General features: G+C 38.6%; 1 protein-coding gene across 4 annotated transcripts; it reads right to left on the bottom strand.

Annotated features, from left to right (window-relative positions):
* Positions 1 to 23113: 23113 nt before the first annotated feature.
* Positions 23114 to 141906, bottom strand: GPR174 (G protein-coupled receptor 174). Of its 4 annotated transcripts, XM_064278602.1 has the most exons (4): positions 141810 to 141906; positions 141413 to 141546; positions 126505 to 126597; positions 23114 to 36508 (listed from the first exon to the last, which is right to left on the bottom strand). In XM_064278602.1, the coding sequence occupies exon 4, from the start codon at positions 35731 to 35733 to the stop codon at positions 34732 to 34734; it is 1002 nt and encodes a 333-aa protein (XP_064134672.1). In that variant the 5' UTR covers positions 35734 to 36508; positions 126505 to 126597; positions 141413 to 141546; positions 141810 to 141906; the 3' UTR covers positions 23114 to 34731. The 4 variants fall into 4 exon arrangements, with proteins under 4 accessions (XP_064134672.1, XP_064134673.1, XP_064134674.1 ...); XM_064278603.1 differs by lacking the exon at positions 141810 to 141906 and having other exon boundaries at positions 126501 to 126597; positions 141413 to 141803; XM_064278604.1 differs by lacking the exons at positions 126505 to 126597; positions 141810 to 141906 and having other exon boundaries at positions 141413 to 141803.
* Between the last annotated feature and the right edge of the window lie 2273 nt (positions 141907 to 144179).

Here is a 144179-nt window from a genome sequence, read left to right as displayed (position 1 = left end):
TATATCTTTAAATTGCCTTAAGATCCTCATCATATGATGCTTCTATAACTACATCAATCATTTCCCCTTTTGTTTTGATTATGTAGTCAATTACAATTTTGTATTCTGGATACCCTGTGGTTATTTTTTAACTTTGTTTCATTGTTGTGATGTCTTCACCTGACTTGGTATAAGGGTGATGTTGTTTTGTGTCATTCCCTCAGGTTGTTATGTGACATCTTTGTTTTCTATCTGAAGCAATTCCTTTAATATTTCTTGCAGGGCTGGCCTGGCAGTTACAAATGCCTTTAATTTCTGCTCATCTTAAAATGACCTTACTTCTTCCTCATTTTTGAATGACAATTTCTTTGAATAAATAATTCTTGGTTGACAGTTCTTTTCTTTTGGGGCTTTGTATATGTCATCTCACTGCCTTTTTGCCTGCATGATTTCTGATGAAAAATAGGTGCATAATCTTATTGGAGTCCCTTTGTAGGTGATATTTCTCTTTTCTCACACTATTCTCAAGATTCTTTGTCATTGGCTTTGAAAGTTTGATTATGATATGTCACAATGAATTTCTATTAGGGTCTATCTTGTTTGGGGTGTGTTGAGTTTCTCGATTGAAAAGCTCACGTTTTGCATATTTGGGAAGTTCTCTGCCCTTAATTCTTCAAACATCCTTTCTGTACTTTTTTTTCCTCTTCTTTTGGAATTTCCATTATGCATATGTTGTTCCTTTTGATGGTATCTCACAAACCCTTTGGCTTTCTTTTTCTTCATTCTTTTTTGTTTGTTCCTCAAACTGAGTAGTCTTGAAGGTTTTGTCTTCTATTTTGCTGATTCTTTCTTCCATTGTTTTGATTCTACTTTTGTGTCCTTGCATGGAATTGTTTATTTCTGTTATTTTACTACTGAGTTTTGGAATGTCTACTCATTGAATTTGTAGGGATTCTATCTCTTTGCTTAATTTTTTGTTTTGTTCTTGTATTGTTTTCATGAGTTCTTCGAATTTGTGTGTGTGTGTGTGTGGTTTCCTTTACTTCTTTGAGTAACCTTAGTACTTTTCTAAGTCTTTATCTGGTAGTTCCATTATTTGTTCATCTTCTGAGATTGTTTCTGCCCTTTTATCTTGTTCGTTAAATTGCTCCATATTTTCCTGTCTCTTCATACGCTTTGTAATTGCCCATTGTCTTCAAGATATTAATGATTTTTATTGTTTGTTTGCTTGTTTGATTTTGTTTTGATTTATTAGGATTTTAGTTTATTTCCTATTTCCTTGGGTTGTTTCCCTTCATTTGTGTTATTTTAATTATTGTTGTTTTGTATTATTGATGTATGTATGACTTTGGGACTGTCTGTTGGTTAGCTGTGGTTTCCCTGGAGACCCTCTGTATTGATGAGAAGTGATGTGGACTCTTTGTTTTGACATGAATAGGTGCCATGCCCCCTGGTTTTCTGGTTTACTGGCTGGGTTGTCCACTTGCACTGGGTTGGGCAGTGAAGCCTTGGTGGTCGAAATAAGCCTTTCCTTCAGTCTCATGTAGGATGTGGAGGGGGAGAGGGCAGGTGTTTTCTGTCAGTTCAGCATGGGAAGATCCCTCCACACAGGCTCAGGAGGGTGGAGGAGTGCCTGGGAGGATGAAGGTTTCTGAGTGGCTTTCCTTGCTCTGCGAGAGCCCTCAGAAGACAGCCAAATAAAGGAGTAAGGAAGGGAGAATTTCTAAGAGGAGGGAGGGAGCAGGGCAGGGCTTCTTCAGTCTGGCAGTTGAGAGAATAGCTGCCTGATTCAGAAGATCTGGAGAGTCCCTTGGGAGAGAGAAGGGGCCAGGCCGGGCTTCCTTTCTCAGTAAGACCACCTGTAAGGTGGCCTCAGAGGGGATTGATTAAGGGCAGAGGAGTCCCTAGCAGGAAAGAGGTGGTGAGGCAGGGCTTCTGTGGATCAGCTGCTGGGAGGGTAATCACCTGACTCAGAAGACTGGGATGTCTCTGGGAGGCGAGAGGAAGCAGCTTGGGCTTCCACACTCAGGCAGATACTCTATAATTGTTCTACGCAAGTGCAAAGGGATGGAGAAATTCCTGGGAGGGGGGATGGGATAGGGTGTCTATTCTCAGGTGGGTGACCTAGGAGGGCACCACACAGGCTCAGGTAGGTGAGTTAGTACTGGAGGGCAGGCGGGATTATCTAGGTGACTCAGCGTCTGTGCAGACAACTTGCACTGGGGGAATGTGGCCCTCCATTCAGATGTCGTGGTTGGAATACAGGGGACCTCCCTGCTAACCACATAACTCAGTGGGGGAAGTGAACCCTCCACTGAACACATTTTGGCATCCCTGCTAGTAGCCTGGTTTTGTGGAGGTGGGTAATTCTCCATGCCAGCATGTGGACAGCTGAGCTTCCTCCCTTCTCTGCACTCACCTGGCCCTTGGGGCTAACATCTCCCTCTTTTATCTTCCTTTTGTCCCTCTGCAAATGCACACTCCCTGATTAATCTGTCCTTTGGTCTAAATTTCCTGTAATCCAACCCTCATCTCTTTACTCCTACCACATTTCTTCATGGTTCCCTGGTTTCAATGTGTTGCTATTCTCGTGTGACACTCTTTCTCTGGTATGTCCACACACAGTGTGTTGATTGCCCACCATGTTGTTCCTTTCCAGAGTTATTACTGAAGTGCCTCTATTTCAGGTTGTATTTTTCTTGATGCTTTCTTGCTGAACTCCTCGCTCAAGAATACTGTTTGTAGCTGACCCAAGATGGCCACGTTGCTCCATGGTAGCAAGTAGGCTGTGGATGATCAATGAATCCCTACTTACCCACTGTCCTTGTTGTCTGTCTCCTACCAGTCTGTATCTGGTTTGTTTCTTCAGTCCTTCATTTGCTTTTCAGAGATCCAAGGTCACCATTCGTGACTATTCTTGGTTGTTTATGTAAGACTTTGTTGTAGAGGGGCTTTATGATGCATCTGACTATGCTGCCATCTTGGCCCCTCTCCAAAACTAAAGCACTTTTTAATAGGGAGCAGAAAACACCCAATAAAATGAATTACAAACAGAATTCAGACTGTAGAAACAGGCTTGGGCAATCTTCTTGGAGAAAATTGGGAAGATTTCCACAGGGAAGAGCATTGGAGGTCAAGTCTTCTGAGGCATCATATAAGCCTTGCTCTAAGTATAGCCAAGCTACCCATGTACACTGCCAGATACTGAGATAAAATATGGGCAGCTTTGCCCAATCTGTTCCTGGCCCAAATTTTATCTTTGGGCAGGGTTATATGGCAGAACTCTCTTGTCTTGGGGTAGTGAAAAGAAAGCCCTGGGCCTTCTAAGAGCTTTCCTCATGGTTACCAAAAGACAATATCTAAAATAAACTCTTGATTTTCTGTACCCAGTGAAATGACAAGAGCCTCCAAAGACGATAGCCCTGTCTAATGATTTTCTAAGAAAATCGAATTCTGAACTGAATTAAATTATGTTGTTGTCGTTAAGTGCCATCTAGTCGATTCCTACTCATAGCAACTCTATGTAAAACAGAAGGAAACACTGCCCAAACCCATGTTATCCTCATGATCATTGTTATGCTTGAACCCATTGTTGCAGCCACTGTGTCAGTCCATCCTCTAGAGGGTCTTCCTCTTTTTCACTGATCCTCTACCAATCATGATGTCCGTCTCCAGGGACTGATCCCTCCTGATAACACACCCAAAGTATGTGAGATGAAGTCTCACCATTCTTGCTTTTAAGGAGCATTCTGGCAGTACTTCTTATGAGACAGATTTGTTTGTTCTTTTGGCAGTCCATGGTATATTCAATACTCTTCACCAACATCATAATTCAAAGGCATCAGTTCTTCTTCAGTCTTCTTTATTCATTGCCCAGCTTTCTCATGCGTATGAGGCAGTTGAAAACACCATAGCTTGGGTCAGGTACACTTTAGTCCTTAGAGTGACATTTTTTCTTTTTAACACTTTAAAGAAGTCTTTCTGAGAAAATTTTCCCAATACAAGCTGTCGTTTGACTTCTTGACTGCTACTTCCGTGGGTGTTGATTGTGGATCCAAGTAAAATGAAATCCTTGACAACTTCAATATTTTCTCAGTTTATCTTGATGTTGCTTTTTGGTACAGTGTAAGGGTTTTTCTTTTCTTTATGTTGAGGTGTGATGCCCACTGAAGGCTGTAGTCTTTGATCCTCACCAGTAAGTGCTTCAAGTCCTCTTCACTTTCAACAAGCAAGGTTGTGTTGTTTGCATGTCACAGGTTGTTAATGAGTCTTTCTCCAATCCTGATGCTGCATTCTTCTTCACAGAGTTCAGTTTGTCAGATTGTTTGCTCAGCATACAGATTGAATAAGTATGGTGAAAGGATACAATGCTAACACATCTATCCTGACTTTAAAGCACAGAATATCCCCTTGTTCTGTTTGAATGACTGCCTCTTGATCTATGTACAGGTTCCTCATTAATATATTATCACTCATATATTTGAAGATTCTCAAAAGGGCAATCCAAAATAGAGTCAGTCTCATTATTAGTTGCCATGGATGACAGATGACTTTGAATTACACAGTTTTCACCTGAAATTCTGATAAACCCACATGGATGTAAGCCACAAGGAAGGACTAGTTAAAAAAAAAAAAAAGACTGACCATAGTAAAAATATTTTATTTTATTTATGATAGTTAATATTGTGTGTCAACTTGGCTGGGCCATGATTCTCAGTATTTTGGGAATCGTATGCTGTGATCACTTCACTGTTAAAATTTGATATGTGATCACCCCCATGATGGAATCTACTGAGTGGTACTGGCAAGGGAGGGGGCCTGTGGCAGCTCACCACCCCCTCAACCTTCATCTCTCCACCCTCCACTGCCTACTTCCTTCCTGCTCACCTTGCCAAGGCTTTTGGGTGGTTCTGGATCCTACGGCTGCCTCTTGTTCATCTGACCTCTGGTTCTTGGAACTTGAGCTAGCAGTTTACCTGCCGATCTTGGGATTCGTTGATCTTTACAACCTGTGGGCAAGAGTCCTGATCTCCTACTTGCGGATCTTGTGTTCGCCAGCCCCTGCCGCTTCCTGAATCAGGAAAAGCCTTGCCGTCTTGTCTGTCAACCCTGGGATTCATCAACCTTCACAGCCTGTGAGCAAGAGCCCTGCTCTCTGACCTGCCAGTCTTGGGTTTGCCAGCCCCTGCAGCTACGTGAATCAGGAGAAACCTCTATCCTAATCCACGAATTTGGGATGTTCTGGCCTCTACAATTGCATGAGTTGTTTCCTTGATATAAATCTCTCTATATATATATCTATATGCTTTCCCGGTTTTGCTTCTCTAGAGAACCCAGCCTAAGACAATGTAATATATCACTTTACAGTTTATGAAATGCTTTGACCAATGTTTTCTCATTTAGTAAGTATAATAATCCTGAGAGACAGGCATGGCCTGGTTTAGTATTGTCCCTACTCTTTGGCTGAGGAGGCTGTTAACAGACATCTTGCTTTAATTTGGGGGTTTTCTTACCTAGAAAACAAAATATTCACTTTAATGAAGTTTCTGACCAACACTAATCCACCAGTAGCTTTTCTTTCATCCAAAGTTGCAAATCCTTTCTTTCCTGTTTGAAGCTAGGTTTACTAAATTTGAATTTCAAAAAGGCATGACTGGGCCAGAGACCATTTTGTGACCTGATATCAGCTGATCTCAGTAAAAGGGGAGGGCAGGTTTCAATCAATCTTGTTGAGATTAGCCAATAATTGATCTATATTCCTCCCTTATCTTCTCTTTATGAGTCTCATTTCACCTAGCTTCTTCCAGCCATTTGCCTTTTCTGGAGTCAAAATTGTCTCTGTATATGCATATAGAGAACCCTGGTGGTGTAGTGGTTAAGTTCTAGAGCTGCTAACCAAAGGGTCGGCAGTTCGAATCCACCAGACCCTCCTTGGAAACTCTTGGACAGTTGTATTCTGTCCTATAGGGTCACTATGAGTTGGAATCAACTTGACAACAATGAGTTTTTTTAATGCATATAGAATAAATGCTCAGAAAAACTTACATTCAATTTTCATTGTATTTTGATTATTCTTAACAAGACTAAAGCTCTGTAAAGTTTAATGAGGAGACGGAAGATCTGAGGAATTTAAAGTACCATGAATAGTGAGTTTTCTAACTTCAAGTTCAATAGGACAGAATGCAGTATCTTTAGGTAAATTTTAGAAATGGTAATGGACCTAGGGTAAGAGCTAAGGTGGAACAAAATTAATTGGGGATTCATAGATAGAAAAAAAAATCCCAACACTACAGTACAATTTAGCATGAAAAAAGAAAAACTTAAGGAAAATATACTCAAGATAGCACAGGCAATTCCCTCTGCCTGGAACATCCTTCCCTTACCCTTACTTGCTGTTTCCTTCTCATAATTTTCTGTTTAAATGTAACCTATATCAAAGGTGTTTGAGAATTAACTATGTCAGCACATGTGACCCACTTGGAAAAGTGCCTAATATATACTAGTCAATAGCTAGCTGATAGACGATGTTAGTATTAGTGTTAGTATTAATATTATTAAAAACGTAAATCATTTACAATAAAATCTGAGGGTTGCATTAACTTACCAGAAGGATTTGGCCTTTGTCCCTGGTTTCTGAGGGATAACTCAAAACACTTGGAGTTTCCAGAGTAACTGAGGTGTCTTTGTTGTCTTTACACCCACAAATCACATCTGAGAGGTTATGTTAATAAGGTGACTTAAGCAGGGGCTGAATAGAACAGAAAGACCACTATGTGATATCGGCTGACCTCAGGGGTTGTGGACTGATTCAATCAACCATAACTACATAATGGGACCTGATAAAGGCTCTGGATATAGAATATTAATAGGCTTTCTCATTGGCGAAAGACATCAATGCTCATGGGAAGGCAGCATATCCTTTTTTGTGCATGAAAGCTCCACGTTAAGCATCTTTTCAGATCTTTCCCTAGGCATCTGTTCATTTATATTCTTTCTGTTGTAATAAAACTGTGGACATAAGTACAGCACTTTCTATGAATTCCGTGCGTCACTCTAACAAACTGTCAAACACATGGGAGTGGTAAAAAAAAAAAAAGGTAGGAGCCATCAAGTGGGAAATGAGGGATACTGGGGACCCCTGAGCTTACAACTGGCATTCTGAGTGTGTAGAAGGGACCCTTGAATTTGTAGCCAGCAGGTGAGAAGTGAGAGTGACATGGGGACTCCCAAGCTTGTGACTAGCATCTGAGGACTTGAGCAGACTTGGCAATCTGGAGGGCCATGCCCTTTAACTTGTCCAGGTAGTTAGGGTCAGAGGAAGAAGAGCTGCATGTGCAGCTGGTGTCAGAAGAGAAGTGGAACAGAATTGATAATAAATTGATTTGGACTGATCAACAGAATTTGATGTCAGGGAAGTGAAAAGTAGGGATTTATTTATATCCTTGCAACATCTTAAACCAAAATTTTGCTGTTTCACTTGTAGAGGCATTTCTTCTGGTTAATAATAGATGCTTTAACCACTGTGCCAGTTAAATAGGTATCAGTTGGAAACCCTGGTAAGGTTGGCAGTTTGAACCCAACAGGCGTTCCTTGGAAACCCCATGAGGCGTTTCTACTCTGTCTTATAGTGTCGCTATGAGTCAGAATCAACACGATGGTAACAGGTTTTTTTTTTTTTAATCTTCAATCATTCACTTAACAAATACTTACTGAGAACATATTCTATGCCAGACACTGTGCTAGGTAGATCATTGAGTGTGAAGGGTCAATTACATGAGATGCTACTTGGATTTCAAGCCAGATTCTACCACAAACTCTGTACTTGAATAAAAAATTCTCCTCTGTGGGCCTCAGGTTTTTATTCTGTAAAATAAGAGTTTGATTAAACTAGTGATTCACAAAATTTAATTTACATCAGAATCATTCAGGGTACTTGTTAATATGCTGATTCCATGACCCCACTCCAGAGATCATGATTTATTGATTTGGGAAAGACATTCTTTAATATGCATTTTAAACAAGTACCTCCAGATGATTATGATCCAGGTAGGATGGCTGAGTGGCTCATTTGGTTAAGGGCTAATAAGTGCTAGAGGTAATATTCAAACCTAGATCTGTCCTACTCCAAAGTAATTGTTCAAATCACTTTGAAAACCAAATCACTTTTGGGCACAGAGCCTAGGTGTGTGGTCTCGTAATATTTTGCTAGAGTTAATAGTCAGTCATGAGTTCCCTCACCACTCCATTTGAAACCTGAAAGTGGAATCAATTATTTTAGACCAGTGAGACAGTGGTTCCAAATATTAACCCACAATAAAATTTTCACAGATATGGGAAAAAGTATAAACAACATAGTGAGTTTTTCGCAGGGTTAAATGTATTCCATTTACACAACTATCTTTTATTTTGAGACTAAGTCCTTTCTTTGGGGGAGTTTGGGAAGCTAAAATATCTTTTTTAAAAATGAAATAATGGTTGGCAGTTTGAACCCAACAGGCACTCCTTGGAAACGCTATGGGGCATTTCTACTGTGTAACTGGTTGGTCATTTGCTTTAATGTGGTTGGCAAAATACAACTTTATGTCCAAACCCTTTGCCATGGAGTCAATTCTGACTCATAGCGACCCTATAGGACAGAGTAGAACTGCCCCACAGAGTTTCCAAGGAGCGCCTGGTGGATTCAAACTGCCGACCCTTTGGTTAGCAGCTGTAACACTTAACCACTACACCACCAGGGTTTCCAACTTTATGTCAGTCCCTCATTTTTCTTTTTTTTTATGGAATGTTTTCTGAACCATGAATTCCAAGTATAGAGCACATTTGCTGTGATGACCTACTCCAGTTTGCCTAAATAGGTTCTAGAGAACTGAGAATGCATAATTGAGAAGGAAATCAGAGACAAGCAGTGGCTGTTTGCACTTCCTCACCCTAAACTGCTAGTAGTAGTCACATGTTGCTCTATAAGGTGCCCATCATAAGGTAAAATGCTAAGCTCTTAAATGCCTGCACTGCCTCACTTTGCATTGGTATTGTAGCAGCTGAAGTCACTTCATGGATTCCCCAGCCAATGAGGCCTTAGCAGACAGGGATATCTTTATACCCACAAATCATGGTATATAGAACATCCTCAGTAACATTTCTGATTATACAAATTATATAGATAATTTCATAAAAACAGAAAAACCAAATAACTAGGAGGGACCTTAGAAGTCATAGCCTAACAATCCAAGTTTATACGTGAAGAAACTGAGGCTGCAAAGACAGTTTTCTGAGGATAAATAGTAAAGCTGCTGATTCTGATGATAGCAGTTCAGAAAGTTTAATTTATTTGTCCCATGACACAGCTATTGTATCAAAGATATACAAAATATAAATGTTAACCTAAACGCTGTGCTTCTGGGAAACTTTTTGCTTAAGGGGATAGTACTAGCTTAAATTTTCTCTCCATTTGAATTCTTAAATTTTAGTTAGCTTTCATGTGAAATACAGAGGTTAAAAAAAAAAGTAGTTTCACCTAAGTTGCTCAGATAAGCCTGTTTCTTATTACAATGATTCAGATAACTGCTGCAAATGAACATTTCTCTCTAGGTACAGGCCTAGAAGAATAGATGAAATGGGGATGTACTTCCAAGGAAATTTAATCTCAGAGAATTTAGGAATCCACTTCAAGGACATTTTTCTCAACCTCATTTTAAACCTATAACCCCATTAAATAAATAAAAGCAGCCCCACATGCTTCTTAATGTTATTTAAAATTTTAAATAAATTAAATATCATGACTGGAAATGAACGAAAGCAGTAGTGATTTTAGACTAAAATTTATTTTACCTTGAAAATAAAAATAGAAGTGTATGTATAAATATAAACGCAATTGATTTTGACCATGTGTTATCTAGATGGTAAACTCTCAGTAGGTAGCTAGTGCCTCATGCTAGTAGGTGCTTAAAAAATTTGTTTTATGAAAGAATGGATTGTAAATGAAATAGTGACAAAAGAAGCCAGATTGGGGCTGGCTGAGAAGTGAGAGAGGTACAGAACTAGAGACAGCCTCTTCGAGCTAGCTCTGAGTTTACTGTCTTTGTATCTCCAGTACTTATCACAGAGCATGTTATATGGGACTCATTCAATATTTAACTATTTAATTAATTAATGTGGATATTCAGTATTTCCACAACTTTCCTATCATAGCCAATGTTGAGTAGGGAGCACAATGTAGTTCACCTTAAATAGCACATCTTTGTTGTGTTTAATTTTTATAGCCAGAAATACAGAAATAAAAAAGCTTTACAAATGAGTTATGTTAACTACATTATTATTAGAAATGAAAATAATTATGCTTCTCCAGGGTTTCTACTGACCCCCATCTTCTCTCTACCTTCCCAAACACACATTTTCCTCCCTCTCTTAAAACAGTCATTTTAGAAGAATATGCTTAGTCATTCCCAGTGGTGTCTGCACCTGAAAAGTTTAAAATAGAACGAGTGACACAGGTTGTGACAAGGCTAACCAGGCAGGCAACAAAAGTTGAGAGGGATAAGGTTGGGTCCCATCTTATTCTATGTTTATTTCTCCAAACCTCTCTCTAGTTGTGAATGATTTCATCATATTGCTGAGTAAAATCCAATGGTATTGCATACAAACTATTGGTTTGGGGTAAACTATATCATTTTAGGTGATTTGTTGGTAAATGATTGTCTTGTTCAACTCAGGGTCTGAACTGGGCAGTGGCAGAAGTAGTGGTGGGGACCTTCCTAACCCTACCAGGCTGGGTTCAGCCCCAAGCCCTAAACACAATATGAGTTTGTGATAGGTGAGGCAAGAGAAAAACTGTAGAGTACTCTGCACCCATTCAGAAGTGAAAGGTTGGAATTTTAGCTGGAAAAGAAATAACTAGAGTAATCCTTGACTCTTACAATGACCCCTACCCCTACCCCAATCTTGACTCCTACCTTTTTTTCTTTTTTTTTTTTAGTGGTTTTTAGATGCATCTGGCTAGGTCCTGTCGGAACAATGATCAAGCTCCATGGATTGGCAAGGAACTGGTGAATTTCCTCCCTGGGCAATATTTTTAAGGATGCCCATTCTCTCTTTCTGTTTTGGTTTCTGTTTAATATCGGTAGGTACAATCACAATATCCCCATGCACTTCCTGGCCTGATTCTCCAGAACGCATTTTGGCTCAGGTCTGGGCTTTAATGAAGCCATGTTTAGACAGGTTTGAAATACAATCAAATGTAAGAGTTTAAAACTAAGACCAAGATAAAGAGTTCATTTTCACTGAGAGGACATTAAATTTTGAAAGTATGTAAAAGAGTAGTAAAACCCTCTTTTGAAAGATGGGTATTTTTATCCAGAGTTGTATTTATTGCCAGAAACCATAACTGGATTCTTGGAAACCACTGGATAAAGTGGTAGTTTTAAACTACCTGATTTTATCATATTTTATTTTATTTTTGTTACATGAAGATAGTACACTAAAAAATGCTATTTTACTTTAAAAAATATGAAATCCACTATATATATTTATTTTTAAATACTATTTTATTGTGCTTTCTTTGAAGGTTTACACAGCAGTTTAGGTTTCCATTCAACAACTTCTATACAAATTGTTCAGTGACATTGATTACATTCGTCACAGTTCATGAACTTTCTCAATATTTCTGTTCTGGTTGTTCCGTTTGAAAACGTATTTTTACTCTTTCCAAAAACACATTAAAATGATAGTAAAACACGTATGTTGTAGCTGTTGTTAGGTGCCATTGAGTCCTTTTTGACTCATAGCTACACTATGTGACGGGGTAGGATTGCCCCACAGGGTTTTCTTGACTGTAATCTTTACGGAAGCAGATAACCAGGTGTTTCTTCCATGGAGCTGCTGGGTGGGTTTGCACCACTGACCCTTCTTTTTTATTTTTTTTTATATCGTGCTTTAGATGAAGGTTTACAAAGCAAACTAGATTCTCATTAAACAATTAATGCACATATTGCTTTGTGACATTGGTTGCCAAACCTACGACGTGTCAGCATTCTCTCCTTCTCAAGCTTGGGTTCCCCATTAGCAGCTTTATTCTCCCCTTCTGCCTTCTTGTCCTTGCCCCTGGGCTTGCCCATTTAGTCTCATTTTGTTTTATGAGCCTGTCTAATCTTTGGCTGAAGGATGAACCTCTGGAGTGACTTCATTACTGAGCTAAAAGAGTGTCCCAGAGCCATACTTTCCAGGTTTCGCCAGTCTCTGTCAAACCAGTAAATCTAGTCATTTTGTGAATTACAATTTTGTTCTACATTTTTCTCCAGCTCTGTCCAGGACCCTCTATTTTGATCCCTATCAGAGCGGTCAATGCTGGTAGCCTAGCACCATATAGTTGTGCCGGACTCAGTCTGTGGTAGATGTGGTCCCTTGGGCTAATCTTTCCCTTGTGTCTTCGGTTTTCTTCATTCTCCCTTGCTCCAGATGGGGTGGGACCAGTGGAGTATCTTAGATGGCTCCTCACAAGCTTCTAAGACCCCAGATGCTACTCACCAAAGTAGAATGTAGAATATTTTCTTTATAAACTATGTTATGCCAATTGAGCTAGATGTCCCCTGAGACCATGGTCCCCACAGCCCTCATCCCAGTAGTTCAGTCCCTTAGGGAGTTTGGATGTGTCTATGAAGCTTCCATGTCCTTGCCTTGGTCAAGTTGTGCTGAATTTTCCAATATTGTGAACTGTCTTACCCTTCACCAAAGCAACCACTTAATTATCGTCAATTTAGTGTTTTTCCCTCTCCACCCCTCCCCTTCCTCATAATCATCAAAGATTCTTTCTTCCTGTATGTAAAACTTTTCATGAGTTTTTGTGATAGTGATCTCATACAGTATTTGACCTTTCGTGATTGACTTATTTCACACAACATAATGTTCTCCACAACCCTGGTGGCGTAGTGGTTAAGTGCTAGGGCTGCTAACCAAAAGGCATGCAGTTCAAATCCACCAGGCACTCCTTGGAAACTCTATGGGGCAGTTCTACCCTGTCCTATAGGGTCGCTATGAGTTGGACCCGAGGGCAAAGGATTTTTTTGTTTGTTTGTTTTTAATGCTCTCCAGATTCATCCATGTTGTGAGATATTTCACAGGTTCATCATTGTTCTTTATTGTTGTGTAGTATTCCATTGTGTGTATGTACAATTGTTTGCCTGTTCATCTGTTAAGCACTTACTTCGTTTACATTATTTTACTATTGTGAATAATGCTGCAAAGATCATGGGTGTGCATATGTCTATTGAATGGAATTGCTGGATCATATGGTATTTCTATTTCTAGCTTTTTAAGGAAGTGACATGTTGTTTTCCAAAATGGTTGTACAGTTTTGCTTCCCCACCAGCAGTGCATAAGAGTTTCAATCTCCCCACAGCCTCTCAAACACGCTAATTTGTGTTTTTTTTTTTTTTTTTTGATTCGTGCCAGTGATGTCTTTACCTGGTTTTGATTTGCATTTCTCTAATGTCTGCTAGCTGCCTGAATGTCTACTTTGGTGAAGTGTTTGCTCATATCATTTGCCCATTTTATAATTGGATTATTTGTCTTTCTGTTGTAGAGATCTTGGATTTTCCTGTAGATTTTAGAGATTAGACCATTGTCAGATCTGTCAGAGTTAATTTTTTTTCCGAGTCTGTAGGTTCTCTTTTTACTCTTTTGATGAAGTCTTTTGGTGAAGCATAAGTGTTTAATTTTTAGAAGATCCCAGTATCGATATTCTGATGTTTATTGTTAGTTATGGTTTGTATCCTATTTACGCTGTGTTATTGGGGTCTCTAGCATTGACCCTATTTTTTCTTCTATGATCTTTATAGTTTTTGGTTTTATATTCAGGTCTTTGATCTATTTTGAATTAGTTTGTGTGTATGGTGTGGAATATGGGTCCTGTTTCATTTTTTTGGAGATGGCTATCCAGTTTTGCCAGCACCATTTGTTAAAGAGACTCCTTTCCCTATTTAATGGACTTTAGGCCTTTGTAGAAGATCAGGTGACCTTAGATGGATGGATTTACGTCTGGGTTCTCAATTCTATTCCATTGATGAATGTGTCTGTTGTTGTACCAGTACCATACTGTTTCGACTATCATAGCTGTAGAGTAGGTTCTGAGAACAGGTAGTGCAAGTGTTCCTACTTAATTCTTCTTTTCCAACAGTGCTTTACTTATCTGGGGCCTCTTTCCTTCCCATATAAAGTTAATTTTTCCCCTCTTGTTAAAGAAGTCTGTTGGTATTTTAATTGGGATTTGAATCAGTATTCCTAGATTGCTTTGGGTAGAATTGACATTTTCACAATGTTGAGTCTACCTATTCGTGACATGGCATGTATTTCCATTTATGTACATCTCTTTTGATTTCTTGCAGTAGTGTTTTATAGTTTTCTTTGTATAGGTATTTTACATCTGTGGTTAGATTTATTCCTAAGTATTTTGTTCTTTTTTAGGGACTATTATAAATGGCATCACTTTCCTGATTTCCTTTTTTTTTATTAACTTTATTTAAGCTTCAAGTGAATGTTTACAAATGCAATCAGTCTGTCACATATAAGTTTACATACATCTTACTCCGTACTCCCACCTGCTCTTCCCCTATCGAGTCAGCCCTTTCAGTCTCTCCTTTCGTGACAATTTTGCCAGCTTCCCTCTCTCTCTATCCTCCCATCCCCCCTCCAGACAAGAGCTGCCAACACACTCTCAAGTGTCCACCTGATATAATTAGCTCACTCTTCATCAGCATCTCTCTCCCACTTGCTGACCAGTCCCTTTCATGCCTGATGAGTTGTCTTCAGGGATGGTTCCTGTCCTGTGCCGACAGAAGGTCTGGGGAGCATGGCCACCGGGATTCCTCTAGTCTCAGTCAGACCATTAAGTATGGTCTTTTTATGAGAATTTGGGGTCTGCATCCCACTGATCTCCTGTTCCCTCAGGAGTTCTCTGTTGTGCTCCCTGTCAGGGCAGTCATCGATTGTGGCCGGGCACCAACTAGTTCTTCTGGTCTCAGGATGATGTAGGTCTCTGGTTCCTGTGGCCCTTTCTGTATCTTGGGCTCCTAGTTGTCGTGTGACCTTGGTGTTCTTCATTTTCCTTTGCTCCCGGTGGGTTGAGACCAATTGATGAATCTTAGATGGCCGCTTGTTATCATTTAAGACCCCAGAAGCCACATTTCAAAGTGGGATGCAGAATGTTTTCATAATAGAATTATTTTGCCAATTGACTTAGAAGTCCCCTCAAACCATGTTCCCCAGACCCCCGCCCCTGCTCCGCTGACCTTTGAAGCATTCATTTTATCCCGGAAACTTCTTTGCTTTTGGTCCAGTCCAATTGAGCTGACCTTCCATGTATTGAGTGTTGTCTTTCTCTTCACCCAAAGCAGTTCTTATCTACTGATTAATCAATAAAAAAACCCTCTCCCTCCCTCCCTCCCTCCCTCCCTCCCCCCTTCGTAACCACAAAAGTATGTGTTCTTCTCATTTTTTACTATTTCTCAAGATCTTATAATAGTGGTCTTATACAATATTTGTCCTTTTGCCTCTGACTAATTTTGCTCAGCATAATGCCTTCCAGGTTCCTCAATGTTATGAAATGTTTCACGATTTGTCACTGTTCTTTATCAATGCGAAGTATTCCATTGTGTGAATATACCACAATTTATTTACCCATTCATCCGTTGATGGACACCTTGGTTGCTTCCAGCTTTTTGCTATTGTAAACAGAGCTGCAATAAACATGGGTGTGCATATATCTGTTTGTGTGAAGGCTCTTGTATCTCTAGGGTATATTCCGAGGAGTGGGATTTCTGGGTTGGATGGTAGTTCTATTTCTAACTGTTTAAGATAACGCCAGATAGATTTCCAAAGTGGTTGTACCATGTGACATTCCCACCAGCAGTGTATAAGAGTTCCAATCTCTCCGCAGCCTCTCCAATATTTATTATTTTGTGTTTTTTGGATTAATGCCAGCCTTGTTGGTGTGAGATGGAATCTCATCGTAGTTTCAATTTGCATTTCTCTAATGGCTAATGATCAAGAGCATTTTCTCATGTATCTGTTGGCTGCCTGAATATCTTCTTTAGTGAAATGTGTGATCATATCCTTTGCCCACTTCTTGATTGGGTTGTTTGTCTTTTTGTGGTTGAGTTTTGACAGAATCATGTAGATTTTAGAGATCAGGCACTGGTCTGAGATGTCATAGCTGAAAATTCTTTCCCAGTGTGTAGGTGGTCTTTTTACTCTTTTGGTGAAGTCTTTAGATGAGCATAGATGTTTGATTTTTAGGAGCTCCCAGTTACCGGGTTTCTCTTCATCATTTTTGGTAATGTTTTGTATTCTGTTTATGCCTTGTATTAGGGCTCCTAGGGTTATCCCTATTTTTTCTTCCGTGATCTTTATCGTTTTAGTCTTTATGTTTAGGTCTTTGATCCACTTGGAGTTAGTTTTTGTGCATGGTGTGAGGTATGGGTCCTGTTTCATTCTTTCGCAAATGGATATCCAGTTACAGCACCATTTGTTAAAAAGACGATCTTTTCCCCAATTAACTGACACTGGTCCTTTGTCAAATATCAGCTGCTCATACATGGATGGATTTATATCTGGGTTCTCAATTCTGTTCCATTGGTCTATGTGCCTGTTGTTGTACCAGTACCAGGCTGTTTTGACTACTGTGGCTGTATAATAGGTTCTGAAATCAGGTAGAGTGAGGCCTCCCACTTTCTTCTTCTTTTTCAGTAATGCTTTGCTTATCCAGGGCTTCTTTCGCTTCCATATGAAATTGGTGATTTGTTTCTCTACCCCCTTAAAATATGACATTGGAATTTGGATCGGAAGTGCGTTATATGTATAGATGGCTTTTGGTAGAATAGACATTTTTACTATGTTAAGTCTTCCTATCCATGAGCAAGGTATGTTTTTCCACTTAAGTATGTCCTTTTGAATTTCTTGTAGTAGAGCTTTGTAGTTTTCTTTGTATAGGTCTTTTACATCCTTGGTAAGATTTATTCCTAAGTATTTTATCTTCTTGGGGGCTACTGTGAATGGTATTGATTTGGTTATTTCCTCTTCGGTGTTCTTTTTGTTGATGTAGAGGAATCCAAGTGATTTTTGTATGTTTATTTTATAACCTGAGACTCTGCCAAACTCTTCTATTAGTTTCAGTAGTTTTCTGGAGGATTCCTTGGGGTTTTCTGTGTATAAGATCATGTCATCTGCAAATAGTGATAACTTTACTTCCTCCTTGCCAATCTGGATACCCTTTATTTCTTTGTCTAGCCTAATTGCCCTGGCTAGGACTTCAAGTACGATGTTGAATAAGAGCGGTGATAAAGGGCATCCTTGTCTGGTTCCCGTTCTCAAGGGAAATGCTTTCAAGTTCTCTCCATTTAGAGTGATATTGGCTGTTGGCTTTGCATAGATGCCCTTTATTATGTTGAGGAATTTTCCTTCAATTCCTATTTTGGTAAGAGTTTTTATCATAAATGGGTGTTGGACTTTGTCAAATGCCTTTTCTGCATCAATTGATAAGATCATGTGGTTTTTATCTTTTGTTTTATTTATATGGTGGATTACATTAATGGTTTTTCTAATATTAAACCAGCCTTCCATACCTGGTATAAATCCCACTTGGTCGTGGTGAATTATTTTTTTTTGATGTGTTGTTGGATTCTATTGGCTAGAATTTTGTTGAGGATTTTTGCATCTATGTTCATGAGGGATATAGGTCTATAGTTTTCTTTTTTTGTAATGTCTTTACCTGGTTTTGGTGTCAGGGAGATGGTGGCTTCATAGAAAGAGTTGGGTAGTATTCCGTCATTTTCTATGCTTTGAAATACCTTCAGTAGTAGTGGTGTTAACTCTTCTCTGAAAGTTTGGTAGAACTCTGCAGTGAAGCCGTCCGGGCCAGGGCTTTTTTTTGTTGGAAGTTTTTTGATTACCGTTTCAATCTCTTTTTTTGTTATGGGTCTATTTAGTTGTTCTACTTCTGAATGTGTTAGTTTAGGTAGGTAGTGTTTTTCCAGGAATTCATCCATTTCTTCTAGATTTGCAAATTTGTTAGAGTACAATTTTTCGTAGTAATCTGAAATGATTCTTTTAATTTCATTTGGTTCTGTTGTGATGTGGTCCTTCTCATTTCTTATTCGGGTTATTTGTTTCCTTTCCTGTATTTCTTTAGTCAGTCTAGCCAATGGTTTATCAATTTTGTTAATTTTTTCAAAGAACCAGCTTTTGGCTTTGTTAATTCTTTCAATTGTTTTTCTGTTCTCTAATTCTTTTAGTTCAGCTCTAATTTTTATTTTTTGTTTTCTTCTGGTGCCTGATGGATTCTTTTGTTGCTCGCTTTCTATTTGTTCAAGTTGTAGGGACAGTTTTCTGATTTTGGCTCTTTCTTCTTTTTGTATGTGTGCATTTATCGATATAAATTGGCCTCTGAGTACTGCTTTTGCTGTGTCCCAGAGGTTTTGATAGGAAGTATTTTCATTCTCGTTGCTTTCTAAGAATTTCCTTATTCCCTCCTTGATGTCTTCTATAACGCAATCTTTTTTCAGGAGGGTATTGTTCAGTTTCCAAGTATTTGATTTCTTTTCCCTAGTTTTTCTGTTATTGATTTCTAGTTTTATTGCCTTGTGGTCTGAGAAGATGCTTTGTAATATTTCGATGTTTTGGACTCTGCAAAGGTTTGTTTTATGACCTAATATGTGGTCTATTCTAGAGAATGTTCCATGTGCGCTAGAAAAAAAAGTATACTTTGCAGCAGTTAGGTGGAGAGTTCTGTATAAGTCAATGAGGTCAAGTTGGTTGATTGTTGTAATTAGGTCTTCTGTGTCTCTATTGAGCTTCTTGCTGGATGTCCTGTCCTTCTCCGAAAGTGGTGTGTTGAAGTCTCCTACTATAATTGTGGAGGTGTCTATCTCACTTATCAATTCTGTTAAAATTGGATTTATGTATCTTGCAGCCCTGTCATTGGGTGCATAAATATTTAATATGGTTATGTCTTCCTGATCAATTGTCCCTTTTATCAGTATATAGTGTCCTTCTTTATCCTTTGTGGTGGGTTTAAGTCTAAAGTCTATTTTGTCAGAAATTAATATTGCTACTCCTCTTCTTTCTTGCTTATTGTTTGCTTGATATATTTTTTTCCATCCTTTGAGTTTTAGTTTGTTTGTGTCTCTAAGTCTAAGGTGTGTCTCTTGTAGGCAGCATATAGATGGATCGTGTTTCTTTATCCAGTTCGTGACTCTCTGTCTCTTTATTGGTGCATTTAGTCCGTTTACATTCAGCGTAATTATAGATAAATAAGTTTTTAGTGCTGTCATTATGATGCCTTTTCATGTGTGTTGTTGGCCATTTCATTTTTCCACATACTTTTTTGTGCTGAGGCGTTTTTCTTAGTAAATTGTGAGATCCTCATTTTCATAGTGTTTGACTTTATGTTAGTTGAGTCGTTACGTTTTTCTTGGCTTTTATCTTGAGTTATGGAGTTGTTATACCTTTTTGTGGTTACCTTATTATTTACCCCTATTTTTCTAAGTAAAAACCTAACTTGTATCGTTCTATATCTCCTTGTATCACTCTCCATCTGGCAGTTCAATGCCTCCTGTATTTAGTCCCTCTTTTTGATTATTGTGATCTTTTACCTATTGACTTCCATGATTCCCTGTTATGTGTATTATTATTATTTTTTTAATTAATCTTAATTTGTTTGTTTTTGTGATTTCCCTATTTGAGTTGATATCAGGACATTCTGTTTTGTGACCTTGTGTTGTGCTGGTATCTGATATTATTGTTTTTCTGACCAAACAATATCCTTTATTATTTCTTATAGCTTTGGTTTGGTTTTTGCAAATTCTCTAAACTTGTGTTTATCTGTAAATATCTTAATTTCGCCTTCATATTTCAGAGAGAGTTTTGCTGGATATATGATCCTTGGCTGGCGGTTTTTCTCCTTCGGTGTTCTGTATATGTCATCCCATTCCCTTCTTGCCTGCATGGTTTCTGCTGAGTAGTCTGAACTTATTCTTATTGATTCTCCCTTGAAGGAAACCTTTCTTTTCTCCCTGGCTGCTTTTAAAATTTTCTCTTTATCTTTGGTTTTGGCGAGTTTGATGATAATATGTCTTGGTGTTTTTCTTTTTGGATCAATATTAAATGGGGTTCGATGAGCATCTTGGATAGCTATCCTTTCGTCTTTCATGATGTCAGGGAAGTTTTGTGTCAGGAGTTCTTCAACTATTTTCTCTGTGTTTTCTGTCCCCCCTCCCTGTTCTGGGACGCCAATCACCCGCAAGTTATCCTTCTTGATAGAGTCCCACATGATTCTTAGGGTTTCTTCATTTTTTTTAATTCTTTTATCTGATTTTTTTTCAGCTATGTTGGTGTTGATTCCCTGGTCCTCCAGATGTCCCAGTCTGCATTCTAATTGCTCGAGTCTGCTCCTCTGACTTCCTATTGCATTGTCTAATTCTGTAATTTTATTGTTAATCTTTTGGATTTCTACATGCTGTCTCTCTATGGATTCTTGCAACTTATTAATTTTTCCACTATGTTCTTGAATAATCTTTTTGAGTTCTTCAACAGTTTTATCGGTGTGTTCCTTGGCTTTTTCTGCAGTTTGCCTTATTTCGTTTGTGATGTCTTGAAGCATTCTGTAAATTAGTTTTTTATATTCTGTATCTGATAATTCCAGGATTGTACCTTCATTTGGGAAAGATTTTGATTCTTTTTTTGGGGGGGTTGGAGAAGCTGTCATGGTCTGCTTCTTTATGTGGTTTGATATGGACTGCTGTCTCCGAGCCATCACTGGGAAAGTAGTTTTTCCAGAAAATCCGCTAAAAAAAAAATGCAGTCAGATCCCTATCAGAGTTCTCCCTCTGGCTCAGGCTATTCGGATGTTAATGAAGCCACCTGACTGATACGCTGGCTCCAGGCTCTGAAAACAATCGCTGCCTCCCCGTATTTGTTCGTTCTCCGTCTCTAAATCTGTGTTTGTTGTTCAGGGTTTGTAGATTGTTACGTATGTGATCGATTCACTTGTTTTTCGGAGTCTTTGTTGCAAGAGGGATCCGCGGTAGCATCCACCTAGTCCGCCATCTTGGCCCCGCCTCCCTGATTTCCTTTTTATCGTTCTCTTTATTGGGGTATAGGAATCCAACTGATTTTTGTATGCTTATCTTATATCTTGCTAATCTGCTGAATCTTTCTATTAGTTCCAGTAGTTTTTCTGTGGAGACTTTTGGTTTCTCTGTGTATAGTATCATATCATCTTCAAATAAGGATAGTTTTACTTCTTCCTTACCAATTTGAATATCCTTTATTTATTTATTTATTTTTTGCCTTATTACTCTAGCTAGGACTTCCAGCACAATGTTAAACAAAAGTTATGATAAAGGGCATCCTTGTCTTGTTCCTGTTCTGAGGGGGAATGTTTTCAAACTCTCTTCCTTGAGAATTAATGTTGGCTGTTGATTTTGTATAGAAGTCCTTTATTCTGACGAGAAATTTTCCTTGTATACCTATACTATTTAGAGTTTTTATTGGGAATTGGTGTCGGACTTCATAAAATGCCTTTTCTGCATCAGTTGAGACGATAATATGGTTCTTTTATTTACATATCAGATTGCGTTGATTGATTTTCTAATGTTGAACCATCCTTGCATACCTGGTGTGAGTCCTACTTGGTCATGGTGTATTTTTTTTTTTATATACAATGCTGAAATATATTGGCTAGAATTTTGTTGACAATTTCTGCACCTATATTTATGAGAGTTATTGGTCTATAATTTTTTGTGTGTGTGATGTCTTTACCTGGTTTTGGTATCAGGGTTATGTGGGCTTCATAGAATGAATTCAGAAATATCCCTTCCTTTTCTATGGTCTAAAATAGTTTGAGTAGTTTTGGTGGAAGATCTTTGAATGTTTGGTTGAATTCTCCAGTGAAGTTATCTGGGCCAGGACACTTTTTTCTTGGGAGTTTTTTTAATTATTATTACCTTTTCAAACTCTTCTCTTGTTATGTGTCTGTTCAAATTTTCTACCACAGTTTGTGTTAGTTTATGAAGGCAGCATGTCTCTAGAAATTTGTCCATTTCTTCTGGGTTTTCAAATTTGTTGGAGTATAGTTTTCCAGAGCACTCTGTTATACGTTTTATTTCAGTTTGGTCGGTTGTAATGTCCCTCATTTCATTTCTTAGTTGGGTTATTTGCGTCCTCTCCTGTTTTTCTTTTATCAGTTTGGCCAGTGGTTTATTGATATTGTTGATCCTTTCAAAGAACCAACTTTTGGTTTTGTTGATTCTTTCTGTTGTTTTTCTCTTCTCTATTTCATTTATTTCTGCTCTGATCTTTATTATTTCCTTTCTTCTGGTGGCTGTGGCCTTCTTTTGCTATTCTCTCTCTATTTGTTTGTGTTGTGTAGCTAATGTTTTGATTTTGTTCTTCTCTTCTTTTTTAATATATTCATCTATTGACCTCTGAGCACTGCCTTTGCTCTTTTCCAAAGGTTTTGGTATGATGTGTTGTCATTCTTGTTTGATTTTAAGCATTTTTTGATTCCATTTTTTATTTCCTCTACTACCCAGTGGTTTTTCAGCAAAGCATTATTCAATTTCTACATACCTGATTTTTTTGCTTGCTCTTCCTGTTATTAATTTCTATTTTTATGGCATTGTTATCAGAGAATATGCTTTGTATTATCCCAACGTTTTAGATTTTGTTGAGGGTTGCTTTGTAGCCTATGATGTGGTCTATTCTGGAAAATGTCCCATGTGCATTGGAAGAAAAAAATGTATAATTTGCTGCTATTGGTTGGAGTGTTCTATGTATGTCTATGAGGTCAAGTTGTTTGACTGTGGCTTTTAGGTCTTCCATATCTTTGTTGAGTTTCTTTCTAGATGTTCTGTCGTTTACCGAGAGTGGTGTGTTGAAGTCTCCTATTATTGTGAAACTGTCATTTTCTCTTTTCAGTGTTGTTAGAGTTTGTTTTATGTATTCCAGAGCCCTGTCATTGGGTGTGCAAATATTTATTATGGTTATTTCCTCATGGTGGATTGTCTCTTTGATCATTATATAATGTCCTTCTTTGTCTCCTATGGTGGATTTTGCCTTAAAGTCTATTTTATCTGAGATTAGTATTGCCTCTCCAGCTTTTTTTTTTTTTTGGTTGCCTTTTCCTTGATTTGTTTTTCCTATCTTTTAATTTTTAATGTATGTCTTTGTTTCTAAGGTGTGTCCCTTGTAGAGAGCACATTGATGGGTCCTTTTTTTTAAATCTATTCTGTCACTCTCTGTCAATTTAGGGGTGCATTTAAACCATTTACATTTAGTATGAGTTTATTCCTGTCCAGCTTTTTATTTATTATTTTTGGTGCTGATGTTTTCTTTGTTCTTCTTACTCTCTTGTGCTGAATTCCTTTTGTGTGTGTGTTGGGGGGAGGTCTTTTGATTGTGCAGATTTTGTGTTTACTGAGACTTTATATTTTTCTACTTTATTTTGATGTGTAGGTTTGTTAACTTTCTTTGTGCTTACCTTGAAATTAACCCTTGTCATCCTAAATTTAAAGTAGGCTTTTATTACTTGATATTACCTTGACTTCCTCTCCATTTGAAAGATCTATGCCTATATTGTTTATTCCCTCTTTTACTGTTCTGATGTTGTTGTCATTTACAGATTGGCATCTCTGGTTCCCTTTTGGAAATCTTTTCGTGTTGTTTTATCCTTGATAGTTCATTTCCTATGTTGATATTTGACTGATGCTGTCCTGTGTCCTAAGTTCAGACTGCCGTCTGACATTGTTGCTTCTCTAACTGAAGGACTCCCTTTAATAATTCTTGTAAGTTTCATTTGGTTTTTAAATAGTTCTTTAATTTCTGTTCATCTGTAAATGTCCTAATTTTGCCATCACATTTGAGTGAGAGATTCGCAGGGTATATTATTCTTCAGTGGCAGTATTTTTCTGTCAAGTTTTTATATATGTCATCCTGTTGCCTTCTTGCCTACATGATTTCCGCTGAGTAAGCAGAGCTTAGTCTCATTATTTCCCACTTGTATGTAATGTTTTGTTTTTCTTTAGCTACTCTCAGGATTCTTTGTCTTTGGTTTTAACAAGTGTGATTATATGTCTTGGTGACTTTCTTTTGAGATCTATCTTACATGGGGTTCATTGAGCCTCTTGGATGGTCAACTTTTCAGCTTTCATATTAGAGAAGTTTTCTGTCAGCAAATTTTCAATGATAGTCTCTGTGTTTTCTGTTTTCTCTCCCTATTCTGGAACTCCGATCAAATGCAAATTTTTGCTTTTGATTGTATTCCACATCATTTTCAGGGTTTCTTCATTTTTCTTTATTCATTTCTCTGATTTTTCCTCCAACAAAGTGGTGCCCAAGGATTTGTCTTCAATTTCACTGATCCTGTCTTTCATTGCTTCAAATATGCTCCTAAAATCTTCTATTGCACTTCCCCTTTCTGAAATCTTGTTTATCTTTTGGATTCTAATAGCTGTTTTTGCATGATTTCTAGTTGTTTGTTTATTTTGACATTTTGTTCCTGTATTATTTTCCGGACTTCTTCCATTTCTTTGTGTTTTCCCTGATTTTGTCTGGATTTTCCAAGATTTTGTCTATTTTTTTTTCAGATTTTTGTCTGTTTTCCTTCATCTCTTGGAGATCCCTGAATATTAGAGTTCTGAATCCCCTATCAGGTATTTCCATTGCCTATTCTTCTTCCAGAAGGTTATCTGGTGTTTTATATCAATCGCTTTCTAGAGCCATCTGGTCCTGTTTTTTCACATGTTTTGATATTGTCTGCTGCTTTGGAGACCTTCAGGGATTATTTTCCCCATTTTTTGATTGTAGATTTGTTTGTTTCTTACTGCTTTTTTTAATTTGGTTATGTCTGGGCAGGCGGTCTTGGTGGGCTGTGCTGTCTGTGGGTACAATACTGCTCACCACCTTGTCTAGGTGGGCAGGACTGGGCGATCAGCTATGGTACAGCAGAGCAGGTCCAGTCATGGAGGATCAGGATGGGTCATTTGTGACATGTACTGGGACCAAAGGAGCAGGTCCAGGGGACAGTGCAGGGTGGGGTCTGGTGATCCTTGCCTGTGCAGCTTGGTGATCCAGTGCTCAGTGCACAATGAAGATAAGATGTAATTTGTGAAGCTACATGGGTGAAAGAAAGAAAAGAGCAAAACAGAAGCAAAAAGAAGAAGAAAGAAAAAAGTAAATAAAAAGGTGACACAGTAGGATTTGGAGAGTGGGAGTGGGGCAGATCCAGTGAGGCCACGTGCTGGTGGCTCTCTAGCTAAGTGGTGCAGCTTGGCCTGAGAATGGGTTTGGGTGGCACATTGGGCTAGGTGGGTAGGAGAAAGGAAAGGAAAGAAGTGATAGAGAGAAGAAACAACAAAAAGCAAAAGAAAACAAAACGAAACAACAACAACAGAAATAAATATGGTGCTGGGGAAACTGGCCTTTGAGGGCAGGGAGGAATTGGAGTTGTGGTGAGCTGGTGTCTCTCTCACTAGGCAGTGTGGCACAGCCCACCAGGAAGTGGTGGAGGCAGGTCAGGACCTAGATGGGAGGGAGAAGGAAAAAGGAGAAAAGGAAAGATGAAGAAAAATAAAAAAATATAATGCTGAGGAAGTCAGCCTCTGGGCGCAGGGCAGACCAGGCTGTATGCCATAGGTTCTCTAGCCAGCGGTGTGGCACAGCCCTTGGGGGGGCGCACATTGGACTAAGTGGGTGGAATAAAGGAAAGGAGAGAGAGAAGAAACAACAAAAAAGAAAAAGACAAAAGCAAAAACAAACAAACCAAAAAAAAAAAGTAAAATAGTGCTGTGGGGGCCTGCTGGTGGGGGAGGCATAGACCCTGGGGAGCCTTGTGTCCGTGGCTTTCTAGCTGAGCAGTGTGGCATAGACCATCAAGAAGGGGCAGGGTCAACACACAGGGCTAGTCAGACAGAAGAAAGGAAAGAAAGGAAGAGAGAAAGAAAGACGACACAAACAAAAAAAGCCAAAAAAACAGTAACAACAAAAAATGGTGCTGAAGGAGCCAGCCAGTTGTGGTGGGGTGGACTCAGGTGTCAGTGAGCTGGAGTCTCTCCAACTGAACCTGTTGGACAGCAGCAGAGGCCACGTAAAGGGAAGAAGGGTGGTGGTGGGGCAGAAGCGTGTATCCTTGGTTTCCAGGTGCTGTGTCTCCTGTTGGGAGCTCCGTGAAGTTGCCTTTCTGTACTCCCTGTCCACCGTTTTTGGTGACTGAAGTCCAATATGGAGAATCCATGCCACGTTAGCTAATAGGGGACCTCCACTCTGTAGCTCTCCTTGTTCTCTGCTCTCTGTCAGTTTCTTATTCCATTGGGTGCTCGATAGAGTTCTTTATCCCTTCATTTGATCCCTAGGGTTCCAAGGTTGATGTTTGTATCTGTTTTACTTAATTTTATGGGCTTTTGCTGTAGAAGGACAGTATGGTGCTTCTGTCTATAGTGCCATGTTGGCTCTGCCCCCTGTTACGTTTTATTTATCCCATCTATTCACTTGACTAATTTACTGGCAATGGCAATAGTCAGATCAACTAACTATTTTAATTTGGATCCCTGAGTTAAAAGAACTATTTATCTTCTATAAGAAACTCTCTGATAGCTTTTGCAGACAGGTTAAAGGGGACATTGTGGCTATTCATGAATCCTATTTACTTGAGAGGGAAAATATAGTGATATGGATATTTTCAAAATAAGGAAGTGAACATAACACCCATATACACACAAATTGTCAGATGTATTTCATCTTAGATGGTTTTGATGTAAGGCATTTAGGTCAACACCATGAATCTGAATTAATATTGTGAGTGATAAACCACAAGCCATCAATTGATGTAACATTCCAGATAGTGTAATGCTGGATAAAGAGTTCAGCTTATTTACACTCATTTGCTATTCATCCTTTCAATATACGTTTTGAGTTTCTATGATGTTGCAGGCTGTGGGCTAGGCATTGTGGACACAAAAATGGACAAATCTTATGTTCAAATAAGGGAGACATACAATAGGCAAATAAATAGGATGCTTAAAATTATGATAAGGAGCTGTTGTTGTTAGGTGCCCTTGAGTCAGTTCTGACTCATAGCGACACTATGCACAACAGAATCAAACACTCCCCAGTCCTGTGCCATCCTCACAATTGTTGCTGTACTTCAGCCCATTATTGCAGCCACTGTGTCAATCCATCTCATTGAGGGTCTCCCTCTTTTTGCTGACCCTCTATTTTACCAAGCATGGTGCCCGTATCCAGGGACTGATCCCTCCTGATAACATACCCAAAGTACGTGAGACATAGTCTCACTATCCTTGCTTGTAATGAGCATTATGGCTGTACTTCTTCCAAGACAGATTTTTTCATTCTTTTGGCAGTCCATAGTATATTCAATATTCTTCACCAACATCACAATTCAAAGGTGTCAATTCTTTGGTCTTCCTTATTCATTGTCTAACTTTCACATGCATATGAGGCAAATAAAAATACCATGGCTTGGGTCAAGCATACCGTAGTCCCAAGGTGATATCTTTGCTTTTCAACACTCTAAAGAGGTGTTTTGCAGCCTATTTTCCCCATGCAATGTGTCTTTTGATTTCTTGACTGCTGCCTCCATGGGTGTTGGTTGTGGATCAAAGTAAAATGAAATTCTTGACAACTTCAATCTTTTCTCCTTTTATCATGATGTTGCTTATTGGTCCAGTTGTGAGGATTTTTGTTTGCTTTATGTTGAGGTGTAATCCACACTGAAGGCTGTGGTCTTTGATCTTCATCAGCAAGTGCCTCAAGTCCTCTTCACTTTCAGCAAGCAAGTTTGTGTCATCTGCATAATGTAGGTTGCTAATGAGTCTTCCTCCAATCCTGATGCACTATTCTTCATATGGTTCAGCTTCTTGGATTACTTGCTCGGCATACAAATTAAATAGTTATGGTGAAAAGATACAACCCTGACACACAAGTTTCCTGACTTTAAACCATGCAGTTATTCCCTTGTTCTGTTCGAATGGCTGCCTATTGATCCATACACAGATTCCTCATGAGCACAATTAAGTGTCCCGGAATTCCCATTCTCCGTAATGTTATCCATAATTTGTTATGATCACATGCAAGTTCAAATTGAAACTGAAGAAAATTAGAAAAATCCAAGAGAGCCAAAGTACAACCTTGAGTATCCCACCTGAATTTAGAGATCATCTCAAGAATAGATTTGATGCATTGAACACTAATGACCGAAGACCAGACGAGTTGTTGAATGACATCAAGGACATCATACATGAAGAAAGCAAGAGATCATTAAAAAGACAGGAGAGAAATAAAAGACTTAAACGGATGTCAGAAAAGACTCTGAAACTTGCTCTTAAACGTTGAGTAGCTAAAGCAAAAGGAAAAAATAATGAAGTAAAAGAGGTGAACAAAAGATTTCAAAGGGTGGCTTGAGAAGACAAAGTATTATGATGTCTTGTGCAAAGACCTGGAGATAAAAAACCAAAAATGAAGAATATACTCAGCATTGTCTCAAGCTGAAAGAACTGAAGAAAAAAAAAGTTTCAAGTTGCAATTATGATAAGGAGTTATCAGGGGAAAAATTAATGTAATATATTAGAAGTGAACTGGTGTGTATAGGGTTGGAGAGTTCTTTAGCAAGAGTGGTCAATCCTGAAAACTGAAGAAAAAGACAGGACAACTGTTGGAAAATGGAACAAAAACTAAAGAGGACTTTCTAAAACCATTTTAATTCTTTGGACTAATTAAGTTTTAGGGCAAACCTATGTTTTGCACCTGAGCTGACTCATCAACGAGAGGTCGGAAAAGGGTATTTTGCTTCCTCTGTGGGAATAGGGTGAAGAAATTATAGGTTAGACACTGACCAAGGCAGTCACTCCCTCTATCCTCTTCTTTGGTTCCCCATTTTTCTGGAGCCAAGTCTTGTCCATACACTCCCTGGGCACTACCACCATAACTTTCTAGAGGCTGCTGCTACTTTTGCTATAGGAATAAGCAGCGTTCGATAATTTGGATAGACCCATGGAGGAAGAAAGAGTGATGCTCCACTGGAATGATGTGGCGGTTTTATATAATAGAAGGACTATACAAAGGCTTGCTGGAGTTTGTGGTTTGGATGGAATCTTTCGTACCTCTGGGATCTTTGAAATGGCAAATAATACAAGTTGTTACCATGTATTCGTTTTCCATTTCTTCTATAAAAAAATAATTTTTAGCTGAGCACCTGGCCACCCAGAATAATGTCTGCATTTTCTAGCCTCTCTTACAGCTTGATGAGGTCACACAGTTGATTTCTAGCCAGTAAATTCAAGCAGGAAGAACGTGTGCAGTTTGCTGTCATCCCTTTAATGCTTCCCTTTCCTCATTTTCCCGACACTACTAGCTGTAATGAAAAGGTGATGAGATACCTTATTCAGATTAAGGAAAAACCTAAGAGGTGTTGTAGTTACATGTTGTGAGTCTGGATCCCCAAACACCTTGCAAAGAAAAGCCACCACATTGGCTCACACTTTCACATAAAAGAGAAGTATGTTTATATCTAGTTTAAGCTATAGCTCTATTAGCCACAGCTGAATCCACAGTCTAATACACCTTGTCAGAATAGGTTCAAAAGAAAAAAATGAGGAATGCCTAAAGGAAAGTTTTTGAGAAATACTAGCCACCTAATTATGAGCAATGTTCATAGAGTTTGCATAACTACTTTAGAAAGCTGAATAAGTCTTACCAGTCTTTCTACAAGTTGTAGTTATTCTACTTCATTTAGACCAGTGTGAAAAATCTCTCCATTATGGTCCAGAATTAAACTTGAAGAGTATATGGCCAAAGTTTGATTCAGCTGTGCTCCTGAAGCTCCTAATAAAAGAAGATATTGGGGTCATGGGGACAGGCCTTAATACAACCCTCCCCATGGAGCAGTTTCTCCATTACTCTTTAAAGAGATCCAAGAAGGAAAAGGTAAGGCCTTGAATAAGGGCTATGCCTATAGATTAATCAGCAAATGTGCAGTAAGGAGCTGGATGGAGTAAACTCAGCAAACAGAAGAGATATGGTCTTAGCAACACCAAATAAATGGTTAAAGCTGAGGAAGTTCTGCTAAAGAAATGGTGTATGAACTTTAAAAAAGTTATTTACAGCACTTCCCTCCCCTCTCCATACACATTCTACTTATAACTATGGAATTAGGAAAGTAAAACAACCACAGTTACTTGAGAGTTTATTTCCCTCTTCCGACAACAACAAAAATATGGTAGTGAAGGCAGTGAAGTTACTTCTGGGCTGGATTCTGGAGGGCACAATATGTGTCTTGAGGACATTTGAAGCGTGGGGCAGGTCCTATTTTTATACTCCTTTTTTTTTTCTTCAGGCATGCCAAATCGTCAAAAGTTCTTCTGAAGGAAAACCTTTACCACTTCCTTGGAAAATCTTTCTGCAAGGGCCACAATGTGGAATTCCTAACAAATTGGTTATCACAAAAGATACCTGGGTCTCCTGAAAGCACCAGTGATACACGGTGAGGTGAGGAAGAAATTGTTAAAATGGAGAAAGAAGACCAAGATGAGGCATGTACCAGAGAGAGTTTTCCTGACTTTACTTTTTTGTTATAGTTTAAAAAGTTCTGTTTTGGGAAGAAAAACAGGAGTACAGTGGGGGATGGTGTTTTTCTTGCAAGAAAAAAGCAGATTGTGAGGTCTTAAAAACCCTTCAGAGTAAAAAGAAAACTTTCTCTCTGCTACCCTCATCACCTTTTCTGCCCACAGAATATGCTCTAGCAAATACAGGGCTTTAAGTCATTCAAATAAACTTGGTCCAGACGTGGGGGTGGGGAATAGTCTTAGTGCAGTGTGGATAGTAAAGAATCAATAAGGCGGTTCATTTTTCCCTTTGAGAATAGATGTACCTCTCCGGGGAGAGAAAAGATGAGTAGAGCCTCAAGGGACTTTCAACTATGTGTATGAGAACACTGAAAAGGAGCCTCAAGCCTGTCAGTTTGCTGAAAGGCATACTAGATACACATTGACTTCTGGAGGCAGAAACATTCTGTGTAATTACAGAGACAATCTTTATTAATAAAATGCATGTTATAAACTATAGCCGTAAATAAATTTCAAGTGCAATATTTTCACAGTATCTTACGGAAATAAAAATAAAAAGGTGACATGAAAATTAAGTTGCACAAGAGTTCCACTGATGCACTTCTTCAAACCAAGGTAGCATAGATTGTTGTTACTGGGGCAGATAGGTCCTCTTCATGGAATCACTGGTTAATAGAATTAGCTGCTTAACTGACTATGAAAAAATTTAAACTATTTGAATATACTAATAATAACAATCATGACAATAATAACAACATGGAAATAAATCTATATTCAAAATCTCCCTTGTTGGAATAATTTTGTATTTTGGAATCAAAACTCAAACAACTTTATATAAAAAATATGAGATTATTTACGTTAAATTACATATTACGGTAGTTGAGGGTGTTTACTCTTTGCACCCCAATTCCATGGAACCCAGAATGTGATAAGTGGGAGATCCAGAGAGGAGATTCCTCAAGGAAAAGAGAAACTCAGAGAGGAGGCTACTAGTGATTTCCCCAGAAGTCAGGTCTGGAATTGGAAGGGAAAAAGAAAACAGGAAGAGATATGAGAAACTAATATCCATTCTTGTGGGTATATTCCTTAGAATTTAGCATACCTTTATGGGTAAAAAAAAGTTTTTTTTTTTTTTACGGTAAGCAAAATAGGTGGTCATTTACTAGACATAATCTGAAAGGCTCTGCTGCCAAACATACTTTCTTCAAAATATCCTCCCTTTCATTCTGCCTTAATGCCTACAATTCCTTCATTGAACGTCACCACTTTAGGTAAGGCCTAGTCCTCTCTACAGAATTCAGATACCCTTGGGTAAATTAATATTAAGCTAACGTTAGTCATTAGCCCCTTAGTGTGAATGAACTGATCCAATTACTGATTAAATGAACAAGGGACTAAAGCATAACACAAATCATAATGATGGAGGGAAGGATGGATAAAGTAAATCAGAGCACTGAACACTAACCTAGATGGGCAGGTCTGGGGAGAAGGAGTGGCCCAAGGCAAGCAGCATAAGAGCACTAGATACTTGTCTTCTCCCCAAATGATGTAAATGAGCTGCAAGGACTTCTGGGATGCCTAACAAGTAATGGGATCTACCCTCAACCATTCTTCTAAGGTCAGTAATCTCCTGGAAATAGTTCCTTTCCCCTTTATCCACCAGGCACTCCTTGGAAACCCTATGGAGCAGTTCTAAACTGTCCTATAGGGTCACTATGAGTCAGAATCGACTTGACAGCAACAGGTTTTTTTTTAAAAAAAGAAATCTCTAAAGTGAAATCAATATTTTAATAAAATTAAATTACCCTTCTTCCAAGTGGCCCTAGGAAGTGTAATTCATGCTAATCTAGTAAATAGTAAACATATACAATATACATAAGACTCTTCCATTACAAGAACCCACAGTTCCACAAAAGTATTACTTGCAACCGCATTACAACACTAAATTATTCTCAAATGCAAATCACTTTAAAGCAAACACTCCAGACATATTTAGTTATTTTATAAAACTCAATATAACACTGATTTGACAAATTAAAACATGTACTTTACAGTGAATAATAAGGAGATACATAGATACACTATTGCTAGCAGCACAGAGTCAACTTTCTTACAGGGCATTTTAATAACTAAGTACAACAAAATCAACATTTATCCAGAGAAAGCTTTAAAAAAAAGTTCCCATTAATCTTAGATATTAGAATTCATTTAAATTTCACATCTTTTCTCCAGAACTTATTAATATCATAATGGCATGCTTAAAACAATTCCTTCCTCTAAATAAAATAGAACATTCCTTCTAGATGAGAAGTAGTATGTGTCTTCATTACATAGCACATAGATTTTAACTACATCGATTTCTTAAAAATATGCTAGAGCATTTAGCTAAAACACTTTTCAAATTATTCTAATACTTAAGACCTCATGTTTAATTACTACTCATATTCTGGGTCTGTTTCTTGCATAATAGTACCAAGCAGCTAGCAGGCAAGGCATTGCAATGGGTGCCCATGGCTGCCAAAATTAATTTCCTGCACTTTTCTCAAAAGATAGAAGAATTACCTTCCCCAGCTGCTGGGAGGTAGCTATGTAGACCACAAAATGGTTATGCCTGGGACAAGATTAAACCAGAAAAATCACTGCAGACTCTAGTGTCCATACACCTGGCTGCCCACAAATCCTACTCTGGCTGGTATGGGTAGCTCAGTAGTTACCACCTAGCTTAGAGTAAGAAATACAATGTGCTGTGAATTTTATGAGGTATACCTAACTCTGCTTCATCTTTTCACTCTGGCCCAAGTTTAGTAATTAATTAGTGCACTACATTTTCATAGGCTCAGAAAGTGCAATGATCTGTCGGAAGTACCTCAGTGCCACACAAGAAGCATGGTGGAAATCCTCTCTACTAGGCAGATCCATACATCTCTAGAGATGTTCACTGGAAGTAGTTTAAGGGAGTCAGAGCTGTGATTTTCACCTATATGCTGTCTTTTGGGCCTATAGAAGCCATTTGTGTCACATTGTATGGACTTTGGCAGGCTACCTGCCCTGAATAGATTCAACAGCATCCTGTAGAGTCATAGAGAATTATCATATATGAATCTGAGTATTATTCTTAGTTCAAACAAACCAGAGGCTTGAGTTCAGATTTCATGCTATGAGTGGGTATGACAGATGATGTCTTAATTAGCTATTTGAGTCTTCAAGTCCTGGAGTGTAATTATACATGGCAGATAAAAATGGTCCCATGTTTATAATATTTCATCAACATACAGTAATAAATTGTCCATCCCACTTAGACTATAACCAAAAATATTATATTGGAATATAAGCTGTGGTTACTAAGATAAACAGACAACTAAATTGCCTCTGAATACAGAAGACCTAAAGTCCTTTGTGAAGGACCCCTGGTGGTACGGTGGTTAAGTGCTCTTCTGCAAACCAGAAGGTCAGTAGTTCAGTTCAAACCCACCAGTCACTCTGTAGAAGAAAGATGTAGCAGTCTGCTTCCACAGAGATTTACAGCCTTGGAAACCCTGTAGAACGGTTCTACTTTGTCCTATTGGGTCACTATAAGTTGGAATCGGCTTGACAGCAACGAGTTTGGTTTTGTTTTTTGAATGTCCTTTGTAACAAAACTAAGTCCTTATAATGTTTTTGTTAGTTGCTGTGGAGTCAATTTCCATTCATGGCAGCCCCACGTGTGAAGAGTAGAACTGCTCTACAGGGTTTTCAAGGCTGTGACCTTTCAGAAACAGATCACCAGGCCTGTCTTCTGAGGCACCTCGTGTTGGGTTCAAACCACCAGCTGAAGCTAATAGTCTTTCTGTGCCTTAGGTTCACAGATAAAACTGCTAACTCTAGTTGAGAACATATGTCTATAGGATGTCACTGCTATTTTATACTTTAAGTCTTAAAGAATTGATGACAAATTTTCTACACAAATATTTTATATGATAATGGTGTATCAAAAAGCTCCAAATAGGTTCTATTATGAAGTGTAAATTCCCCATATAAGTAAGATAGAAGGTAACTGAAAAGTTATGAACACTTTCTCTGAGTACTTCCTTGTGGTTTGGCTATTGCAAATGTGTTTTGGTATATTTCCACTTTAGGCCATATTCAGTTTTTTTTAGCATAATTCAGTTGTCATGGCAGAAGTAGTATGGTTGCTCACAAAGAACTTTGCATGGAGTTGGATGCTATCATGCAAATCTTGTCTTGAAAGCCGTCTTCTGAACTCATTAGTGGTGAAGTAGTATATGACTGGATCAAGGCAGGAATTTAGACTAGCAAGACACAAGGCCACAGAATGAAATATCAGAATCACTCTTCTGGCTAGGCAGCTTTTAATTTCGTTGGACTTAACCAAGAAATCTAAAGGAAAACTGAAGTGATAAGGTGCAAAGCAGATTAGAAATACCCCTGCACAGGTTAGAATCATCTTCAGGGCTTTCTTTTTTTCTCCAAGGTCTTGGGCCACAGGGTATTTATTTTGCAATGATAAAACTGTCTTCCAGGTACAATACAGAACGATCAGAAGAGGAGTAATAAACCCAATCAACTCGCCAACAGTCATCATAGCAACAGACTGGGCCAGATTGACATTCCTGGTAGGAAGATCCACGAAGCATTTGGTTCTGTTGCCTGGGGTGTCGACACTGGTTCTTAGAAGAGGGAAGAGTGAACAGGCAAGGCAGATGATCAGCCAGCCAGCAATGCTGATGTAAAGGTCATATTTCTTCTTGCAGTCATGGAAGCGAAAGGGGTACATGAGAAACCAAAATCGCCTCACACTTATGCAGACCAAGAAGTAGATGCTTGCATACATATTAACATACTTCAGGTAGAAACAGAACATGCAGAGTCCAGGCCCAAATGGCCAGTCATGATTTAGGTAGTAAAAGATCCTCAGTGGCAAGGAGAGAATTTGCAGTAAGTCAGCAATGGCTAAGTTTATCATGAATATCACAGCCCGTTTGGTTTCTTTCATATAGCCATAAAATACCCACAAGGCTAATATGTTCCCTATGAGACCTGGCACAAGAATAATAGTGTATGTTACTGCATAGATGAAGTACCGAAAATCTGTATTTTCCTCATCTGGCCCACTGCACGTGTCATTAGCAGGCATGTTTCTTTATAGAAAAACTGTCTTTGCCAGATGGTGTTTCAATGTTTAAATTCACAGCCAGCTGCTGCTCATTCTAAAAGACTAATAGTCAATGGGTTGGAGGGACTATGTGTAAAACAGCCTTCTTTTATCAAATCTGTCTGAACCTCTGCACATGATTTGAAGAACTTTTCAAAGAACTGTCTGCATATTTGCTTTGGATTTGACTACAGTGTCTATATAGAAAGAAGTCCTGGGCTAGTGGTTAAGCGTTCATCTGTTACCCAAAAATGTTGGCAGTTTAAACCCACCAGCTGCTCCACGGGAGAAAGACGTGGCAGTTTGCTCCTGCAAAGATTACAGCCTTGGAGAACCAGTGGGACAGTTTTACTCTGTCCTATAGGATCACTATGAGTCAAAATCAACTCAATGGCAATGTTTTTTTGTTTGTTTTTTTCTTAACTAAGTCTAGTGTACAAGAATAGATGACAAGCTGTTATAACTTTTGCCTTTTGTTTATTATAATGCCTTCTGGTGCATCATGACAGTTGATCTTCTCTCATTTGGATCATCAATGTACCATATAGCAGCTCCACAAATTCCCATATCATGATAGCCATCTTTTTTTACAGGTGTTTTAACAGGTTATTTTTCTTTTTTGGCTCATATAGAAGAAAGGCTTGCTTTAGTGCACAGTGGATCTGCCACTCTTCAGGGATAATTAACCTGAACAGATCAGGTTTCTGTGACTTTTTCAGTTGTGTCCAAAGCTGAAAAGTGGGAAACAAAGGCAGAGCTGGAAGTAAAATAAAACAAGTCAATTATTTTTATTTTCTTTTGTAAAAAGAAAAAGCCCAACACCATCAAAATAAATAAATAAATAAACTGACAGCAGTAAACTCTACCTATCAATGAGTTTCTACACTGACTGTAAATGCAATTATACTGAATGTAAATGGCTTAAATGTACCAGTAAAGAGACAGAGAGTGGCAGACCAGATTAAAAAAACATGAGCCATCTATATGCTGTCTACAACAGACATACCTTAGACACAAAGAAATAAACAAACTAAAATGCAAAGTATGGAAAAAATATATCAAGCAAACAATAACAAAACAAAGCAAAAGAACAGGAGCGGCAATATTAATCTCTGATAAAATAGATTTTAAAGCAAAATCCACCATAAGTGATAAGGAAGGTCATTATGTAAGGTCAATATGCCAGGAAGGCATACTCACAATAAATATATATGCACTCAATGAAAGGGCTCCAAAATACATAAAACAAACTCTAACAGCATTGAAAAGAGAAATAGTTCCACAACAACAGTAGGAGACTTCAACATACCAGTTTTGGTGAAGGACAGAACAACTAGAAAGAAACTTGATAAAGATACAGAAGATCTAAATGCCACAATCAACCAACTTGACCTCGTAGACATAAATAACACTCCCTCCAATAGCCACAAATTATATATTTTTTTCTAATGCACAGGAAACACTCTCCAGAATAGACCACGTTTTAGGCCACAAAATAAGCCTCAACAAAATCCAAAACATTGAAACAATACAAAGCATTTTCTCTGATCACAAAGCCATAAAAGTAGAAATCAATAACAGAAATAGCAAGGAAGAAAACTCAAATACAAGAAAACTGAATGAAACATTGCTTAAGAACTACTAGTAAATAGAAGAAATCAAGGATGGAATAAAAGAATTAATATAATCAAACGATAAGGAAAACACATCTTACCAAAATCTTTGGGCCACAGCAAAAGCAGTGCTTAGAGTCAATTTATAGTAATAAACACACACACAAAAAAAGAAGGACCAAAATCAAAACATTAACCCTACAACTTGAACAAACAGAAAGAGAGCAGCAAAGAAGCCCACAATCACCCCCAAGAAATGAAAAAATAAATATTAGAGCACAAATAAATGAAATAGACAACAGAAAAACAATAGAAAGAATCAACAAGACCAGAAGTTGGTTCTTTGAAAGGATCCCCCAAATCGACCAACCATTGGCCAAACTGACAAAAGAAAAACAGGAGACAAAGCAAATAACCCAAATAAAAAATGAAACGGGTGATAAAACAACAGAATCGACTGAAATAACAAAAAGATCATGACAGAATAGTAAGAACAATTGTACTCCAATGAATTTGAATACCTAGAGGAAATGGAGAAGCCCTGGTGGAGTAGTGGTTCAGGGCTATGGCTGCTAATCAAAAGGTCAGCAGTTCAAACCCACCAGGCGCTCCTTGGAAACTCTATGGGGCAGTTCTACTCTGCCTATGGGGTCGCTATGAATCAGAATTGACTAGACAGCAACGGGTTTGGTTTTTGGTTTGGAAATGGATAAATTTATAGAAACACATTACTTACCTAAATGAAAACAAACTGAGGTAGAAAAACTAAACAGACCCATGACAAAAGAAGAGATTGAAGAGGCAACAACAAAAAAACAAAAAAACTCCTAACCAAAAAAAAAAGGAAAAGCCCTGGCCCAGAAGGCTTCACTGGAGAATTCTACCAAACTTTCACAGAAGAGCTCATAATACCACTATTCGAACTATTTCAGAGACTAGAAAAGGAAAGCATACTCCCAGACTCATTTTATGAACCCAGCATAACCCTGATACCAAAGCTAGGCAGACACCACAAAAAAGAAAATTACAGACCAATATCCTTCATGAATACAGACACAAAAATTCTCAACAAAATTTTGGCAGATAGAATTCAACAGCATATCAAAAAAAAATAATAATAATACATCATGACCAAGCTGGATTCATACCAGCTATGCAAGGATTGTTCAACATTAGAAAATCGATCAACATAGTCCACCACATAAATAAAACAAAAGAATCACATGATCTTCTCAATTATGTTCACAGATAGGAAGACTCAACATTGTGAAAATATCAATACTACTCAAATTTATCTACAGATACAATGCAAACCTGATCCAAATTCCAACAGCATTCTTTAATGAGATGGCAAAACTGTTCATCAACTTTATACGGAAAAAGAAGAGGCCTCAGATTAGTAAAACATTTGTTATGGATTAAATAGTGTCCCCCAAAACTGTGTTATAAACTTGGCTAGTTTATGATTCTCAATATTGTGTGGCTGCCTATCATTTTGTGATCTGATGTAATTATCCTATGTGTTGTAAATCCTAACCTCTATGAGGTCAGTGACGCAGTTGCTTTAATGATGTAAGACCCAATCTACAGGATTAGGTTGTATCTTGAATCAATCTCTTTTGAGATTATAAAAGGGAAATTCGCACAGAGAGGAGAGGGGCTTCATACCACTAAGAAAGAAGCACTGATATCAGAGTGCATCCTTTGGACCTGGCGTCCTTGTGCTGAAAGCCTCCTAGGCCAGGGAAAGATTGATAACAAGGGCCTTCTCCCAGAGCCCTCAAGAGAAAGGCTTACCATACAGCTGGCCATTGAATTCAGACTTCTAGCCTCCTAGACTGTGGAAAAATAAATTTCTGTTTGCTAGAGCCATCCACTTGTGGTATTTCTGTTATAGCAGCACTAGATAACTAAGACAGAATTATTGAAGAAGTAGAACAAAGTGGGAGGCCTCACACTACCTGATCTCACAATGTACTATACAGCCATAGCACTGTACTGGAACAACAACAGACACACAGACCAATGGAACAGAATTGAGAATCCACACGCAAATCTACCCATCTATGTGCAGCTGATATTTGACTAAGGGCCAAAGTCCATAAAATTGGTAAAAGACTGTCTCTAACAAATGTTGCTGGCATAATTGGATGTCCATTTGTAAAAAAAAAAAAAAAAAAAACAGTATCCATGCTTGACACCACATACAAAAACTAACTCAAAATGGATCAAAGACCTAAATACAAAGCTTAAAATGATAAAGATCATGGAAGAAAAAATAGGGGCAATGCTAAGGTCCCTAATACATGGCATAAATACAATACAAACCATAGCTAACAATGCAGAAACACCAGAAGATAAACTTGATAACCGGGAGCTCCTAAAAATTAAACACTCATGCTCATCAAAAGATTAAAAATAGAACCTAAAGACTGGGAAAAAAATGTTTGGCTACAACATATCTGACAAAAATCTAGTCTCTAAAATATAAAAAATATGTCAAACACCTCAACAACAAAAAGGCAAATAATTCAATTAAAAAATGGGCAAAGGATATGAACAGCCCCTTCACCAAAGGAGACATTCAGGCAGCTAGCAGACACAAGAAGAAATGCTTGGATCATTAGCCATTAGAGAAATGCAAATCAAAACTGCAATGAGATACCATCTCATACGAACAATACTGACCCTAATCAAAAAACAAAAACAAAAAAAAAAACAATAAATGTTGGAGAGGTGACAGGGAGATTGGAACTCTTATGTACTGCTGGAGGGAATATAAAATAACACAACCACTATGGAAAACGATATGGCACCTCCTTAAAAAGCTAGAAATTGAAATACGATATGATCCAGCAATCCCACTACTAGGAATACATTGTAGAGAAATAAGAGCCATCACACAAATAGATCTATGCATACCCATGTTCATTGCAGCATTATTCACAATAGCAAAAAGATGTAAACAACCTAACAACAGATGAATGGTGTCATGGATTGAATTATGTTTCCCCCAAAATGTGTGCATCAGTTTGGCTGGGCCACGATTCCCAGTATTGTGTGATTTTTCTATATGTTTTAAAACCTGCGTCTATGATGTTAATGAGGGAGAATGGGTAGCAGTTGTGTTAGTGAGGCAGGACTCAGTCTATAAGACTGGATTTTCTTGAGGCTATCTCTTAAGACATAAAAGAAGTGAGCAGAGAGACCGGGGGACCTCATACCACCAAGAAAGCAGCACCGGGAACAGAGCACGTCCTTTGGAACCCAGGGTCCCTGCGCCTGAGAAGCTCCTCGACTGGGGGAAGATTGAGGATAAGAACCTTCCTCCAGAGCCAACAGAGGAAGAAAGCTTTCCCCTGGAGCCAACGCCCTGAATTTGGACTTTTAGCCTACTTTACTGTGAAAAAATAAATTTCTTTTCGTTAAAGCCATCCACTTGTGATATTTCTGTTATAGCAACACTAGATAACTAAGACAAATGAATAAACAAATTATGATGCATACACATAATGGAATACTACACAAAGAACAATGATGAATCCATGAAACATCACACAACATGTATGAACCTGGAGGGTATTATGTTGAGTGAAATAAGTCAATCACGAAAGGACAAATATTGCATGAGACCACTATTATAAAAACCCAAAAGAAGGTTTACACGCAGAAAAAAAATCCTTGATGGTTACGAGGGAGGGGAAGAGTTGGGAAGGGAAATCATTAGCCAGATAGTAGACAAGTTTCAACTTTGGTGAAGGGAAAGACAACACACACTAAAGGAGAAGTCAGCACAACATGTCCAAGGCAGTCATAGAAGCTTTGGAGACACATCCAAACACCCTAAGGGACTGAGCTGCTGGAGCTGAGGGCTGGGAAAACATCTAGGTCAAGTGACATAACATAGTTCATAAAGAAAATGTTCTAGATCCTTCTTTAGTGAGCAAAGTCTGGGGTCTTAAAATCTTGTGGGTGGCCATCTAAGACACATCCAGTCCGGAACAAAAGAGAATGAAGAAAACCAAAGACACAAGGAAAATATTAGCCCAGAGAACTAAAAGACCACATCAACCACAGCCTTCACCAGCCTGAGGTCAGAAGAAGTATATGGTACCTGACCGTTCTGACAGGGGCCAAAATAGAGAGTCCTGGACAGAGCAGGAGAAAAATGTAGGACAAAATTCAAATTCACACACACAGAAAAAAGACCAGACTTATGGTCTGACAAAGATTGGAGGAAGGTCTGACAAAGATTGGAGGAATCCCTGAGACTATGGCCCCAGACGCCCTGCTAACTCAGAGCTGAAGCCACTCCCAAAGCCCACTTTTCACACAAAGATTAGACAGGCCTATAAAACAAACAATAACACACGTGAGGAACATTCTTCTTAGTTGAATCAAATATATGGGACCAAATGGGCAACTCCCCGCCCAAAAGCAAAACGAGATGGCAGAAAGGGACAGCATAAATGGACAAAGGGACACAGAGAGTGCTGCCACATTGAGGGTATTGCAACCAATGTCACAAAGAAATGTATGTACAAATTTTTGAATGAGAAATCAACTTGCATTATAAACTTTCACCGAAGCAGAATAAATATTTTTTTTTAGAAGAAAAAAACCTGGTGTGGAATGGAAAGTTCTGATGTAAATGATGGTGTTCTGCTGCAGCTTCCACAAGGCACTTTAGAATCACAGGGAAATATAGTTAGACAGAACCTAAGAAGTAATCTAACCCCTTGCTGCTCAAAGTGTGAATCATGAAACAGAAACATCGGTATTACTTAGGAGCTTGTTAGAAATGCAAAAGAATCTCAGACTCCACCTAGGACCTGCTGAATCAGAATCTGCATTTTAACAAGAATCCCCAGTGATTTTTATGCATACTAATGTTTGAGAGGATCTGATCAAGACCATTGTTTCGCAAATCTCACGGATTGTCAGACTCTTCTGGGGAGGTTAAAAAACACAAAAACAGCTTTCTGAGTGTCTCCTCCAAAGATTCTGATTCAGTACCTTTGAGGTAGGATCCCAAACTTGCATTTTTAAAAGTTCTCCAGATTATTCTGATATAGCTAGCCCAGCATTGTCCCTTGAATCATCATTTGGGGGTCACTGACTTTGTCCAAATCCTTCCCAGATGTCGGAAAATAATTGGGCAACAAGCCTTTCTTTAAATACTTTCAGTTACATGGGTCGTTTAGTCACCTCTCAATTATCCAAGTTAACAGGGCATAGCACCAGTACAGAAAGTCAAAATCCCCAGAAAGCTGACTCAGCTGGCTCCATGACCCTTGTTTTGAGGTGAACAATTTTTAGCTTAGAGATTAAAAAACAAAAAAAAACCTGTTGCTGTCTAGTCGATTCTGACTCATAGTGAACACATAGGACAGAGTAGAACTGTCCCATAGGGTTTCCAAAGAGCACCCAGTGGATTCAAACTGCCGACCTTTTGGTTAGCAGCAATAGCTCTTAACCACTATGATACCAGGGTTTCCAGCTTAAGGGTTAGATGGATTTAAGGGACTTTAAAGATATGTGGTAAAAACAAAAATCAAATTATAAGTATGAAACATCATGTTTTAGGTCATCAAGTCTATGTAGATTATCAAATACATGTGGTTTGAAGTGTACTTGTTTCAATCCCTGATGGTATTGTTACTGCTATTATTTTGCCTTAACTGCCTGGTAAGTAAAATAGCATGGTTAGTTCAAAGATTTGATGAATAGTTTATTTAAAAGGTTTAATTATTTATATGAACTATGCATTCAGGAGGAAGAGTTTAAATACTTGATATTTTCCAGATAAGAAAAAAAAAACATAGAGATGGTGTCATAAAATACATGGAAACACAACTGCAAAGAATAAGATAGATTCTGAAAGAGCTAAAATTAGAGGTTGTTCAGTTCCCAAACTGAAGTACATCTTTGAAATATTTTCACAGGTAGTGATTTTCATTGGGTGATAGACAAAATTAGGTGACCAACCAAAAAGTCAAAAGCCCAAGGTTTTCAGCCTCCTTTTAACCGTCTATATTAAAGTTCTTGCCTGCTAATGCCACTTACTATGCATTAGAAGTTTACAAAATTACATGTCCAATCAAACTCTACTAAACCTTCACCTCTCCTATAATGACCAGTGATTCCAATCTGTATCACATCTGGGCTGTATCTCTCTTTCCAACCATAAGTGCTCTTCTCTTGAATGTTTCATTATCACCTCAAATTTCAATATACAAATGTGAAGTCACCTTTTATATTTAAAATATAAGTCAGGTCTTTTGTCTGACCATGTCATCTCTTTACAACCCCCTCCCCCACCCAATGACTTCTCATCTTACTCAGGAAAAGTCAAAGTCCTTATAATGAACTAGAAGGTCTAGCTTCCTATTACTCTTCTGACTTCATCTCCTAAGACTCTCCCTCTTGCCTTCTGCTCCAGCCATTTTGCCGTTCTTGTTGTTATGTAAAAGTACCAAGCACATTGCTGCCTCAAAACTTTTGCACTGGCTGTTCTCCGTGCCTGCAATGCTCTATTTCAGTTATTCACTTGGTTTTCTCCCTCAACCCCTTCAGGTCTTTGCCTAAATGTCACCTCATGAGGCTTTATCTGACCTTCCTATTTAAAATTACAGCTCTCCCCAGACACTTCTCATCCCCCTTCAGTGCTTTATTTTATCTATAGCGTGAAAGAGCACTCTAAAACTGAGGTGCTTGGCATAATTAAAATGGCTGACACAGATCTGGATCAGACTCCATTTTGTTTTAAACCCTTGCTGCAGTTTGTAAACTATGAGCACCCCTTTCAGGTAAACGAGTCTTGTTTTGCCAACAAATATGGTTTTGCTTGCTTAACTATGATTCCAAGAAGTGTGAGCAGATTGTTCTTGAGGAAAAAAGAAATGCTTGCCCTCAGGAAGAACGCATTTGAAAATAAATTAACCGATGTGAAAAAAGGTCTGTTTGTGGTTGCAGTTAAGCTAGCCTTCTTATATAAAAATCCTGCTTTCCTTTGTGAATGTCAGAGCACTTCGTAATTTTACTCAGTGCTGCCCAACTTGAGTTGTATTCCTCAATAAAACTATAATTTCTCACTATACAGTTAGTGTTATTTACACTTTTGATATTTCTGATGTTAGAAGCGGAATATTGAAGGTGCACTGCCTTCAACAACCCCAGAGGTGTTGAGAATTTGGCCTCAGGTACCAGCTGACCCATTTTTACTCTCCATCTCTACAGACTCTTGGGAGTCATCTTAAGGTAAATAACCTCTCTAACCTTAGCTCAGCTCTTTTGCATTTGTAGCTCTTTGAGTTTTATTATTGAATTTGGTACTTTTGCCTATCTGCTGAAAACAAGGGAAATGCCAACTCTAAAAGTGATTCAGAGCTGCCCTCTGAGACCACTGCTTATTACATGAACAAGTATTTTGGTCCTTGTCTGACTGGCATAGTCTTACCAGAGACAGTTTAGAAAATCAGTGGTCACTCTGGGGTTCTTTTGAGCTTTTGAAATTGATTTTCCTCTGCAGTAAATTGGAAAATAGAGACTCCCATATCATACAATCTCAGTGGGATGCCTGTTTTGATTGGTACCTAGAATTTCTCTAAAAGGCATCAAGATAGTAAAATAGCTTCCCTACAGGTCATCATTTCCAAAATAAGGAATTACAATGCCACAATTCAACTCCTGAACACTCTGCACCGTCACTGGCTCTTACTTCTTTGTACCCTTCTTTTCCTTCTTGTTCTTCTGAAAATACCCTACCTGAACACCCTTTCTTTCCAAAAAGGACCACCAATAACTCTTGCATGAAATGCCCTTTAAATTCACCACAGCACCGCTCAGTGTGGGGTATAATGAATCCAAGAAAGCAGCTGATTGTCCAGTGGAAGTCTGGCTCACTACATGGCCAAGAGCAATGGGTCTAGGTCTTGTTTGTACTTGGATTTTGTTTGAGTTCCTTAATGACAGTTTTTAAATCAGTGGCTACTTTAGGATACTTTTCATTTAGAGAGACTAGTATATTTAAGGTCTAAAATAAGAGACTAGATTTCTAACCAGCAGAATGCATTAGGTTCAGAAAAAATAAAACCAGGTTTCATGTGGTTGTCATGAAGGAATTCCAGAATTTTTAAGCCACAAAAATATGTAGGTACTGTTCAAGCATCTTACATGCCCTTATGGCACTTGCCACTGACAAAAAGACACTCATGAAAGAATAAGCTGGGACATGAGATAAGCTAGAGGACTAGGCTGCCCACCAGCAGCAAGAAAACTGTCATGAGGACTTCTGTCCCAAATGGTGGCTTAGTCAGGCACACCACACCATCCCTCTACAGCAACAGCCCGAGAAACCAAGTGAAACAGATACAGTAGACAATCCTGGAACCCTCAACATAAAACGAAAGAATAAAGAACTAGATTGGACTCTGACTGGAAGAAGAAACTAACTGAAAACAGCAAATGAGAAGAGACAGTGCAGAGGGTCCCTGCCAGCCAGCCCAACACTCCTTAACCATATTGAGACAAAGAAAGAAGCAATCCTGGGTGAGGAGCACAGAAGGCAACTTCATAGAATCCCCAACAGGACATAAAGTAACTGTGCAGACATAGCCAGAGTGAAAAAGGTCCTGATTGCTTTCTGAAGCCAATGGGAAGAGCCCAGACACCCTCTCCCAGTGATCAGAGGAGCATGCTCCCCCTTCCCCCCCTTCTGGTGATTAGCAGCACAAAATCCCCATTCCTGCAGTCCTGACTACCAGGGAATAAGGTATGATCCCCCCACCAACCCTGACCACCAACCTCCCCCCCCACTTTGATCACCACCCCTCCCTACCCAATGACCCCAAAGAGTGACAGCAGGCCATTCCAGCATGGTGCTGGTCACTTGTTCCAGCCCTCTCGCCTGCTGATCTCCCCCCCATCCTGCCCAGTGAGAGGCAGTGGCACCATGACCATGCATACACCTGCCCACCATCCCCCCCATCCAGTGAGGGGCATGCATACATGCCTGCCTGCAGCCCGTGCCCTGCCTGGGGTTCCCTCCCCCCCTCCCCCTGCCTGGTAAGAGGCAGCAGCTGTGCAACACATGCTCCCACCCATCAGTCCCTCCACCTTTCCACTGCCCACCACTTGCCACTCCTCCTCCCACCTGGCAAATGGTGATGAGCATGCAGCTTCATGCATGCTGATCCATGACTCACACTACCCCAACTAACCAGCCACACCTGCCACACCTGTTGTCCCATCTACTCAACAAGTTGAACTGCTCCCTGCTGTGCCACTGGACTGATTACAGATGACAGCCTATCCCCACCCTCAGTCATCCCACAAGAGCAGCAAGCAGAGACCTATGCTCACACATCCACCTGCTAACCCACCCACCAGGAGACAGGTGGAAAGCACTCCGGTGCAGCCAGACTAGTGATCAGAGTAGCATCCCCTCTCTGCCTGGATACATCAAAACAAAACATAAAAAATCAGAACACAAAAAGCAAGCATACAATAAATAAATACAATAACACCTTAATGCCTAGGAAACAACAGACAATATGAAATTACCTAAAGAAGCAGGACAAGATGGCTCCAGTAAGTAACCAAAATAAAGAACCAGGAAACCTCCCTGAGGAAGAAATGGTACTGGAACTACCTGAAAAGGAATTTAAAAGGCATATATAGGGCCTTCTGAGAGATCAAGAAATAGATCAAGGAAAACACAGACAAAACTCTAGAAAAATACAGGAAAACAATACAAAAAAAATGACAAAATAAATAGACAATTAGAAACCATGCAAGAACAGCAACTAGAAATTCAGATTAATTTAACATTAAAATTTCAGGAATAGATTATGCATTGGAAATACAAAGGAGTAGAATTGAATCAATGGAAGACAGAATCAGTGAAATAGAGGACAAATTCTTTGGTATCAATCTGTTAGAGGAAAAATCAGAAAAAAAGAATGAAGAACTCCTAAGAGTTATGATCAGAATTCCTGAACAGGAAGAGACAAAAAAAGAAAGAAAAAAAATTTTGAAGATTCGCTTGCAGAATACTTTCTTAATATCACGAAAGACAAAAAGATATCCATCCAAGAAGCTTGACAAACCCGTAGAGTAGACCCCAAAAGAAAATCACCAGGACATATCATAATCTAACTTTCCAAAATGAAAGACAAATAAAGAATCCTAAGAGTAGCTTAGGAAAAAAATGAAATGTTACATACAAAGGGAAACCAATAAGACTAAGCTCTGATTTCTTGGCAGAAACCATGCAGGCAAGAAGGCAATGGGATTACATATATAAAACCCAGAAAGGAAAAAATTGCCATCCAAGAATTATATATCTATCAAAATTGTCCCTTAAATATGATGGCAAAATTAGGACATTTCCAGATAAACAGAAGTTAAGGGAATTTGTAAAAACCAGATCAACCATACAATAAATACTACAGGGAGTCCTTCAAACAGAGAGCCAATAATGTCGGACGACAATCTGAGATTAAGACACATGGCATCATCACCCAGAAATCAACCCAGATAAAGAATATTCAAAAATAAAATAAAGCAACAGGACTGAAAATAAGGAACAGAGAAGTCAATCTGTAAACTGCAACAACTTCAAAACAAAAAAGGGGGGGAAAATGATGTAGTTATAGAAATTCCATATGGAAAGAAGGAAATCATGGTGATATCAAGATAGAACATACTGTTTCAAACTTATGATGATAAAAGTATTTTTCAGGGTAACCATAAAGAAACTAATAAACCTCTTCACTAAAATAAAAATGAAGAAAATCATAAAGCCTCAGTAAACACAAAATCAACAGCAACAAAGGAAATGAAAATAAAATCCATAAACAAAACTCAGCACAGAAAAGTATATAGAACAAAGAAATCATCAGCACCACAAGAAAAAGCACAGGAGAATGACATTGGTAAATTCATACCTATCAATAATTGCACTGAATGTAAATGGATTAAATACACCAGTCAAGAGACAAGAATGGATAAGAAAACATGACTCATCAATATGCTGCTTATAAAGACACACTTTAGAAATAAAGACAAGCATAAACTAAAAATCAAAGGATGGGAAAAAAAGTCAAGCAAACAGCAACCAAAAAAGAACAGGAGTGGCAATATTAATCTCTGATGAAATAGAATTTTTGGCAAAAACCAGCATAAGCAACAAGGAAGGGCCTATATAATGATTAAAGAGTCAACACAACAAGGGGACAAAGTCATAATAAATACCTACGCACCCAATAAAAGAGCTCCAAAATACATAAAACAAACTAACAGAATTGAAGAGAAACAGACAACTTCATAATAATAGTAGGAGACATTAACACACTACTTTTGATGAAGGACGGAACAACTAGAAAGGAACTCAACAAAAATACAGATCTGAACAACACAATCAACTAACTTGATCTCATAGTCATATACAGAACAACAGCACGGTACACATTCCTTTCTAGTGTGCATGGATCATTCTCCAGAATAGATCATATAAATTAGGCCACAAAACAAGCCTTAATAAATTAAAAAAAAATCAAAATCATACAAAGCATTTTCTCAGATTACAACACTGTAAAATTAGAAATCAATAACAAGGTGAACAAGGGAAAAAATCAAATATATTGAAACTGAATAACACCTTCCTTAAAAAATCACTAGGCAATAGAAAAGAAAGAAAAAAAATCCCTGGAATGAAACAAAAATGAAAACACAATGTACCAAAACCTCTGGGACACAGCAAAAGCAGTGCTCAAAGGTCAATTTATGGCAAAAAACACACACATCAAAAAGGAAGAAAGAGCCAAAATCAATGCCTTAGTCCTACAACTCCAACAAATAGGAAAAGAGAAGCATAAAAGTCCACAGTCACTAGACTAAAGCAAATAATAAATATTAGAGAAGAAACAAATGAAATAAAGCACAGGAAAAAACAAAAGGATCCACAAGACTAGAATTTGTTTCTTTGAAAAGATTAATAAAATCGACAAACAACTGGTCAAACTGACAAAGGCAAAGAAAGAGAAGATGCAAATAACACAATTAAGAAATGAGATGGGTGATGTTACAACAGAAAAAACTGAAATAAAAAGGATAATAACAAAATACTGTGAAGAACTGTACACCAATAAACTTTAAAACCCAGAAGAAATGGACAAATTTCTAGAAATACACTACCTACCTAATTAAACTAACACAAACTGAGGTAGAAAATTCGAACAGATCCATAATAAAAGAAGAAATTAAAGAGGTCATAAACACACATGCATACACACATACTGAACAAAAATGGCCTGGCCAAGGTGGTTACACTGGAGAAATCTACAAAACACTCAAAGAGTTGACACCAATTCTACTCAAACTACTCCAGAACATAGAAGAGGAAGGAATACTCCCAAATTCATTCTGTGAAGCAAGAATAACCCTGATACCAAAGCCTGGCAAAGATACCTCTAAAAAAGAAAATTGTAGACCAACATTCCTCATGAATATAGGCACAAAATTAAAAAAAAAATCCTAACCAATAAAATCCAATACCATATCACAAAAAAACAATACATCATGACCAAGTGGGATTCATACCAGATATACAAGGATGGTTTAACATTAGAAAATCAATCAACATAATCAACCACATAAAAAATACAAAGGATAATGTCAATTGCAGAAAAGTCATTTGATAAAATCCAACTCCCATTCCAGAAAAAAATCCTCAGCAAAACAGGTACATAATTAACAGAATATACACAAAAACAGCAGCCAACATTATTCTCAAAGGAGAGACACTGAAAGTATTCCCCTTGAGGATGGGAACCAGACTAAGATGTCATTTATCACCACTCATTGAACAATGTACTGGAAGGCCTATCTAGAGCAATATAAGGCAATAAATGGAAATAAAAGGCATCCAAATTAGTAAGGAAAAAGTAAAATTATCCCTATTTGCAGATGACATGATCCTATACAGAGAATATCCCAGAGATTCTACAAGAAATCTACTGGAACTAATAGAAGAAGTCAGTAAAGTCGCAGGGTACAAGATCAACATACAAAAATCAGTAAGACTCCTCTACACTAACAAAGAGAACTTCGAAAAGGAAATCACAAAAACAATACCATTTATAATAGCCCCCTCAAAAGATGAAATACATAGGAATAAACCTAACCAGGGATTTAAATGATTTATACATACAAAACACTACTGTAAGAAACCAAAAGTTGGAGCTGGGGTCAAGATGGTGGGAAAGGCAGACGCTTCCTACATTTCCTCTTACAACAAAGACCCGAAAAAACAAGTGAAACAGTATATTTACGACAAGTTAGGAGCCCCGAACATCAAACGCAAAGTTAGAAAACGGACTGAGAAGCAGGGGGAGGGAGAGGCAGTTCAAAAGCAGAGAGGAGTTACCAGACCTGAATCACCGGGATCCCTTCGGCACCATTACTGTGGGGGCTGTGGGGGGCTGGTAGTACCATGTGGACTCAGTTTCCTCAGGGAGAGGCAGCCAGCTGCACAGCCAACTCATCACACCTCCAGAACCAGAGAAGAATGACGCTCTTGGCAGAAGCTAAGTACTTGTGTATATTTTACCACCCCTCCCCCCACCCCCAAGCTGGCTTCAGAGGCTGTAGACTTCCCCGGGCCTGAAATAGGCCCTATTGAGTGCCTGGACCCATCCTCCCAGCCTTGGAGTAGGAATGAATTCACAATTGGGGGAAAAGATAATTTGCCAGCTCCACTAACCTGGGGAGCTTAGGACAAAAGCAGCTCCTGTCCAGGCATAAACAGTCCATGGACTTTGAATACCTTTCCCCCCTGCACAGACATGTGTGGGCCTGTTTCAGGAAAATAGGCCCTTGCTGACAGACTGCAACTATTTCAGCTGTGCGGTGAAGAGGTGGGTGTTTGATATTTGACACCGCTTTGCCTATTAAACAGGGTCCTCACCTACCCACATCAGGGGCCTAAGGACTGGTGGCTCCACTCAGGTCATCCATCCAACAATGACAGGGGTCCAAGGATTACTGGTACCTCCCAGTCCTTACAACCAAAAGCAGCGGGTGCCCATGGTCCACCTGCAGAATCTACCCACCTGTATGCTCTAGAGAACAGAGACATGCTTTCCTCACTGACACTCAGGGGATGGTTCTCATTACTCTGCTTTCTTCAGAGTGTGACCCCTGCTGCAACCAGATACCAGTACCTATACTAATCACCCCTGCCCCTCTAAGACTGTGGGACAGAGCCTGAACCACACATTTCATGATAAGCTACCTGGATACCTGAACTGAATTCATACAAGAAAAGTGAATGGACTCCTAGACTGATATACCTAATAACAGCTCTAGCCATCTGGTGACAGGATGTTAGAGTCTCAAAGACAAAAATAATCAAGCTAGCTCACTCAAGCAACCCATTTGGGCACATCAGAACAAAACAAAGCAATAAGCTAGGATACAGTAAGCAAACATAAAAGAAACTAATGCAATAACGTAGAGATGGCTCTGAGACAACAGTCAATATCAAGTCACATAAAGAAACAGATCATGATCACCTCAACAAGCTCTCAAAACAATCAGTGGACCTTCTGGATGAAAGTGCATTCCTGGAGTTACCAGATGCAAAATACAAAAGATTATATATACAGAAGTCTTCAAGACATCAGGAATGAGATTAGGAAGGAGATCAGGCAATACACAGAATGAGCCAAGGACACACAGATAAAGTAGTTGAAGAGATTAAAAAGGTTATTCAAGAATATAATGAAATATTTAATAAGCTGCAAGAATCCATAGACAATAATCAGAAATTCATAAGATTAACAATAAAATTACAGAATTATACAACTCAATAGAAAGTCAGGGGAGTAGAATCGAGCAAGTGGAAGGCAGAATTAGTGATACCGAAGATAAGCACTTGGCACCGATATATCTGAAGAAAAACCAGATAAAAGAATTTAAAAAACATGAAGGAAGCTTAAGAATCATGTGGGACTCTATCAAGAGAAAAAACCTACAAGTGATTGGAGTACCAGAACAGGAAGGGACAGCAGAGAAAAACAGAAAGAATTGTTGAAGATACATTGGCAGAAAACTTCCCTGATATTGTGAAAGATGAGAAGATATCAATCCAAGATGCTCTTCGAACTCCACACAAGGTAAATTTTAAAAGAAAGTCACAAAGACATACTATAATCAAACTTGCCAAAGCCAAAGATAAACAGAGAATTTTAAGAGAAGCTAGGGATAAATTAAAAGTCACCTACAAAGGAGAGTCAATAAGAATAAGCTCAGATTATTCAGCAGAAACCATGCAGGCAAGAACACAATGGGATGACTTATAAAGAGCAGTGAAGGAAAAAAATTTCCAGCCAAGAATCACATATCCAGCAACACTGTCTCTCAAATATGCAGGTGAAATTAGGACATTTCTAGATAAACAATAGTTTAGGGAATTTGGAAAAACCAAACCAAAACTGCAGGAAATACTAAAGGGAGTACTTTGGTTAGAAGATCAATAATATCAGGTATCAACCCAAGTCTAGAACACTGGACGGAGCAATCAGAGGTCAACCCAGACAGGGAAATCACAAAAATAAATCAAGATAAAAAAAGCTAGGAGCTCCAGAAAATCAAACACCTATGCTTATCCAAAGTCTTCACCAAAGGAGTGAAAAGATTACATACAGACTGGGAAAAAGTTTTTAGCTATGACATTTCCAATCAGCACCTGATCCCTAAAATCTACATGATACTGCAAAAACTCAACCACAAAAAGGCAAATAACCCAATTAAAAAATGGGCAAAAGATATAAGCAGACACTTCACTAAAGAAGACATTCAGGTACCTAACAGATACATGAGGAAATGCTCACAATCATTAGCCATGAGAGAAATGGTCATGGCCCTCAGATTTTCTGTTGGCCCAGGACAGGAACCATTTCCAAAGTCAATTCTTCAGACAGGGATTGGACTGGACAATGGGTTGGAGAGGGATGGTGGTGAGGAGTGAGCTTCTTGGATCAAGTGGACACTTGAGACTATGTTGGCATCTCCTGCCTGGAGGGGAGATGAGAGGGTAGACGGGGTTAGACGCTGGTGAAATGGACACGAAAAGAGAGAGGGAAGGGAGGGAATGGGCTCTTTTGTTAGGGGGAGAGAAATTGGGAGTATGTAGCAAGGTTTTTTTTTTTTTTTTAGCAAGGTGTATATAAGTTTTTGTGTGAGACACTGACTTGATTTGTAAATTTTCACTTAAACCACAATAAAAATTAAAACAAATATACACTCAGAACAGGAAAACAGCCATGTTATTACGTAAAAGAAGACAACATTAAAACAATGAAGAGGGACTAAGAAATGTAGTCATAGATCTTTCATGTGGAGAGGAAGACAAGGTGATATAAAGAAATAAAAGTTAGGTATAAACTTAGAAAAATAGGGGTAAATATTAAGGCAACCACAAAGGAGACTAACTATCCTACTCATCAAAATAAAATTCAAGAAAAAAAATAGAGACTCAGCAGATACAAAATCAAGAACAATGAATAAAAGGAAAAGACAATACATAAAGATAAACTACTCAGCTCAAAAAATTAAGGGGGAAAAAGAAACTGTCAACAACACACAAAAAAAGACATCAAACTGATAGCACTAAACTAATAAGCACTAAACTAATAAAACTAATACCTACCTATAATTATGCTGAATGTAAATGGACTAAATGCACCAATAGACAGAGTGGCAGAATGGATTTAAAAAAATGTGAACCGTCTACATGCTGCCTACAAGAGACACACCTTAGACTTAGAGACACACCTTAGAGACACAAACAAACTAAAACTCAAAGGATGGGAAAAAAAGTGCATCTAGCAAACAACAATCAAAAAAGAGTAGGAGTGGCAGTATTAATTTCTGACAAAATAGACTTTAAAGTTAAAGCCACCACAAAAGACAAGGAGGGACACTATATAATGACTAAAGGGACAATATACCAGGAGGATATAACCATATTAAATATTTATGCACCCAATGACAGGGTTGCAAGATACATAAAACAAACTCTAACAGCACTGAAAAGTGAGATAGACAGCTCCACAATAGTAGGAGATTACAACACACCATTTTTGGTGAAGGGCAGGACATCCAGAAAGAAGCTCAATAAAGACACAGAAGATCTAAATGCCACAATCAACCAACTTGACTTCATAGACATATACAGAACACTCCACCCAACAGCAGCCAAGCATACTTTCTTTTCCAACCCACATGGAACATTCTCTAAGAGACCACATATTAGGCCATAAAGCAAGCCTGAACAGAATCAAAAACATCGAAATATTACAAAGCATCTTCTCTGACCATTAGGACATAAAAGTAGAAATCAACAATAGAAAAAGCAGGGAAAAGAAATCGAACACTTGGAAACTGAACAATACCCTGCTCAAAAAAGACTGGATTATAGAAGACATTAAGGGTGGAATACAGAAATTCATAGAATCAAATGAGAATGAAAACACTTCCTATCAGAACCTTTGGGACACAGTGAAAGCAGTTCTCAGAGGTCAATTTATACGAAAAAATGCACACATACAAAAAGAAGAAAGGGTCAAAATCAAAGAATTATCCCTACAACTTGAACAAATAGAAAGAGAGCAACCAAAGAAACCCTCAGGCACCAGAAGAAAGCAAATAATAAAAACTAGAGCAGAATTAAATGAAATAGAGAACAGAAAAACAATTGGGTGAACACCAAAAGCTGGTTCTTTGAAAAAATTAACAAAATTGATAAACCATTGGCCAAAGTGACAAAAGAAAAACAGGAGAGGAAGCAAATAACCTGAATAAGAAATGAGATGGGCCATATCACAACAGACCCAACTGAAATTAAAAGAATCATATCAGATTACTACAAAAAATTATGCTCTAACAAATTTGAAAACCTAGAAGAAATGGGTGAATTTCTAGAAACACACTACCTACCTAAAGTAACACAAACTGAGGTAGAACAACTAAACAGACCCATAACAAAAGAAGAGATTGGAAAGGTAATCAAAACACTCCCAACAACAACAACAACAAAAAAGCCCTGGCCCAGATGGCTTCACTGCAGAGTTCTACCAAACTTTGAGAGAAGAGTTAACACCAGTACTACTGAAGGTATTTCAGAGAATAGAAGAGTATGGAATACTCCCAAACTCATTCTATGAAGCCAGCATATCCCTGATATCAAAAGCAGGTAAAGATACCACACAAAAAAAGGAAATTACAAACCTATATGAACTTAGATGCAAAAAACCTCAATAAAATTTTAGCCAATAGAATTCAACAACATATCAAAAAAATAATTCACCATGACCAAGTGGGATTCATATCAGGTATGCAGGGATGGTTCAACATTAGAAAAACAATTAATGTAATCCATCATATAAATAAAACAAAAGATGAGAACTACATGATTTTATCAACTGATGCAGAAAAGGCATTTGACGAAGTCCTACACCCATTTATGTTAAAAACTCTCAGCAAAATAGGAATAGAAGGAAATTCCTAAGCATAATAAAGGGCATTTATACAAAGCCAACAACCAACAGCATCCTAAATGGAGAGAGTCTGAAAGCACTCCCCTTGAGATCAGGAACCAGACAAGAATGCCCTTTTTCACCACTCTTATTCAACATTGTGCTGGAGGTCCTAGCCAGAGCAATTGGGCTAGAAACGAAGAAGTAAAAGTATCTCTATTTGCAGAAGACATGATCTTATACACAGAAAACCCTAAGGAATCCTCAAGAAAATTACTGAAACTAATAGAAGAGTTCAGCAGAGTATCAGGATACAAGATAAACATACAAAAATCAGTTGGATTCCTCTACACCAACAAAAAGAACATCGAGGAAAAAAATCACAAAATCAATGCCATTTACAGTAGCCCCCAAGAAGACAAAATACGTAGGAATAAATCTTACCAGAGATGTAAAAGGCTTATACAAAGAAAACTACAGTACGCTTCTGCAAGAAACCAAAAGAGACCTACATACGTGGAAAAACATACCTTGCTCATGGATAGAAAGACTTAACATTATAAAAATGTCTATTCTACCAAAAACTGTCTATAGATACAATGCAATTCCAATCCAAATCCGAACGATATTCTTTAATGAGTTGGAGAAACAAATAGCCAATTTCATGTGAAGGGAAAGAGGCCCCAGATAAGTAAAGCACTACTGAAAAAGAAGAATAAAGTGGGAAGCCTCACTCTACCTGATTTTAGAACCTATTATACCGCCACAGTAGTCAAAACAGGCTGGTAATGGTACAATAACAGATACATAGACCAGTGGAACAGGATTGAGAATCCAAACATAAACCCATCCACTTATGAGCAGCTGATATTCGACAAAGACCCAAAGTCTATTAAATGGGGAAAAGACAGTCTCTGTAACAACTGGTGCTGGCATAACTGGATAACCATGTGCAAAAAAAAAAAAAAAAGATGAAACAAGACCCATACCTCACACTATGCACAAAAACTAACTCAAAATGGATCAAAGACCTAAATATAAAATCAAAAACAATAAAGATCATGGAAGAAAAAATAGGGACATTGCTTGGAGCCCTAATACATGGCATAAACAGTATACAAAACATTACTAACAATGCAGAAGAGAAACTAGATAACTGGAAGCTCCTAAAAATCAAACACCTGTGCTCATCCAAAGACTTCACCAAAAGAGTAAAACGATTACCTACAGACCAGGGAAGAGTTTTTACCTATGACATTTCTGATCAGCATCTGATTTCTAAAATCTACATGATACTGCAAAAACTCAACTACAAAAAGACGAATATCCCAATTAAAAAATGGCCCAAGGATATGAACAGACACTTCACTAAAGATGACATTCAGGTAGCTAACAGATGCATGAGGAAATGCTCACAATTATTAGCCATTAGAAAAATGCAAATCAAAACTACAATGAGATTCCACCTCACTCCCACAAAGCTGGCACTAATCCAAAATACACAAAATAATAAATGTTGGAGAGGTTGTGGAGAGACTGGAACACTTATACACTGCTGATGGGAATGTAAAATGGTACTACCACTTTGGAAATCAATTTGGAGCTTCCTTAAAAAAACTAGGAATAAAATTACCATAGGATTCAGCAATCCCACTCCTTGGAATATATCCTAGAGAATTAAGAGCCTTTACACGAACAGATATATGCACATCCATGTTCACTGCAGCACTGTTTACAATAGCAAAAAGATGGAAGCAACCAATGTGCCCATCAACCACTGAATGGATAAATTGTGGTATATTCACACAATGGAATACTACGCATTGATACAGAACAATGATGAATCCATGAAACATTTCACAATGTAGAGGAATCTGGAAGGCATTGTTCTGAATGAAATTAGTTGCAAAAGGACAAATATTGTATAAGACCACTATTATTATAACTGGAGAAATAGTTTAAACAGAGAAGAAAATATTCTTTGATGGTTATGAGAGTGGGGAGGGAGAGAGAGGGGTTTTCACTGTTTAGATATTGCACAGGAATTATTTTGGGTGAAGGGAAGGTCAACGCACAATGCAGGCGAGGTCAGCACAACTGGATTAAACCAAAAACGAAGAAGTTTCCTGAATAAACTGAATGCTTTAAAGGCCAGCATAGCAGGGGTGGGGATTTGGGGACCGTGGTTTCAGGGGACACCTAAGTGAATTGGCATAATAAAATCTATTAAGGAAACATTCTGCATCCCACTTTGGAGAGTGGCTTCTGGGGTCTTAAACGCTAGCAAGCAGCCATCTAAGATGCGTCAATTGGTCTCAACCCACCTGGAGCAAAGGAGAATGAAGAACACCAAAGACACAAGGTAATTATGAGTCCAAGAGACAGAAAGGACCACATAAACCAGAGACTGCATCAGCCCGAGACCAGAAGAGCTAGATCGTGTCTGGCTACAACCAATGACTACCCTGACAGGAGCAGGAGAGAAGTGGATGCAGACCCCAAATTCTAGTAGAGAAACCAGACTTAATGGTCTAATTGAGACTAGATGGACCCTGGAGGTTAAGGTCCCCAGACCTTCTTTTAACCCAAAGCAGTAGCCGTTCCCAAAGCCAACTCTTCAGACAGATTGGACTGGACTATGGGATAGAAAATGATACTGGTGAGAAGAGGGCTTCTTGGATCAAGCAGACACATGAGACTATGTCGGCATCTCTTGACTGGAAGGGAGATGAGAGAGCAGAGGGGGTCAGAAGCTGGCCGAATGGACACAAAAATAGAGTCGAGGGAAGGAGTGTGCTGTCTTATTAGGGGGAGACCAATTAGGAGTATATAGCAAGGCGTGTATAAATTTTTGTATGAGAGACTGACTTGATTTGCAAACTTTCACTTAAAGCACAATAAAAATAATGAAAAAAAAAAGAAACCAAAAGTTTTTGTTATTTTTAGGTGCCTTCTAGTCAGCTCTGACTGATAGTAACCCTATGTACAACAGAAAGAAACACTGCCCAGTCCTGCATCATCCTCATGATTATTGTTATGCTTGAGCCCATTGTTGCAGCCACTGTGTTAATCCATCCCATTGAGAGTCTTCCTCTTTTTAGCTGGCCCTCCACTTTATCAAGCATGATGTCCTCCTCCAGGGATTGTTCCTTCCTGATAACATGTCCAAAGTGTGCGAGAAAAAGTCTCATTATCCTCATTTTTAAGGAACATTCTGGCTGAACTTCCTCCAAGACAGATTTGTTCATTCTTTTGGCAGTCCATGGTATGTATATTCAATATTGTTGACCAACACCACAACTCAAAGGTGTCAATTCTTTGATCTTCCTTTATTCATTGTCCAGTTTTTGCATGCTAATGAGGCTATTGAAAACACCATGGCTTCAATCAGGCGCACCTTAGTCCTCAAAGTGACATCTTTGCTTTTTAATACTTTAAAGAGATCTTTTGCAGCATATTTGCCCAATGCAATGCATCCTTTGATTTCTTGACTACTGCTTCCGTGGGTATTGATTGTGGATCCAAGTAAAATGAAATCCTTAAAAACTTTCACCTTTTCTGCATTTTTCATGATGTTGCTTATTTGTCCAGTTGTGAGGATTTTTGTTTTATTTATGTTGAGATGTAATCCATACCGAAGGCTGTGGTCTTTGATCTTCATTAGTAAGTGCTTCAAGTCCTCTTCACTTTCAACAAGGAAGGTTTTGTCATCTGCAGAACACAGGTTTTAGTAAGTCTTCCTCCAAATCTGATGCTCCATTCTTCTTCATATAGTCCAGCTTCTCAGATTATTTGCTCAGCATACAGATTGAAAAAATATGGGGAAAGGGTACAACTCTGACACATACCTTTCCTGACTTTAAACCACAAACTATCCTCTTGTTTTGTTTGAACAACTGCCTCTTGATCTATGTACAGGTTCCTCATAAGCATAATTAAGTGTTCTGGAATTCCCATTCTTCTCAGTGTTATCCATAATTTGTTATGATCCACACAGCCGAATGCCTTTGCAACACAGGTAAACATCTTTCTGGTATAGTCTGCTTTCAGCCAAGATTCATCTGATATCAGCAATGCTATCCCTTGCTCTAAGCCCTCTCCTGAATCCAATTTGAATTCCTGGCAGTTCCCTATAGATGTACTGCTGCAACCACTTTTGAAAAATTTTCAGCAAAATTTTACTTGCATGTGATATTAATGATATTGTTTGATAATTTATGCGTTCAATTGGATCACCTTTCTTTGTAGTAGGCATAAATATGGATCTCTTCCAGTCAGTTGGCCAGGTAGCTGTCTTCCAAATTTCTTGGCATAGACGAGTGAACACTTCCAGTGCTGCATCCTTTTGTTGAAACATCAGAATTGGTATTCCGTCAATTCCTGGAGATTTGTTTTTCACCATTGCCTTCAGCGCAGCTTGGACTTCTTCCTTGAGTACCATGGGTTCTTGATCATATGATGACTCCTGAAATGACTGAATGCCCACCAGTTATTTTGGTACAGTGACTCTATGTATTACTTCCATCTTTGGATGCTTCCTGCATCTTTCAGTATTTTGCCTGTAGAATCTTTCAGTATTGCAGATGGAGACTTGAATATTTTCTTCAGTTCTTTCAGCTTGAGAAATGCTGAGCATGTTCTTCCTTTTTGGTTTTCTAACTCCAGTTCTTTGGACATGTTATTATAATACTTTGTCTTCTTGAACTGCCCTTTGATATCTTCCTTTCAGCTCTTTGACTTCATCATTTCTTCCTTTCTCTTTAGCTACTCTGTGTTCAAGACCAAGTTTTAGAGTCTCTTCTGATATCCATTTTGGTCTTTTCTTTCTTTCCTTTCTTTTTAATAATCTCTTGCTTTCTTCAGGTACGATATACTTGATGGCATTCCACAATTCGTCTGGGCTTCAGTCATTAGTGTTCAATGAATAAAATCTATTCTTGTGATAGTATCTAAATTCAGGTCGGATAAACTCAAGGTCACTTGTGTGTCATTGACTTGCTCTAATTTACTTCAGGTTCAGCTTGAACTTGCATATGAGCAATTGATGGTCTGTTCCACATTCAGCCCCTGGCCATATTCTGACTGGTGATATTGAGCTTTTCCATCATCTCTTTCCACATATGGTGTTGATTTGATTCCTGTGTATTCCATCTGGCGAGGTCCATGTGTATAGTCATCTTTTATGTTGTTGAAAAAAGGTATTTGCGATGAAGAAGTCATTCTTCTTGCAGAATTCTGTCATGCAATCTCCAGCCTCATTTCTATCACTAAAGCCATATTTTCCAACTAACAATCCTTCCTCTTTACTTCCAACTTTCACATTTCAATCACTAGTGTCTATGAATCCTGATTGTATGTTTGATCAATTTCAGACTGCAGAAGTTGGTGAAAATATTCAATTTCTTCATCTTTAGCCTTAGTGGTTGGTGCATAAATTTGAATAATAGTCATTTTCACTGATCTTCCTTGTAGAAGTATAGATATTAATCCTATCACTGACAGGCTTGTACTTCAGGACAGATCTTAAAATGTTCTTTTTGATGGTGAAAGCAACATCATTCCTCTTCATTTTGTCATTCCCAGCATAGTAGAGCATGCAATACAATTCAAAATGGCCAATTACCAGTCCATTTCAGTTCACCAATGCCTAGGATATCAATGTTTATACATTCCATTTTGTTTTTGACCTTTTCCAATTTTCCTAGATTCATAGTTCGTACATTCCAGATTCTGATTATTAATGGATGTTTGCAGCTGTTTCTTCTCAATTTTAGTCATGCCACATCAGCAAATGAAAGTCCCAAAAGCTTGACTCTATCCATGTCATTAAAGTCAACTCTGCTTTGAGGATGCAGCTCTTCCCCAGTCATCTTTTGAGTGCCTTCCAACCTGAGGGGCTCATCTTCTAGTACTACATTGGACAATTTTCTGCTGCTGTTCATAAGGTTTTCACTGGCTAATTTTTCTCGGGAGTAGCCAGCCAGGTCCTTTTTCCTAGTTTGTCTTAGTCTGGAAGCTCAGCTGAAACCTGTTCATCATGGGTGACCCTCCTTGTATTTGCATACTGTTGGCATAGCTTCCAGCATCACAGCAACATGCAAGCCCCCACGGTATGACAAACTGACAGGCCCATGGGGGGAAACCAAAAGGGAACCACATAAAAGGAAGGACATAACATGCTTATGAATAAGACGACTTAACATTGTGAAAATGTCAATACTACCCATCTTAGTCATCTAGTGCTGTTACAACAGAAATACCACAAGTGAATCGCTTTAACAAAGATAAATTTATTTTGTCACAGCCCAGTAGGCTAGAAGTCCAAATTCAGGGTGTCGGCTCCAAGGGAAGGCTTTCTCTGTCTGTCAGCCCTGGAGGAAAGTCCTTCTCGTGAATCTTTCCTTGGTCTGGGAGCATCTCAGTGCAGGAACCTCAGGTCCAAAGGACTTGCTCCACTCCCAGCACTGCTTTCTTGGTGGCGTGAGGTCCCCATGTCTCTCTGCTTGCTTTCTCTTTTATATCTCAAAAAGGATTGGCTTAAGACACTATCTAACCTTATAGATCTCATCAATATAACTGCCACTAATCCATTTAATTACATCATAATGATAAGATTTACAACACATAGGGAAATCACATCAGATGACAAAATGGTAGAAAATCATACAGTACTAGGAATCATGACCTAGCCAAGTTGACAGATATTTTGGGGAGGGACACAATTAAATCCACGACCCTACCCTAAGCAACCTATAAATATATAATGCAATCCTGATCCAGATTCCATCAACGTTCTTTAAAGAGATGGAAAAACTAACCACCAACTTTATATGGAAAGAAAAAGAACCCGGATACATAAAGCACTACTGACGTAGAACAAAGTGAGGCCTCACACTTCCCGATCTCAGAACCTACTATACAGCCGTGGTAGTCAAAACAGCCTTGTACTCTTACAATGACAGATACATAGACCAATGGAACAGAATTGAGAACCCAGAAGTAAATCCATCCACCTATGGACAGGTGATCCTTGACAAAGTACTGAAATCCACTGAATGGAGAAAAGAGAGTCTCTTTATGAAATGGTGCTGGTAACACTGAATATCCATTTGCTGAAAAATGAAGCAGGATCCATACCTCACACCATACGCAAAACTAACTCAAGATGAATCAAAGACCCAAATATAAAACCTAAAACTGTAAAGATCATGGAAGGAAAAATAGGGGCAAAACTAGGTCCTCTAATTTATGGTATCAATAGACTATCAAACATAACCAAAAATGCACAAGCAGCAGAAGTAAACTCGAGTACTGGGACAGCCTAAAAATTAAATACTTATGTGCATCAAAAGACTTTTCCAAAAGAGTAAAAACAGAACCTACAGATCAGGAAAAAAAAAAAAAAACTTGTCAATGATGTATCTGACAAGGGTCTAATTGCTAAAATTTACAGAAAACTTCAACACCTCAACAACAAAAAGAAAAACAATACAATTAAAAAATGGACCAAGGACATGAACAGACACTTCACCAAAGAAGACATTTAAGTGGCCGGCAAATACATGAAGAGATGCCCATGATCCTTATTCAGAGAGGTACAAATCAAAACAGCAGCAAAATAACACCTCACCCCGGCAATAATGGAAATTATAAAAAAAGACAAAAACAAAAAACAAATGCTGATGAGGGTGTGGGGAAATTGGAACCCTCATACACTGCTTGTGGGATTGTAAAATGGTATGACCACTGTGAAAAAGGGTATGGAGAGTTCTTAAATGTTAGAAATAGAGATATCATACCATGCAACAATTCCACCACTAGGTATGTATCCTAGAGAAATAAGAGCCATGACATGAATAGATGTATGCACACCCGTGTCCATTATTCACAATAGCAAAAAAGATGGAAACAATCTAAGTGCCCATCGATGGGTGAATGGATAAACAAACTGGTATATACACACAATGGAATAATATGCAATGTTAAAGAATAATTACAAATTCTCAAAACATTTCACAACATGGATGAACCTGGAGGACATTATGCTGATTGAAATAAGTCAATAACAGAAGGAAATTTTTTTTTATGAGAACACTATTATAAAAAGTCAAGAAAATGTTTACACCCAGAAAGAAACATTCTTTGATAGTTACCAGGGATGGTAATTATCATTTGGGTGAAGGGAAAGGGAATACACAGTAAAGGTGAGGTCAGCACAACATGACCAATGAAAAGGAAGGCACTGGGAGGTAGGCAAGAGTAAAAGGCAAGAACAGTAAATACTATTATATACAAAATCCTGCAATAACAGCAATAACGAACAATAATTTATGAGTGGATACATAGGTAGATATGTAAGCTGAACAGGTGTGGGTTGGTGTATGGGAGTACACCCACAAGCATATATAGGTTTGACAGAAGATATTTCTACATAAGTATTTTTATGTGCTGCAAATATATCCATGTATATAGTAGAGCACACAGGGGGCAAAGTTATGAAAACTTCTTATCCGTAATCAAAATCCTTCAGGGACTGAGTTACTGGGCTGGAGGGCTTAGGACCATAGTCTTGGGGGACATCTAGGTCAGTTAGTATAACGTGATCGATAAAGACAATGTCCTACATCCTACTTTGTTGAGTAATAATTGGGGTCTTAAAAACTTGAGAACAGCCATCTAAGATACAACTCTTGGTCTCTTCTCATCTGGAACAAAGAAGAGTGAAGAAATAAAAAACACAAGGAAACAATTAGTCCAAAGGACTAACGGACCATGTGAACCACAGCCTTCACTAGCCTGAGACAAGAACTAGATGGTGCCTGGCTACCACTACTGACTGCTCTGATTGGGACCACAATAAAAGGTTCTGGTCAGTGGGAGGAAAATGTAGAACAAAATTCAAGTTCATTAAAAGACCTGATTTACTGGTCTGATAGAGACTGATGGAACCCGAGACTATGGGCCTTAGACACCCTTCAAACCTGAAACCTACTCTGCTCCCAGAGATCACTTTTCAGCCAAACAGTAGACAGACCAATAAAGTCAACAATAACACCCATGAGGAATGTGCTTCTCAGAACAATCAACTACACGAGATCAGAAGGGCACATTCTCCCAGAAACAAAGTACAGAGGGCAGGAAGGGGCTGAAAAGATGGGCAAATGGAAACGAGAAACCCAGGGAGGAAGTGGGTAGAGTGCTGTCACATTGAGAGGATTGCAACTAGTGTCACAAAACAAAACATATATATAAATTGTTGAATGGGAAACTAATTCGCTCTGTAAACTTTCACCCAAATCACAATAAAATGTTAAAAAAAGTTGTTTTTTTTTTTTAAAGAAAACACTCATGCAATGAGTGAAACAAAACCCTGTGAAACAAAATACTGACCAAACACTTTGCTAGGAATTTCATTAGACTCTGGGAAACCAAAGTGTTAACCTAAGAGATCCTTGAAAAAACAGCCTGGGTTTTCCTCCTACCAGGACACTGGTTTAGGCCCATGTTCAAAAACATAAAGGGAATATACTTGAAGTAATTCAGAAATTCAGAATTTCAGTGATTACTTTGGGAAAATGGATTCCCATTTCCATTGTCTTTTTTTTTGTGTGTGTGAGAACTTTTGTTTAATGCTCAGTTTTAGTCAGAGTCTGAATAAAATCCCTCCATCTGAGACTCTGGCAAGTTAATAAGTTTATTTAGGGCCTGCTTTTCTGTTGAGTTGAATCAATCTCATCCAAGATTTGCTGTACACATTTTAAGAAACTGGGTACCCCATATGTTTGTCTTGTGTGGTGTTGAGGATAAACCTGGGTTTTGAGCTGCCTTCACATATCAGTGAATTTATGTGGTTTTTCTGCCTCATTTTGTGTATGAGTTTCTGTCTTGTCTCAGGAAGCTGTGACTGGCAGTTGCTGGGTTTTTCTTTTTTTTTTTTCTCATGAGACAGCCTTTTAAGTCTTAGCTTTTTTTCTCTTCCAAGAAAAACTGCTTCTTGCACCTGTCTTATGTAATGGGGGGAAATATCCCAGACTTAAATTTAATTAAAAGAGATTTTTATTTAGCCAAGACAAAGACAAAGACAATCATTGCTATGAGGAATTCGGCCAGTGTGCACCAGTGAGTTGGGCTTTCAGTAGCTACACTGAGAAAGATTTGATACTAATTGGTCTGTTTTAAAAGTGCACTGAAAAAAGGATGGATTTTTAAAATTTTGTTTGGTACAACAAGGCCTTAAGAAAAGACAAATTAAAACGTGCAGAAGATAGGGTTATGAAAATGTAATGATTTCCTCCCTCCAGATGGTATTATTAAATTGGATTATAATATTCCTTCAAAGAAGTTACTCTGTTCAGTTTAATGATAAATAAGCACTTATATAAGTTAAATGGAAACCCTGGTGGCGTAGTGGTTAAAAGCTATGGCTGCTAACCAAAAAGCTGATAGTTTGAATCCACCAGGCGCTCCTTAGAAACCCTAACGGGGAAGTTCTACTCTGTCCTATAGGGTCTCTATGAGTAGGAATCGACTCGATAGCAACAGGTTAGGTTCAGGTTATACAAATTAAATAGTCCTAATATACCCAGGAATTAATGAAAATAAATTTGTTCTGACAAAGCGTTTTATGTTTTTGTCAACCTTAAAAGCAAAATCTTTCTGAATAACTTAAGCTAGACATTATATGAAACGTGCTTTATTTAGTGAAAGGCAACAACTTTTATTAATTCCAGAAGAGAAGAAAGAAACCTAAACTGCTTACTAAGAGACTAATAAAAAAAAAATTAGGAGAAAAAGAATTTAGTTATCTTTTGTCCTTCAAAATACCTAGGCCAACTTAAATATATGTAAATGAATCAAGATTAATCAATTCTTTCTTGATAATGAGCCTCTGAGACCCACACTTCTCCACAGAAGGTTTTGAAAAGACCCCTCCCAACCACGTGAAAACTTTAAGACAAAAGAAAATAAGATAAAAAGGTGGACCTTAAACCCTTTGCCATTGAGTTGATTCCTACTCAGCAACCCTCTAAGACAGAGTAGAACTACCCCACGTGAACTTTGATGAGGTCAAAAATGAGAAAAATACTGCCTTAATACCAACAAACCAAAACCAAACCCGTTGCCGTCGAGTCAATTCCAACTCATAGCGACCCTATAGGTCAGAGTAGAACTGCCCCATAGAGTTTCCAAGGAGTGCCCGGCGGATTCTAACTGCTGACCTTTTGGTTAGCAGCCATAGCACTTAACCACTATGCCACCAGGGTTTCTGTCTTAATACAGATACCAGAAATTGGGTGAATCACCAACATAAAAAAAAAAACTTTCACAAACCTAAGGTTAGATTGAGAAAATAGAAGAAATGGTTTAAGGATTTGATTGAAAATACAGACTATTTAAACAAACTTTACTTCAACAGTAATTATGTTTTGTAGCATATGAGAGTATATGAGAAAACCTATTGCCATTGAGTCAATTCCTACTTATAGTGACCCTGTAGGACAGAGTAGAACTTACCCATTGGGGTTTCCAAGGAGCAGTTGGTGGATTCGAACTGCTGACCTTTTGGTTAGCATATAGGCTTAAATAATTTCCAAGATTTTTAGGTAACTTACTGTAGTGGTTAAGGTTGTGTGTCAACTTGGCTGGGCCGTGATTCTCAGTGGTTTGGTTATGATGTAGTTTGGTGGCTATGGAATGATGTTATCACTTCCACAGTGAGATCTGATATAATGCAATCACCTCAATGATGAGATCTGCTATGAAAGCCAATCAGGTGAAATTAAGTTTCCTTGGGGGTATGTCCTCCATCCAATATATGTGGACTTTCTGGAAAAGCTCACTGGCTTTTGCTCGCTTTGGATACCACAGCTGGCTCCTCATTTGACCTCCAGTTCTTGGGACTTGAGCTAGCAGCTTACCTGACAATCTTGGGATTCATCAGCCTCTAAAGTCTGAGCCAGAGGGCTGCTGCCTAATCTGCTGATCTTGTGTTCAACAGCCCCTGCAGCTATATGAGTCAGGAGAAGCCTCCATCCTGACCTACAGACTTGGAACTTCCCTGCCTCTACAACCACGTGTGTCATTTTCTTGATATAAATCTCTCTCTATATATATTTATATATACACACTTCACTGATTTTGCTTCCCTACTGAACTCAGCCTGATACTAATATTAAATTGAATTAAGGAATAATTGAAGTTTATAGGATCTTACCTTTTATTGCCACAGAGAAAGGATATAGATAGATGATAGACAGATAGACAGACAGAATGATAAGGGTGGCTATGGATATGGATATGGATATAGATATATATTTGGGTCTAGGAATGAATGTGTTCATTTTTGACACTTAAAGGGCTGTATTCTAAGGGATATATAACAAGGACAAAAATTTAAAAGGTTTATTAAAAGTAAATTTATTTGATATGGTCAAAGTTCTCATTTACTGTGGCTAAAAGTTTAATGGGTTAATTTATGAGAATTTTTAAGAGCTTTAATGTCAAATAGCATACAAAGCAAACAATTGGGTTTCTTGCTGTTAAGAAAACAAAATTTTCTTTTGGTTGAAGAGTTAATTTTATCCTTTGTGCAATCTGTCTCAAAGGCAAGGGTTTGACAGAATAAATTCCTGAGTCAAAAACCAAGCCACATGTCTTTGTAAAAACCTGAGGTATTTACCTTTAAGATCTTTGGTTAAATAACTCAAGTATTTTTTTCAGCGACCTATGATAAACTCCTGACAACTTTGAAACTTCATTGAAAGCCACAAAAGACTTGATTCTGTTTTATAAAGAGAAAGGTGCTAAAATAGGTTTATTTAATATGTTATGAACCACATGAAATATATTGTCAAATCAGCAGAGGTACCAAATTTTCTTTGAGTTCAAATGTATGTGTCAGTAATGTTTGCCTGTATACAACAAGCACATATTATATCATAATTTCATTATGTCAATTGCTAAGTTAGCTGCAACTTTTTTTTCCTTTAATCTAACATTATCAAACCCAATGGTTTTAACTGGGGAATTCACATCATTTTTAGACATAGGAAACCATTTTTAATTTTTTCCCCTTTTTAATGTAAGAAGCCTTTTAATCTGAGAATCACACCATTTGAATCTCATAAGTTTACCCCTTATGAAATACTCATAAGAAGACCTGTGATCCTCCCTTATGGTGCTTATACACACCCTAGTATTGTACAGCCTGAATTACTAAAATATTACCAATCATTGATCCAATACTCTAAGGAATATCTTTCACAGGTACAGGAGGCCTTTGATGAATGAAAATTAGAACCCTCAAGCCTATCCATTTCCTCAGGATAATACATTTATTAGAGGAAGCATCAACTGAAAGACTCATTAGAACCCCATTGGAAAGGACCATATCTAGCTATCCTTACTAATCTATGTGCTGCCAAATTACAGGGAGTTAAAACCTGGATCCATTTGTCACAACTAAAAAAGGCCAAGACACCCCCTCTGGACTTGTCAACCTTTTGAAGAACTAAAAAATCACCTTAAAATGCCCTAGTGACCGGAAGCAGACAACATCTGAGGTAGATAGCTGATCCCAAGATCATAGAACAAGACTCCATGAATCTCGCTAAATTTTGCGGACTTTGCTTTGTAATTATAGCTGTTCTTATGGGATTAGCTTTACTTCATACTTGCAGTTTTTTCCTTGGTAATTCTATCCAACATGAAGGTCTGTTTAACTTTTATCCTTGTCTTTTCAGTGGCATCTTCTGACTTATGGGAAGAGAATGCATTTATTAAATTAGCCCAGTCAGTATCTAGCACCAGAAATTTGACCAAATGTTGGATCTGTCATCCCTATGGGTGATCTGGGCATGAAAATTCAGATCCATTAGCATTCTCTATATCAAATTATAGTCTTGTACCCAATGCTAATGTTAATTTCAACATTATCTTTAAGCTAGCCATACATGTTAGGCTGTGGCATCCCTCTGGTTTGTTCGACCAACCTCAGGTAACATGCTTCAACCTAACTCATATCATAGACTGGAGATTGAATCGTTCTAAGATAAAATCATTTCCCAGTTGGAACAGATTGCAGAAGTACTGTCTAAATGATACAACTTTCCCACTCCTCCCTGCTGATTCCCCTAGGTACTTTGTGAATTTGTCCCAAAGTGCAACCAAACTCCCCAACTTCTTAAGAGGAACAGAGACTGATTTAAATAACTTTTTCCCCCTTTGTACTAAGCTCTAGGGCCAAATGAGATTAGGACTATTGTCCCTTTGTAACAATTTCTTTACCAAAATTGGCTTAAGCTGGTTAATGAAACTATTCCTTTCTCGGACAATTATACCAGAAACAATATGACTTGTGCTCCTCCTGCATATGCATTTTTATGTGGATGACCAAACTATAGCACAGTTGAAGATTCAAACCCAAGTGATAGTCTCTATGCTTGGGCATTGCCCTGCTTGGATGGCTGGAGGATGAGAGAGCAATACACACTAGGTCTCTTAGGAGTTTCCTAAATACCCACTTTTATAATTGAAGTGTACATTGGACTAGTGAGTTGAAGATCCTTGTTTGAAATTAGAGATTCTTTGTCCAACCATAAACCAATAGCAGACAAACCCGGGTTAGGTTGGGTGTTCTTTCTAGCTCTCCTACTCAATTATGGCATTCCCCAGTTGGAAAAACCAATTCATAATTTGTCTGCTACAATGGCTCAAATTGCTGATGATATTACAGATGAAACGGAAGCTAAACAAAAATCTCTATAATCCCTTTTAAAAGTAGTATTAGACGATATAATAGCTCTTGATTTCCCCCTAGCTCAACAAGGCAGAATCTCTGCCATTGCTAATACCTCCTGCTGTACTTGGATAAATGCCACAGGGGAAGTTGTTGTTGCTGTTAGGTGCCATCAAGTATCAGTTCCAACTCATAGTGACCCTATGTACAACACAAGAAAATACTGCTAGGTCCTGTGCCATCCTCACAATCATTGCTATATGTGAGCCCATTGTTGCAGCCCCTGTGTCAGTCCATCACAGTGAGAGTCTTCCTCTTTTTCTATCTTACCAAGCATGACTTCCTTCTCCAGGGCCTGGTCTTTCCTGATAATATGTCCAAAGTACGTGAGTTGAAGTGTTGACATCCTCACTTCCAAGGAGCATTCTGGCTGTACTTCCTCCAAGACAGACTTGCTTGTTCTTCTGGTAGTCCATGGTGTATTTTATATTGTTCACCAACATCATATTTCAAAGGCACCAATTCTTCAGTTTTCCTTATTAATTGTACAGCTTTTGCATGCGTATGAGGGGATTGAAAATATCATGACTCGGGTCAGGCAAACCTTCATCCTCAAAGTGACATCTTTGCATTTCAACACTTTAAAGAGATATTTTGCAGCAGAATAGGAAAAGTAGACAAGGTTTATTATTTCAGCAATGAAGATGATTAGTCCAGTTTGCAATATAGAGCACAACCGGGAACCAATGCCATTGAGTAACCAACTAAAAATGTCTATAAGAGGAGTCAGGCATAGGAGTATTGAATGTAGCCAAGTAGCTTTCTGGTGAATTTTTCTAACAGGAGAAGTAGAAGGAGATATTAAGAAAATATCCAGAAAGTTACTTGGCTACATTCAACACCTCCTAAGCCTGACTGTCCTTTCATAGACATTTTTAGTTGGTTACTCAGTGGCATTGGTTCCTGGTTGTGTTCTATATTGCAAACTGGATTAATCATCTTCATTGCTGTAATAATTATTAAAAGTTCTGTTAAATGTTGAGTGAAATGCCTGTCTAATGTTTGTAATAAAACCGGAGTCCCTCCTGATATGCAGAGAATTATGTGTCTTGAAGAAACTAAGTCTTTAAAGGAGACCAACTCCACACCTTGAGATAGCCTTTTATGGTGTCAATTGTTCCTTCAAATGTGGCCTTGCTGAGCACATAACCCAACTAAATGATCACAGAAGCATAGTACCTGAGCTATGGCATGGTGAAGATGTGGACAAAGATTCCAATTTATGAAAAAGGCCAATCCAAAGAAAAAGTCCATGCAGAAGAAAGTAATCTCATAATGGTGATCAAAGAATCTTCATAGAGATTCTTGATCAAAAGAGAAAGTGTGAAAGAGCACTCTGAAACTGAGGCACTTGCCATAACTAAAATGACAGACAGAGGTCTGGATTGGACTCCAATTTGTTTTAAACCCCTGCTGTTGCTTGTAAAGTATGAGCACCACTTTCGGGTAAACAAGTCTTGTTTTGCAAACAAACATGGTTTTGCTTGGTTAGCTATGATTCCAGGAAGTATGTGCATATTGTTCTTGGAAAAAAAATGCTTGCCCTCAGGAAAAATGTATTTGAAAACAGATTAACTGATTTGAAGGACAGTCTTTTGTGGTTGCTGTCCTGCTAACCTTCTTGTATAAAAATCCTGCGTTCCTTTGTGAATGTTGGAGCACTTTGTAATTTTACTCAGTGCCGCTGCCCAGCTCAAGTTGTATTCTTCAATAAAACTCTATCATTTCTCTCCAAACAGGGTTAGTGATGTTTACACTTTTGACAACAGCAATCATCACTAACATACTCTAACTTTTTTACTTACTCATTTAGTTTTTATCTATTTCGTTTTCCTTATTAGAATGTAAGGTCCATGAGGACAGGGATTCTTTGTGTTTTGTTTGTTATATGTCCATAGCAAATTACAATGTCAGACTCAGAATAAATGCTCAGTATTTGTTGAATAAATTAATTTGAGTAAATAAATATTAACTGACCATGAAGTCAGCATATGTAAAGACAAAGTTATCATCTTTCCCAACTTTAAATTAGATTAGACTCCAGACTTACTTATTACTATTCATTTCATCACTACTTTCCTAGACAGCCTGTCTCAAAGTCTTAGAGACATTGACTCCTTCTCACTTATTCTCCACTTTCAAACAGATTCCTAACTGGGGAGATAGCATGCTATGGTGGAAATCACGTATGTTTAAGAGTCAGAAAGTTTCTTTCAAGTAATAGCTTTGTGACTTTGGGTACTGTAAGGAAAAATACAAATTAAAAAGAAGTTTCAATTCTTCCTGTTAAAAATAAGGAAGAGATTCCTCTCCTTCCCTGATCTTTTAGAATGCACTTTACATAATTTGTAATTGTAAATTATTTCTTTGCCACTTTTTAAAAAGTGTGTAAATCTAAGAGGTCTTCTCAAAGATCTGGCAGCTACCTTTTTGAAATGTAACTTTAGGTGAATCTCTCTTACCTTCCTGTTTCCCGGAAGGAGATTAGCATAAACTCAGGTAGCCCAGCCCTATCTCTGGGCCAAAAAGGTTAGAAAATTAACAATTATCTTGAAACCCTTAATGAATGTATTGTAATACCTTAGCTCTATAACCCGTTGCCATCGAATCGATTCCAACTCATAAGGACCCCATAGGACAGAGTAGAACTGTCCCATGCAGTTTCCAAGGCTGTAATCTTTATGGAAACAGACTGCCACATCTTTCTCCTGTGGAGTGCCTGGTGGGTTTGAACCACGGACCTTTTGTTTAGCAACCAAGCACTTAGCCATGACACCACTAGGGTTGTTAGCAATATAATGGTTAAGATTCCTTTCTGTCTTTGCAGTCTCTTTAGTGGACTGTCTGTGATGTAACACATTCTAGTTTAATGCTTACTCAATAATAAAACTTTTCTTTCCCTTCTATTTTTGTGGAGAGGTTTGCTGGTTTGAGAGTAGATTTTGTTTTTGGTAACTTTCCACAATAATATACATCACTAGGAACCCCTGGCAGAGTAGTGGTTAAATGCTACAGCCACTAATAAAAGGGTCGGCAGTTCGAATCTGTCAGGCGCTCCTTGGAAACCTCTATGGGGCAGTTTTACTCTGTCCTATAGGGTCACTCGCTATGAGTCAGAATCAACTCAACGGCACTGGGTTTGGTTTTTTGGTGTTATACATCACTAAGTTTCTCTGACCCTTAAATTTTATACTGGTAAATTGAGAATAATCATAGTATTTAACTCATGAGCCAGTATGAGAATTAAATGAACTGAAGTATGTAATGCATTTAGCATAGTGCCTAGTACATCCCAAAAAACGCAGTGCCATCGAGTCGATTCCGACTCATAGCGACCCTATAGGACAGAGTAGAACTGCCCCATAGAGTTTCCAAGTACACAGTAAGTGCTTAATAAACATTAGTTATTGTAACTGATATTATTATTTTCTGCAACTGTATTATCTCTCTTATCCATCTCCTCTTTTTAAATTTGCATTGTCTCTGATGTAGTTCAGGCCATTATTACTTAATTTGTTTCCTTATCTTTTATTTCCTCCCATCCCGTTCTGCATAATGCTGTCAGATTATATTTTTCTAAGATGAGTTCTTATCATCTGCTCTCTAAAAAGCATGAATGGCTCCCTATTGCCTAACAAATCACAATTTACATGACAGAGGGAGAGATTTATATCAAGGAAATGGCTTACATGGTTGTAGAAGAAGTTGGAAAGTCCCAAGTCCATGGGTCAGGCATCAGGTTGGAGACTTCTCTTGACTGATGTAGCTGCAGGAGATGATGAACTTAAGATTGGCAAGTCAGACAGCAGGCTGCTGGCTCATGGGTTGCAAAGGCTGATGAATCCAAGATTGCCAGGCAAAATGGGAGGCTGCTGGCTCAAGTCCAAAGACCCAGAGGTCAGATGATGATGAGCCAGATGCAGGATCCAGAGCACAGCAAAAGCCAGTGAGCTTTGCCAGAAAGCCCATATATATCGTCAAGGAAATCCCTTTCAACTAATTGGCTGCTAATAGGAGGACTCATCGTGGAAATGATTACATCACTGCATAACTGCCAAACTACATCATAACTGCCAAACCACTGAGAATCATGACCCAGCCAAGTTAACGCAAAATTTTAACTATTAAAGTCCTCTCCTTGTCAACTTGGCACCTGTATACATCTCCTTAAACCATATATAATATCCAAATAAAGACAATTATAAAGTCATACTGGGGCCTAACATGATATAAGCAAAACAAGTACAACTGAAAATGCACTAGCCCTGTTTGCATATTATGTTTTATAAGTGAAGAAAGCAAAAATATTTGATGCACACATACAACGAATACAAAGCAGAAATACAACAATTACAGTCCTCATTTCTGCAACTGGTCAAGTGGTTTTAGCTGGTATTTAGAACTACCTTCTTCCACCACTCATTCCGTATTCCCTTTAGCTTCAGCATCAGTTGGTCGTGATTTTTTGCCTGACGGGGTGACCCAAACGTTCCTTCCTGAAGGGTCTGGGCCATTATTAGTCATGTCGAAATTGGATTGCTGTAGTTTTCCATTGACTTTAATCACAGGGCATGATACTAAGAAATGCCCTAAGGGATATCCTGCATTCCAGACATACTCTTCTTCACCTTTATTGCATAAGAGCAATATGATTTCCTAGTAATCAGGATCAATCACACCAGCCATTATGATAACTCCCTTCTTTGCCTGTTGATCCAGAGGCATAAGAAGCCCAATGTAGCCAGGTGGCATTCTTAACTTCCAGCTCAGTGGAATCAGTGATGTGTCTCCAGGTGGGAAAATTCCTTCCTTTGGAACTAAGACCTCTAGACTTGCAAAGCAGAGGGTTATGGGGACAGGAAGCAAAAATTTTGAGAGTGGGTCACTAGGAGTAATAGTGAGTGATGCCACCCCCATTCCCACCTCTTGATTATTGGACCCATGAATTCTGGCTATGGGAGACACAGCACCATATATTGGATGTTGGTTTATAGCATATACAGTCTCCTGGAGAACATTGCCCCAATGCTGCAAGGTATTGGCACCTAACTGGTGCTGTAACTGAGTCGTTAGAAGGCCATTCCATCACTCTATCAAGCCAGTTGCTTCAGGATGATGGGGACCATGGTAGGACCCGTGAATTCCATGAGCGTGGGCTTATTGCTGCATTTCATTTTTTGTGAAGTGAGCTCCTTAATCTGAGGTGATCCTGTGTGGATAAGGCATTCTCTAAGTCACGGATGGTGGTTTTGGCAGAAGCTTTGCATGCAGGGAAGGCAGACCCATATCCAGAGTGTCTATTCCAGTAAGAACAAAACGCTACCCTTTCCATGATGGAAGTGGCCCAATGTTATCAACTTGGCATGAGGTTTCTGGTTGATCACTTTGAGAAATGGTGCCATATCAGGGACTCAGTGTTGGGCTCCATTGCTGGCAGACTAGGTACTCAGCAGTGGCTGCAGCCAAGTTGGTCTTGGTGAGTGGAAGTCCATGATATTGAGCCTATGCATAACCTCCATCCTGGCCACCATGGCCACTTTGTTCATGAGCCCATTAGGCAATGACAGGAGTGGCTGGGGAAAGAGGACGGCTGGTTTCCTGGTTTCCTTTATTGTTAAAATCCTCCTTTGCCAAGGTCACCCTTTGGTGGGCATCCATATGAGACAAAAATATCTTCACTTCTTTGACCCATTCAGAGAAGTCTATCCACATACCTCTTCCTCACACCTCTTTTTCTCCAATTTTCTAATAATGTCATTCCAAGTCCCAGACCATCCATCCAAACCATTGTCCACAACCCATGAATCAGTATACAATCACACATCTGGCCATTTGTCCTTCCAAGCAAAGTGAACAAACAGGTGCACTGCTTGAAGTTGTACCCATCGGGAAGGTCTCCCTTCACCACTGACCTTCAGGGAGGTCTCAGAAAGGGGCTGCACTGCTGCCACTGTCCACTTTCGAGTGATTCCTGCAGATCACACAGAACCATCTATAAATCAGGCCCAAGTTTTCTCTTCTTCTGTCAACTGACCATAAGGAACTTCCCATGAGGCCATAGTATAGACTGGGAGATGAAAGGTAATGTGACAGGAGTGGAGACCATGGGCATTTGGACCTGTGCCTTCAGGTCCTCCTTGGGCCCAATCTCATATATACCACTCCTTTTTTAAAAAAAAATAATTTTTATTGTGCTTTAAGTGAAAGTTTACAAATCAAGTCAGTCTGTCACATATAAACTTATATACACCTTACTACATACACCCATTTACTCTCCCCCTAATGAGTCAGCCCGCTCCCTCCTTCCAGTCTCTCATTTCGTGACCATTTTACCAGTTTCTAACCCTCTCTACACTCCCATCTCCCCTCTAGACAGGAGATGCCAACACAGTCTCAAGTGTACACCTGATACAAGTAGCTCACTCCTTATCAACATCTCTCTCCAACCCATTGTCCAGTCCAATCCATGTCTGATGAGTTGTCTTCAGGAATGGTTCCTGTCCTGGGCCAACAGAAGGTTTGGGAACCATGATGCCGGGATTCTTCTAGTCTCAGTCAGACCATTAAGTCTGGACTGTTTATGAGAATTTGGGGTCTGCATCCCACTGTTCTCCTGCTCCCTCAGGGGTTCTCTATCGTGCTCCCTGTCAGGGCAGTCGTCGGTTGTGGCCGGGCACCATCTAGTTCTTCTGATCTCAGGATGATTTAAGTCTCTAGTTCATGTGGCCCTTTCTGTTTCTTGGGCTCGTAATTATCGTGCGACCTTGGTGTTCTCCTTTGATCCAGGTGGGTTGAGACCAATTGATGCATCTTAGATGGCTGCTTGTTAGCATTTAAGACCCCAGACACCACACTTCAAAGTGGGGTGCAGAATGTTTTCTTAATAGAATTTTTTTTGCCAATTGACTTAGATGTCCCCTGAAGCCATAGTTCCCAAACCCCCGCCCTTGCTCCACTGACCTTCGAAGCATTCAGTTTATTCAGGAAACTTCTTTGCTTTTGGTCCAGTCCAGTTGAGCTGATCTTCCCTGTATTGAGTATTGTCCTTACCTTCACCTAAAGTAGTTCATATCTACTATCTAATCAGTAAATAGCTCTCTCCCACCCTCTTCCATCTTGTAACCACAAAAGAATATTTTTTCAGTTTAAACTATTTCTCAAGATCTTATAATAGTGGTCTTATACACTATTTGTCCTTTTGCATCTGACTAATTTCACTCAGCATAATGCCTTCCAGGTTCCTCCATATTATGAAATGTTTCACAGATTCATCACTGCTCTTTATTGATGCATAGTATTCCATTGTGTGAATATACCATAATTTATTTATCCATTCATCTGTTGATGGACACCTTGGTTGCTTCCAGCTTTTTGCTATTGTAAACAGCGCTGCAATAAACATGGGTGTGCATATATCTGTTCGTGTAAAGGCTCTTATTTCTCTAGGATATATTCCGAGGAGTGGGATTGCTGGGTTATATGGTAGTTCTATTTCTAACTGTTTAAGAAAACGCCAGATAGATTCCCAAAGTGGTTATACCATTTGACATTCCTATCAGCAGTGAATAAGAGTTCCAATCTCTCCGCAACCTCTCCAACATCTATTATTTTGTGTTTTTTGGATTAATGCCAGCCTTATTGGAGTGAGATGGAATCTCATCGTAGTTTTAATTTGCATTTCTCTAATGGCTAATGATCGAGAGCATTTTCTCATGTATCTGTTAGCCGCTTGAATATCTTCTTTGGTGAAGTGCGTGTTCATTTCCTTTGCCCAATTTTTAATTGGATTGTTTGTCTTTTTGTGGTTGAGTTTTAACAGAATCATATAGATTTTAGAGATCAGGCGCTGGTCAGAGATGTCATAGCTGAAAATTTTTTCCCAACCTGTAGGTGGTCTTTTTACTCTTTTGGTGAAGTCTTTAGATGAGCATAGGTGTTTGATTTTTAGGAGCTCCCAGTTATCTGGTTTCTCTTCATCATTTTTAGTAATGTTTCGTATTCTGTTTATGCCTTGTATTAGGACTCCTAAGGTTGTCCCTATTTTTTCTTCCATGATCTTTATCGTTTTAGTCTTTATGTTTAGGTCTTTGATCCACTTGGAGTTAGTTTTTGTGCATGGTGTGAGGTATGGGTCCTGTTTCATTTTTTTACAAATGGATATCCAGTTATGACAGCACCATTTGTTAAAAAGATTATCTTTTCCCCAATTAACTGACACTGGGCCTTTGTCAAATATCAGCTGCTCATATGTGGATGGATTTATATCTGGGTTCTCATTTCTGTTCCATTGGTCTATGTGCCTGTTGTACCAGTACCAGGCTTTTTTGACTACTGTGGCTGTGTAATATGATCTAAAATTGGTATACCACTCCTTTTTAATAATGGAGTACTGCCCTGGGTGTCCGACTTTATGGCATTGTGAGTCAGACAACACTGAGTTCATGATAGGCAGCTCAGACTGCATGATGCCTTGGAAGCACATGGTTAAGCATTCAGTCTCTTCTGAGGCCCAGTAACAAACAAAAAGCTGTTTCTCAAAAGGAGAATAGTTATCTGCAGAGGATGGCTGGGCTTTGCTCCAAAATCCTAGGGATGTGTGACGTGATTCACCAACAAGGGCATGGCAAAGGCTCCTGCGAAAGACTGCCATGGACACTTCAAGCACCATTGGATCAGCCAGATAGTATGGCCCAAGTGGCAGAGCAGCTTGCATGGCAGCCTGAACCTGTTGCAGAGCCTTCTTTTGCTCTGGGCCCCAATCAAAACTAGCAGCTTTTCAAGTCACTTGAGAAATAAGCTGGAGTAGCACACTTAAACGAGGAATATGTTGCTTCCAAAATCCAAAGAGGCCTATTAGGCATTGTGCCTCCTTTTTAGTTGTGGGAGGAGCCAGATACAATAATTTATCCTTAACTTTAGAATGAAAATCTGGACATGCCCCACATCACTGGACCCCTAGAAATTTCACCAAAGTGGAAGGCACCAGAAATTTTGTGGGATTAATTTTTAACCTTCCAGCATGCAAATGTTTTACCAACAAGTCCAAAGTCACTGAAACTTCTTCCCTATTAGGTCTTATTAGCATACTGTTACCTATGTAATGGACCACTGTGATGTCTTGTGGAAGGGAAAGGTGATCAATGTCCCTGGGGCCTAAATTATGACATACAGCTGGAGAGATGATATATATGCCAGTTATGCAGTCTGGAACTGGGGAAATCACTCCCATTGCGAGATGAACCTGAGCTAAAAATAACCTGACCACCATATACCCCCAATTCTGACTGGTGGGCCACAGTGACATTTCAATCTCCTGGAATTAGAATCAATTCAGAGCCAGTATTCAGTAATCCCTGATAAGTCTGATTATATCCTTTTCACCAGTGAACAGTCATTCTCAAAAAAGGCAATATATGCCTTTAGGAAAGGCTGGGAGAAAGATTAACAGTAAAATTTTTGGAAGTGTCGTGGGGTCTTTCCTCAAGAGGACCTGGCCTTCCCTTCATTCAAGAGCTTATGGGTCTGTAAACTGGCTCAAGTCTGGGAATTCATTGAAGGGGTGTAACTTTCTATTCTATTTCTATTCTGGTAACTTGAGTTAGACTTCTGTTCACTTGGCCTAGAATTATTCCACCTGTACAGACTAAATAAATATTTAGTAGATTTTCCATGCATTTCATTCCTGCGGACACCATGATTAAGTATCAAATGCCATAATTCCAGACGAGTCAGGCCATTCTTTTTTTTTCCAAGTTTTTTTTTTGTCCTTTAAGTAAAAGTTTACACATCAAGTCAGTCACTCATACAAAAAAACATATACACTTTGCTATGTACTTCTGGTGGTGTAGTGGTTAAGTGTTACAGCTGCTAACCAAAGGGTTGGCAGTTCGAATCCACCAGGCGCTCCTTGGAAACTCTATGGGGCAGTTCATTCTGTCCTACAGGGTACTCCTAGTTGCTCTCCCCCAATGAGACAGCACATTCCTCCTCTCCACCCTGTATTCCCTGTGTCCATTCAGCCAGCTACTGTCTCCCTCTGCCTTCACATCTCACCTCCAGACAGAAGCTGCCCACATAGTCTCATGAGTCTACTTCAGCCAAGAAACTCACTCCTCACCAGTATCATTTTCCGCCTTATAGTCCAGTCCAATCGCTGCCTGAAGAGTTGGCTTTGGGAATGGTTCCTGTCTTGGGCTAACAGAAGGTCAGGGGACCATGTCCTCCAGGGTCCTTCTAGTCTCAGTTAGACCATTAAGTCTGGTCTTTTTATGAGAATTTGAAGTCTGCATCCCACTGTTCTCCTGCTCCATCAGGGATTCTGTTAGGCTCCCTGTCAGGACAGTCATTAGTTGTAGCCAGGCACCATCTAGTTCTTCTGGTCTCAGGCTGATGTAGTCTCTGGTTTATGTGGCCTTTTCTGTCCCTCAGGCTCATAATTACCTGTGTCTTTGGTGTTCTTCATTCGCCTTTGCTCCAGGTGGATTGAAACCAATTGATGCATCTTAGACCCCAGATGTCAGGCTATTCTGATTACTGCTTTGACTGTGCTTTTCATTAAAAGAACCACTCCCATCTTGTCTTTGTCAATTGAGTACTGCCACTTGGCTCCTACCACCATGGGATCCAATTGACCCCACTGTATTAACACGTCTAAATTCAGTTAGGGCAGCTCCTACTGTCAAATCTGACTTACATAAAATAGCAATCACAGCAGTCTTCAAGAATTCTGGGGCTTCCCTCACAAATTTTTTCCTCACTGTTGTGGTAAAAGGTGTGTCCTCTGGGCACTCCATGTGTGGGACTGGGAGTCTAACTTGATAAATCCACCGTAACATACCAATTTACCTAAGCCTTTGGATACCTTCTTTTACAGTATATCAAGGCACGTCTGGTACTTCAACTTGATTTTTAGTGTAGGCCACCACATAATCCATGCTTCAGTGACCCAGCAAAATAAGGTATTTGATCCTTATCTAACTCTGGACCTGAAACACTGAATGAAGAATCTGTGCTTAGCAGGCTTATAGCAGTAAATTCAGACTGTTCCAACTTTATGTTCCTTGCACCATTATCCCACACTCTTAATAGCCATTCCCACACATATTCCCCAGGATTCTGTTTGTACGTATTAGAAAAGTCAAGCAGCTCTTTTGGGGTGTAGCATACCTCTTCCTGGGTCACACTTTGTCCTTCAACTTTTGGGGCTTGTTGGGCATAGGTCTATTTATAGGTCTAGAAGTAAAAATAGGTGGGGGGGGATGAGTTTTGAGAACATCCAGCAATGTCTGGCAATGCCCTAGGCAATGATGCAGACAGACTCCAGCTCAGGCGACATCTCAGACAAATACTCTTCAGACACAGTTAGGTTAATCTTATCAGATGGGTGTGGAGGGGATAATGGCTTTGTTGGCAGGAGTAATTTGACAGAATTTAGGAGCTGAGTGTCCCCAGCTTCCTAATCATCTGCCCATATGTCCCCATCCCAAGTTTCAGGGTCCTGTTTCTTCCCAATCAATGCCCTCACTTTAGTTCAGATACCATTCGAGGTTGTGAATTCAATTGGCATTGTAATTCAGCCACGCTTATGATAAAACTCTGGGTTTGGTTTTCAGTCATTTCAGTTCTGTTACTAGACATAAGACTTAGTTTCAGGGCACAAGTGGCAGCTTTAAGGTCATTTATGTCGTGTTTGATCTTTGACTCTTAAGCTCTGAGTTCATCTCTTTCTTTCACCACTTTGTCTAGTGAAAGCAGGACCAACCAACCAGCTTCTTTATACTTCTCATTCTGACAAAATTGTGGAAAAGTATCAAACCTGCAATCACCCAGAGCCTTGCTTCTCACCAATACTTGATCTCTTGGTGGTGACATTTTGTGTATTTCTATTGCCACCTCATGCCCAGGATTAGTAGTGCCCTCTTTACTACTGGAAACAGAGTCATCAAAATCCTTAAGACTAACCAGACTTGAGAACAAATTTAGAAAACTCATCCTTACAATTTTGTTTCTCTAGAACCACGCCCAGTACCAAATGTCTTAGGCTGGGTTCTGTAGAGAATCTTCTCCTGACTCACATAGTTACAGGGGCTAATCACTCCAAAACTGGCAGGTAAGATGGTAGCGTGCTGGCTCAAGTCCAAAGAACCAGAGGCCATATGATGATGAGCCAGATGCAGGATCCAGAGCACAGCAAAAGCCAGTGAGCTTTGCAAGAAAGTCTGTATATATATTGGATGCAAGCCACACCACCAAAGAAACTTCCTTTCAACTGATTGGCTGAAACTACATCATAACTGCCAAACCTCTTATAATCATGGCCCAGCCAAGTTGTCACATAACCTTAAGCATCAAGCTCATTCTGCTACCTGAGTCTAGAATATCTTATTTTTTGCCTGTTAATCCTACATATTTCTAAAGGCCTTCCTCAAATTTACTGCTATTCATGAAAACTTTTGTGGTTAACTCCGTGCTGTTATGCTAGCTCCTTTCTTTTAACCCCATTTATACCTCTTTTAAAGAGTTTAATTTCCTCGATATTTGGTACAGTAATTCATGTCCATGACTTATTTCTGTTCCCATTTCCCATCCTCCATTCCACAACATCCCCACCATGACTGGACCAGGAACTCAAGGGTTGGGTCTTATACACCTCTATATCCCCTGGATCACCTAATGCCATGCTTGGAACATGGTGGGTTCTCTGAATATGCACTCAAAAATATTTACATATTCAGCATCTACATCTTGCCAGGTACTGAAAGTCAAGACTGCCTTCCCCAAATATGTATTTTTCCTGTTGGTCATTCACTCCTTGGCTACATTTTAATGAATTTTCATCTTTATGCTCTAGCCTTGAACATTGAAGTGCTCCTGTATAGGACATCTCCCTTAACATTCCTCTGGCTCCCTTCTCGGAGTGCTGATGCTGCTTTCACTTTGCTTATCCATTGCTATTGAGTTGCTTCTGACTCCTAGCCACCCTATAGGACAGAATAGAACTGCCCCATAAAGTTTCTGAGGCAGTAATCTTTATAGAAGTAGACTACCAGATCTTCCTTCTATGAGCAACTGGTGGATTTGAAGTGCTGACCTGATGTAGGAGGCTTTCAAATGCCAAAAAAGAAAGACCTAGTTGGCTCTGTGCTATTATGATTATAAGCACTCCTTTATTTAATGGTGATGGAGAACAAAGATGGAACAAATTTTACTTGCTTCAAAAAACTAACCCTCATATTTCCTTGGTACAATTCTCCCTTGAAAAAAAAGAAGAAAATTAAAAATGAACTGATTCCCTGAATTCAGCATACAAAGTTTCTAATAATCTATAGTTCAGAAACTATCTCACATGAATTTCTGTTCAACTAAAACTGAAGCTTCACTTAATTTTACTTAATATATGATTCAAGAGTATTTTCCAGCAATATTATATGTTTGAATATCTAGAAACACACTAGTTACCCAAACTAACACAAACTGAGATAGAAAATCTGAACAGACCCATAACAAGAGAAGACATAAAAGAGAGAATTAAAAAAAAAAAAATCTCAACAAAAACAACAACAAAAGCCCTGGCCCAGACAGCTTTACTGGAGAATTCTACCAAACGTTAGAAGAAAAGTTCACACCAGTAATACTCAAACTCTTTCAGAACACAGAAAAGGAAAGAATACTCCCAAATTCATTCTATGAAACCAGCATAACCCTGATACCAAAACAAGGCAAAGACACCACTAAAAAAGAAAATTACAGACCAATATCTCTCATGAGTATAAATGCAAAACTTCTCAAAAAATTCTAACCAAAAGAATTCAGCATCATATAAAAAAAAATAGTACACCAAGACCAGGTAGGATTCATACCAGGTATGCAAACATGGTTCAACATGAGAAAACCAATCAATGTAATGCATCACTTAAATAGAAAAAAAGAAGAGAATCACATGATCATCTCAATCGACACAGAAAAGGCATTTGATAAAGTATAATACCCATTCCTGATAAAAATTCTCAATAGAATAGGAATGTAAGGAGAATTCCTTAGCATAATAGGGCATCTACACAAAACAACAGCCAACATCATTCTTGATGGAGGCTGAAAGCATTTCCCATGAGACCAGAAACAAGACAAGGATGCCCTTTATCACCACTCTCATTTAACATTTTGCTGGAAGTCCTAGTTCAACAATAAGAGAAGAAAAAGAAATAAAGAGCACCCAAATAGGAAAGGAAGAGGTTAAACTATCCCTATTCACAAACAATATGATCCTATATATACAAAATTCCAAAGGCTCCACAAGAAACCTACTAATAGAAAGTTTCAGGAAAGTAGCAGGATATAAAATCAACATTAAAAATTTCATTGGATTTCTATACACTAACAAAGAAAACTTTAAAAAGGAAACTGGGAAAACAATATCATTTATAATAAGAGAAAAAAAAGTCCCTAAAAATATAAAATACATTGAAATAAATCTAACCAGGGACATAAAAGACCTGCATAAAGAAAACTACAAAACAATATTTCAAGAAACCAAAAGAGACCTACAAAAATGGAAAAAACATACCATGCTCATGGATAGGAAGACTCAAAATTGTGAAATTTTCAATACTACCCAAAGCGATATACAGCTATAATGCAATCCTGATCCAAAAACCAACAGCATTCTTTACTGAGATGGAAAAACTAATCACCAACATTATACAGAAAGGAAATAAGCCCCAGATAAGCAAAGCATTATTGAAGAAAAAGAACAAAGTAGGAGGACTCACACTACCTAATCTTAGAACCTACTATACAGCCCCAGTAGTCAAAACAGCCTGGTACTGGAACAACAACAGACACAAAGATTAATGGAACAGAATTGAGAACCCAGAGTTAAATCCATCCATTTTTATCTACATGCAGCTGATATTTGACACAGGATCAAAGTCCATTAAATGGGGGAAAAGACTGTCTCTTTAACAAACGGTGTTGGCAAATGGATGCCCATCTGTAAAAAAAAAAAAAAAAGAAAGAGGACCAATACCTCACACCATACACAAAACTAACTCAAGGTGGATCAAAGACCTAAATGTAAAACCTAAAAAATTAAAGATCATGGAGAAAAAAATAGAGACAATGCTAGGGGCCCAAATACATGGCATAAATAGAATACAAGCCATACCTAGCAATGCACAAACACCACAAAAAAAAAAAAAAACTAGATATCTGGGAGCTCCTAAAAATTAAACACTTATGCTCATCAAAAGACTTCACCATAAGAGTAAAAAGAGAACCTACAGACTGGGAAAAAAAAATTTTGGCTAAGACATATCCAGCAAGGGTCTAATCTCTAAAATCTATAGAATCTTCAACAACTCTATAACAAAAAGACAAATAATACAGTTTAAGAAAATGGGCAAAGAATATGAACAGACTCTTTACCAAAGAAATTTTCAGGCAGCTGACAGACAGGTGAGGAAATCCTCACAATCATTAACCATTAGAGAAATGCAAATCAAAACTGAAATATCATCTCTCCCCAACATGGCTGGCACTAAACCAAAAAACACAAAATGACAAATGTTGGAGAAGTTGTGGGTAGACTGGCACTCTTGTGCACTGCTGGTGGGAATGTAAAGTGGTACAACCACTTTGGAATACAATATGACACTTCCTTAAAAGGCTAGAAATAGAAATATCATAAGATCCAGTAATCCCACTCCAAGGAATACACCCAAGAGAAACAAAAGCCATCACAAATAGACCTATACACACCCATGTTCATTGCAGCACTATTCACAATAGCAAAAAGGTAGAAACAAACTAAATGCCCATTAACAGATGAATGTATAAACAAATTACAGTATATAAACACAATGGAATACTATGCAATGTTAAAGAACAATGATGAATCCGTGAAACATATCACAACATGGATGAATCTGGAAGGTATTATGCTGAGTGAAATAAGTAGATCACAAAAGGACAAATATTGTATGAGTCCACAGTTATAAGAACTGATGAAAAGGTTTACACACAGAAAAAAAATTCTTTGATGGTTAAGAGAGTGAGGAGGAAGGATAAGGGGAAATCACTAACTAGATAGTACACAAGTGTCAACTTTAGTGAAGAGAAGGACAATACACAATGTAGGGGAAGTCAGCACAAGTGGACCAAAGCAGAAGCATAGGTTTCCTAGACACATCCAAACACTTTGAGGGACTGAGGAGATGGGGCTGGGGGCTGGGTACCATAGTGTCAGAGGACATCTAGTTCAATTGACATAGCATAATTCATAAAGAAAATGTTTTACGCCCCTCTTTGGTGAGTAGTGTCCAGGTCTTAAAAGCTTGCGAGCAGCCATCTAAGCTACATCTATTGGTCCCATCTCATCTGGAGCAAAGGAGAATGAAGAACACCAAAGACGCAAGGAAAATGTTAGCCCAAAGGGCTAAAGCACCACATGAACCAGAGACTTCACCAGCCTGAGACCTGAAGAACTAGCTGGTGCCCTGCTACCTCCAGTGATCACTCTGGCATGGATCACAACAGAGAGTCCCAGGCAGAACAGGAGAAAAATGTAGAAAAGAATTTAAATTCACGAAAAAAGACCAGACTTACTGGTCTGACAGAGACTGGAGAAACCCCTGAGAATATGGTCCCTGGACACTCTGCTAACCCAGAACTGAAACTATTTCCAACCCATTATTTCAGACAAAGGCTAGACAGGTCTATAAAACAAAAAATAACAGATGTGAGGGGCGTGCTTCTTTGTTCAATCAAATATATGAGCAACTCCTGTCCAAAAGTAAGATGAGAAGGCAGAAAGGGACAGGAACTGGACAAATGGACACAAGGGGTGAAAACGGGGAGCATGCTGTCACACTGTGAGGATCGCAAAATTATAACCAATATCATAAAACAATATGTGTATAAATTTTTGAATAAGAAATTAACTTGACCTGTAAACTTTAACAAAAAGCACGATAAAAAAAAAAAAAAGAAAAGGTTTACACACCGAAAAAAAAAAATCTTTGATGGTTATGGGGGGGGGGAAGAAGAAATCATTAACTAGGTAGTAGACAAGTATTAACTCTGATGAAGAGAAAGACCACACACAATAGAGGGGAAGTCAGCACAACTTGATTAAAGCAAAGCCATAGAAACTTCTAGACACATCCAAACACTTTAAAGGGCTGAGTTAGGGAGACTGAGGGTTGAGGACAATGGACTCAGGGGACAACTAGGTCAATCGGTATAATAGTTCATAAAGAAAATGTTCTACATACATGTAGGTGAGTTGAGTCTGGGGTTTTAAAAACTTGTGAGCAGCCATTGGGAGCAAAGGAGAATGAAGAAAATGAAAGACACAAGGAAAATATTAATCGAAAAGACTAATGAACCACAGCCTCCACCAGCTTGAGCAAAAAGAACTAGATTGTGCACTGCTACCACCACTAACTGGTCTGACAGGGATCATGATAGAGGGTCCCAGGCAGAGTGGGGGGAAAATGTAGAACAAAATTCAAATTCACACACACAAAAAAAGGCCAGACTTACTGGCCTGACAAAGACTGGAGGAACTCCCAAGACTATGACTCCGGACACCTGGTTTACTCAGAACTGAAGCAATTCCTGAAGTTCATCTTTTAGCCAAAGATTAGACATGCCCATAAAACAAACAATAACACATGGGAGGAACATAATTCTTATTTCAGTCAAGTATATGAGACCAAATGGGTAATACCTGTCCAAAAGCAAAGATGAGAAGGAAGGAAGGGACAGCAAAACTGAAGAATAGACACAGAGAACACAGGGTAGAAAGGGAGAGAGGGAGAGTGCTAAAATGTTTCGGGGATTGCAATCAATGTCACAAAACAATTCGTGTGAAAATTTTTGAATGAGAAATGTATTTGCACTGTAAACTTTCACCTAAAACACAATAAAATAAAAATATATATATATATTACACATTTGGTTGCTTATCCAGACAAAACCTGATTCAAATGAATATCAGGGATGCTTGCAATTTTGCTAAGACTTGCTCTGAGCAAACTGCTTTTATCTATGAAGGTGTTAACTGATAACATATTAAGACTTCCCCCATCAGGGGGGCAGGCCCAAGATGGTGGAGTAGTCAGATGCTTCCGGTGGTCCTTCTTACAACAAACACCCAAGAAAACAAGTGAATCAATTATATATATGACAAGCTAGGAACCCTGAACATCGAAAGCAAAATCAAGAAATCAGACTGAGTGGCAGGGGGAGGGGAGATGGTGCAGAAGCAGTGAGGAGCTGCTGGACATGACTCAGCTGGAACTGGTGCCCCTCAGCCTCAATCCTCTGCTGCGACCACAGCCAGGCTGGCAGCAGCGTTCAGGACACGGTTACTTCAGGAAAGAAGGTGAGTGAAGTGGTGCAGCCCCAATCCCCTGGCACGACCGAGTTGGGGCCTGTGATAGTGTTCGGGACTCGGTCTCCACAGCCACAGAAAACCAGCAAAACAGAATCTTCTCACGCCTCCAAGACCAGCAAAAAATAGTGCTTTCAGCACAAGATAAGTGATATTACCTAATTTACCATGTGGATCTAATAGCTCCCTTTTTGAAAGAACTCTCTCCTATCTATTTAATTCCTCCTCCCTCTGCCCCAAGCCAGCTTCAGTGACAGTCAATTCTCCTGTGCTTGAGATAGGTCCTGCTGTGCATCCTGAGCCATTCTCCCAGCCTTGGAGAAGGAAAAAATTAACCAGAAAGGGAAAAATAATTTGCCAGTTCCCCTAACTGGGAAATCAGGGCAGAAGCAGCTCCTGTCCAGGCACAAGTGGTCCACAGATTTTGAATGCCTTTCACCCTGCATGGACCCATGTGCCCACATTTCAGCATCGAGGCTCTTATTGTTGTATTGCAAGAGTGTATGTGCCTGAGTTCTGACTTTAGCTGTTTTTCATCTGCATGGTGGAGAGGTGGTTTTTTGATGTTAGACATCGCTCTGCCTATTAAGCAGGGTCCTCACCTACCCACATCAGGGGCCTGAGGACTTGTGGCTCCACCCATGCCACCTAGCAACCCCCTAGAGGAGTCCAAGGATAAGTGATGCCTTCCAGTCCTTACACTTAAAAGCACTGGGTGCCTATGGTATGGCTACAGAGCCCACCCACCTGTGAGCTCTAGAGAACAGTGGCACACCTTCCTCATGGACACTGGGGGGAAGGTTGTCAGAGTGTGACTCCCTGCTGCTACCAGAAAACTGTGCATACACCAATCACCACTGATGCTTAAAATCACAGGTGACAGATTGCATCACACACTTGATGACCAACTATCTGGACACCTGAGCTGAATCCATACAAGAATAGTGAATAGACTCCTAGGCTCATATACCTGGTAACAGCTCTAACCATCTGGTGACAGGACATCAGAGCTTCAAAAGCCCCAATAATCACGTTAGCTCACCCAAGTAACTTTTTTGGGTATATCAAAACAAAACAAAGCAAGAAGTTAGGACACAGTAAGCAAACATAAAACAAATTAATACAGGAAATTATACATGGCCAGAGACAACAGTCAAAATCAAATCACATAAAGAAGCAGGCCATGATCATTTCAACAAACTCCCAGAAAAAAAAGACTCAAGGAATCTTCTGGATGAAGCCTTCTTCCTGGAATTATCAGATGTAGAATACAAAAGATTAATATACAGAACTCATCAAGAGATCAGGAAGGAAATCAGGCAAAATGCAGAACAAGCCAAGGAATACACAGATAAACCAGTTGAGGAAATCAAGAAAGTCATTCAAGAGCATAATGAAAAATTTAATAGGCTGCAAGAATCCATAGAGAGACAGCAATCAGAAATTCGGAAGATTAACAATAATATTTCAGAATTAGACAACTCAATCCAACATCAGAGGAGCAGAACTGAAGAAACAGAAGCCAGAATTAGTGAGCGAGATTGAAGATAGAACACTTGGCAACAATATATTTGAAGAAAAATCAGATAAAAGAATTTTAAAAAATGAAGAAACTCTAAGAATCATATGGGACTATATCAAGTGACTGGAGTACCAGAACAGGGAGGGATAACAGAAAATACAGACAGAATTGTTCAAGATTTGCTGGCAGAAAACTTCCCTGATATCATGAAAGATGAGAAGATATCTCTCCAAGATGTTCATAGAACCCCATATGAGGTAGATCCCGAAAGAAAATCATCAAGATGATTTTCAAACTTGCCAAAACCAAGGATAAAGAGAGAATTTTAAGAGCTCCTCGGGATAAGCAAAAACTCACCTACAAAGGAGAGTCAATAAGTGTAAGCTCAGACTACTCAGCAGAAACCATGCAGACAAGAAGGCAATGGGATAGTATATAAAAAAACCAAACCAAACCCAGTGCCATCGAGTCGATTCCAACTCATAGCGACCCTATAGAACAGAGTAGAACTGCCCTATAGAGTTTCCAAGGAGCACCTGGTGGATTAGAACTGCTGACCATTTGGATGATACATACAAAGCCTTAAAGGAAAAAAAAATTGCCAGCCAAGAATCATATATCCAGCAAAACTCTCTCCCAAATATAAAGGCAAAATTAGGATACTTCCAGAAAAACAGAAGTTTTGGGAATTGGTAAAAAGACAACCAAAACTACAAAAACTACTAAAGGGAGTCCTCTGGTTAGAAAATCAATAACATCAGATGACAACCCAAAACTAGAATACGTGACAGAGAAAACAAGTATCAACCCTGATAGTGAAATCACAAAAATAAATCAAGATAAAAAAATGCTCAAAACAGGGAAACAGTGACATCATTATGTAAAACATGGCAACATTAAATCAATAAAGAGGGACTAAAAATGTAGTCATACATCTTTCCTATAGAGAAGAAGTTAAGGTGACATAGAGAGATAAAAGTTTGGTTTAAACTGAGAAAAATAGGGGTAAATAATAAGGTAACCACAAAGGAAACTAACATTCCTACACATCAAAAATAAAATACAAGAAAAACATAAAGAATCAGCAAAAACAAAACCAACAATGAAAAAGAGGGAAAAAATTATAAAGAAAAATTCCTAGCACAAAAAATTAAGTGGAAAAAAGAAACTATCAACAATGCAAAAAAAAAAAAAAAAAGACATCAAAATGACAGCACTGAACTCATAACTATCCATAATCACACTGAATGCAAATGGACGAAATGCATCACTAAAAAGACAGAGAGTTGCAGAATGGACAAAAAAAAAAAAACCATGATCCATTTCTATGCTGCCTACAAGAGACACACCTTAAATTCATAAAGTCATAAACAAACTAAAACTCAAAGAATGGAAAAAATATATCAACAAGAATATAAAATATATTTTTATATATGTACAAAATATATTTTATATATTTACAAAATATATTAAATATATATTATATTTAAATTATATATATAATATATATTAAAATATATAAAATATTTTTTATAAAAAAATAAACAGCTATCAAAGAAAACAGAAGTGGTAATACTAATTTCCAACAAAACGGATTTTAAAGTCAAATCCACCACAAAGAATAAGGAAGGACACTATATAATGATTAAAGGGACAATATACCAGGAGGATATTGCCATATTAAATATTAGGCACCCAACGACAGGGCTTCAAGATACATAAAACAAACTCTGACCGCACTGAAAACCAAGATAGACACTCCACAATAATAGTAGGAGACGTCAACACACCACTTTCAGTAAAGGACAGGGCATCCAGAAAGAAGCTCAATAAAGACACAGAAGATCTAAATGCCACAATCAACCAACTTGACCTCACAGACATATACAGAACACTCCACGCAACAGCAGCCAAGTATACTTTCTTTTCCAGCGCACATGGAACATTCTCTAGAATAGACCACATATTAGGTCATAAAGCAAGCCTTAACAGAATCCAAAACACCAAAATATTGCAAAGCATCTTCTCTGACAATAAAACCATAAAACTAGAAATCAATAACAGATAAAAACAGAGAAAAGAAATCAAACACATGGAAACTGAACACCTTCCTCAAAAATGACTGGATTATGGAAAAAATAAGGACAGAGTAAAAAATTCATAGAATCAAATGAGACTGAAAACACTTCCTATCAGAATCTTTGCAACACAACTAAATCAGTGCTCAGAGATCAATTTTTAGCAATAAATGCACACATATGAAAAAAAGAAAGGGCCAAAATCAAAGAATTAATCCAAGAACTCAAACAAATAGAAAGAGAGCAATTAAAGAAATCCTCAGTCACCAGAAGAAAACAAATAATAAAAATTAAAACAGAATTAAATGAAATAGAGAACAGAAAAACAATTGAAAGAGTTAGCAAGACCAAAAGCTGGTTCTTTGAAAAGACTAACAAAATTGATAAACCATTGGCCAGACTGACAAGAGAAAAATAGGAAATGAAACAAATAACCCAAATAAGAAATGAGATGGGCGATATCACAACAGACCCAACTGAAATTAAAAGAATCATAACAGAATACTATGAAACATTGTACTCTAACAAATTTGAAAACCTAGAGGAAATGGACAGATTTCTAGAAACACACTACCAACCTAAACTATCACAGAGGTAGAAAACTAAATACACACATAACAAAAGAAGAGATTGAAAAGGTAATTAAAACACTCCCAACAACAACAACAAAAAGAAACCCTGGCCCTGATGGCTTCACTGAAGAATCCTACCAAATTTTAGAGAAGAGTTAATACCACTGCTACTAAAGACATTTCAGAGCACAGAAAAAGATGGAATTTCAGAGCACAGAAAATGATGGAATACTCCTAAACTCATTCTATGAAGCTAGCACAATGCTGATACCAAAACAAGGTAAAGACACCACAAAAAAAGAAAATGACAGACCAATATCCCTCATGAATTTAGATGCAAAAATCCTCAACAAAATTCTAGCCAATAGAATTCAACAATATTTCAAAAAAATAATTCACCACGACCAAGTGGGATTCATACAAGGTATGCAGCAATGGTTCAACATAAGAAAAACAATCAATGTAAACCATCACATCAATAAAACAAAACACAAGAACCACATGACCTTATCAATTGATGCAGAAGAAGCATTTGACAAAGTCCAACATCGATTCATAACAAAAACTCTCGGCAAAACAGAAGGAAAAATTCCTCAACATAATAAAGGGCATTTATACAAAGCCAACAGCCAACATCATCCTAAATGGAGAGATTCTGAAAGTATTCCCCTTGAGAACAGGAATCAGACAAAGATGCCCTTTATCACCATTCTTATTCAATATTGTGCTGGAGCTCCTAGCCAGAGCAATTAGGCTAGATAAAGAAATAAAGGGCGTCCAAATTGGCAAGGAAGAGGAAGTATCTCTGTTTGCAAACGACATGATCTTATACACAGAAAACCCTAAAGAATCCTCAAGAGAACTACTGAAACTAATAGAAGAGTCCAGCAGATTATCAGGATACAAGATGAACATACAAAAATCAGTTGGATTCCTCTACACCAACAATAAGAACATCGAGGAGGAAATCACCGAATCAATACCATTTACAGTAGCCCCCAAGAAGATAAAATACTTAGGAATAAATCTTACCAGAAAAGTAAAAGAAAACTACAAGACACTACTGGGAAAAACATACCTTGCTTGTGGATAGGAAGACTCAACATTGTAAAAATGTCTATTCTACCCCAAACAATCTATAGATACAATGCAATCCCAATCCAAATACCAATGACATTTTTTAATAAGACGGAGAAACAAATCCGTAACTTCCTATGGAAGGGAAAGAGGCCCCAGATAAGTAAAACATTACTGAAAAAGAAGGACAAAGTGGGAGGCCTGATTTTAGAACATATTTTACCACCACAGTAGTCAAAACAGCCTGGTACTTGTACTGCAACAGATACATAAACCAATGGAACAGAATTGAGAATCCAGACACAAACCCATCCACATATGAACAGACAAAGTCCCAAAGTCAGTTAAATGGGGAAAAGACAGTCTCTTTAACAAATGGTGCTGGCATAACTGGTTATCTCTCTGCAAAAAAATGAAACAAGACCCATACCTCACACCATGCATAAAAACTAACTCAAAATAGATCAAAGACCTAAATATAAAATCTAAAATGATAAAGATCATGGAAGAAAAATTAGGGACAATGCTAGGAGCACTAATACATGGTGTAAACAGTATACAACACATTACTAACAATGCAGAAGAAAAACTAGATAACTGGGAGCTCCTAAAAATCAAACACTTAATACTCATCCAAAGACTTCACCAAAAGAGTAAAAAGATTACCTACAGACTGGGAAAAAGCTTTTAGCTATGACAGTTCCGATCAGAGGCTGATCTCTAAATCTACATGATACAGCAAAAACTCAGCAAGAAAAAAACAACCCAATTAAAAACTGGGCAAAGGATATGAACAGGCACTTCACCAAAGAAGACGTTCAGGCAGATAATAGATGAGTGAGGTAATGCTCAGGATCATCAGCCATTAGAGAAATGCAAATCAAAACTACAGTGAGGTACCATCTCACCCAGCAAGGCTGGCATTAATCCTAAAAACACAAAATAATAAATGTTGAAGAGGTTGTGGAGAGACTGCAACACTTATACACTGCTGGTGGGAGTGTAAAATGGTACAACCACTTTGGAGATCGATTTGGCACTTCCTTAAAAAGCTAGAAATAGAACTACCATAAAAAAAAATACTATCCAACAATTCCACTCCTTGGAATATATCCTAGATATATGAGAGCCTTCACACAAACAGATATATGCACATCCATGTTCATTGCAGCACTGTTTACAGTAGCAAAAAGTTGGAAGCAACCAAGATGCCCATCAATTTATGAATGGATAACTAAATTATGGTATATTCACATAGTGGAATACTATGCAACGATTAAGAACAATGATGAATCTGTGAAAAATCTCATAACACAAAGGAATCTGGAAGGCATTATGGTGAGTGAAATTAGTTTCAAAAGGACAAATATTGCATGAGACCACTATTTTAAGAACTTTAGAAAAAGTTTAAACACAGAAGAAAATATTCTTTGATGGTCACGAGGGTGGGGAGGGAGGAAGAGGGGTATTCACTAATTAGATAGTAGACAAGAACTGTTTTAGGTGAAGGGAAAGACAACACACAATACAGGAGAGGTCAGCACAACTGGACTAAACCAAAAGCAAAGAAGTTTCCAAATACAACTGAATGCTTTGAAGGCCAGAGTAGCAGGAGTGGGGGTTTGGAGACCATTGCTTCAGTGGACATCTAGGTCAACTGGCATAACAAAAAGTATTAATAAAACATTTCGCATCCCACTTTGATGAGAGGCTTCCGGGGTCTTAAACGATAGCAGGCATCAATTGGTCTCAACCCACCTGGAGCAAAGGAGAATGAAGAACACCAAAGACACAAGGTAATTATGAGCTCAAGAGACAGAAACATAAACCAGAGACTACATCGGCCTTAGGCTGGAAGAACTAGATGGTGCCAGGCTACCACGGAACACATCAGAAAATCCGTGATGGAGCAGGAGAACAGTGGGATGCAGATCTCAAATTCTTGTAAAAAGACCAGGCTTAATGATCTGACTGAGACTGCTGGGGCCCTGGAGGTCATGGTCCCTGGACCCTTTGTTAGCCCTAGATTGAAACCATTCCTGAAACCAACTCTTCAGACGTGGATTGGACTGGACTATAAGTACTGGTGAGGAGGGAGCTTCTTGGCTCGAGTAGACACATGATACTATGTGGGCAACCACTGTCTGGAGGTAAGAAGAGAAGGAAGAGGGGGACAGGAGCTGGTTGAATGGACACAGGGAATACAGGATGGAGAGGAAGAATGTGCTGTCTCATTAGGGGGACAGCAGCTAGGAGTACATAGCAAGGTGTGCATAACTTTTTGTATGAGAAACTGACTTGATTTGTAAACTTTCACTTAAAGCACAATAAATAAATTAATTAAAAAAAGACTTCCCCCATAAAATTGTTTATTCATATTTTAATAAAGGAAACTCAATGATTAAAAATACTAGATTACTGAAATGATCTAATAGCTAATGGTGGTCTTTGAGACACAGTAGGAGCAAGTAGAAGTTCTTTTTGGGATATGGAGCCCTGCTCAGTAGCCATGGAATCACAGACCAGAGGCAACTACTTGCTCAAAACCCAACTTTCATTTTGAGTATTGGTTAGGTGCACAAGAAAAAGCGGGCTTAGTGCTTCAAGTGCCTGGAAATGATGTGGGCTGGTTGAGGTATGTGCATTTTTGTGGGGAGTAATTGTAAAAGCATGAGGCATGAGTAATTACAAATATTGGATAGAAGAGAACAGAAGAATTTCTTCCCGATTCTGATCAGCACACATGGTAAACCTCATGGATTCTTTTTTACTTTTGAATATCTTCAAATTCAAAAAGCTTACAGTCTTTCCAGGAATGCTGTTCAACAGAAAACTGCGTGTAGGTAAAGAACTGACTACAGGGCAAAAAGCAAGTATTTTGGGAAGTTGTTGCCAAGCTAATGCTCCAAGGAAGTTCTCCTAGTGAGTTCACTATGTCTACCCTACTGAATATTCCACCCGACGTTTTAAAGACAGGTCTTCTGCCTGGTTATCACATACAATCAGTTTTCCAACTTCTCTTGTCTTTGACTCCTTCTATGATTCTCCCATAGGTCAGCTTCATGAGGAAAGGAAATGCATCTCTGGACAGACAATGCAGTTATTGTTGAACACTGTTGTTTTGCCAGGAACTTCTACTTAGCTGAGTCTAAATGTGCTTGCTGAGATCTAAAAGCACATTTCCTCTTCAGTAAACAGTACATTGTGTTCCTTGCTCTGGGTAGTATCCTTTCAGTTATTTGGAGACAGCCTCACATCAAAAGTGAATAATACCTGGTTACGTTGCCTTTCCTCATATATCCTAGTTTGTAATCATATCATATCCTGGAGACAAGTGCACACCAGTTGGTATTGGGAGTGAGTAGTCCTAGAGGCTATTGAAACCTATGCTGAGAATTAACAGGTCCTTTAGCCACTATCTACTTCTTTACCCCTACCATCATATATATATATATATATATATATATATATATATATATATATATATATATGTATGGCTGTTTTTTTCTTATATAGCTCCCACCTTCCAGAGGCTTTCTCTTAGTCATATGATTTACAGGTGTCTAATTTTCCACCATGTGTCTGTCCATTTGTCATACCGTGGGGGATTGTGTGTTGCTGTGATGCTGGGAGCTATGCTATGGTATTCCAGCAGGTTCACCCATGGTGGACAGGTTTCAGCTAAGCTTCCAGACTAAGACACAGTAGGAAAAAGGACTTGGCAGTCTACTTCTGAACAGAATTAGCCAGTGAAAACCTTATGAATAGCAGTTGAACATTGTCTGATATAGTGCCCGAAGATGGGCCCCTCATATTGGAAAGTGCTCAAAAGACGACTGGGAAAGAGCTGCCTCCTCAAAATAGAGTTGACTTTAGTAACGTGGATGGAGTCAAGCTTTCGGGACCTTCATTTGCCGCTGTGGCATTACTAAAAGTGAGAAGAAACAGCTGCATCCATTAATAATCAGAACATGAAGTGTATGAAGTGTGGATCTAAGAAAATTGGAAATCATGAAAAATGAAATGGAATGCATAAAGACTGATATCCTAGGCATTAGTGAGCTGAAATGGACTGGTATTGGCCATTTTGAATTAGATAATCATATGGTTTACTCTGCTGGGAATGACAACTTGAAGAGGAATGGTGCTGCATTCAGTGTCAAAAAGAACATTTCAAGATATACCCTGAAGTACAATGCTGTCAGTGATAGGATAATATCCATAAGCCTACAAGGAAAACCAGTTAATACTATTATTCAAATTTACACACCAACCACTAAGTCCAAAGATGAAGAAATTGAAGATTTTTACCAACTTCTGCAGTATGAAACTGATCAAACATGCAATCAGGATGAACTGATAGTTAGTGGTGATTGGAATATGATAGTTAGAAACAAAGAAGAAAGACTGGCAGTTGGAAAACATGGCTTTGGCGATAGAAACAATGCCGGAGATCAAATGATTGAATTTTGCAAGACCAATGACTTCTTCATTGCAAAAACCTTTTTTCACCAACATAAATGGCGACTATACTATACACATGGACCTCGGAAGACAGAATACACAAGAATCAAATCAACTACATCTGTGGAAAGAGACAATGGAAAACTTGATATCATCATTCAGAACAAGGCCAGGGGCCGACACCAGATCAGACCATCAATTACTCATATGCAGGTTGAAATTGAAACTGAAGAAAATTAGAACAAGTCCACGAGAGCCAAAGTACAATCCTGACTATATCCCACCTGAATTTAGAGACCATCTCAAGAATAGATTTGATGCGTTGAACACTAACTACAGAAAACTAGACGAGTTGTGGAATGACATCAAATACATTATAAAAGAGGAAATCAAGAGGTCGTTAAAAAGATAAGAGAGAAAGAAAAGACCCAAATGGATGTCAGAAGAGACTGAAACTAGCTCTTAACCGTCAAGTAGCTAAAGCAAAAGGAAAAAAAAATGATGAGGTAACAGAGTTGAACAGAAGATTTCAAAAGGTGGCTTGAGAAGACAAAGTAAACCATTATGATGACATGTGCCTGGAGATAGAAAACCAAAAGGGAAGAACTCACTTCCCATTTCTCAAGCTGAAAGAACTGAACAAAAAATTCAAGCCTCAAGTTGCAATGCTGAAGGATTCTACGGGGAAAATATTAAATGACTCAGGTAGCATCAAAAGAAGATGGAAGGAATACGCAGAGTCACTACAGCAAAAAGAACTGGTCAACATTCAACCATTTCAGGAGGTAACATACAATCAGGAACCAGTGATACTGAAGGAAGAAGTCCAAGGTGCACTGAAGGCATTGGTGAAAAAACAAGGATTCGGGAATTGATGGAATACCAATTGAAATGTTTCAACAAACAGATGCAGCTGGAAGTGCTCACTCATCTATGCCAAGAAATATGGAAGACAGCTTCCTGGCCAACCATCTGGGAGAGTTCCATATTTATGCCTATTCCCCAGGAAAGGCAATCCAACCGAATGAGGAAATTATCGAATAATATCATTAATATCACATGCAAGTAAAATTTTGCTGAAGATCATTCAAAAGTGGCTGCAGCAGTATATCAACAGGGAACCCCCAGACATTCAAGCCGGATTTAGAACAGGATGTGGAACCAGGGATATCATTGCTGATGCAGATGGATCCTGGCTGAAAGCGGAGAATACCAGAAAGATGTTTGCCTGTGTTTTACTGATTATGCTAGGGCATTAAACTGTGTGGATATTAACAAATTATGGATAACATTGCAGAGAATAGGAATTCCAGAACACTTAATCGTGCTCATGAGGAATCTGTACATGGAGCAAGAGGCAGTCTTTCAAACAGAACAAGGGGATACTGCATGGTTGAAAGTCAGGAAAGGTGTGGGGCATGCTTGTATCCTTTCACCATAACTATTCAACCTGTATGCTGAACAAATAATCTGAGAAGCTGGACTCTATGAAGAAGAACGGGATATCAGGATTGGAGGATGACTTATTAACAACCTGCTTTATGCAGATGACACATCTTTGCTTTCGGAATATGAAGAGGACCTGAAGCACTTACTGATGAAGATCAAAGATCACAGCCTTCAGTATGGATTCGCCTCAACATAAAGAAAACAAAAATCCTCACAACTGGACCAATACACATCATCACGATAAAGAAAAGATTGAAGTTGTCAAGGATTTCATTTTACTTGAATCCACAATCAATACCCATGGAAGCAGCAGTCAAGAAATCAAAAGACTCATTGCATTGGGCAAATCTGCTGCAAGGGACCTCTTTATTGTAAAGTGTTGAAAAGCAAAATGACATCTGGAGGACTAAGGTGCGCCTGACCCAAGCCATGGTATTTTCAATCATATCATATGCATGTGAAAGCTGGGCAATGAATAAGGAAGACCAAAGAAGAATTTACGCCTTTGAATCGTGGTGTTGGTGAAGAATATTGGGTATACCATGGACTGCCAAAAGAACAAACAAATCTCTCTTGGAAGACGTATGACTGGAATGTTCCTTAGAAGTAAGGATGGCGAGGCCACTTCCCACACACTTTGGACATGTTGTCAGGAGGGATCAGTCCCTGGAGACGGACATCATGCCTGATAAAGTAGAGGGTGAGCGAAAAAGAGGAAAACCCTCAGTGAGACGGATTGACACTGTGGCTGCAACAATGGGTTGAATCATAGCAACGATTGTGAGGATGGTGCAGGACTGGGCATTGTTTCGTTCTGTTGTACATAGGGTCACTATGAGTCGGAGCTGACTTGATGGCACCTAACAACAACAACAATTTTATGCTTTTCCTTTTATCTTAATCTGGGTTTCTAAAAATGTGATCCCTGGACTAACTGAAAAAAATGCATATTCTGAGATGGTCTGAATCTTAATTGTTAAAGGGTAAACCCAAGGTACCTACATTTTAAAAGGACCATATCTGAGAACCATCAAATCTGAGAACCTTCACTTCCTTGAGTGAAAACGGGCAATACAAATATCAACTCAGTCGTTTTGTCGAACTTCATAGGCACACTGGAGTCTTTGCTGGTGTTCATTTTGCTTTTCTGTCTCCGTGGCCTGTGTTGATTGATTTTTCCTCTGCTTAAAATCCTCTATCCCAACTTTACCTGTTGAAATCCCTCCTATCCTGCAACCTCTTTTATGTATGCTTCTTGTGATGTTCTCAAATCACCTCACAGTTATGTATGGGTCTATAATGCATTTTTACACTACTGCGAAGGTTTTATAATGCTTTTAAACACCTATATATAAGTCCCTTATAATGTGAAGTTAGAAATAATTTCTGAACTTAGAGGCCTGCATACTTCCATAATGCTCTTTATTAGGAAGTTGTTCTAACCTTGGAAATAGATAATAGTAGTTCATAAACAACTTCTTTAAATTGGGCTGTGCACCTACACTCTGTGATAATGGAATGTAACATTAATCAACTCTGTAAATTGGCCTTGAAATGAAACATAAATATGTCTCAAAACAATTTCCATAGTTTTCTGTTAATTAAATCTATAAATTTACCCTGGTTCATAAATATGCCATACGATAATTCCTTAATTGACAATAAAGCATACTATAAATTTGCAAAACATAAATATGTTATACCACAATTCCCTAATTGGTAATAAAATATTATACCAATTATGGTTAAACACAACAGCACCTAACCTTTATCTTGCAAAGTCAAGGTGAAGGAATAGTATATAAGCCAAAGATTTCTGCTCACTTGCTGGAGCAGAAGACAGAGACAAAAGGTCTCTTTGAAGGTCTCTTTGACTCTGGCTTCCTCTAAAGACACCTTATATGAGATACCACCTGCCACAACTGACCTCGGATCCTAGCTACAGGGGACCTCCTCTGAGTTTGAGGAGTGCTCAAGTCTTCCTCCTTGAGACCACTCATTAAAGGTAAAAGCCTGAAGTCTGAAGATTTGGACTCTCACCGTTAAACTAATATTTTAATTGTTTATTCTGTTTCTCCAGTGCTAAAAGAGTATCTTGAGGTCTTACCTGCATGCCTTGTCATGACTACCTTGCAATAAACTAAACGAGTTCATGCATGACAAACCTAAGCATTTCTTTATTTTTAAGGTTAAATCCTCCAGGACACCCTCTATCAAAATGCTACCTTCTCCACGAAGGTTTTCATTATCCCCTGCCTAGTTGTGATCATACCCTCCTGTGAACGCTCATAACAGTGTGTTTGCATTAGAAATATGCTTCTTTCTTATCCTTTCCACAAAATTATAAGCTCTTTACCAGAAAAGACAGTGTTTTAGTGACCTTTATAAATCTTTACCTCCTAAGTGTCCAGCTACTTTGCATGTAGCAAGAACTCAATTAGATTGAACTAAGTTTACTGAGAATCTAGATCAAAACTTAATATCATAGAAAGATCCCCTTATGTCTCATATACGTTATGTTATTTTAAAAATAATTTGAATACAGCTCCATTTTGCTGACTATTGTTTGACTTGGGATTTATAATGACTGTCAAGTCTTTGTTATTTATTCATGGTTAAAACTACTGTAAGTTCGTTATGTCTAGAAACCGTGAAATGGGAGTGGGTTTTGCTGTGTATATTTTCAACAAAAACAAAATTTAAAAAAAAGGTCATCACAGACCTCAAGACCACAAAAACAAAACACAACAACAAAACACTTTTGATAGGTGTTATAAAACACTGAGCAGACCATTTAGAATTACACATAGCCAAATATCTGCTATCAGTGTCCCCTGCTGTTATCATCCTGGGTTTGTATTTCCCAACTCCTATAGACTCACTATGAGTTGGAATCGACTCGAGGGCACTGGGTGGGTTTTGTTATTCAATGATAAGCCACCATTTTAAGAAGCTCCATTTTACATGGTAAAATTAAATATTTTCACTTTTTAGAAGTGACAAGAAGATCCCAAGTTATGTTACAGTGAAAAAACTACGTATTTCCTGTTCTCAGTTCTAGTACGGCTGTGGGGATTTTTCCTCAGTTCTTCTGAATGTTCATCTTGTGTCTCGTACCGACATGAGCAGTTGGACAAGAAAGGGGGTGTCTTTTAGGAAAGTTATGAGCTCCCAAGCTTACAGAAAATAAGCTAAGGTCCAAGATAATCACATCTTTCTGGCCCTTTTTACTTTTTTGGAGACCTCCTCTTACAATTTTCTCTTGAGAGTGTGCCCTATCCACTGCTTCACAAACCATCATTATGGGGTCTAGTAGAAAGAGCAAGGGTGGAGTGTAAAACAAAGCCAATTTCCAGGGCCTCATCCCAGGGCTGGCCACGATTTTAAATGTAGGTGGCTACCTAATGCAGCATGATTTCAAGAGGACAAGAAGCTGTCTTTTAAGAAAAGATGGAAAACATTGTTTCCCACTTGTTGGCTAGGGTCTGAAATCCTTTCTCGTAAGGTTAAACCTTTTTCCCTATAGAGAGAGTTTAGAATTGGAATACCAGACTCCCACGTTTAAAGCTGGGGCTCAGGAGCTTAAACCTGGCAACATTTCCTAAGAAATACCAGTACACCACACAGATTCAGATCTGTGAAGCACACGTAACAGACCCCAGGACTTTTGCATTCTTTGCTTTTCAGCTGAGTCACTGTATCAGCTATTTCAAGTTGTGCTTAGTTGTTTTTCGGGTACCCCACATAGTTATTCATGTTTTACTTATATTTTGAAGCCATTTTTTCACATTAAGTTATTCAAAATCTATAGCACTTTGTTTTAAATTGCAAATGGGTAATATCAAAGCCTCTAAGGAGACATTGGAAACCCTAGTGGCATGGTGGTTAAGAGCTATGCCTGCTAACAGAAGGAAAGGTCAGCGGTTTGAATCCACCAGGCACTCCTTGGAAACTCTATGGGGCAGTTCTACTCTGTCTTACCAGTCACTATGAGTTGGAATTGACTCTGTGGCAACGGGTTTGGTTTGGCTTTTTGGAAGCAGTCCTTGGGATTTTCAGAAACTGTAGAAAAAATTATGATGGAAAATGGTTTCAAATTTAAGATTTTTAATATAAAATACACATGGCACAAAATAAATCATTTATCCCTAGAAGTTACCTTAAACAATACCCAAGAAACACTTGATACCCCAAGAGCTGGGCAAGTCATCTAAAATATGGAAATCTCATTCTTAGATTTGAAATAATAGATGCTCTCCTGAGACCAGGCTTTTAGGAAATATGAGAGAGACGTACAAGACACTGAACACTACTATCCCAGATGATTGAATATAGGCCTTCTCTAGTAGCAATGTTTTGTCTTTTGCTGTACCTGTTCTATTTTCTGAATCTTGATAAAACTTCTTCTCTAATACTCCAAATGAAGGATTCTTCTTGGTTGCTCCTCAATCTTTACCATGTTTTCTATGCTTGAAGAGTGGATCCCACAAATCAGGCAAGACTCTGAAAGAGTGCATTTTGTCCCTCACTGCAGAAAAAATGCCTCCAAAATCCCTGAGGAGTGACCACACACCAGGAACCAGTACTGTGGTACTACACTTCTGCTTCCAGCAGTACATGCCTTCTAATTAGTAGGCACAAACAGTCTTCTGGCTACTCTTGCCTCCTAAAGGCATCCTTCTGGTTACTGAAACTTTCATGTAATAAAAAAAATGAAGATGACTGGGTTCCCTAGCTAATCCTCCACCAATGATGGCTACATGTCCACTGGCTTAGGTGGAAGTAGAGAGGGTGGCACATCTTTACCAATGCATCTCTTTCTTCTGAGCCTCTTTTTTCCTTTGGAAGCTACCACATTTGAGAAAAGAGATGTAATTATAAAGGGTTGGGGAAGTCATTGTCCTTTGCCCTAGATCCATCCCCCAAAGGAAGGTACAGGGATGAGATGGGGGAGAATCCTAGATTAATTTCAATGGCTTTGCTGCCAAATCTATTGTACCCATGATCCAAGAGGCCAGGGAATAACATACTCACTCAGAGGACACTCTACTCCAAGTATGAGGATAAGGATGCCCCAGTGAGATGGTTAATGTTACGTATCGACTTGGCTAAGCTACAATTCTCAGTAGTTTGGCAAATACTGGACTGGATGTTCTTCCATAATGCAATATAATATAATCGCCTTCCATGATGTGATCTGATGTGATCAGTTAATTCATTGAAAGGAGAGTTTTCTTTAGAGTATGGCCTGCCTCCAGGATATAAATGGATGTTCTTGCAAAACGTGCTCTCTTTTTCTACCCTGCACTTTTTCCATCACATAAGTAATGAGACATAAGCCTGCAGAAGTCCCCAATCCTTGAGACATAAGCCTGCAGAGGTCTTCAGCTTGCTGCCTGACCCACAGATAGGGGACTTGCCAGCCCCTACAATTGTGTGAGTGATTTTCTTGAAATAAAAAAATCTCTCTATATATACATATCGTATCTCATAGTGACCCTATAGGACAGAGTAGAACTGCTCCATAGAGTTCCAAGGAGTGCCTGGTGGATTCAAACTGCTGACCTTTTGGTTAACGGCCATAGTTCTTAACCTCTAAGCCACCAGGGTCTGTTTTTTTGGGGAGGGGTGTATATATATATATATATATATATCTCCACACACACATATCAAGGGCACTGGGTGGTGGGTATATATATATGTATATATGTCTCACTGGTTTTGCTCCTCTAGAGAACTCAAAGACACCCAGGTAAGAAACATCATATAATACTCTAGATTCTCATCAGAACTGCAGTCACATCTGTTTAAGATGGCACTATATATATTGACTGAGAGGAAGTAGAGAAAATTGAGTCAGTTTAAATCTTTTCTTATGGCACCCACTTTCCCTACATCAATCTTTTAAGTCCTAAATTCATGGAAATTCAGAAATTTTGTTCTTAGTGTATAGAAAACTACCAACTGCTCAGAGGCGGGGCCAAGATTGGGGAATAGTCAGGCTCTTGTTATCCTTCTTGCAAAAAAGACCTGAAAAAACAAGTGAATTGATTATATATGACAATCTAGGAACACTAATAATCAAAGACAAAGCTGAAGAATTGGACTGAACGGCAGGGGGAAGGAGAGATAATTCAAAAGCAGCAGAGAAGCACTGATCATGAGATCTCCAGGCCCTGCTAGCTAAGTCTGCCCAGAGCACATGTGCTGAGGCAAGCAGCAACATTCAAAGACGAGCCTCACCACATCAGGTGTAGCCAAGCGGTAGTAAATCTGAACATACCTACAGAACCAAGTAAGTGACACCAGACCTGCAAAAGTTAAGTGCAAGCTTCTAACCTACCACATGGGGGCAAAACTTCCCCTCCCCTTCCAGAATTTCACAGTAGAGAAGTGTACCTTCCCCTCACCCACTCCCACCCCATTATACCCCAACACCAATCCAGCAGTATTCAACAACTGCCACACCCTCTAAGCCAGGAACTCAGGGATCTCCACACCCACGCCAGTCTCACAGCTACTTTGCCCTGTCACTTCCATAAGGTGTCCATGGACTTGGAGTGCCCTTCACTCTGCCCAGACCTGTGAGAGCCACTTCAAAACCTCATGCCATCGTTAGCATAAAATAACAGGGCATACATGTGAAGCCCATGTTCAACTGCTGCAGCAGTGACTTTTGACACTTCCCTGCCCCCAATCAGGGGCCTCACCCACCCACAACAGAGTCCTGAGGGCTGATGGTACCACCCATTCCATCTAGCCACCAACAACAGGGGTCTTAGAATAAATGGTGCCTCCAAATCCCTCGAACCAATAACATCAGGTATCCAAGGACTGGCTGCAATACCCCCAAATAAGCGCTCTAGGGCAGAGGGACATGCCTTCCACCCAGGCACCTGGGGGCAGCTGTTAGCCTCCTGCCTGGCTACACATAGCTCCCTACTGTAGCCAGATACCTGTGCCAGCTCCAAACACCTCTACACAGCTCTGCCCATCTAGGACTGAAAGTGAGAGTCTGTACCACACACTCGGTGACCAACGACCTGGACACCTGTGCTCCATCCCCACAAAAAAAGTGAACAGACTCCTGGGCTCACACATCTAGTAGGTGCTCTGACCTCCTGAAGACAGGACATGAGAATTTCAAAGGCACCAACAACCAAAATACCTCATATGCAGAGCCTACTTGGGCATATGAAAACAAAATAAAAATGTAGGGTGCAATAAACAAGCATACAAAAAATATATATAATAACGTATTGATGCCTTGGAGAAAACAGTCAATATCAAATCACATAAAGAAACAGGTCAAGATGGCTCTAGCGCTCTAGCAAGTGACCAAAATAAAGAACCAGAAAACTTTCCAGAGGAAGATAAGATAACTGAACTACCTGAGAAAGAATTCAAGAGACTAATATACAGAGCTGTCTAAGAGATCAGGAAGGAGATCAGGCAAAACTCAGATTAAGCCAAGGAACATGTAGACTAAGCTATAAAGGAATTCAGGAAAACAATATAAGAACAAAATGACAAAATTAACAGGCTGGTAGAAATGACACAGAGACAGCAACTAGAAATACAAAAGATTAAAAATAAAATTTCAGAATTAGACAACTTAATAGAAGGTTGTAGGGGGAGAATTGAGATGGAGGACGTCAGAATTAGTAAGATGAAGATAAATCCCTTGACACAAATCTATTTGAGGAAAAATTGGAAAAAAAGATTAAAAAAAATGAAAAAGCCTAAGAATTATGTGAGACACTATGAAGAGGAAAAACCTACAAGTGATCAGAGCACCAAAAAGGGGGGATAATAGAAAACACAGAAAGAATAGCTGAAGATTTTCTGGCAAAAAAAAATTCCTGTTATTATGAAAGGCAAGAAGGTATCTATCCAAGAAGCTCAATGAACCCCGTACAAGGTAGACCCCAAAAGAAAGTCACCAACATATATCATAATTGAACTTGCCAAAACCAAAGACACAATCTTGAGAGTGGTTAAGGATTAAAAAAAGTCACCTACAAATGAGAACCAATAAGAAAAAGCTCTGATTACTCAGCAGAAACCACACAGGCAAGAAGGCAATGGGACGACATATAAAGCCTTGAAGGAAAAAAGTTGCCAGCCAAGAATTATATATCCAATAAAACTGTCGCTCAAATACGATGACAAAATTAGATCATTTCGAGATAAACAGAATTAAGGGAATTTGTAAAAACCAGACCAAAATTACAAGAAAAATAAAGGGAGTCTTCTGGGTAGAGAACAAACAATTTCAGGCTACAATCCAAGACTAGAACACAGGACAGATCAACCAGTTATCAGCCCAGATAGGGAATTCACAAAAACAAATTAAAGCTAAAAGACTGAAAATAGGGAATCAGAAACATCAATATGTAAACAATGACAACGTCAAAACAAAAAAGAGGGAATAGTGTAATCATAGAACTTCCACATGGAGAGGAAGTTAAAGCAATATCAAGAAATAAAGGATTGATTTAAATGTAGAAAAATAAAGGTAAATTTGAAAGTAACCACAAAGGAAGCTAACAAACCTAACCATCAAAAAAAAAAAAAAAAAAAAAAAGAGAAACATAAAGACTCAACAGACACAAAATCAATAATAATGGAAAAGATGAAAAGAAAATGTGTAAAGAAAAAGAGCACACCACAAAAAATACAGCAAAATGACAGCACTAAACTCATACCTATCCATAATTACACTGAATGTAAATGGCCTAAATGCACCAATAAAGAAAGAATGGCAGAATGGATTTTAAAAAAACACAATTCATCTATATGCTGCACACAAGAGACACACCTTAGACACAAAGACACAAACAAACTAAAACTCAAAGGATGGAAAAAATATATATCAAGCAAACAACAACCAAAAAAAGAGCAGGAGTGGCAATATTAATCTCTGGCCAAGTAGACTTTAAAGCAAAATCTACCACAAAGGATAAGGAAGGTCACTATATAATAATTAAAGGGTCAACACACCAGGAAGACATAACCACAATAAATGTACATTCACTCAATGGCAGAGCTCCAAAATACATAAAACAAACTCTATCAGCATTGAAAAGAGAAACAGTCAGCTTCACAATAACAGCAGGAGACTTCAACACACCACTGTCAGTGAAGCACAGACCATCTAGAAAGAAACTCAATAAAGATACGGAAGATCTAAATGCCACAATCAATCAATCTGACTTCATAGATATACAGAACACTGCACACAACAGCAGCCAAGCATAACTTCTTTTCCCACGCACATGGAACATTCTCCAGAATAGACCAAATTTTAGGCCATAATGCAAGCCTTAACGGAATCCAAAACATTGAAATGTTATAAAATATTTTTATTGACTATAAAGCCATAAAAGTAGAAAACAATAACAGAAACAGCAAGGAAAAAAAAAATCACATACCTGAAAACTGAACAAGCACCTTGCTTAAAAACTACTGGATTATAGAAGAAATCAGGGTGGCATGAAGTAATTCATAGAATCAGTTAAGAATGCAAACACATCTTACCAAAACCTTTGAGACACAGCAAAAGCCGTACTTAGAGGTCAATCTATAGCAATAAATGCACACATCCAAAAAGCAGAAAGGGCCAAAATCAAAATGTTAACCCTACCACTCTAGCAATAGAAAGAGAGCAGCAAAAGAAGCCCACAGGTACCAGAAGAAAGGAAATAATAATGATTAGAGCAGAAATAAAGGAACTAGAGAATAGAAAAACAACTAAAAGAGTTAACAAGGCCAAAAGTTGGTTCTTTGAATGATCAACAAAATCAACAAAATGTTGGCCACACTGACAATAGAAAAACAGGAGAGGAAGCAAATAACCTGAATAAGAAATGAGATGTGTGATATCACAACAGACCCAAATGAAGTAAAAAGGATCACAACCTAGAGGAATGGACACATTTCTAGGAACACGCTACCTGCCTAAACTAACACAAACCAAGGTAGAAAAACTAAATAAACCCATAACAACAGAAGAGATTGAAGAGGTAAGAAAAAAATCTCCCAATGAAAAAAAGCACTGGCCCAGACGGCTTCACTGAAGAATTCTAACAAACTTTCAGAGAAGAGTTAACACCAGTACTACTAAAGGTATTTCAGACCATAGAAAACAAAGGAATACTCCTGAATTCTTTCTATGAAGCCCGCATAACCCTGATACCAAAGCCAGGCAAAGACACAACAACAGCAACAAAAAAAAAAAATTGGGGCCAATGTGCCTCATAAACATAGACACGAAAAATGCTCAACAAAATTCTAGCCAATAGAATTCAACAGCATATCAAAAAAATAATTCATTATGACCAAGTGGGATTCATACCAAGCATGCAGGGATGGTTCAACATCAGAAAATCATTCAACTTAATCCATCACATACATAAAACAAAAGAATTGAACACACGATCTTATCAATTGATGCAGAAAAGACATTTGACAAAGTACAACACCAATTCCTGATAAAAACTCTCAGCAAAATAGGAATAGAAGGGAAATTCCTTGACATAATAAAGGGCATTTATACAAAGCCAACAGCCAACATCATTCCAAATGCAGAGAGACTGACAGCATCCCACTTGAGAACCAGACAAGCATGCCCTTTATCACCACTCTAATTCAACATTGTGCTGGAGGTCCTAGCCAGAGCAATAAGGCAAGAAAAAGAAATAAAGGGCATCCAAATTGGTAAAGAAGAAGTTAAAGTATCTCTGTTTGCAGATGACATGATCTTATACACAAAAAACCCCCTTTGGGATTTCGTTGGATTCCTCTACACCAACAAAGAGAACTTTGAAAACGAAATCACCAAATCAATACCATTTACAATAGCCCCCATGAAAATAAAGTACATAGGTATAATTCTAACCAGTTTTTTGGTATACAAAGAAAACTATAAAACACTTCTGCAAGAAACCAAAAGAGGCTTACATAAATGGAAAAACATACCATGATCATGAACAGGAAGACTCAACATTGTGAAAATGTCGATTTTACCCAATGCAATCTACAGATACAATGCAATCCCGATCCAAATTCCAATAGCATTTTTTAACGAGATGGAAAACAAATTACCAACTTCATATGGAAAGGGAAGAGGCCCCAGATAAGTAAAGTATTACTGAAGAAGGAGGAGGAGAAGAAGAAAAAGAACAAAGTGGGAGGCCTCACACTACCTGATTTGATTTTAGAACCTATTGTACTGCCGTGGTAGTCAAAACAGCCTGGTACTGGTACAACAACAGATGCGTAGACCAATGGAACAGAATCAAGAGCCCAGATGTAAGTCCATCCACGTATAAGCAGCAGATATTTGACAAAGGCCCAAAATCCATTAAATGGGGAAAAGACAGTCCTCTTTAACAAATGGTGCTGGCATAATTGGATATCTATCTGCAAAAAAAAAAAAAAAAAAAAAATGAAACAAGACCCATACCTCACACCATGCACAAAAACTAACTCAAAATGGATCAAAGACCTAAATATAAAACCTAAAGCAATAAAGAGCATGGAAAAAAAATAGGAACAACGTTAGGGGACCTAACACATGGCATAAATAGTACACAAACCATAACTAAGAATGCACAAACACAAGAAGAGAAACTAGATATCTGTGAGCTCCTAATAATCAAACACCTAGGCTCATCAAAAGACTTCACCAAAAGAGTAAAAAAAGGAAAAAAAATTTCACTATGACATATCAAATAAGGGTCTAATCTCTAAAATCTTCAAGATACGGCAACTACTCAACAACAAAAATACAAACAATCCAGTTAAAGAATGGGCAAAGGATATGAACAAACACTTCACCAAAGGAGACATTCAGGCGTTTGAACAGACACATGGGGAAATGCTTATGATTATTGGCCATTAAACCCCCCGCCAAAAAACAGACTCATAGCAACCCTATAGAGAATGAAAACTACAATGAGATACCATCTCACCCCAGCAAAGCTGACATTAATCAAAAAAACACAAAATAAATGTTGGAGAGGTTGTGGGGAGATTGGACTCTTATGCACTGCTGGTTGGTATGTAAAATGGTACAAAGACATGGGAAATGATATGGTGCTTCCTTAAAAAGGTAGAAATTGAAATACCATACTACCCAGCTATCCCACTCTTGGGAATATACCCGGGAGAAATAAGAGCTGTCACAAGAATAGACATATGCACACCCATGTTCATTGCAGCGGTGTTCACAATAGCAAAAAGATGGAAACATCCTAAATGTCCATCAACAAATGGATAAACAAATTACGGTACATACACACAATGAAATACTATGCAAAAATAAAGAACAATGATGAATCTGGAAACATCTCACAACATGGATGAATCTGGAGGGCATTATTCTGAGCGAAATAAGTCAGTCACAAAAGGACAAACATTGTGTGAGACCACTATCATAAGAACTCAAGAAAAGGTTTAAACACAGAAAAAAGCGGTCTTTGATGGTTGTGAGGGTGGGGGGGAGGGAGGTTTAGGGGAAATAACTAACTAGATAATAGACAAGGATCAACTTCGTTGAAGGGAAGGACAACACCCAATACAGGGAAAGTCAGCACAACTGGACCAAAGCAAAAGCAAAGAAGTTTCTTGGATATATCCAAACACTTTGAGGGACAGAGTAGCTGGGGCTGGGACCTGGAAAACATAGTTTGGAGGGAAATCTAGGTCAATTGGCGTAACACAGTTTATAAAGAAAATGTTCTACATCCCACTTTGGTGCTTGGTATCTAGGGTCTTAACAGCTTGCAAGCGTCAATTTGAGATATATCACTTGGTCCCATCCCACTCAGAGCAAAGGAGAACAAAAAAAAAACAATGACACAAGGAAAATATTAGCCTAAAGGACTAAGGGGTCAAATGAACCAAGCCTCCACCAGCCTGAAACCAGAAGAACTAGACAGTGCCTGTCTACCACAAATGACTGCCCTGACAGGGGACAGAACAGAGAGTACCAGACAGAGCAAGAGAAAAATGTAGAACAGAACTCAAATGCAGGTAAAAAGATCAGACTTAATGGTCTGACAGAGATTGATAGAACCCCTGAAACCATGGCCCCCAGATGCACTGTTAACCCCAAAACTGAAACCATTCCCAAAGCCCACTCTTCAAAGATTAGGCAGGACTGCAAAACAAAAAATAATACACGCAAGGAATGTGTTGCTTAGTTCAATCAGTTATACAACACCAAATAGGCAGCTCCTGCCCAAAAGCAGGATGAGTAGGCAGGAAGGGACCAGAACTGATCGAACGGACACGGGGAACCTAGGATGGAAAAGGGGCGTGTGCTATCACATTGTGGGAATTGCAACTAATGTCACAAAACAATACGTGTATAAATTTTTGAATAATAAATTAACTTGAGCTGTAAACTTTCACCTAAAGTACAATTTAAAAAAAAAAAAGGAAAAAAAAATCTCTCCTAAGATAGGGCTGAAGTGTCCTAACATATCACAAATCCCATCCCAATTCTAGTCTGGAATCAGGCCAGCTCTGGAGCTTACATGGGCAATATTCGCCTGGCATTTTGCATACTTGTGTTTATTACATAATGTTTTATTAAATAAAGTAATTTGTCAGTGAATGGCATTATTTGCAATATTTGGTTATGTTATAAATAAATAATTTTCTCAGTAAATGATATTTGGAATATTTAGTTGGTTTGTGCTGACTCATTTCACTAGAGTGAAAAGTAAAAAATTCAAGATGGAGATCTTGCGAACAGGCCAATACTGTATGAATTTGTTTTTTGGTTTTAAAATCAGAAATATATTAGTCATTGTTTTCTTTCAGTCTGTAGTTTCAGTCTAAAAAATATCTAAAAAGCACACACACACAAAAAAATATCCTCTCTTCACAAATCTTTTGCAGATGTTCTTTTAGAAAGAATATGAGCTTCTATGGATCACATAGAAACCTTATGGATCACAACAGAATCTTGTTCAATATAGTGCTAGAAAATGAGGCCCCTAGGTTGGAAGGCATCCAAAATACACAGTGGCCACGACAATGGACTAGAGTACATCAGCAAATTGTGAAGATGGTACAGGACCAGGCAACTTTTTTTCTGTTGTACATACGGTTGCCACAAGTGGGAACTGACTGAAAGGCTACTAACAACAAGTTTCTGTCCTGGATTAACCCAAAGGACTGAGAAGTATCTTCTGCCTAAAGTGGATAAGCCTAAAGTGGATAGGTGAGCAAATAAGGAATCCCCAGTGGCAAATGCAAACTTTTTGTACCTTGCCAGCAAAATATCAGTAATATTCAGCAATATTTCGGAAGGAAGAATAATCCTTCATATTTTATCTCTGTTTACAATATTTTAGCATGGACAATAGCATTAGTTACTTCCTCTTGTTATGTTAAATAGCATAAATTCCTTGTTTTAGACTGATGGATATTTCAGCAATTGTCCTTATCCGATACAAGTTGAAGCATATTATGCCCTTGTGCAAAATCCTTTAAAAGTCCACATTGTGGTGGCTTGAAAAACTGGCATTTAAAGCCCTATTCTCTCTTATTATACTTTTCCAGCTCCCCTATGCTTCCACTACACTAGATTGTTTGCTGTCCCAGAATACATCATGTACCTTGATGTCTCTGTCTTTGACTTTAGCCCTGTATGGCATTTATATTCAGGCCCTGCCTCCCACCTTCTCACCTTGATAGGTAGGAAAATTCTTGATAGAAAGGAGAATTTTGATAATTTCCTCATCATTTTAAACTCAAATAAAGACTTTCTTGAGCCATTCAAATTAGATTTAGCCCTCCTTCTTTTGTATTCCCACAAAAATGCATTTGTACCTCTGTTATAGCCTGATGCGTTTCATCCTGTTTGATAGATAGTTAGTAGTCCATACAACTACTAGATTGTAAGCTCTTTGGGGTAGGGAATCTCCTATTCATCTATGTATCTCCCACAAAACTTAGAATATACATTTACTAAATGTCCAGTAGTAGACCTTTAGGAAATATCTGTTAAGTGGGACAATACAAATATCCACACATCTTTGTAGAACCATTTTTTTCAATTATCCTGTTCTGTATAATCTTTGCAGAGCTCTGGTGGCATAGCAGTTAAGAGCTTAGCTGCTGACCAAAAGGTCAGCAGTTTCAAACCCACTAGCTGCTCCTTGGAAACACTACGGAGCTGTTCTACTCTATCCTATAGGGTCACTCTGAGTCGGAACCGACTCGACGGCACCTGACAACAACTACAACAAATTGGCTCAAGGAAGTCTTTAGCTGAGTTTCTCAGCAGCATGGCATTTAAAGGCTGTTCAAGGTATACAATATAAAAACATACTAAATAATCTCTAGCTATTGTTTTAATAACTGACCTTGGCCACTGAAAAGTATTTGGAGATCCCAGAAACTACTTTTTAAGAACTTCTCTTTTTTTATTCACTGAGTTTTACATATAGATTTTTTTTTCCAGTGAAGAGTTGTCTCTTTTTTTCCATCAGAGAAATTTGTTCTTTCTTATTGGTCATATAACAATGGATTAAAAAAAAAGTGCTTTGGACACTCCTTCATAGCAATAGTAGCCCTCACAACCTCCATGTGGATTTATCATTTTAAAAATCATTCAACTATAAATTTATCATCTTTATCTAAAAGCTATGAGTTAAGGCAAAGCACATGACTCAAAGCACACATTGCCTTTAAAAAAAAAAACTAAAATCTTGAGAATATACATACAAGCAACCATATCGTATTACAATCAAAGAAAGTAAAAATAAAAGCAAGCCAGGTAAATAAGAGCATAGCCTCTTCTACACATGCTAACACACACACACACAGAGGGAATAGAGCACACTTCTTTGTGGCAATGTGGTGCTACTTTTATTTTCTGTACCATAGTCTGCTTCCTTCTTACGGTAGGAAATGACAAATCCCTCCCCCACTATAGCCAGGGGATTCACCAAGTATCCAAAAATACGTTGACCAGGCACTCTTCCCCAAAACTTGCAGTTGAGAAAATATTTTTCTTGATAAATTTGTCTTCTGGTTTTCTCACTCCTATTTCTGCCACAGGCCAGTTGCTTACTTCTATACATCATTACCCACTCAGAAAGTCAGGCTGAACTCCTAGGCACCAGATGGGCCTAAGGACTTAATTTCATCTAGGGTGAATTAAGAAGTGATTTAGGCACCAGATCGCTATTCATTGATTCCTTAAATGCAGCCTGTGAGTCAGAAGCCTGCTGTCTGACCTGTTCATCTTGAATTCATCAGCCCCTGCAGCTACATGTGTCAGAAGAAGCCTCTATCCTGACCCAGGGACTTGGGACTTTACAGCTTCTACAACTGTGTGGGCCATTTCCTTGATATGCATCTCTCTCTCTCTCTCTCTTATCTCTCTCTCTCTCTGTGTATACATACACAGAGAGAGAGAGAGAGAGAGAGAGCACCCTGCTGGTATGTGCTCTGCTCCTGGCACTGCTTTCTTGGTGCTATGAGTTCCCCCTGTCTTTCTGCTCACTTCCCTCTTTTATATATCAAAAGAGATTGGCTCAAGACAAAATCAAATCTTACAAATTGAGTCCTGCCTCATTAACATAATTATTGCCTATCCCACCTCTTTAACATCATAGAGGTAGGATTTACAACATATAGGAAAATCACATCAGAAGACAAAATGGTGGACAATCATATAATACTGGGAATCATGGCCTAGACAAAGTGACACATATTTTTGGGGGACACAGTTCAATCCATTACAATAGCCATCAGAAAGATGCAAATCAAAACCACAATGAGATACCACATCACTTCCACTAGGATGGCTAAGATTTAAAAAAAAAGAAAATAATAAATATTGATGAGAATGTGGGGAAATTGGAACACTTATCCATTGTTCGTGGGAATGCAAAATGGTACAGCCATTGTGGAAAACAGTGTGGTGCTTCCTAAAAAACTAAATAGAGAACTACCATAAGACTCAGCAATTCAACTCACAGACATATATCCAAAAAACTTGAAAACAGAGACTCAAACACAGACTTGTATACCAATGTTCATCGCAGCACTATTCACAATAGCCAAAAGCTGGAAACAACTTAAATGCCTATCAACAGATTAATGGATAAAGAAAATGTGGCATATGCATACAATGGAATACTACTCAGCCAGTAGGAGAAATAAAGTCTTTGTACACGCCACAATATGGACGGAGCTTGAAGACATTATCCTGAGTGAAATAAGTCAATCACAAAAGGACAAATATTCACTTATGTAAAAAGACAAGAAAAAGCAAATGCATGGAGACCAAAGTTTATTAATGGTTACCAGGGCAGGAGAGAGGTGGAAAAGGGGAGTAAATGGTGATAGAAAAATTGCATTGATTAAGTGTAGGTTTGAACAGCTGATTGTTGTAATTGCTGTCAAGAAACTGAGCACTTGTGAAAAGTTGAATGGGCAAAAATTGTGTGACAGATATATTTACAACAGTGACAAAAAGAGTAGCTGCTGAGGATGCTTATTACACCAAACACGTCATGGGGTTTTACTTGTTTGAAGGTTAAAGGTCTTGGTTTCATGAGACGTACCAGTTAATTGGCTAAATAAAATGTTTAGTACTTCTGTTCTACCTCCTAGTTGGTGGTATATTGCCTGGAGTCTTAAAAGCTCCCAAGTGGCCATCCAAGGAACAGCAATTGATTTCTATTCACCTGTAGCAACAGAGGAAGTAGAGCCAGGGATAGGAGGAGGCTATGGAAGGTGTGGCTAATTGCCTGCCTGAACAACTTCCCCCTTTTTAATGAGACCAGAAGAACTGGATAGTGCCCAGCTACCATTACTGAGCATTTTTATCAAAGATTCTATAGAAGAATCCTGGATAAAAAGGGGAAAATGCAGAACAGATTCCAAATTCTCATGAACTCCAGACTTTCTGGAGTCATGGAAGCTGAATGAAGCCCTGAAGCTATTGCCCTGAGATAGCTTTAAACCTTAAGCCAAAAATATACCCTGAAGTCTTCTTAAAACCATAGTTTAGCTTAACTAGTAAAAATAGTCTGCCTTAAGCATTATGCTTTTTTAAGAACTATCTATATTGGGTCAAATTGCCAACAGCAACTTGAAAGACTAGGTAAGAGCATTATGGGGCAGTGAGTTTATGTTAACGGGGGAGGAACAAATAGGGAAAGGAGGGTTAGAATGGTTGCACAACTTGAAGAATGTAATAAATATCACTGAATTTTACATGTAGAAACTGTTGAATTGGTGCACGTTTTGCTGGGTATATTCTCGACAACAATAGCCACAAAATAAATATTTTTCTTAAACAGAGAAAATTCAAAACAGAATTTCAAATTATCATGGAATCCAGAATTTCTGAAGCTATGGAGGCTGTATGAACACCCAAGACTGTTGCCTGGGGATAATCTTTAAACCTCTAACCAAAAATATACCCTGAAGTTTTCTTTAAGCCAAACAATAATTTAGATAAATAAGTAAAGAATGTCTGCATAGAGCATTGTGCTCTTTCAAGAATTGTTTACATGGGATCAAACTGACAATAACAACTTGAGAGATTAAACAGGAAACTTAGGAGATAGTGAGTGTATGCTAATTGGGGAGGAACAATTTAGAAAAGGGTGGTGAGAATGTTTGTGCAACTTGAAATGTGTAAGTGATGTCATTGAATTTTACATGAAGATGTTGTTGAGTTGTCATGTTCTGCTTGTATATTCTCAGCAGCAACAACAAAAGTATATCCTATGTGCCACACCAACATGTCCATCTCCAAGAAATCTCCTCTGCCTTGGAGGATGAAAGGCATTCTCCATTGGGAACTTCTACACCTGTGGAGAGTCACCCCAGAAACACAACACACACGCACATCACCTTTCTGGACTCCACCAATGAGTTGAAATTTTTAGTACATGGATTTCTACATAATGATAATATTTTAAAATAAATAAATAAGCCCATCAGGAAGCAAGCATCCAAATGAGTTTGCCTCTCCTAAGTTATCACTTTGAAAGGCAACATACTTGTTCTAATTATGCTCCTATTGCTGAGGAAATCTTTGGAAATGTTCTTTGGAATTACTCTTAGATCCTGCATCATATTTTTTGGGACAATCCACATGGTGACAAATCTTATTAAGGGTAGTTAATTTGGGGAAATGGTCAAAAGCCACTCAGAACCAAGTATGAACAATGAAGTTAGGGATCAAGTTGAACGATGCCATTTTTGGTCCAAAGCAAGAAATGGCAAGGAATGAACACACTGTTTTAGGGCTTAATTTTAATTATCAGCTCAAACTGCTTCCGAAGATAACTTCAAAGAACAAGTAATGAGATTTATTATATTTTATTTTTATTTATTGTGCTATAAGTGAAAGTTTACAATTCGTCCGTCTCTCATACAAAAACTTATACACACCTTGCTATGTAACCCTAGCAGCTCTCCCCCTGATGGGACAGCACACTCCTACTCTCCACCCTGTATTCTCTGTGTTCATTCAACCAGCTCCTGTCCCCCTCTGCCTTCTCATCTCGCCACCAGACAGGAGCTTCCCGCATAGTCTCATGTGTCTACTTGAACCAAGGAGTAATGAGGATATTTGATGTAGCACAACATCACTGAGGCAAGCATATATCTTTGCAAAGTGATCATTTTAAAGGTGACATTTATTCAAAAATATTAACTGTGACATACTTATTTACATTAGTTATAAGAAAAGCAACAAGGTAGTGAAAAGAGTGCTAGACCGGGAGTGAAAATTCTTGAGTTTTTGTTCCACCTCTGCCTTGAATGTCTATCTTGCCTTGGGCAAGTCATTGAACTTCTCTGAGTCACCATTTCTTCTTTGAAATGAGTAGGTTAAAGAGATATCTTTTAAGGACTCTTCTACCACTAATATTTTGTCATTTTCCTTCTGGGTTTTAAATAGCCCTAGAAGTCCATGCCGTATATATGCATTCATATGTAGCAAACATAATTATTGTGTAATGTACAAACATAAATGAGACACAGCCTTCCTCGATTCAAATCCTAGCTCTTCCAATTCCTTGTCATGTGACTTTGGGCAAATTACTCAAACTTCTCTGTTTCAATTACCTCAATGAAATAACAGCACTTATATATATGAGTATTCAATGAATTAATATTTCTACTGTGCTGTAGTAAGTGCCATATAAATATTAAATAAAATATGAGCAAATTCTTACCACAACGTAAAATCTCATTGCTGTCGAGTGGATTCTGACTCATAGCAAACCTATATGACAGAGTAGACCTTCCCCCTAGGGTTTCCAAGGAGCAGCTGGTGGATTTGAACTGCTGACCTTTACTTAACAGCCAAGTTCTTAACCACTATGCCACCAGGGCTCCAAAATAACAAATACACAAATGCTATGACCATAGACTGAATACTGGCTAATGTCTCCAGGAGGAAAGACTTCACACAAATTACATAGATCTCTTTACAAATTTATTAATAAAATGTTTTGTTTTTGTTTTATTTTGTGTTTTGTTTGCTTACTAGTAGTAGCGATTGGGGGTTCTCTATATCTCTTTCTCTCTCTCTTTATCTCTATCTCTCTCTGCCTACCTCTCTCTCCCTCTCAAGTCAGAGGTTGTGCCTTGATTAGGGCCTTTTATGGCTATTAATAAATGAACATGCACTTGAATTTCCCCCAGTTAATTTGAATTGTCTATCACACCAGGGATGCAGGTTCAATCAGCACTTTCATCTGTTTATAGCTCTATCGAAGGTGTAACACTTCACTTGAGCCAACAGATGATTACTTTTGACAACAGAAGTATACCATTAGCTATTAGGCTACTCCACCTATCATGAGCCGCTAATATATGAGTGTGTTAATCATAATATTCTTCCGACAGGTGTCTGCTTTTTCTCCCTTTCTCATTAAGCTTTTCAATTATACTTATCTTGATTACAGCAGGGAAAAAGGCTCAAGTGGTCTTGAAAAGAGGATCTTTCCTCTTTTATGAGAAAGTTCAACTAGCAAGAAAGGATGTAGTGGCTTCATTTTGGGTTCCAGATATCCAAAAACCCATATACTAAATACTTACAGTAAACATGCACATATAAACATACACAGGATATGTATACTATCGAGTTAAATTAGTCATAAAAACCCTGGCCTCCTGGTTAAGGATATAACCTAATGCTACTATGACTAGGGTCTTTCTTCCTGCATGCATAGGTAATATATGATGCCATTTTGCTCATGATTTTTAAAACTGGGTTTAAGCACTAGATGTGTCCCCTTAAAATAGTTAGATTTCCATGCTGGCATTTGCATGGCGCACTTCTTCTAAGAACAGACCTCCAGCCAAAGGAGCCAAAAGCAACAAAACAGCTCCCTCCCCAAAATCACCATCTTCCAAACCTATCTCTAACTTGGGACCCGTTGAGTTTTAAACTGACCAGCAAATGCATAAAAACTTGCCTAACATTACTGTGGAAACCCTGGTGGTGTACTGGTTAAGTGCTACTGCTGCTAACCAAAAGGTCGGCAGTTTGAATACACCAGGTGCTCCTTGGAAACTCTATGGGGCAGTTCTACTCTGTCCTATAGGGCCGCTATGAGTTGGAATCGACCCGACGGCAGTGGGTTTTTTGGTTTTAACATTACTGCGATTCACCTATACTTGAGCTTTTCTTCTCATCAAATGACATCCTCATCCTTAACAAACACAAACACACACATGACAGTGGACAAGGTTTGCTGGTTGTTTTTATGTATCTATATCTATCATGGAAACCCTGATGGTGTAGTGGTTAAGTGCTATGGCTGCTAACCAAAGGGTCAGCAGTTCGAATGCGCCAGGCGCTCTTTGGAAACTCTATGGGGCAGTTATATTCTGTTCTATAGGGTCGCTATGAGTTGGAATTGACTCGACAGCACTGGTTTTGGGTTTTATATCTATCATTGTTGTTGTTAGGTGTCATCAAGTCACGTCAGACTCATAGTGACCCTATGTACAACAAAGGAAACACTACCCCATCATGCGCCATCCTCATGATCATTGTTATGCTTGAGCCCATTGTTGCAGTCACTGTGTCATTCCATCTCCTGGAGGGTCTTCCTCTTTTTCACTGACCCTATATTTTTCCAAGCATGATGTCCTTCTCCAGGAACTGATACCTCCTGAAAACATGTCTAAAGTATGTGAGACGAAGTATCACCATCCTCACTTATAAAGAGCATTCTGGCTGTACTTCTTCAAAGATGGATTTGTTCCTTCATTTGGTAGTCCACAGTATATTCAATATTCTTTGCCCACAGCATGATTCAAACGCATGAAGTTTTCTTCAGTCTTACTCATTGCCCAGCTTTAGCATATATATATATATATATATGTATATATACATGTATATATACATATATATATATCCTAAAAAATAGAGTTGACCTTAATGACATGGATGGAGTAAAGTTTTGGGTCCTTCATTTGTTGATGTGGCATGACTCGAAATGAGAAGAAACAGCTGGAAATATCCATTAATAATTGGAACATGGATCACACAAAGTATGAGTCTAGGAAAATTGGAAGTCGTCAAAAATGAAATGGAACACATAAAGATAGGTATCCTGGCATTGGTGAGTTAAAATAGACTGGTATTGGCCATTTTGAATGGGACAATCATATGGTCCACTATGCCGGAAATGACAAATTGAAGAGGACTGGCATCACATTCATCGTCAAAAAGAGCATTTCAAGATCTAACCTGAAGTACAACACTGTCAGTGATAGAATAATATCTATACACCTACAAGAAAGACCAGTTAACACTGCTATTATTCAAATTTACGCACCAACCAATAAGGCCAAAGATAAGGAAATTGAAGATTTTTACCAGCTTCTGCAGCCTGATATTGATCAAATATGCAACCAAGGTGCGTTGATGATTACTGGTAACTAGAATGCGAAAGTTGGAAAAAGAAGAAGAAATATTGGTAGTTGGAAAATAGAGCCTTGGTGATAGAAATGATGCCAGAGATCATGCAATAGAATTTTTCAGGACCAATGACTTCTTCATTGGAAATACCTTTTTTCAACAACATAAATGGCGACTATACATGTGAGCCTAGCCAGATGAACACACAGGAATCAAATCAACTACCTCTGTAGAAAGAGATGATGGAAAAGCTCAATATCATCAGTCAGAACAAGGCCAGGGGCCAAATGCAGAGCAAACCATCAATTGCTCATATGCAAGTTCAAGTTGAAGCTGAAGAAAATTAAAATAAGTCCATGAGAGTCAAAATATGACCTCAAGTATATCTCACACAAATTTGGAGATCATTTCAAGAATAGATTTGACACACTGAACACTAATGACCAAAGATCAGACAAGTTGCGGGAAGACATCAAGGACATCACACAGGAAGAAAGCAAAAGGTCATTAAAAACAAGAAAGAAAGAAAAGACCAAAATGGATGCCAAAAGAGACTCTGAAACTTGCTCTTGAACATAGAGTAGCTAAAATGAATGGAAGAAATGATGAAGTAAAGGAGCTGAACAGAAGATTTCAAAAGACAGCTTGAGAAGACAAAATAAAATATTATAATGAAATGTGCAAAGACCTGGAGTTAGAAAACCAAAAACAAAGAACACACTGGACATTTCTCAAGCTGAAAGAACTGAAGAAAAAAATTCAACCTCAAGTTGCAATTTTGAAGAAATCTTTGGGCGAAATATTGAATGATACAGGAAGCATCAAAAGAAGATGAGAGGAATACACAGAATCACTGGACCAAAAAGAACTGGTTGACTTTCACATATGTTAGGAGGTAGCATATGATCAAGAACTGAGAGTACTGAAGGAAGAAGTCCAAGCCGCACTGAAGGCATTGGCAAAAAACAAGACTCCAGGAATTGACGGAAGACCAACTGAGATGTTTCAACAAACGGAAGCAGTGCTAGAGGTGCTCAATAGTCTATGCCAAGAAATTTGGAAGACAGCTACCTGGTCGACCAACTGAAAGAGACCCATATTTGTGCCTTTTTCAAAGAAAGATGATCCAACTGAATGTGCAAATTATCGAAAAATATCACTAATATCACAAGCAAGTAAAATTTTGCTGAACATTCAAAAGAGGTTGCAGCAGTACATCTACAAGGAATGCCAGAAATTGAAGCCAGGTTCAGAAGAGGACATGGAATGAGGGGTATCATTGCTGATGTCAGATGAATCTCAGCTGAAAGCAGAGAATACCAGAAGAATGTTTACTTGTGTTTTGACTATGCCGAGGCATTCGACTGTGTGGCTCATAACAAACTATGATTGACATTATGAAGAATGGGAATTCCAGAACACTTAATTGTGCTTATGTGGAACCTGTACATAGATCAAGAGCCAGTTGTCTGAACAGAGTAAAGGGATACTGCATGGTTTAAAATCAAGAAAGGTGTGTATCAGGGTTGCATCATTTCACCATACTTATTCAATCTCTATGCTGAGCAAATAATCCGAGAAGCTGGACTATATGAAGAAGAACCAGGCATCAGAATTGGTGGAAGACTCACTAACAACCTGCAATGTGCAGATGACAGAATTTTGCTTGCTGAAAGTGAAGAGGACTTGAAGCACTTACTGATGAAGATCAAAGACTACAGCCTTAATTATGGTTTACACTTCAACATAAAGAAAACAAAACTCCTCACAACTGGAGCAATAAACAATATCATAATAAATGGAGAAAAGATTGAGGTTGTCAAGGATTTCATTTTACTTGGATCCACAATCAACATCCATGGAAGCAGCAGTCAGGAAATCAAACGACGTACTACATTTGGCAAATCTGTTGCAAAAGACCTCTTTAAAGTGTTAAAAAGCAAAGATTTCGCTTTGAGAACTAAGGTTCGCCTGACCCAAGCTGTGAAATTTCAATCACCTCATATGCATGAAAAACCCAGACAATTTAGTAAGGAAGACTGAAGAAGAATTGATGCCTTCGGGTAATGATGTTGGCGAAGAATATTGAATATACCTTGAACTGCCGGAAGAGTGAACAAATTTGTCTTGGAAGAAATACAGCTAGAATGGTCCTTAAAAGAGAGGATGGTGAAACTTAGTCTCATGTACTTTTGACATGTTATCCTGAGGGATCAGTCCCTGGAGAAGGACATTATGCTTGGTAAAGTAGAGGGTCAATGTAAAAGGGGAAGACCTCGATGAGATAGATTGACACAGTGAGTGCAACAATGGGCTGAGAGGTAACAATGATCGTGAGGATGGTGCAGGACTGGGTAGTGTACATAGGGTTGCTATGAGTCGAAACTGACTCGAGGGCACCTAAGAACAACAACAACAACGCACATACATATACATACCCTAAAAATTTAGGATTGAAAACATTGTAGGCTATATACATAGACTTACTTATTGCATGGACTTCCAGAAGAATGAACAAACCTGTCTAGAAAAAATACAACCAGAAATGCTCCTTAAAAGTGAGGATGGTGAGATTTTGGCTCCCTTACTTTCCACATGTTAATCAGGAAAGACCAATTTCTAGAAAAGGACATCATGTTTGGTAAAGTAGAGGGTCAGCGAAAATGAGGGAAATTCTCAATGAGTTGAATTGACACAATAGCCTCAACAATAAACTCAAACATATCAAAGATCATGGAGATGGCACAGGACCAGGTAACATTTCCTTCTGTTATCTGTAAGTTGGAGCCAACTTGAAGGCAACTAACAACAAGAACCCTGGTTTCCCTGTTACCCTTTTGAAGTCTAGGAAACAGATCATAACAGTCCTTAAAAAGGGAGGCCAAAACTAGGGTGAGGTTAGTGAGGCAGTCTCCTTGAATGCAAAATTTAAGGGGGTGCCAAAAATACTCAGTAGTCAACATAATATTTAATGCAATATTTTTAAAAATAAAAAATAAAGTAAAAAACCCATGATGAACAAAATATCAAAATAATAAAGACAGGATCAGTATGACTAAATTTTTCTTTTGGCCTCAGGCTCCCGTATTACTCGTCAGGGTACTGTTTACAAAATGCTGCATTTTACCAAATAGCCCCCAAGCTTCAGCCTTTTGTGTTCTATAAGATTGCATGCCTTGACTGCTAAAACCTCGTCATTACCTGGTGTTCTACCAAATGGGCCAGCAAACATGTCCCAGGTGGCTAGTGAGAGCTCTTAGTACTTCTCCAGGGTCCAGGATGCAGAAACAGAAGTTAAGATTATATTTGAGTACCTACTGTTTTCTCCAGTACTGGTGAAATTCCTTAATCAGAATAATAGGGTCTCCTGAGGAAGTCATGAGGAATCTGGCTGGATTAATGCATTCATGCCTGAAAGAACATAAAAGAGAAGGAATCAACTGCAGTATGGAAAGGATGCTCACACAGAGCTAGGAAATCTCAGCAGGTGGGTGCTGAGACCCCAAGAGTGAACCCACATGAGCAAAGGAGAGCATGGAGAGAGTTACACTCAGCCCTTAGTGGAGCAAATCTGAATAAGTAAGGATACATTTACTATCTGACATCTCTCTTTGATCTGGCATCCTTTGGAAAGGGCCAGAAAAGGCAGGAATGTCAGTGACATGGCTCACAAGTCACTCCCTGGCGGTAAGTACCTCTTAACCATGATGAAATGTGATAAAAGAGAAAAAAAATTCACGTCCACTAGTCAGACTTACAGCATAATTTAAGGGTATAAGCTGTCTTTTTCTCAGTCATGAATCTTTTCTGAGGAGTTCTCACAACCACAACTGTTTTGTGGATTAGTGAATATATGCAAAGGGAGACCCACCTGGCCACTGGCTGCCAGCATAGCTGGTGCTAGGAGACAGATGAATTCTTTTACAAAAAGTTGCCTCACATGTACCTTTTGCAATACATATAAGTGGGTTCTTATGTGGCATGATTTATAGACAGCAAAAGCCATATCTCACCCCTCTCTGCTTCACTTGACCCAATGATCTCTTGCCCACAGGCTTGCCATCTTTTGTGAAATGTCACATTACAGATTCAATCCTTGAAGGCACTGTGTTTCTAGGAATCTTCTAATAAAGTGCAGACACTACAAGGAGGGGTTACACATTAGCTCATTAACAATAATCAACTGGACGAGCGAGTTTTCACCTTAGAAAGCCGAGGAGATGAAATACAAAGAGGGATATATTTTAATTGGTAGAAGAAAGGCAATAAAGGAATATGGGGAGGGGGGAGTCTTATGCGGGGCAATATAGTTGGGTTACTTAAGAATCCAGATTGCATCATAAGTGTTGGCAAAGGAGTCTACAAAGGGGAGGAGAGGGCAGGAAAGAAGTGGGGAAGGCAATCAATGTAAAAACTGCTACCTGCACAAATTTGCTTCTAACTAGTCCTTTTAACAAACTGTTTTTCATCTAGACTGCAAGTTCCTTGAAGGAAGGGATCCTTTCAGATATGCTTGGGTTCAAAGCCCAGCTTCAGCTGGGAGACTTTGACTAAGTTGCTCACTCTCTCAGCTTATTCCTCTTGAAAAATGAATAATGAGTATAATGAATAATGTCTACTTCTGGGGTGTGTTGTTAATGTTATATAAGATATCTTAAGTGAAAGCCAGTAACAGTGCTTGGCACATAATAACCTATTGCCGTTGAGTCGACTCGACTCATAGTGACCCTACCCGTAGGGTTTCCAAGGAGCAGCTGGTGGATTCAAACTGCTGACCTTTTGGTTAGCAGCCAAGCTTTTAACCACTCTGCCACCAGACCTCCATTATAGGCACCCAATAAATGTTATTTGTCCTTTTCTTCTTGTCTCTAGCATCTAACAAAGAGGGTTCTGGGTGCACAGGAACTTCTTAATAAATGCTTTAAAAGGATCCAAATGAAGAAAAAAAATTAAATACCTAAAGTTGTTTCTAAATCTTTTGTCTTTGAGATAGGGTGGGAAAAACAGACCTGAGAAGAGGATGAGTAACCAAAAGGGATTCCCAGAGGTTCTAGAATCTGAAACAGCCAGTCATGGGGGCTAAGAAAGAAATACCAAACAGGAAGTTACACACTGACAAAATTATAATCTTTGTTGGTAGCTTGTTGTGTGTGAACACAGAATCGGAACTATCCAAGCACTACCTGGGTAGGACAGATAAGTGAAGACAACCTAGAGCAATAGTCCACAAGGACAGAGTTCAGTGACTAAGCAGGGTCACATATTAATAATGAATACCAGCAAATCCAGCTGCCTGGAAGCAAATTCTATTGAAATGGTAGATATTCTTAGGCACTTTTCTATTGTTAGTCATTTCATTCATTGTATTCGATGGACAGGAGTCAGGCAAGACCTAAAAAAAGTGGGCTCTGGTTTGAGGATCACTTCATCAATTTTTTCTACAATAGCCACAAACCCAAAATCCTTCTGTTTTATCTTCTGGCTTTTTTAACTCTCAGGACAGGCCACTTAGGCTGAGAAAAAAACAGGGTATAAGGGAAAAAGCGCTGGTCAGAGACACAAGACACCTGACTTCTAGTCTTGGCCTTATCACTAATTAGTGGTGTGACCTTGGGAAAGTCCCTTCTTTTCCTGGGCCTCAGTCTTTTATCTGTAAAATGAGGGGATTTGACTAGATTATTCCTAAAGCCTTTAAGCTCTGATAGTCTAAGACTAATCCAAAGTTTGATTTGTCAAGCAGGCCCAATCTCTAGACAAGAACTGAGAAATATATAAAGAAACTACCCAAGTATAAGACATATAAAGAAAAGACAATATATATTTATTCCCCAGTGATTCATCACCTCAGGCCTTACTGAGAATCCTCACACTACAACCCTAACTTCCTGGACTCCATAGCTAACCCAAAACCTATCATCTTAGGCTGCCTTTCCCAGTTGGAGCAGACTTGTTCTCCATCAAAATATCTCACAGGGCCAGCATCTCTACTTTTAAGGTCAAAATCATTGAAATTTGATAAGTGGATTTAAGCTAATGCATTGCTTATAAAGATCTAGATATGTCCAAGACCTCCACAGGAAGCATGCGAGTATTTTCCCAGCAGCCTCCTTTCAATAACTTATATAGGCCATCACAGGCTGTGGTGCAATAGATTTCTTTTATGTGGGCTTTTTGGCCCTGGACTTGCAAATTCTCCAAAAATGTTTTGTCAGGCCACTATCTGCCAAGGGATTGGTTGGTTTCCTATACATATATAAAAAAAAAAAAAAGCTGCCTTAAACAGATTGGCTGGTTTGCTATCTGTTTAAGGGGCCTTCCAAGAATTGGCCAATTTATTATCCACATAAGTGGCATGCAGTCCACCTGTCCTTAGTTATCTAGTGCTGCTATAACAGAAATACCACAAGTGGATGGTTTTAAAAAACAAAAATTTATTTTCTCAAAGTCCAGGAGGTTAGAAGTTGAATTCAGAGGGGGCTGAGAGGAGGCCTACGGAGATTTAGGCATACACTGAACAGGGGTTTCCCATAAAAATTTTGCCTCAAGAGCTGGGGTAATGCTGTCCTAACCCTGGCACTGGGCCCGGGTTGTCCTAAAGCTGCTGGTCGAGAACTGGACAAGCAATCGTGGGGGCCAGACCTGGCCAAGAAAAGCTGTGAAGAGAGAATAAACAGCCGTGCCGTACCTGATCTAAGCTGAAGACACTCCTACTGGGAGAGAAAGACAGACACCTGCTGACACCTGGTCCATGGCATGACCACCCAGTGACACAGAAAAGGGCATGGGTAATTTGGGAAGGATGAGCTGGTCCCTTTTAGACACAAGTGGGTTCCTCTCATATGATGCTGAGTACTTATAGGCATAAAGGGTAAAGTGTTCCCCTCAAATCTGTTCCTGTTTACCTTCTTTAAATAATAATAATGGCTCTCAATTGCTGACACTATGTAAGTGTCTTGTGTGTATGGCCCAATCGGATCAGAGAGTAGAGTCCTCATCCTGGCAATCACATGATTGCTTGGGATTTACAGCACGACCTGTACGTATAAGTACATGTACACGCATGTGCACACAGCTCACAGTCCCATGCTAAAATGAGCACAGTACTATGGAAGAAGAGTAAGAGAAGAGTTTTAGACAGGCTGAAACGCTTTTATCATACACTGAAGTCTACTAAGCAGCCAACACACAGAGTAATTCAACAGGTTCAGTTAGCCCGTATTTACTGAGTACTTAGTGTAGCCTGGTGATAAGAATGCTGTTTTCATTGATAAGCCCAATAGTGACATGAATAATGATTCAATTGACCATAAACTAACTTCTCATTTGCTGGCAGAACTGATTGAGCATTTTAAATAAAGATTAGACTTTATTAATCATTAGTAAATCTGCATTAATAATCTATTAATCTGTATTGACCCTTTAATGTTTACAAAAGAGGTAACTGAGACCCGGAGAAGATAAGGGACTCATCCCGAGTTATATAATAAGTTAATGTCAGAGCCAGGGCTAGAACTTAAGTTTTAATTCAAAAGCCTTGTGTTTCTTTATACACATCACACTGCTTCCCCTCTGCACATTCTCTAATATGTGTATGGATATTTCTCTTCTCATATAGTCAAATCATTTGGATGTAAGCTTTGTTTATGTTGGTAAGCGCTGTCAAATTTCTAAATCAGACATCAATCTCCAAATCACCAGAAACACATGTCCCTCTTGTTGCCTTTCTGCAGCTGCATGGAAACCAGCATCTTTACTATGTGCAGAAAAAAACACCACCTATTCCTGCTTTGTCCTCATCTCTCTCACTAACTCCTCTCACATACAGTAACACAGGCATGCAGACTCATTTTAATTGAGTTCATCCATTTCCACTGGCATGCAAGACTGGAAGAAGGCATTTCTCCTTTGGCTCTTTCCCCATGCCACAATTTGCTAAACTACCAATCTAGAACAGAAGAGTAGAGTGATAAGAAGAGCAGTGCCTTGTTGTCAATCAAGCCACCATGCTAGCTGTCACTGGAAATTAAAAAGAAAGGAGACATGACCCATGCCCCTGAGAAACTTATAGACTGGCAGCAGTGACATAACAGACGAAACATGAGAAAAGTGTAAAATCAATTGTTAAATTAAGCAGGTAAAATACCAAGTTCTATTTTTTTTTTTTTTATAGCAAGTTACCATATATTTAGGACACAAGCCCACAATAGTCCTTAAGGTGGTGGGACTATTCTATATGGCATTTCTATACATGTCTTTCTCATTTATTCAGCTACAAGCCTTGTAACCATTCTGCTCCTTATAGCACTTTGAGCTGAATACTTGACCAAGCATAACGTTCCCATGTACTGAAGAAAATCTCTCAGATGAAAGGCAGATGAAACTCAATTTTCCCCGTGTGATTTCAATCCAATCAATGGCATTTTGGCAAACTGTACAGAAGTGCTCTAACCAAAGGAATGAAAAGTACCTTTTTAAACATTTGCATGGTGATCCATACCCTTGAGAGTGAGGTGCTCTCAGTCACACTATTTTCAGATAAAGAAACTGAAAAATGAGAAAGCTTGGTGCTTTGTTCAGGTTTGTACTCCTAGCCAGCCCCAAAGGAGCATGACTTGAAATTCAAGCTTGTGATCACTTCCTGTTAGAAGCATATTTTCTTTTGGATAAGGAAACATAGATAAGAGGGGTGGGGTGGGCAGGGAGCAGGAGGTCATGGGGAATAACCAACATTAAAGGAAGTGTGCAGACCTAAAACCTTATTCCCATGTTGATTTTTCATCAGAGTTCTGTAGCTAGTTGGATCAGATCGTTATAGCACATAGCTCCTAAAACTAAGTATACAAGTTGGATTCCAGTTAAGTCTCTGTAATGTAGCCACAAACTGTGCTTTGAACCCAGGGGAGTTGTCAATGTAAGTAACTCCTAGTCTTTGGTCCTAAGGAAAAACTTGAATCACAAATTGAAAAAAGCTCTATCCATTCATTCTGATGGATGTTCTCTAGCATCAATCTTGTATATGAAGGATCTTGTGCTTTTTTTTCTTTTTTCCAATTCTAATGCTTTATGGCCAATATAGAGTGCACTAAGAACCCTGTTGGCTCGCAGTGGTTAAGAGCTCAGGCTGCTAGCCAAAAGGTCAGCAGTTCAAATCCACCAGCCGCCCCTTGGAAACACTATGGGGCAGTTCTACTCTGCCTTATAAGGTCTCTATGAGTTGAAATCGACTTGACAGCAATGGGAGGAGTCCAGCACACAAGCACACATATAAATAAAATCTGTACTTCCAGATTTGTTTAGGAAAGTCTCCATGTACATTTTTTTCTGAGTACTTTCTTTTTGTTGCTTTTAACTTACAATTAAAAGTACATATTTTTGTCTTACACTTCAACACAGCATTATATCTGGGATTCAGACCTTTTGCTCTAAATCATAGCATGTCATAGATTAGATTAAAGAAAACAAGTCTTTCTCAAAAGCTCTAATATGATTTCCCTTTTACATACATATGGGAAACTCTGGTGGCGTAGTGGTTAAGTGCTGCGGCTGCTAACCGAAGGGTCAGCAGTTCAAATCTGCCAGGCGCTCCTTGGAAACTCTATGGGGCAGTTCTACTCTGTCCCGTAGACCCGCAGCACTGGGTTTGGTTTTGGTTGTGGATGGGTGAGGATGATGATTATCCATTTAAGGAAAAAAGTGTGAAGAAGGCACATATCTTTTTCCTAAGTCCCTTTTTTATAGTCAGATTTAATATTTTCTAGTTTACTGTTCCCAATAAGCTCCATCAAGGCATGGGCTATATCTTATATGACTCCTATTGTTGTTATGCATACTACACTGATAACATAGTAAACATATCATAACCCAAAAACCCAGTGCCGTCGAGTCGATTCCGACTCACAGCGACCCTATAGGACAGAGTAGAACTGCCCAGTAGTTTCCAAGGAGCGCCTGGTGGATTCCAACTGCCGACCCTTTGGTTAGCAGTCGTAGCACTTAACCACTACGCCACCAGGGTTTCCAAACATATCATAAAGGTTTGTTAAAGAAAATTAAAGTATTTTATCTACAATTTGTTAATCTCTACTTTTTAAATCCATTTTATTCCCTTTTCCCAGCTAATAAAATAACAGCTTATTTTGAAATTGATACATTTTCACTCCCTCTATTATGAACTCTCTTGATTCTCAAATGGAAAGAGACAAGATAGTGAGTTGAGATTTTATCATGTAGAGGCAGGATACCAAACCAAACCAAACCCACTGCCGTCGAGTCATTCCGACTCACAGCGACCCTATAGGACAGAGCAGAGCTGCCACGTAGAGTTTCCAAGGAGCACGTGGCGGATTCGAACTGCCGCCCTTTTGGTTAGCAGCCGTAGCACTTAACCACTACGCCACCAGGGTTTCCACAGCATAGTGAAAACAGCTTTGACAACCAACAGACCTGTGCTTGAAATTCATCATGTAATTTTGAGCAAGTCATTTAATTCCTTTAACATTGATTTCCTCATCTGTAAAATGTGGAAAATCATACAGTTGTCAAAATGTAAGGCATCTTACCCAATGTTTAGTGTATCATAACTTCACAATAAAAATGATAATTGTTTTTGATGGTAGAGAACCTAAAATCAAAGTTGAAGCTAGTAGTAGATAGATTCCAAATACCTGCTAAATCCTAGATTCTAGCTGCTTTAATATTCAGTAGCATTTTCTGAAGTCGTTACTAGGAAGATACTTGATTTAGAATAGGATTTAATTATGTTTTATATGCTAGTTTGTTGAGTAGTTTCTGGGGTCTTAAAAGCTTACCAGAGGCCATCTAAGGCACAACTATTGGTTTCTACTCCTATGGAACAAAAGAGAAAGAAGGAAACCAAAGACTCAAAGAAGAAACTAGTCTACAGGAAAAAAATAGTCTACACGAACCACAGCCTCATCTACCCTAAGACCAGAAGAACTAGATGGTGCCTGGTTACTACTACCCATCAATCTAATCAGGGCCACAATAAATGGACGCTGATAGAAAGGGAGAAAAATATGGAATAGAACCTCAAGTTCCTAAAAAAAAAAAAAAAAAACCTACTGGACTGGATGAGACTGGAAGACTGCCCAAAACTATTGCCCTGAGATACTCTTCAAACCTTGACCTGAAACTAACCCCTCAGGTCGCCTTGTAGCTAAATAACAAACTGGCTTACAAAAATAATGAATATTACCCATAAGTCTTGTGGAATATTACCCGTAAGTACTGTGCTCCTTTAGAAAATCACTTACATAAGACCAAACTGTCAACAATTACTTTAAAAGAAAGACGAAAATGTAAGGGAGCAGGGAAACTACATTAATGGAAACTGAACAACCAGAACAGAAATAAATGAGAATGTTCACACATTCTGAAGAATGTAAACAATGTCACTGAGCGACTTGTGTAGAAATTGTGGAATGGGAACCTAAACTGTTCTGTAAACCTTCACTGAAAACACAATACCATTTTAAAAAAAGAATGAGATTTAAGTGCTTTGTGTAGCAAATAAACAGGTCAGGGATGGCCTGAATCTGCTGCTGACCCTTAATCCGTGGTGAGAACTTTGGCCTTTACTTCAGATTCACACCCAGAGCTCTGAGGAGGCTCTGGAAACTCTAAATGTACCCTCAAAACTCTAAATTGCATTGAGAAATTTTGATTCTTTTCCCTTTGATAAAGAACACAGACTGATCTTCCCCCTCCCGCCCCCCCCACCCCAAAGCTGTTGGAATAGAACAAGGTCAAAGGCTTAACATTCGCCATCAAATACAATGAAGTCGTCACACTTAGAAGTGAGACTGGCTAAACCAAAGCTAGTTTACATTGAAAAATTAATTTTTCAAACCTAAAAATAATTCCACACCCCCCAAAATTTGTGACAATTAAAATTTTACATTGAAAATAACTTCTAAGATATGAAAATAAATCAATCTTTTTAATAAATGTGCTGAAATTTTACAGAAAAAGGTAATGAACTGATCACTTCTTAGATTTACTTCGTGTTGTTTGGCCCAATATGACAAGCAGGATAAATGCATACAGATGTTGCTAGATTAAATTTAAAATGTTCAAAGCAACATTATACAGCCTCTGTGAGAAGTATATTAGGAAGTATATTAGGAAGGTTAACCATCAATTTTCATTTTAATGTGTGTCCAAAATATTTCCAACAAGTTCCCAGGTGTGTCACTAAATGAAAAGAATAGGGGAAAAATGTATTTGTATTTAGTTTATTCAAGCAGCCCACGTAATACAGATTCCACAGTACACTTAGGGAGAGGCCAGCATAATTAACCATCATGCTCATATTCTGTAGATATTGGTTTAGCCTGGAGTTTTACTCTGGCTATATATATTCCAGCCAGGGAGTAATTTATAACCCAGAGTAATCAACCTTGATATTTCTTCTCTATTGGGCCAAGTCACAGAGATTTTCAAATTTAATGATTCCCAGAGGTCAGACAGTTTTGAATTTCCTGAGTGATTTTTACCCTTAGGAAAGACCCAAACAGACACACAGATGACATTTTTCAATGTGCAGTTCTTACAAATGTAACTTAGAACCGAGATGGTTATTAACAAGTAATTCCATGTTAAATATGATCCAGATCATACTCTGAATTCTGAGATACAGCACTGTTCTCTCTTCAGATTACAAAATGCCCTCATAGCATTTTGCTTAAGCAAATTTCATGGTCCAAAATTGAGGAGTATACTTTATCATCACAAGGACCTTTCAGCAAGGTGGCCAGGGCAAATTTGGGTAGCCCAAAATTCAACAAATGATTGCCCACTCTGAATAATTTAGACTCCCAATTTACTTTCCCTCATAAATCTGGATTGGCTATCTAGACCGGTCACTTCACAGTGTAGTTTACTATATTCACACTCTGCTTCAGCTAAGTAGATTTTGATTTTCAGTACTGATAAGCTGTTGGAGATCATAGACTTTCTTTCAGAAGGGAAGGCATTACTGTACCAGATATCTTAATATGGATTATGCTTGCTTTTGATAACAAAACAGTGCTTCTTTCTCAGTGAGAACGTCCTAGGTCAAATTGCTGAACTGCCTTTTGTTTGACCCAATTAGTTTTCTGAAATATTAAAATATCAGTACCATCACATTTCAACCCTAAGTCCCTTAGAAGAAAGAGTTTACTGGTGCCTTCATAGTAGAACAGTTTCTTCTTTTTGATTACGGGGAGGGGGCAAAACAAACAAACAAAAATCCCATATACATATCCAAAAGAATCGAAAGCAGAACACAAGCAGAAACCTGCACACCAATGTCCATTGCAGCACTAGTCACAAGAGCCAAAAAGTGGAAGCAAGCGAAATGTTCACCCACAGATGAATGGATAAACAGAATGTGGTACATATATACAAGGGAATATGGCTCAGCCATAAAGAGAAATAAAGTCCTGGTACATGCTGTGGTACAGATGGACCTTAATAACATTATGCCAAGTGAAATAAGTCAGTCACAAAAAGGACAATTATTGTATGATTTCACTTATATGAGGTAAAAATATTTATAGAGATCAAAGCTTATTAGATGTCACTAGGAGTGAGAGGGAGAGGAGAAAAGGGAGTCATTGCTTACGGGGCACTGAAATTTCTGTTAATGGTGGTGGAATAATTTGGAAAAGGATAGTGGCAGTGGTTGCACAACATGATTAATGTAATCAATGTCAGTGAATTATACATAAAAATTGCTGAATTGGTAAATGCTTTATTTGATATATGTATTTACCACAATAATAATTAAAAAAAAGATTCTAATCAAAACTGGACCCAAGAATATTGTGAGAAGACAGAAGCAGGGTGCTATTATTATTATGAAAATGTGGGGGAAAAGGTAAAAGAAATATGACTTGACTTTAGAAGATAAAATAGGAAAACAGATTTTAAAAAACCCTGCAAGTCCCTACCACCCACCAAAGAAAAAAAAAAAACGTTAGAAACTTCTGAATGATTTCTACACTTACAAATTCAAACCACGCGGGTAAATTGGGCAAAATAGTAAAGAGCACTGTGCTTACTGAGGAAAACTTTGTTTATTGAACCTGGGTTATATTCTTCCTCTATCTACACTGAATGAATTAATTGGATAAACATTTAATTTTCCACTTTGAAAAACACATATAAACAACTTCATATCTTGGAGAACTTCAGAGTTTTTATTGTAAAAATGTATCCAACTATGTATATGATAGTGCTTAAAGACAATGCCAGTGTTCTGCTTTGGACTCTTTACAAGTGTGTATAGGACATATTTGTGATGTTCTAATGTGCACAATATATGTCAAATTGCCAAATGTGCATTAGTCTTGACAATTTCGGCTTTTCTGGAAAAAAAGAAATTTTTGAACTTTTTATGGCCAGCTAGAATAGAATACGATGTTTCTGTAGTTTGAAGCCACTGTCTCACTACTTTTGTCACCTTGTAATCAGTGTGTCTTTATTGTATCCATTGATGTGAAATTAGTAACAAATATTAAGAAAACATTTCATTTTGCAGTTTTGGAATCAAATGGCTTTTCCTTCTCATAACCTAATGTGGCGACAATATTTAGTTGTCAAAACACATCTGATAAATAACAAATCAGTCAATTTTCCGGATGTCATTCATTTTCCAGCTCATCACATGCTCTGATACTGACACTTCAAAATAGAGAAGACATCCAGGATAACAATTTTTCTAGTTTTAAAGAAAAAATTCAAGGGTCACCTTGTGTCACCTAAAAAAAAGATTAAATACCCCAAACACAGTAAATCATTATCATTATTGTCATCTTATAACTAACTTGTAAGAATTACTTTATAGTATAAAAATATCATTAGCTTATAAGAAATACCCTGTCACAGTAGCTTATGAGAAACGCCTGAATCTGATTTGCCAACTAAAGCTGAAAATGATTTTATCTAAGTAATTGTAATTAGAATAATACCAAAGCCTTTCTCCTGTTGCTAAGAATGTGCAGAAACCTTGCTAATGTCTGACATAAATTTTTGTGATATTGGGCAAAAGCTTTTGGAGGAAACAGATATATTGTCAAGAAGAGAGGAAGGAATTGAGGGCTTTTTGACTTGGTGGCAGAAATTTGCATGTATTTTAGGTACTCTGTGAGGTGGTAATTACGCCTTCTGAGATGTAACTGAACCTGAATTAGCAGCCCTGGCTCATGCTCTGGATGCAAGCCATGCTTTCACATAACACACTTATAGATCATGGCCAATGATTTAAACTCTGTTTTCCAAACTTGAATATTAGAATTAGTGAAGTTCCTGACTCATACCCAAGTCCCCGGAGTTTATACAGACTTGATTTTGGTTAATCTCCTGCCCTTCTTGTTATTTCTCAGGATCTCTCTCTGCATCTTAATTCCTGGCTAATTCTTGCAGCTGTTACTGCAAATGAAAGTGATACCTTTGAATCACATCCTCGCCTCCTATTTGTCCTCTGCTGGCTGTACCAAGAGACCCCACTTTAATTTTCATATCCCAGATAGCATGTGTTTATATGATAAACATTAGTAGTAGTCAAGCCACAAACTACTGCATTTTCTTTGTGATTTGCATACCACGAATTACTGTATTTAGCTTCCCTGTATTCTATCTTTAACTTCTCAGCCCCATATGCCTGTTTTGGCCAGGAAGGTACTTTGGAAACTTCTTTCTCAAGTCTGGAATCTCACAGGCCTCAAGATTTCCTGAATACTCTCTCTTATCTTGTGTCTTGACCAAACTGCTGCCCTGGCACTAAATGCAGCATATATACATCCGGTATACGGTTAGGTCTGTGTTAGGGCTGCATTACAGCACTTAGTGAGTATTGATTTGCATTTTGGGATGTTTTCTATGGGCATAGCAGGAATAACCCTCTCCTATTCTTGCAAGGAAACAGTAGTAAGGCCGAACAAACCACGGCTTGCTACATTATCAGAGCCCTTGGGAGAAGCCCTGAAGTGTGTCCCTGTTATCGAGATGTTCTTGAGTGATTTCAAAATGACATCTTTTAACATTTCCCAATAAATAATGCATGTCCTTTATGCCTCAAGCCTTGTTAGGCAGCAGAAAGAAGTGAAATGAGCACTGAATGAGGCATTGAGAGGCTTGGATTCGAGTCTTGTCTCTGTCACATGTCCACCGAAGGAACTGGCCCAGTCACTTCGACTTTCTGGGCCTCAGTTTTCCCAACTGTAACATACAAACTGCCAACCTACTGCACTTCCCAAAGCATAAGTCTCAGGTGTTTGCCATTGCTCCCATGAGTGATAGGATCTGAATCTATTTCTGACCAAGTTTTATTCTCTGACTATGGACCTGAAGACTGATTCTTGAGACTGATGGCTTAGGAGGAAAGCTTTTGGGAGATCACTGTAACGCGTAAGGGAAAAAGGATCACTATGGCCCCTCTTCTCAGGATTGGGTGGGGGTCAGGAGAAGGAGTTAAATTCCCTTTCTGCATCTGGGCATTTGATAATAGGTGCCAAAAATATCTACGAGAAGAAGGCAGAAAGTGTATTTTTCCCCCCTTTATTTAAATTACCTGGTACAAAGGGGAGATAATTGAGTTTATCCACTCCTAAGGGTCTCTAGATGAAAATTAAGTGAGCTTTTTGGAGAAATCAACCCTTCACTTTGTGTTTATTCACCTTTACAATATTCAACACCATTTTACATTGTCCCCAACAGAACAGATACACTACCATTTCCTGTTTCACAGTAATATTACCGCAAACATGGAGCACGGTGGGGCAGTACATGTGTTCATAAGTGCAAAGCACATACACATTTTCTATAATTAAAAAAAAATACCCTCCTCCAACACAAGATTCTTGGAGAATGGCTTTTATGTTATCCAGATAGTTGTTATCGTGGCTGGTGGAGCCTTTCCCTGAGCTGAAGAACTTTAATCCCTTTGTAAGATCCATGTCTTTCCCTTCATACCTGAAATGTATAGCAGCTGGAGAAAAAAGATGCCCCTTGATGAATGACCCAAAACTCTCTAACAAATGTTGCTTTGGTAATGAAATAAAATAATAACTTTTTCTTCCCTGGGAAGATTAGAGCAATATAAAAAGAAGTTCAAGCACACCACTGTTGACAGCAGAGAAAGAAGCAGGAAAGTTATTTAAGATTTAATTCTGAGTCATGTTGCACCACATCCCTTCTAATTCTCACTCCCACCCCAAATGAAAATCCATCCTTTTCCTTCTTTTAATTGGGAATGCAGCCCCTAGTAGTTACGTGCCATTGATTACCTGATTGTTTGGTTTAAAGTCAGAAGGCACCTTCCTAAACATCTCTTTGAATATAGGAAAGAAACAACATGCAAACCAGGAAACAATTTCACTTGCATTTTGTCCATATAAGTCAATTATAAGTGTATAAAAATGTAAATTTAATCCAAAATCCTTCGGTCCATTGTTTATTTTTAATGTACTGATTATTTCTTTTGATGGATACAGTTTATCTAAGAAAAACTGAGCATCTGTGTCTGTTGTCTTATTTCCCCTCTCTCTCTCTCATTAGTAACATGTTTTTGTTTTTCTTTCAGACTGCTTTTTTTTTGAGCTGAATCTCTACAGCTACCATTAATTACAATGAATCACTTTTACAGTGAAAATATACAACTTATACTAGCCGATATGAGCATGTATTCATGTTTGTAAAGGTCCTGAAACATTATAGCGCTCTTATTTTTCTAATCATAGCTAATTTTGAAAAGGATAAAATACACAATTTGAACTTCTCTAATCCTTCTGCAGATAAAATATCATCCCCAAAGAGTTATAACAAGAAGAGTAAATAAAAATAATTCTGCCCATCCATGCAAGTAACTCTACTTATGCAGATTTGGTTAAATTACAAATATTCACAGGGCTATTTTATTCAAAATCAACTGAGCTAAATACATTTTGATAGCAGTTATGAAAGAGCTCTCCATTTCAAACTTACATTTCCCCAAGTTCAAAGTTACTTCCCCCCTCCCACCTCAGGCAGCCAACCATATAATTATTTTGCTTGTGCAAATACCAAGGAAATGACATGTGAAGATGGTCCAGGTTTATTATATCTATTACCATCCTTAGATCTGACAGGTTACCCAGAGCCTGGTGTGAAGAGGCCAATTCTAGATATCAAGGGTGAAAGGAAAGATGAGAGCTAATCATGCATTAAAAAAACTGAAGCCTACCGTTTTGGTTTCTTTCTGTTTTCTCCAGAGATCTCCAAAAAATTCATGCGACAGCCACTCCAACAAAGATGCTACTGATCTGTGCATCAATTCTGGCTCCCTGTTCCGAGAACAACTAATCCAACCCTCCTCCGCTGCCAAAAAAAAAGAAAAAAGAAAGAGAAAAGGGAAGGAGGTTGAGTGAGAGAGAGAGAGAGAAGAAAGAGTACAAAGAAAATCAAATAAAAGAAAGCCTAAAGAAAAATGAAGACAGCCAACGGCAAAAAATAAATAAATAAAATTCTCAGCATTATCTAACCACTACCATGTTGGAAAGCGTGGTAGCGAGATGTCAGAGTAAAATTTGCCAGCCACTCTGTGCACACTGAACATTTCCGTTTTCTAGGGGGCAGCTTACGTGTTTCGCTCTCTCTCTGTCTCTCTCTGATTAATGATGCAGGGCAATGCTATGGGTTGTACATAGAGGCTGCAAAGCTTCACACTTAGCAAAAGAAATTCTCCTTTCTATTTATAGGGCCACAGTTCATTGTCTTCCAATCCTGTGGTTGCACTCAGCTTTGAGTTTGTGATAACATACAGCCTATTTGTTTATGGAGCTCTTTGCTGAAGCTAGATGCCCTCTGGCCCCTTCCATAAATAGTGGATTACTGCAATCTTCACTGGAATCCTTTCTCACAGCCCCTCAATTATTGCGTGTGAGCACCAAAATGGACACTTCTCTAAGGATGTCCCTTAAGTAGCTCCCCAAAAGAGAGAGGTCAGGGTGAAAATGATCTCATCCTAGAACATTCTTGGGTTAAAAACCTTTAATTCATGACATTTAAATAAATACCACCCCTAAAGAGAAATTTGGAGCTAGTAAACCCATCTCCCACTACCTATACACCCACTCCCCCTTCCCCTCAGTGTTTCTGTAACCCGGAAGTGCATTTCTCCATCCCCCCCCCCCGCCCCCAGCAGTGGTTACGGAGAATTGGGCAAAAAGAGGTTGATTTCCTGTGGCCCAGGCTCATAGCCAGAGTGTCTTGAAGATTATGTCCCTAGGCATCCCACAGTCCAGTGCCACTCTGTATGAGGCTACTAACATCCTACCACCATCACCACGGGAAGATGAACAGGAAGCAGCTGGGAGTAATACCCAAGCTTTGAGTAGTACCTCTAGATCAGAGCAAGGAAATGGTTTTGTTCCCATTTTACAGTAGAGAAAACAGACTCAGAGATGTTACATAACTTTCTCCAAGTAACAGCTTCCATAGTCAAGAAAAGCTGAGCATCGATTTGGAATTTTCAAATTAAGGAGATTTGAAACCGTAGAATATCATTGCCGACTCTCAGGCTATAGTGATACCTGTTGGTAAAGCATCATATTGCAACCTAATTCTATTAATCATAAATACACAGACAAATGAACTTGTAGATGCAAATTCAGGAAATTCACAGGGCTGAAAGAAAAATCCCTACAGTCTTACCCTAATGGGGTAATGGCATAAGGGAGATTCCATATTTGAGGAGCTCCCACATAGTCTTAAATGGACTGTAAAATACCCCTCAGTTCCACAATTTTAAGTGGTCACAGGGTGAGCCAACTGCTGGACTCCTTCCTTCCTTGCCAAAGTTTTTAGCTTTATGTGATGGCTGTATCTTTTGTTTTTCTTTGATAAAGAAGATCTGATTTCATCATGGAAAGTGATGGGAAAACAGAAGCCACTTTACAGAAATTCACTGAATCCTCGAAGAAAGTAGAGGGGAATGGGTAGAGAGTTGTTTCTACCTTCAACAATGACCCAGCAGCCAATTCAAACAGCTGGTTTCCTAAAGCCCATGCTCATTTGTAAAACCAATATACCAAAACCAAACCAAACCCACTGCCATGGAGTCAATTCCAACTCATATGACCCTATAGAACAGAGTAGAACTGTCCCATAGGGTTTCCAAAGAGTGCCTGGTGGATTTGAACTGCCAACCTTTTTGGTTAGCAGCCATAGCTCTTAACCACTGTGCCACTAGGGTTTCCAAAATAGGTATAGTGAAGTTTAATTTGTTAACTGAATTTTCATTCTTTATCCAGAGACAATAAGGAGCCCTGAAGGCACAAGTGTTAAGTACTGGGCTGTTAACCAAAAGGTCAGTGGTTCAAACCCACCAGTAGTTCCACAGGAGAAAGATGTGGCAGTCTGCCTCCATAAAGATTTACAGCCTTGGAAACCCTGTGGGGCAGTTCTGCTTTGTCGATAAGGTTGCTATGAATCGGAATCAACTCAGTGGCAATGGGTTTGGTTTGGTTTCTTGGTTTGGCAGCACGATGGTTGAGCACCTGGCTGCTAAGCAAAAGGTCAGTGGTTTGAATCCACCAGTGGCTCTGTGGGAGGAAAGACCTGGTGATCTGCTCTCGTAAAGATTACAGCCTAGGAAACCCTATTTTTTTTTTAATGAGTTGAAATCGACTATACAGCACACAGCAACAACGTCTAGAAAATAAAGATAAATGGTCCATAACACAATGTCCAAAAATAAGAAATAAAGGTGTCATCATGTGTTGGGGCAAATTTGGGGCCTGAAGCTTCAAGAGGGCATAATTTTTTATTTGAAAATGTCCATAGAGCATTATACTACAAGTCACAGTGTAAATGCAAATGAACACTGGATTTCCCAACCAAAAATAGTACTCTAGTTAAGGGAATAAAAATGTGCTATTTGGATAAACATGCCCAGGCAAGAATCCAAGCCAGGAGTGGTTTCATTGTTATTGATTTCAATGTCCCTATAA

This window comes from Loxodonta africana, chromosome X (assembly GCF_030014295.1).
Source record: "Loxodonta africana isolate mLoxAfr1 chromosome X, mLoxAfr1.hap2, whole genome shotgun sequence".
Taxonomy (NCBI): domain Eukaryota; kingdom Metazoa; phylum Chordata; class Mammalia; order Proboscidea; family Elephantidae; genus Loxodonta; species Loxodonta africana.
The sequence above is the reverse complement of the archived record's forward strand: the minus strand, read 5'-3'. Positions and strand labels throughout refer to the sequence as shown.

Bases quoted from the DNA above. Each gene is read 5' to 3' on its own strand.
- GPR174 (XM_064278602.1), bottom strand. From the start codon at position 35,733: ATGCCTGCTAATGACACGTGCAGTGGGCCAGATGAGGAAAATACAGAT.